We start from the raw sequence: 140,792 nt of genomic DNA on the forward strand, positions 1-140,792 counted from the left end.
CATCAAATTTGAGAGACCATAAAGCATAAAGCGTCTTGCTACTTGATGACCAAAACACATTGCGCTATGTTTTTTTAATTTATGTTTTGTAGTGATAATGGTGCATTCTGTTTATATCTTGTGATTAGTTACTATATTGAGAGCTAACCAGAGGGAAGCTGCATATCCAAAGATAAGTTTGTTATTATTTGTTATTTCCACTTCAACACGGGTGAGGAGGTGGAAGCGTTATACTTTAAACTATTCAAAATGGCATAATCAATTACAGCACTTCTACAAATACAGTTCTCATGAAAGGACATATAACAAAAGGGGAAATTAAGGCCTGATTAAATATGTAGTGTGGTCAAATGTGGGTCTATACACACTGGCCTCCAATCTATCAGTCTTTCCTTACAAATACCATGTTTTATCTGCAAAATATTCTCCAATATTTCAATACATGTGCATAGACGTTGTTGACCCGATAATATATATATATATATAAACAATAAAAACTATTTAACTAGAAGTTCAAACATTAGTTCTGTTAGTCCAGTGATAAAGATATGAAATAACAGATAATTCTAGTATCTTGTTACATGTGCATAGCAATCTAGGTTGAAAAAAGACTAAAGTCTATCAAGTTCAATCTTGAAACACATTTGTTTATGCTGTTGATCCAAAAAAACAAAAAAAAACTATTGTAGCCATTTCCAATTATACCACAGATCCTCCTTGACTCCATAATGGCAATCAGATTTCTCTTTTTGGATCAATAACCTGTTAACATACATTTCAATTATATCTTTGAATATTTTGTTTTTGCAAAAATGCATCCAGGCCTGTAAAAAGTAAAAAAAAGTAAAAAAAAAAAAAATACCTTTTTAGACAAGGATGAAGAATATGTTTTGCTGAATATATGGATGCATGCATACATTCACACCTATACTTAATATTTTACTTACGATCTGCTGAAGACTTACATCTATCTTCTGTCCGTACTCCCACCTCTGATGCTCACCTTCAAGACTTCTCGAGGGCTGCACCGTTCCTGTGGAACTCGCTTCCCTCCTCCGTTAGATGCTCACCCAGTCTCCACTCCTTCAAAAAATCATTAAAAACCCACTTCTTCATAAAAGCGTATCAATTAAACTCTTAATAGCTCCCAACTGATTCCTCTTCTGCAACTGTCACTAGTCTAATACTATCCTTACCTTTTGTGTCATTTTACCCCACTCCCTCTAGCATGTAAGCTCATTGAGCTTGGCCCTCAACCCCTCTGTTCCTGTGTGTCCAACTTGTCTGGTTACAACTACATGTCTGTTCGTCCACCTATTGTAAAGCGCTGCGGAATTTGACGGCGCTCTATAAATAATATAATAATAATAATAATAATAATAATAATATGTACATGCATACTTATTTACTATTTTTTTTAAACTCTCCCTCATCAAGTGCTATCTCGTCCACTTATTCATGTTTGTTAGTATTACTCTTACTGTCTGATCCTTATACAGAATATTTACAACCCTAAGGAAACATGGTGTCTATTTTCTCTCTTTTCTCCCATATACTATAATACGACCCTGAGGAGGCAGACAAGGCCCAGGAAGAAAAGGGACATGTTTGAGCGTGGAGGGAGTGTAGATACTGGAGTAAAGGGGAGGGTTAGGGTAAAGGGGGGAGAAGTAAATAGGGGGGTGGGGAACATATATATAGGAAGGCATTTTCCCCATGCAGTCAGCCATCTCAAGTTTCTGACTTGGTAACAGCTGCCCACCCTCCCTCCCCAATGGGTGTTTTCTTCTTTGTGTCCTAATTCTTTTTTCTTGTCATAGCGGGCAGAAAAAGGTCTTTGCCAATCGGGGTTGGACCATCAGTCCATGGGAACAAGGATGATTGAGGCTAACCCCTCCCCTAACCTCTTGTACAAGGTATGGGTTTTACAGACGTGCCAACTGAGCCAAAGTCTGGCAAGTGGTAAGCATTATGTTAACAGAAGGCCAGGTTTGTGGCCAGTTTGGTGGTTAGGACGCAAGGGAAGGACAGGCACCCAGGTTAGTTGGGATAGGTTGGCAAGATTGTATTCTTTTTGAAAGTTGGTTATATATAATATTAATATGTTGAGTTGATGTTGATGCCATTTGTTGTTAATTTAATAAAGGTATGGTTTATTTGTCACCAAGTACGTTTCGATTCTTAATATTTATAGATGGGTGGGTAAAATGTGGGGTAATGGGTTCCAACTACACAGTCCCCACTACCTTCACACATGTGCACTATCTGCCCTAATGTCTCAGCACCTAGATTCTAAATCCGGTTTTTAACTCCATATTCCAGAAATGTTTTAGACTTGATAAAAGCAATTTCTCCAAAAGCTTGCCATTCCAAACTTCTGTTAGTCCAATAAAATTTTTTATTATGATTTAATATTATTGTCTTTATATATACATATATATTGCAAAGTATTTATTTATCAGACACTTCCTTTCCTAAAAAGTCCCTTTATTTTGATTTATATCTGATATGCCTGCTGTTTACAGTAAGTGACATTTTCCTTTATATACATTTGTCTGCTTGCCTCGTGTGACTAAAAAAATAAATAATCTGAGCTTTAGGAATAAATAATTACTTATTCTTTATCTGCACATATAGAAAGTCAGTAGGAATTGCCTTTTAATTAGCTGTAATAAATCTTTTCTGTTCAAATAGTTCCCTGTGGAAATGTGTCTTCTAAACCTTTAAACACGTTAATATAGAAACTAATTGTAGGTTTCTTAATGTATTTGTGTGTTTGTTTGTTTGCTTGCAAAAATTGTTAATGAGGATGGTGGTGTGAATATCTTAAAATTCCAACTAGATAAAAGCTTAGAAATGCACTGAGCAAAATATCACTTTCAATAAACATTAATGAGCGCATGGTGCGGTTTTTCTGGCTGCCCTTGTTTTCTTTTTGCACATCACAGTATAATTTGTGAATTTTGCATGCATGAAAATCGTTCCTAATTATGTCTTCTTTCTACAACACTTTCAGTGCCTGTTTCAGGTGTATAAACGTGTGTGTGTGTGTGTGTGTGTGTGTGTGTGTGTGTGTGTAAAATATAAAAGAATTGTCCAGAATGCTGGGTGCTACTTCTAGGCATATATACATAAGATATTATAGAAATGGGCAGCACTCAATGTCTTTGTAGAAAAAAAAATAAGTTTCTACATTTATATCCATTTGTGGATACATCCCTCTATACTTGGTGGCAATACAAACAAGCATGGTCGGTTGACACTTCCTAAGGCCCAATAAAAAAATTCCACTCGCCACTGGTCATTGAGTATAAATTCACCCCTGGAGGATATGCTATGGCTTGTAGTGGTGAGTAACTTTTAAGAGCTGGCTAGTAAGAAAGGACTAAAATTGTAAACCCTGATATAAATAACCAATTGCCCTTCTCAACTCTCTTGGTGATATTGTTTTGTGTGTTCTTCATTCTCGGGTCTTCTACCAGAGGCCTGGGAGACAATGCACAGTATTTTAGCTGTACCTAGAACTATACTCTGAACAGAGATGTCAGAAATATGCGGAAGCCACTTTAATTTTAGAAGAATAACAATGTATATTATTTACACACACGGATATCTAAACACATCGATTGCAGTTTAAAGAAACATTGTTGGGAGTATTATTGCTGTGGAGCTCTGTTATACACTCAGACATAACAACAATACGGAGCTCCTAGAAAAGAAAATTAGGAGTGAAAAGAGGGATTTGGACCCAAAATAGGGACTGTCCCTTTTAGATAGGGATACTTGGGAGTTATGCAACTTGGGAGTTACAGTCCTGAGTGCTCTTAACACCACTAGGACTACACCAGCCTTAACTTTTCCCGTCCTTTCTAGATTTCCTTTTAGCTCCTGGTATTTGTGTACCTTCTTATTTTCCTTCATCTTGACGTTTTGGTCACTGGGTATTGCCGCATCCACCACCACTGCATTGAACATGAGGAGTGAAGTAACGGATTCAATCGAAGAGAACACCAAGGCAACACACCTGTGAGGTAGAGTTGCTAGTTGTGCCATTGACCCAGAGGGAGATAGACACAGGGACCTTATTGCTTGAAGGAATAAAGTAAAATAAGTTCTGTTGTGGAGAGATTTCGTTTAAAGAAATCAGCCACCATCCAGTTAGAAATGGCAGATAGTAATTGAGTGTGGCATGTAGTTCCTGAGTGTGGCATGTAGTTCCCGAGTGTGGCAAGTAGTTCCTGAGTGTTCCATTTTTGTTTTTAAATGGCAGAAGAGAGGGGGCAGTGGGTTAAAAAAAACATGGAAGGATATGAAATAGAAAAAGAGGGTGCCCCCATTCCAGTATTTCTATAGTAAAGACAAAAATGGAATTGGGGGTGTATCCAGAATATGCATTTTGTAGGAATGGTGCTGCTGTAGTGACCACAATTGTATGCATAATATTGATAGAAATACAGTTTTAAATGTAATAATAACTGCCCAACCAGTTACAGAGACCCCTTTGGATGTGACCATGAGAAAGTATAAATTTGAGGAGGTTTTAAATAGTAATGTAACTTTTATTATAATTTTCTCAGAGCAGATATGCCTTGTGAGTATATAAATTAAAGCACTATCACTTTAATTGTTTAGATTTGACACTGCATTTTTTTTTAAATTGAGCTTATCACATTATTTTACATTACATACACAGTGCTCTTAAAACTGATTATTTAAATACATTTTAGCTTATTGAAATTAGTGTAGGACCCAGCTATATTTGGGTACTGTGACGTAGTGGTGGGTTTAACATAATATGGCCATTTGGAAGAACTGAATCCCTATATTTGTTTGCTGAGATAGGTGATTTAAGTAGTCTTATAAAGTGTCCCTTTCAGTATTTCAACATGCACAGGCTAGCCACGGTGCACATTTTAGAAAGAAGCTTATTAGCAGAATTAGCTAATTCCTTGTAGCAGTAATGTCTGTTGATAAGCACTGTCCAAGAGTCTGGAATCAGTACCGCTCCAGTAGGCGTACTCTCTTTAAAATAAGTGATCAGACAAACTTATTTTTAAGAGCGTATTTATGCTAAGTATTTGCCAAATAATCTCTGCAGGGACTGTGAATTATCAAGCAGCTGCATATAAAAAAATAAATGGTGCTTATTTTTTAACTAATTATTTAAATTGCAAACATAGGTGTATAATTCTAATTTTGGTGCTGGGGATATGAGATAAATCCATTGTTTGAGTTATTTAAGAAAATAACGAAAATGCGTAAAACTGCCTTGAATTAAAAAAATATATATCTATTGTTACAAAACTGTTACAGACAAGCATTATGTTGTTCTTTGCTATAATATGGCTTCGGTACTTGAATCCTGTACTCAACTCACAAACGGATTACTTGCACCGATTCGTGAAACGAATAACGGACCACTTTGTCCCTGGCGTGTGCCGCCACTTAACCCCGGTCACCTTTCAAACTACCGAATGGCCGACCCCCTTCGAGGGGAGTGTGTTACCACTTGATCGCCCAGAGAGTTGCGGTCTGCGGTTAACCACAGGTTAATTGACGGCCTCCGGGCATCCCTGTTCGTGCCGTATCTCCCGATAGTTAAACTACCGAAAGGGTCACTAACGGGGACCACCTACAGCCTGGCGTGTGGCCTCAATTAGAATGTTGAGTGTTGCGGTTAACTGCAGGTTAAGTACCCCCTTCACGGCGGTCTACGTTTGTCTCCCGCAGCTGAAACATCCAGCCAGAGAGCAGGGGTTCGTGCACAACTCTGGCCGGTACTCGTTCCACGAGTTTGATGCCGAGGTCCCGCTGCCTATTAAATCACTCAAAAACATGGCCGCCATCTCAGGCTCAGGGACCAAATATGCGAACGGACTTTGTAACGAAGAAACTAAGCATATGGTTCGTGGGTTTGGGGCGCTCTTCGGTGAACTATTGCACCCAGACCGGGGCTACAGAATGAATGGTAGAAGTCCCGAATTGTAGCTGAAAATGTTGAAGTTATATATTTTTAACCTGTTTTTTGTGTGTAATAAAAACGTGGTATTTGGGTGCTTGGAGATAATTGTATTGTCAAAGCCGTTGGATTCATTATCTCCAAGCTGGGCGGTAACAAATTAAAACGATGCATTTTATTCTGATTGGTTAATCCCTTGTATTATTCCTGTATGCCATTAAATTATTCCTGTGTGCCATTAAAGCCAGTTCTTGTTTGACCTTCAAATCGCAGCCTCTACTCGTTTTGTGGGGGAAAGAGTATCCTAGCTGTATAATAGCTAGTGGGATTGTTCTACATTTACAGGAATCCTTTGGTCGTCTAGCTGAAGCGGCGTCTCTCTCTCTCCAGACTGGGATCCAGATCATCCAAGCGGTCCAGCTTCCAGTTAGCCTTGGAGTAACCGTAACATCTATATTTTTTAAGTTGTATTCCATATAGTGTTCCTGGATATATTTTTAGATTCCAATGAGCAAAAGTTTGACTTGTGAAATTTTGGGTGATTTACTGGCAACTTATCTGAAGTAGTTTGCTAAAGTTAAAACTCTCTAAATTATATCAAACTATCCAAAAAGGATTCCTCAACTATTTATCAAATAGAAAACAATAATTCTACTGGCTGACCATACAGCCAGCTGGCAGCAGTTAACATAAACAAATAAAGTAAAGTTCTAAGCAACCTAACTACTAAACCTCAACTAGAATCCCCCATGATAGGCATGATTTAAAGCAGGACTCTTTCTGTGGGACTTGGTAACCCACCCTCAGCATCTCAATCAAGGTTAATATAGGGGCAGGTGGAGCTCCAGCTCCAGGCCCATCCTGATGTGATAGGCCCACACTACTGGGCAACCTGTCAATCTTGTGGCTGGCTCCTCCCTCTACTCCTGATTGGGCTCTGCATGAGATGCATTAGTCTTTGTAGTCTGATGCCAATTAGAGCTCCCGTAGGAATGAGGCTGAAATGCGCATGCTGCTGGAGACCACATGGAGTTAGGAAATAACTATTACACATTTACACACTGCAACTACATGTACCCTCCATTTTAAGGCTTCCAGCTGTGATCTAAAGTTTCCATTTTTGTCTGACCAAGTTTGTTTGTTAATAGTTTCAAGCCGAAGGAGCAGCAGTGGTTGACAAATTGAGATAAGCGTTTCATAAGATACTTGTGTGGAGTACAACTCAGTCAGTGAAGATTGGAAGACTGACTTATACTGTAAATTAAAAATAAAAATGGATAGGTAGTGTGGGCAACTTAAATGTGCAGTGTGTGGGGGGAATTACAGAGCCCCCTAGTAATTAGACATGTGCAATTCGTTTCGGTCCGAATATGAATTCGGATGAATTTCGGGCAATTTGGACATTCGGGTACTTCCTAAATACCAATAAGGGGGGGGACCTAATGTCCTCCCCCTGGCCCCCACCCCTGAGCGGTGGGTGGGGGCCCTACAGTAAAATAAGGGGGGGACCTAATGTCCTCCCCCCTGGCCCCCACCCCTGAGCGGTGAGTAGCGGCCCTAAATACTAATACGGGGGTCCTCCCCCCTGGCCCCCACCCCTGAGTGGTGGGTGTGGGCCCTAAATACCAACAAGGACGGGACCTAATTTCTTCCCCCCTGCCCCCACCCCTGAGCGGTGGGTGAGGGCCCTAAACACCTAATATCCTCCCCCCTGGCCCTCACCCCCGAGCGGCGGGTGGGGGCCCTAAAATTTTTTTAACCCCCCCAGGTGACTAGGGGTCCCCAAACCCCTAGTCACCCCCCCCCCCCAAAAAATGAACCCCCTACCTACACCCCTCACCCTAAAAATAATGAGGGGGGGACCTGTAACTAAGTACCTGTAAAAAAAAATAAAACTTACCCTTCAATGTTTTCTTTCTTCTAAAATCTTCTTTTTTCAGCCCCAAAAAAGGCCAAATAGAAAAAGCATAATAACCGACGCACTTAAAAAAATAAAAAAACAGAGCGCAAAAAAAATAATCCATCTTCATGCGGCGAGGGCTCCGCGCAGACTGAGCTTTGCAGGGCGGGGGATGGCTTATAAAGCCTTGCCCCGCCCTGCAATTAGGCTCAGAGCACTCTGATTGGTGGGTTTAAACCATCCAATCAGAGTGCTCTGACAGGTAAATGAAGAGACTGACAGATAAGTCTCTACATTTACCTGTCACATCACTCTGATTGGTTAGTTTGAAATCCACCAATCAGATTGCTCTGTGTCATTTTACACAGCGTGGGAAAGTTCTTTGGAATTTTCCCACGCTGTGTAATTTGAATCATAACTCTCTGATTGGTGGATTAAGTAACCAATCAGAGAGTTATGACTCAAATTACACACTAACTTTCCGACGACACAGACACAGAGCACTCTGATTGGTGGATTTCAAACCAACCAATCAGAGTGCTGTGACAGGTAAATGTAGAGACTTACCTGTCAGCTGGGTGGGGGCTCGAGAGGGGGTGGGGGCTCGAGAGGGAGGACCCTATTTTTTTTTTTTTTTTTAAACAGTGAGCAGCCACTGGCTGCTCACTGTTTACTAGACATGCCCCTACTCGCAGTATAGCGGGTATGGGCAAAATTTACTAATACTAAGTAATTTTTACTTAGTATTAGTAAATTTGGCTGAAAGGCCAATTTAGGTCTTAAAGCCTGTTGGTAGATAACTCCCCAATACCATAATACTCCCTACTAAGCGGCTGCAATAGAAGTTCCGAAGTGCCAAAGTCCCGAAATTCCGAAATTCCGAAGTTGCCGAATTTCCGAAGTGTGAAGTTGCCAAAGTTGCCGAATTTCCAAAGTGCCGAGGTTCCGAAGTGCTGAAGTGCCGAAGTTCCGAAGTTGCCGAAGTTCCGAAGTGTTGAAGTGCCGAATTGCCGAAGTCCCGAATTGCGAAAATCCCGAATTTCGGAATGCCGTACCGAACCGAAAATTTTCCTCATCAGGGTCAGCAAGAAGCAGGAAGGGTCAGCAAGGAGCAGGAAGGGTCAGAAAAAAGCAGGAAGGAGCAGGAGGGGTCAGCAAGGAGTAGGAAGGGTCTGCAAAGGGCAGGAGGGGTCATCAAGGAGTAGGAAGGGTCTGCAAGGGGCCGGAGGGGTCAGCAAGGAGTAGGAAGGGGAAGCAAGGAGCAGGAGGGGTCAGCAAGGAGTAGGAAGGGGTAAGAAAGGTTTGCAAGGAGAAGGAGGGTGAAGTAGAAGGAGAAGAAATGAGCAGGAAGGGTCAGCAAGAAGCAGGAATGGTCAGCAAGGAGCAGGAAGGGTCAGCAAAAAGCAGGAATGGTCAGCAAGGAGCAGGAAGGGTCAGCAAGGAGCAGGAGGGGTCAGCAAGGAGTAGGAAGGGTCTGCAAAGGGCAGGAGGGGTCAGCAAGGAGTAGGAAGGGTCTGCAAGGGGCAGGGGGGTCAGCAAGGAGTAGGAAGGGGAAGCAAGGAGCAGGAGGGGTCAGCAAGGAGTAGGAAGTGGCAGCAAGGAGCAGGAGGGTGAAGTAGAAGGAGCAGAAATGAGCAGGAAGGGATTGCAAGGAGCAGGAGGGGTCAGCAAGGAGTAAGAAGGAGCAGCAAGGAGCTGGAGGGGTCAGCAAGGAGCAGGAGGGGTCAGCAAAGAGTAGGAAGGGGCAGCAAGGAGTAGGAAGAGGCAGCAGCCTGGGCCTGGCAGGAAACTTTAGACCTTCTCATCTCAACAGGTAAAAAACATATCAGTGTTATTGTGTTTACTTTTATTTACTGAGTGTCAGAAAACACAGAGTGCCTCTAGGTAGGGGTGCCGCTGATTGGCTACAACGGTCAGTTGGCACTCTAAGCCAATCAGTAGCTCTCCATTCATAAAAACTTTAAAAAAATTATGAATCGGGAACTAGCGATTAGCTTAGAGCGTCAGCTGACCACTCTAGCCAATCAGCAGCACCCATGCCTGACATCAGTCTGCACTTCCTGACACTCCGTTTCAGAAGCCGAATACCACTGAGTGACCTGGAGATCTGGAGCTGGAGGAAGCCTTTGGGGTTAAACCATTTGAGAGCAGTTTAACCCCTTACAGGAAAAAGAGCGCCCAGGGGCCTCCTAGCATTATAGCATTTTTATTTAGATGAAGTTGTTATGGTGACCAGAATGTTCCTTTAATTTGCTTAATGGAACACTATAGTGTCAGGAATACAAACATGTATTCCTGACACCATAGTTGTGAGAACGCTATTCACCATGGCTTTATGTGATAATGACTATGCTCCTCCCCTTCATGACACTGTCAAAAAGAGGCCAAGCATGGACGACATTACAAAAATTCCTGTGGACGCCCATGGATATTACAGAGCCCCCAGTAATGTGCAGTGTGTACTGGGATATTAGAGCCACCAGTAATGTGCAGGGTGTACTGGGATATTAGAGCCACCAGTAATGTGCAGTGTGTACTGGGATATTAGAGCCACCAGTAATGTGCAGTGTGTACTGGGATATTAGAGCCACCAGTAATGTGCAGTGTGTACTGGGATATTAGAGCCACCAGTAATGTGCAGGGTGTACTGGGATATTAGAGCCACCAGTAATGTGCAGGGTGTACTGGGATATTAGAGCCACCAGTAATGTGCAGTGTGTACTGGGATATTAGAGCCACCAGTAATGTGCAGGGTGTACTGGGATATTACAGAGCCCACAGTAATGTGCAGTGTGTACTGGGATATTACAGAGCTCCCAGCCATGTGCACTGGAGTATATAAAAAGGATTTTGAGAAACTGGTAGAAAGGAACGACATGAGTAAAAAAAAAAAAAATAGAAATAAAGACTTTTAAAAGAAAGAAAGAATATAAAAAAATAGAAAGACATCAAAGCAAAGGAGATGAAAAAGGGAAAATGTAACTGCCATTCTTCAATTATTTTATTACATATATTAATTGCTCATGTATGTAAATACATTAAGCATGCACCAATATATACATACTATAGATACATTAAATACAGTGACATGCCTCACACAATATGTTCATATTTTATTTTCTAAATATCACGCCTTAAAACAGCATATGCATCATACACATCACACATGTACTATTATGTTTAAGGAATGCCGGTCCAGTATTCGAGCTTCACAATTTGTTCTCCTGGCCTTTTGACCACCTATCCAAATGAACATTTAGTGAATAAATACTTGCAGCTTTGATGTTTGGCAGCTTGTAATATCTATATTTGGATGTAATAGTTAGTGTAGCTGCATCTAGTAATTAGGGTAGACTCCATCCACAAATAAGGGTTGGACCTTTTTGGACAGAGGTTTTTGATATGTTTGTCATATAATCACACTCACACCTTGTGATTTAAAATTTTTTATTTATTTTTTTTGCTTTGATTTGTGAATGCTGGGATTCTAATATGTTTCTGTTGTCTAATAAAGATTGTTGAATTTTTAGCCATCTTTTGTCTGGTATGGTTTTTTTCTTAAATGTTATCCCCGATTCTTCTTCCACTGTACTTTTTTGGTGTCTTTTTATTTCCTATTTTAAGTTATCTCTCCCTTTAAAACCATAACATAGTTATTTAGACTTTAAAAACCAGATATGTTGCCTATAAAAAAAAGTGTTTTTATTATATCCACATTTTTTTTTCCTGTAAAGTAGTCTGTATGGTATTTATCTCTCTATGCTACACAAACTGGGACAAAATGAATGCAAACATTCTATTGTTCTTTAATAAACACTGTACTGAGTTTTTACATTTTTCTGGTTTGCAGCTGGGACCTCCAGTAAACAGATCCCATAAACAACAATGCAGGAAATTGCCCTTACTTATAGAGCAATTGAAAAAGTCAGCGTAGCGCACGTCAAGGCACAGATGTACTTTTCCTGTTCTTTGAAATATAAGGCTGATCCTGGTATGATTCAAAGATTCGTATAATTTACAAACATTCTATTTGCGCAATTATACACTACAGTCTGTAAAACCAGGGAGACACATCTTGCTGATTCCAATCTTTTTATTATGTTATAATTAATATTATCATACCATAACCAAAAAACCTGTACTATAGGTAAGCATTCACAGCATAAAGCAAGACGGAGCAAGTCTCCCCACTTCGTCTGAAGTTGCACTGGTTCAAAGTGAACCTGCCGTGACAGGTAGAGGTTTGCAGTTTGCTAACGATCTAGCTTGACTCTTGTTATACGATATGTGTTTTTCCTTAAACTATTAAAATCTCATATTTCCATTTATTTCCATTACCCCTGTCTCCTGCTTAGAGCAGCAATCATGAGGGTGTTACACTAGCTGTAAGACTCACCTCTCCCGCATTCTGCTGTTTGGGAAGCGCAAACTTGCTTCCGGTACCAGGTTAAAAGTCCCCAACATTTTTGGTGGGTTATTCATTAAAATGAGAATTCTGTGTGAGTTCAAAGTGAATATCAAATCTAAGTTCAAAAGAACCAAACTGGAAAAATTCTATAAACCAGTCTTTTCGTTTGGCTACTACGTCCTTAAATTTTAAATTCATTTGAACGCACGTTGAATTCTCACTTAAGTAAATAAGCCTGTGTGTGTTGGCTTTCTGATATGTAAATAAAATAAAATAAAATGTGTTCTCTCGCTCCCAATTCTTAGATGGCCTGCCCAAAGCACCTACAATAAATCCTTCTGGTTCAATCTCTCATTGCTTTCCTTTAGACTGAAGGCAAGCAGGAGATATGCCGGTGTAGATGACTGAAATATACACACGTGCATGTATAGTGTAAAGTACAATTGTATGAAAGGCGTGCAAAGGCTCTGGATGTGCACACAAGTGATGTCAACGAGCTACCCAACTATCTCTGTACATTAGCATCTTCCAAAAATCTCCAGATGTGAGAGGTTGGAGCTGGGCAAGATTTAATTAAACAGAGGCAAGACCTCTAACATAGTAACCCCAATTAGATTAAACATATGTTGCTGCCAGAACAAGCCAGTAGTAGAAAGCCAGGATAGCCAGTTTCTGCCCAGGGGGGTTGGACAAGTCAACACAATGACCATACAGACACAGATTGCCCCAAGATAGTTTGATAAAGCTCATTAATAGGGGCATGTAAGAAGCCCATAACAGAATGCGTCCAGACAGTGACAGAATGTGTCTCATGCTACCAGTGCCACGTGTGTTAATGAAGATTTAAAAAAATACAAAACACTTTATTGTACCCTAGTGGTATTTACCAACCTGTTCCACTTACTATCATACACATGCATTTTATGGAAATATGTTCTGCTTCCATGTCATCTGTGGTGCTCTTCTGTTAAATAAATCATTTTTATTCATTAAATAGAATACACTAGTTTTATTGATAAATATTCAGCTATGGTTTTCAGTTTTAGAAAATGCAATTAGTACCGGTGACAGAAAAATATTCAATTTTTATTTTGAGAGTCATGACAGTCATCAGTGAACTCACATCCAGGAAAAAGGGGTATTTTAAATATAAAAAATATGCCAGTTATCATTTAATTTGCACTCAATATATGATATTTCTAGCCAGAACAACCTCATAATTCACACTGAAAAAGAATACTGAAAAACATAACAGGGATAAGAAGAATTTGGACAATTAATAGAAAGGGATATAATAGAAAGGGATATAAAGGGATGAAGAAGAAATGAAAGGAATAGAGGAATAGGTAAGAAGAGGAATAGGAAGGAGGATAATTCTGCCTAGAGAGTTATTTATAAAGAAAATATGCTCCTGATGACCAAGATACAATGGGAGATTTCGAAAAGTGTTCCAGAATAATCTATTTTCAGTGGCTTTTGTAAGAGGTACATTAACAACCAATTCTGAGCATCACTATATATTATTTTTCACCTTTTTATTTTTTTTCTAAACCACGTTCCATTTATTTAGTTGCATTGAGAGGTATCTTTGCCACACTAGTTTATAACCATGCTCAGACAGTCTCTGGTATCAATCTATAAGGATTATCTCAAACATATCACAATCATGAATCAAAACAATAATTAACCCCTTTGCTGACATATTGCTTAAAATATAAACTGTAACTATTTTAGCGACAGTTTACGATTTTAATAGTCACTATGAAAAAAAACTGAAAGCCCTATCCCTAAACTAAATAAAAAAAATGTTGTACCATACAATTCTTAATATTAATGTACAACAACTAGGAAGCTCTATATAAATGCTGAAGGTATCTGAATAATTTTTTTAGAGCCAACAATAATGAAACAGATTTTTTTAAATTTGTTTTTCTAAAGTAGTCGCACACAGATCTTGGTGGAGAACATAGCTCCGACTGATGTCTTGTAGGTAGGGAGATAATGCCTTACTTTTGCAGTGAAGCAGACAGCATGATGTGCACATTAATTGCCCCTTATAAGGAAAGTGTTTAAGTTCACTTCACATTCAGACTTTAAAAAAAAAACACTTGTGCATGTTCTGGAAGAGAAACAGTGACATCATGTGGACACATTTATTTTTTTTTCCATTTTACAGATGATTGTTTTTGTTTTTTCGAGTAGGGTGGGGATGTGTTCATCTTTTTGTTGATGATTGTAATTTTTTTGTTTTTAATTCTTTATTTTTGCTGAAGCCAGAGTCAGGGTGAACATAGCATTTGACTCATCAATCAGGGTACAACATGTATGCCGATAGCATATATGTAAAGGTGAAGGCAATACAACTGACTGCGGAATTGTTTTTATTAATTGAGGTTTATGACTGTGATGAGCATAATTTATTAAAGCTATCCTTATAATGAAAACAATATGTATTTGTGAGGTGTGAATATGAAAAGTAAATGTAGAAATTAAAACCCTTTTACCCTGCCACTGGGTGCCTCCATCTTAGCTGCCTGTTAATCATTGTTATAAGCACTGCCCTTTGTCACTGGCAGGAAGAATACGGAGAAGGGAAAGTAATTAACTATGTTTCTATTTCTCCTCTTCATTTGCATAGTGTTATGTATTGAGGTTTATGCAGTCCACCTTCCAGTAGATGGCAGCATAGTGAAGTTATGCACTTGTTCTGTTGTGTTTAGTCTCTTTGGTGTTATGTCATTATGTGTGTGTACTGAAGTAAAGAGAAGTTCTATTTTACTACAATGTCTGAGAGCCATTTGTGAATATATAACATGCTTATACACTAAAGTGGCGACGAGGATGGGATTATAATAAATGGACACTGCAGAATATATATAAAGGAAATGAAATCAGCCTGAGTGAGGAAGTAAAACTTTTTTTTGGAATTCTTTTATCTACAAATATTTCCAGCATGGCTTCTCTGGGACACATGGAGGAATTTGATCTGGCTAATCCAGCCTCATGGGACTCATATGCTGACAGGTTAGTGTTTTTCCTGGAAGCTAATAAGGTGGTGGATGCTATTCAGAAGAGAGCTGTGTTACTGAGTGTTATTGGATCCAAAACATTTGATATTGTCCGCTCACTGATATCTCCTGCTAAACCACAAGACTACTCATTTGAAGAAATACTGGCACTGTTAAAACATCATTTAGCACCCACCCCATCTGAAACAGTGAGGCGTTTCCATTTCAATAGAAGAAATCAGAAACCAGGTGAAAGCATTGCAGCATACATTGCAGGACTGCGCAGGCTGTCTGAAAATTGCAATTTTGGTACCAGCTTAGAATCCTTGTTAAGGGACAGGCTTGTGTGTGGGGTGCAAGATGAAGCACTGCAGAGGAGACTGCTTGCAAGACAGAATTTAACTTTTATTATTGCACAAGAGGAAGCGCTCGCAAATGAGGCTGCATATGTCCATTCAAAAGAGATACAATCCTCCAGCAAAGATAACTCACCTGAAGTAAATCTAGTGAAGAAGACTGATGTTAAATCAAAACACTGTTCACCACACACTGATGTCACAGCTCCATTTAAAGGAACTTGTTATAGTTGCGGTGGAAAACACAGGCGTAATACATGTCGTTTTCGAAATGCAGTTTGCCACACATGTAAACGTACAGGTCACATACAGACAGTTTGCCAAAGTCAAGCCAGTGGAATTCAGACCAAATATAAGAATGTGAATAAAATACAAACCACAGCGCACTCTTTTAATACTCCACAAACCGTTTCAGATAGTGAAATGACTGCAGGTGTTTACTCAAATGACTATGTGAATAAAGTGGAAAATTCACCATCAGGACTGAAGATTTACACTGAAATTGTGCTTCAAGATGTTCCGTGCAAAATGGAAGTAGATTCTGGGTGCGCATATTCTTTGATTTCAGAAGAGACATTTACATTGTTATGCCTCATAATTCTCCTTCAATAGTACCTTGTGATATTCATCTCGTGGACTACAACAAACAGGCTGTGGATGTTAAAGGGGTTTGTTTTATACCAGTAAAATATGGTAAATTCAGAGGACATTTACGTTTAATAATTACTAAGGGACAAAGAGCAAGTTTGCTAGGTAGAGAGTGGTTTGAACCCTTAGGAATTTCATTAACTGGAGTTAATAATGTATCCACAGATATTCTACAGAATGTGATTGATAAATTTAGTGCAGTCTTTGAAGAAGGTCTTGGCATGTTTAACCCCTTAAGGACACATGACGTGTGTGACATGTCATGATTCCCTTTTATTCCAGAAGTTTGGTCCTTAAGGGGTTAAAGGCCCTCCTGTTTATTTTGTATTAGATTCAAAAGTACCCCCAATTCGTATGAAGCCTCGCAAAATTGCATTAGCTCTCAGACCAAAAATAGATGCTGAGATTACACGTCTTGTGGAACAAGGCATACTTGAACCCATAACACACCCAAAGTGGTGTACACCCATAGTTCCGGTCATGAAACCAAATGGGGATGTCAGAATCTGTGCTGACTACAAATGTACAATAAATAAAGCGTTGCAAGAGCATCCTTATCAAATTCCAGCTGTTAATCAAATTCTTACTACTTTGGCAAAAGGAAAAGTATTTGCCAAGTTGGATATGGCTCAAGCCTACCAGCAGTTACCTGTGGATGATGAGGCTGCTGATGCACAAACGATAATAACACACAAAGGAGCTTTCCGAGCAAGACGTTTGCAGTTTGGAGTTTCCATTGCTCCTGGCATATTCCAGAATTTAATGGAGGACCTCTTATCTGGACTTCCAGGTGTAGTGCCTTATTTTGATGACGTTCTTATTGGAGCAGATTCTATACAGTCATTGGCTGCACAGCTACAACTTGTTTTACAACGTTTTCTTGATGCTGGTCTAAAACTTAAAAAAGAAAAGTGTGTTTTTGGTGTAAGCAGCGTGGATTTCCTTGGTTACCGAGTTGACGCACAGGGCATTCATCCAACTGATTCTAAGGTTGAAGCTATCCATAGAGCTCCGGTTCCAACAAACAAACAAGAACTGCAAGCTTTCCTAGGGTTGCTTAATTTTTACCATTCTTTTCTGCCTGATAAAGCCACTGTTGCTGAACCTCTGCATCGTCTACTAGATAAAGATGCTCCATGGAAGTGGACTGACATTCATACTACCGCTTTCAGCGCTGCTAAAAAAACTGTTGTCTTCTGACAGTTTGCTTGTACACTATGATTTGGAGAAACCGCTCAACCTCACCTGCGATGCTTCTCCGTATGGCATAGGGGCTGTATTGAGCCACACTTTGAGAAATGGGGTTGAGGCTCCTATTGCATTTTATTCACTGACTTTATCTACTACAGAGAGGAATTACGCCCAAATTGACAAGGAGGCTTTAGCTATTGTGTCCGGTGTAAAAAAGTTTCATGACTATTTGTATGGGCGGAGGTTTACTATTATAACAGATCATAAACCTTTACTGGGTCTGTTCACCAGCAATACTCCCACTCCTCAAATAATTTCACCACGCATGCTCAGGTGGTCCCTTCTGCTCAATGCCTATGATTGTGAGTTCAAGTATCGTCCTGGCAAGGATATCACACATGCTGATGGATTAAGCCGATTACCTTTGCCTTCTCCTGACTTCCTTGTTCCTCCTATGTCTGAGGTCCTCATGTTGGAATCCATTCCAAACCCTCCATTACATGCAAGTGACATTGCTTGTATGTCTGCCAAGGATCCTTTGCTGTCTCGTGTGCTCAACTGGGTTTGGAGGGGGTGGCCAAAATCAAAAGTGGAAGACAAGTTCAAACCATTTGTAGTGCGCCAACATGAACTATCTGCCTATAAAGGGTGCCTATTATGGGGAAACAGAGTGGTAATTCCAAATGCAGGACAAGCTCGAGTATTGCATGCTCTTCATGAAGGACATCCTGGAATAGTTCGCATGAAAGCTTTAGCCAGAAGTTATGTTTGGTGGCCTAAAATGGATGAAGTTATTGAAAAGTGGGTGAAGAACTGTGTACCATGCCAATCTACTCGTCATGCTCCACCTAAAGCCTCAGTACATCCTTGGGAAGTGACTAGGTCACCTTGGTCCCGTTTACATATAGATTTTGCTGGCCCTTTTCACGGACAGATGTTTTTTTTAGTTGTTGACTCCTTTTCAAAATGGTTAGAAGTTGTTCCAGTTACATCTGCTACCTCAGTCACAGTCATAAAGATTCTAAGGAGGTTGTTTGCTACACATGGGTTGCCAGATACAATTGTGTCTGATAATGGAACACAATTTACCTCATCAGAATTCAAAATGTTCATGGCAAGTAATCTTATTCGACATGTTACTATTGCACCATTTCACCCATCATCAAATGGTCAAGCTGAGCGTATGGTTCAGACTACCAAAGACTCATTAAAGAGAATTATTGAAGGAGATTGGAATCGTAGACTTGCAAATTTCCTTCTGCAACAACATGTGACACCTTGCTCAAGCACCGGTAGTAGTCCAGCAGAGCTCCTTATGAACCGGCGTCTTAAAACTTGTTTGGATCGTTTACATCCTGATTTGACAACTGAGTTACAAGAGAAGCAAGAATTGCAATTCAATAAGAACTATAATGCTTCTACTGTCAGAGTATTTGCACCTGACAGTGATGTCTATGTCAGGAACTATGTTTCTGGGCCTAAATGGATACCTGCAAAAGTACTTATGGCCACAGGACCTTTGTCATACAAAGTACGAATTCCTGATGGTAGAATATTACGAAGGCATGTCGATCAGATTCGGGAACGGAGTGATGAGATTGTGCCTGCTGCCGGTCCCAGTCATACTGGGTTTTCTGTGATACCAAATGATGTGGAACCACTGGATGATACAGGTCTCAGTTCTCCAGGAGTTGTTATTGAAGAACCAGTTCTGTGTGGTCCATCTGACAGAGCACAGGAAGAAGGGATGGGCACAACTGAAGGTCCAGGTGAAGCAGTTCCAAACACGGTTTTGGGGTGCCCAAGACGAAATATTAAACCTCCCAGTTATCTCAAAGACTTTGAGGTCTAGGGGGGAGGAGTGTTATGTATTGAGGTTTATGCAGTCCACCTTCCAGTAGATGGCAGCATAGTGAAGTTATGCACTTGTTCTGTTGTGTTTAGTCTCTTTGGTGTTATGTCATTATGTGTGTGTAAGAAGGAAAGAGAAGTTCTATTTTACTACAATGTCTGAGAGCCATTTGTGAATATATAACATGCTAATACACTAAACATAGTGTGCCTTATCTTTGTCTGAACTGGATTATTATTTAATTTGCTACATTTTTTATATAAATTTAGAAACGGCCATCTCATAAAACGTTTTATTGAATGGTATAAATACAGAGAAATTACAGTTCCATTTAAAGCCATATCTACCATTATTTTCTTCACGTTAATCTAATAGAAACATTCCAGACTTTTATAACTTCGGGCAGAAATGACTCCAAGGCTTTCACTCGGGCAGGTATTGTTTGTGATGCTAACGGACATAGTATACATGCTAACCTAGAGTAGGGCTGCCTTCCTCCTAACTGTAGTACAGCTAATTGAAAAGGATTGGAAACCCACATGTGGTAGCTCCAGTACAGAGGCTTCTGTATTCCCTAGCACAAAATGAAAGCTGTGATAGGAAAGAGTGGAAGGTTTGCAAAGGCTACAGACAGCAGGTCTGCATATTTTTCCCAAGGTGTTTTTTTCATATACCCGCAAAGAAAACATACAGGAAGAAAAAGGTATGCATGCTTTCTTTGGGGATATATCTTGTAAAAAAAATAAAAAAAATAAAAATTAAAAAAATGGATCAAGAATTTCCTGTTCGCATACATATTAATTATATCCTTAAATATTCTCTCCTTCCTCAAATAAAAGAAAAACAAACACCCAGGACTTTTTTTTTAACAATATCTACAGATTCTGATAAGACAACCTCTTTAAAAAAAATTCAAAATGTTGATTGTCATTAAATTAACACTGTAAGGATGTTGCATTAATTAAGATGCAGAAGCTTAAATTACTATATTGGAAAATAAACTGCCTTATTACCCAAACCAAATGTGAGCTTGTATTATCCCAAATCTGTAAGCATGACCCCCAAGTAGTATTCCTCCAGGAAACTCATTTGAAAAAAATGTGTATTTCGGCCCCTTACCGCTCAAACTCTAGAGGGATTGTCATATTACTCAACAAATATATTACTCAAATTGTTCACAAACAAATTCTAAACCCAGAGGGAATATTTTTAAACGAGATGCTACTCAAGCTAATGCCCGCTATAGTTTGGTCAATATATACACACTCAATAATTCAAAGGCACTGATGAGAGGCCAGATCAGAGTATATATTTCCAATTGTAAAGAAAACTATGGAATAAAAATACGACAAACTTAACACCGAATCGGCACTCACTTAGCATACATCGCTACTCCAACTGATGCAATAAAAAAACAAGTTTAGGTGGAGGCAAAACAACTTTTAGATGCCTTTTTGTTGGAAAAGCTAAAAAACTATTAGAATTCTCAAAAAAAAAAATTTTTTTGCCGGAGAGAGAAAATGGTAAAGATTATTTTGGATCTAACACAACCCAAACCAGAAAGCAACTGAATAACACACATTGCTAAAAAAAAAAATTCAAACATATTTTCCTCGCAACCAGACAGCCCTAAATGAGGAATAAAACTGATTAAAGGAGCAAACCCACCTAGATTAACCAACAACCTAAGAGAGCTTCTTAATGCCCCTATTAGGCAGGAAAAGAAACACGGGCAATAAAGATGGGAATGGCAGAAAGGACCCAATGGGTTTACTATCGATTACTAGAAAATTCTAGAAGGCCGTGTTACTAATACTCTAACATCCTTGTTAAATGCCATATACATAGATAAAGAACCAATCAAACCCCTTTCAGTCATTACGACAATTTTACTCCAGGAACCAGACAAAGAGTCACCACTCCCAACTTCATACAGACCAAGAACACTAAACAATGACTTCAAACTTCTTACTAAAATACTGGCAAACAGACTTCAGCAGTTTCTGGCAATTGGGATTTACTAAAGGCAGACAGTCCAGTCAAGGAATCAGAACAGCAATAGCTGCAGTCTCCATATGCAATAAGCACTTCAACAAAAATCAAGCAGTTTTACCAAGCTTAGACGCTCAAAGAGGCTTTGACTAAGTATCATGGCTTCCGCATTTTTGGAAATCCTTTTCGATAATTTCTTGAAAATCCTATACATTCAACAATACATAAAAATGAACACTAATGGCCTAGATTAAAAGGCTTCATAATTATGAGAGCGGTGAAACAGGGATGCCCATTATCACCTTTTTATTTTTTAAATCTAGCTTTAGACCCATTTATCAGATTCATTTAGTTTTCAGAAGATATAAATTGAAAATAATTGAGCCCGCACTCTATTAAACTTCTAGGTTTTGCAGATGATCTTTTACTATACCTCTTATACCTTGCAACATCCCTTCCCAACACAATTACTCTTTTTGATAGATATGGCTTGATAACAGGTTTTCATATTAACTAGCCCAAATCCACAGCCCTGAGATTAGGTCCAGGTGTACCAAAACAGTTACAGACACCAACAACCCTAACATGGACAACTTCGAACTTTAAATATCTAATACCAAAGTAAATGTTTACTATATATAGAATCAAAATGACACCAGCTTTGGCTGAGGTGACAGATCTCCTTTCTAGATGGCAATACCTCTGACTTTCATAGGGAGAGTAACTAAAATTGTTTATAATAATGAAACTGACTGGGATAAACATAAGTGAGCATGATTTTAAGCCTCTTGGATCTATTCAAAACCGGAGAAACCTTTCTTGTTTAAGCACCAGGACTAACATTTATTTCAAGGAATTAGGAGAGGTTCAATAAACAACAAATTTATAACATTAATCTATAAAACTCTTTGACTTTTAAGTCATTACTGATTTCTGCAGATAATGTATGAACCTGCTGTGTGGGTCACTGTCATGGTGATACTGTTTGAGCAAAGAATCTGACACAAGAGATATCATGGTGCAACAATCACACTTCTTGGTTTCATACTCAAAGTCAAGGTACTAATGGTGTAAGTGTTTTGTGTAAAACTGATTTTTTTTTTTTTTTTTTTTGTCTCCACAGTAGAAATTACATTATTTCTAACTCCAGGCGAGAGTTTACATTTATCTAACCTGCTAGTCTGGTCCATATTGCTGGCTATTACAGTAAGTCTTTACTTATTCTTGTTTCAATTCTCGTTGCTGCCTGTGTTCGTGTCTTTGTGGGCTTTGTCTTTGTCACCTAAGCTTTATCCCAAAAAATATCCTTATGCCAACCCCAAATATGAACATAATAAAAAAAGGGTTCATACTGTCAGTTTCCCCATTGGTATCTATAACAAACATAGAACGTAATTCCAGCTGTTCAACCCCCGTCCCCCAGCTCACCCTTCCGGAAAATGCGTCCTACAAAACATGATGGTCTGATACATCTATGCCATAGTAAGCCACAAATGGCACTGAATTCACTGTAGACGTAAACCCATATGTTCAGAGAGTTTCAGGTATCTAAATTATATATCATCAGGAGTGCTTGAGAATGCACAGTATAGCTTAAATGGTTAAAGAAAAAATACAGATGGCAGCATAATCAGGGTGCCAGACAATTTGCATATATATATTATTTTTGTAAATATATTTTAAGGCAATTTGTGGAAGTTTGAAAAATATAATTTGTGAATTGCTGAGCTGTTTGTTTTAGTACTGAGGGCAAACATGCACTGTGTTACCATAGCCTTATAAAACAGGCTTCAAACCAGACAGGGAGTTGATTTATTATAGAGAACTGCCTATACCTCAGTATCAGTCAGTTTCAATTATGTCAGTGGGAATTATCACCAATTAGAAGTTGAGGCTATTTACAAATCATCTAAAATATTAATAGTAGATGATAAGATAGATGTTTTATACATTAAATAATTTACACGCCGGCAGTAAACAGGGAAAACAAAGGTGGAGAGGTGCTTTCTAATTATAATCAAAGATGTTTCCTCCTGATAGCTTTTAACGTGCATAGCCTCAGAGATTTACTGGAGATATTTGGCCTTCCTGGGTATGGCTGCGAACATGCATATCCTGGGGGAAAAAAACAGCTGTTTGAAGACTGGCAAAAGCATCTACTGTATACCTAGCATCACTGAATGCTTTGAAAAATGTGTGTTAGATTTAATGGAACAGATGTTCTTTCTTAAAGCTCCACAGCTCCGTAAGACTTTGTATGGTGTCAGCTTTTCAGTTAAGCGGGGTTTTCATAATGAATTCAGTCATTAATAAAAGCAATTAAACCTAACGGTTTCTCTGTGGCTTTAGGAAACAGTCATCCTGCTCTCTGTTTGTGTCGGATTGCAGAAAGCTATTTTTTTTTTATATATTTATTTTAATTCCTTTTTTTTTTTTTTTTATACAAAGCTAATAATTTTCTTTTGAAAATTTGACGAATAAAACTGCTCATCATGCAGGAATGTACAGTGAATATAGTTCTTGTTTTCAAATGTACTGCGTAATTCACACACTATTTCAAAATGCTATCTGGTTGCAGATGGTATGTATTCATGAGGAAGGGTGTTTTTTGTTTTTTTTATTTGAAGATTTTCATATTTTCTCTCTAATTATTATGGCAGATTGACAGTGGAAAAAAAAAGAATGCTCTATCCTGAGATTAGAATAACAGGATGGCATGGAAAGTAAAAAATGAGCAGAGAGTAAGCAAGAGTTTCAGATTTAGCCTACAGTGTGTAGTGTTTCGGTATGTGGTGGTGCTTTGCGTAGATAATGTGTGTAGATAATATCTGGTCTGACCAGGTTTCAGCCTTACTCTTATAACTTATTCTGTAAATTGTTCTAAACTGAAAGCTGTGGTTTTATTGTATGAAGCACCTATAATTCTAAATCTGCTAAATTTTAAACTCTACACAGTAATGGTGTGTGTGTGAAGACTCCCCTTCATGCCTCTGTATGTTCTTGGTCTGATTACCAGAACCTGCATGGAGACATCTGACTGCAAGGATCCATGTTAAGTTCAGAAGTTGAGTTCAGAGTAGATCAAGGAGTCAGTTCGGAAGTCATTTCTTTACATTTTCCTGGTCCTTCGTAAGAGGTAACAGTCCTCTCACTCCTTAGTCACCTCGTCATCTTGATGGACACAGTGTATTGGAGGTCATAGCCTTTGAAGATCTGGGAAAGATAACCTATGATAACCTACCTCTCTATTTTATCCTGCCAGTTACCTATTCAGACAGACATCTGATTTAATTGTTTTCTTGGTAGCAAGGGGTGTAAATCATCCTAGCACCCACAAACCCTATTTTAACATCTGCATTTCCAGGTGTTCTTGTGCTCCTAACAAAATTAAGACATTCAGATGAACTAGATCTGCAGTAGATACAGTATCTAGAAACATAGAAACAGACTGTGACGGCAGATAAGAACCATTCGGCCCATCTAGTCTGCCCAATTTTCTAAATACTTTCATTAGTCCCTGACCTTATCTTATAGTTAGGATAGCCTTATGCATATCCCACGCATGCTTAAACTCCCTCACTGTGTAAACCTCTACCACTTCAGCTGGAAGGCTCTTCCAATACCCTCTCAGTAAAGTAATACTTCCTGATATTATTTTTAAACCTTTGTCCCTCTAATTTAGGACTATGTCCTCTTGTTGTGGTAGTTTTTCTTCTTTTAAATATAGTCTCCTCCTTTACTGTGTTGATTCCCTTTATGTATTTAAATGTTTCTATCAAACCCCCCGTCTCGTCTTTCCTCCAAGCTATACATGTTAAGTTCCTTTAACCTTTCCTGGTAAGTTTTATCCTGCAATCCATGAACCAGTTTAGTAGCCCTTCTCTGAACTCTCTCTAAAGTATCAATATCCTTCTGGAGATACGGTCTCCAGTACTGCGTACAATACTCCAAGTGAGGTCTCACCAGTGTTCTGTACAATGCCATTAACACTTCCCTATTTCTACTGCTAATACCTCTCCCTATACAACCAAGCATTCTGCTAGCATTTCCTGCTGCTCTATTACATTGTCTGCCTACCTTTAAGTCATCTGAAATAATCACCCCTAAATCCCTTACCTCAGATGTTGAGGTTAGGACTCTATCAGATATTCTGTACTCTGCCCTTGGGTTTTTACATCCAAGATGCATTATCTTGCACTTATCCACATTAAATGTCAGTTGCCACAACTCTGACCATTTTTCTAGTTTACCTAAATCATTTGTCATTTGGCTTATCCCTCCTGGAACATCAACCCTGTTACATAAAATAAACCATTGTCAAAAAAAGAAAAGTCTTTGCCCTTTAGACATGGTTTTGAGAAGCATCTCTACTTAGGTTAATCAGCATACAGCCACTGTTTTTCAGTTTGATTACTAGTGATTTCAGGCTTATTTTCCACTTCAGCTTGTACACAGTAAACTCACGTCCCTAACCAACAACAACTTGTTTTGAGGTATTTCTAGAATATTTTAGTTAAAGGGTAGTCACTGTAAAACCATGTAGACAACATCACTCAAATACATGCAGCCACAGAAAGCCATACATACATAAAAGGACACTATAGTCATCAAAACAACTACAGTTTAGTGTAATGGTTCTGGTGTCTATAGCATGTCATTGCAGACTCATCAATGTAAACGCTACCTTTTTGGAGGAAAGGCAGTGTTTACATTTCTGTCCAGGAACACCTATAATGGCAGTCACTCAGATAGCCATTAGAAGTGCTTCCTATTTCAGTTCAACATCTACACTATCCGCCCTTTAAAGATGTATTGGTTCAATGCATCTCTATGAGGAGATGCTGATTGGCACAGTGTGGCATTTTGCTGCACATTCTCAATAGCCTCCCATGGGAAAGTATTGGATTGACCTAGACTAGGGGTAGGCAACCTTTTAGCAGCACTGTGGCGAAATAGGATTGTGATGTCCCGTAGTGGGCGGGTCTTTTTTTTTTTTAATTGAGGTATGTATGTTGCCGTACTCTGCTTGTGTTATTTATACTGTAGTTGCTTTGTATATTGTATATGTTCATGAGTAGTTTGTGGTATCGTGTATGATACCTATGAATGTGGGCTGTGCATGGGGGCTGCTTGTAGAATTGTGTGTGTGGATGGATATGTCACATAGAGTGTTTGGTAGTGTGGATGTGTGGGGCTGTTTGGGGTATTGCATGTGGGGTTGTGTGCATGTATGTGGATTGTCAGTGGTGTTGAGTTTGTGCGGATTGTGTGTTGTGCTTGTGTGTGGGCTGTTCGTATTATTTGTATGAGGGGAGGGTTATTCTGCATTTCTGTGTATCTAGCAGTGTGGGTTGCTTCCCTGGGTTCCAGTGGGGACCATGCTGGCCAGGTACATGTCAAGGACAGGAGCTGCAACAGCAGCTGTGGGCTGCTCTACTCCAGTGTGGATTCACATTCACAGAGTGCTGGAATAAAGTGATCTGAGATTTCTCCCTCTATGTGCTGCAATGCTGAAATTGAGGATTCCCCTTCACCACCTTTTTGTATTAGCAGATATCTAAAGTTTACCTGGGACTCCTGATAGGCCAGAGCCTGTTTGGCTCTAGTAGCCTCGAGTGCCGTGCAGAAACACCTCGAGTGCCGTGCATGGCACACGTGCCGTAGGTTGCCTACCCCTGACCTAGACCTTCAAGACTCATGAAAGCGATTCATGGCTTATCCCACCATGGAAGCAGGACAAGCCACAGCGAGACCAGTGTGACAATGGAGAAAATACCTTTTAAAATACCTTTTATCTGCAATCTGGGGGGGGGGGGGGGTGGGTCAGGCTGGGAAGTTAAATAGGTAGTCCAACACTATATTGTTCCTTTAATGTAGTCACATTAACCCACATTTATTTTACATTAACAATACATTGTGGTCACAATCTTACACATGGCATATGCAGTCACACATACAAACATATTACATATGCAGTCAAGTATATACATATCATCAAGGCACACAGTAAAATGACACACGCTGCCAAATGGTCAAATTATGTTGAGATATTTCGTATTTAATACTCATGTAAGATTATTCACTGGTGAGAATTCAAAGTAAATTTCAAATTTAAGGTCAAAATAACTGAACTGAAATATTCTTTAAGTCAGCTATACTTTCCGATTGACTACTCTGGCCTTAATTTTGAAATTCACTTTGAATTATCACATTAGTAAATAACCCTGAAATACAACATCACTCCTAGCTCACATTAGAGGCCGGACTTGAGCTTGATGTAAAAGTCTATCCTCGAATACAGTAAAGTGAAAGATCCCTTTAACCCATCGACTTCCCTCTGTAGTGCTCTTATAGTTTTTTGGAGTTTAGCTTTATTCAGTTATGTGGATTAACGGCATGCCACGTCTAATAACATTTTGTACAGGGCAAAGTAACTTATCAATGCAATATAACAATAGTTATTAATATGACTGCTGCCTGGGGTTTATTCACTAAACAATTAATAGTAGTGAATTTGAAATTGAACTGCTAAATTTATGTCACAATAATTAGTTAAGAAGAAAAACTCCAAACTAGCTATTGTCATTACATGGCCCAAATTTTGCAATTAAGTTTTCAGATCACCACAATTTACTCTTCACAGAATGAACCCCTTATGCCAATTAGTCACGTAAATGCATTTGTCTAATTCTATTTCATTTTTATAACAGAATGCCGAAATATTTGGTTAATTACATCCCATTGTGGACATTTTGATGCTGTTATTACTACTTTGTTTACCATTTTAGATGTTTTGCTCGCACACATTTGCCATACTTGTAGCCATATGGACAAGAAAACATTAATGTGGTATTTTTCTGATCATAACCAAATTATTTATTGTGCTAAGATAAGAACATACAGAGGAAGAATTAAACAACATAAGGTGTATCCTTCTGGACAGTCAGTTGTAAATCTGGGCACATTTGCTCTTTGTCCCAAGAGATGTTTGTGTCAGGATATATACAAATCACAAACATTTGCTTGGGGGCACATTACCCAAACAAGAGAGGACAAATATAAATCGCACACCTAAGCAGCAATGCCCCCGTAACACCTGGACGCATGTTACTAATGAAAATCTCCTGAAAATTTATTTTCTTACAAACCCTATGTTTATTCTTTAACCCCTTAAGGACCGGACTTTTTTTGCGATGTTGTACATTTGCGACCAGGCATCTTTTTACACTTTTGTGGTGTTTGTGTTTAGCTGTAATTTTCCGCTCTCTCATTTACTGTTCCCATACAAATTATATATTGTTTTTTTCAGGACAAAAGGGGCTTTCTTTACATACCATTATTTATATAATCTCATGTAATTTAATTTTTTAAAAATGAAAAAATATGATGAAAAATTGAAAAAAATACATGTTTTTTGACTTTTATGTGAAAAATCTTTTACTCATCTACAAAAGCGAATGAAAAAAACTGCTAAATAGATTCAAAATTTTGTCCTGAGTTTAAAAATACCCAGTGTTTACATGCTTTTTTCTATTTTTTTGCATGTTATAGGGCTATAAGTACAAGTAGGATATTGCGGTTTCAAAACATACATTTTTAAAATGTATCAATAGTGACATTGTAACACTATTATCTGTCATAAATCTCTGAATAACATCCCACATGTACATATTTTTTTTAAAGTAGACAACCCAGGGTATTCAATATGGGGTATGTCCAGACTTTTTTAGTAGCCACTTAGTCGCAAACACTGGCCAAAGTTAGCGTTCATATTTGTTTGTGTGTGAAAAAAGTAAAAAACTAAATTGAACGCTAATTTTGGCCAGTGTTTGTGACTAAGTGGTTACTAAAAAAGACTGGACATACCCCATTTGCAATACCTTGGGTTGTCTTCTTTTGCAAATGGTATGCCATCATGGGGGTAATTCTCATTCCTGGGCTACCATACGCTCTCAAAGGCACGTAACCAACCTGGCCATTTTCAATGTAAAAATATTTGACCCATATATTTGACCCTGTAACTTTCAAAAACGCTATAAAACCTGTACATGGGGGGTACTGTTATACTCAGGAGACTTTGCTGAACACAAATATTAGTGTTGCAAAACTGGAAAATGTATCACAACAATTATATCATCAGTAAAAGTGCTGTTTGTGTGTGAAAAATGCAAAAAAAGTCACTTTCACTGACAATATCATCGCTGTGATATGTTTTACTGTTTTGAATCACTAATATTTGTGTTCAGCGAAGTCTCCCGAGTAAAACAGTACCCCCCATGTACAGGTTTTAGGGTGTCGTAGAACGTTACAGGGTAAAATACAGTGATAGCAAATTAAATTCTCTGGACTTTCGGTCTGGGTTGGCAGGCAGGTCCCTTAAATTGCAATCAATAAAATAACTTCATTATGTAAAAATATTACATAAATACGCACGTAGAATTTAAATATATATGCATATTTATATATTTGAAGTCTACGTGTATATTTATATAATTATTTATGTAATTTTTTATATGGACATATGAATAGTTCGTATTCTTTTTATTTATTTATATATACATAGATATATATGCAATTTCATTCTAAGTGTATTTTGATATAAATATATATATATTAATATCAAAATACAGTTAGAATAAAATTTCGTATAGATATATAATTTTTTTTAAATTTTTTATTATTATTTTAATTCTTTTTTATTTAATTTAAATTATTTATTATTCGTATTTTATAATAATATATATATACAATATATATAGTTATTATATATATTATATATATACGTGTGTAATTTAATTATAAGTGTATTTTTATATTAATATATGTACATATTAATATAAAAATACACTTAGCATGACATTATATATATGATATATAGACATATATTATATAGGTATAATATATGTCTATATATCATATATATATATACACATATATAATAATATTTTTTTTTAATTAACTTTCACTTTAAATTTTTTTATGATTTTACACATGCAGGGAGACTGCCTGTCAGCACAGACAGTCCCCCTGCAGGCAGAAACTAGGACACCTATTGTGACCATGTGGTCGCCCTGTTGGGCGATCACATGGCCCCAGGGGTCCTAATTCACCATGGGGAGACTGTCTGGGCTGCAGGCAGTCTCCCCACAACGGGAGCACCGCCGATCGCCGCCGGGGGAACGACGGCGATCGGGTAAGTACATTTCAAATTAAGGACGGTTCAGGACCGTCGTCGGTCGGCAATGAGAAAATGCCGATGACGGTCCTGAACCGTCCCGCGTCCTTAAGGGGTTAAAAACACTTTCATTGTTGTAAATTGTCAATAAAATTCTTGTGAATAAAGCTGAAATAAATTGATTGATATTTGCATACCAATATTTTCTTGTTTATTTGTTTGTTTGTTTATTTGTTTTATATACTGTGAGAGAAGTACTCTACAATTTCTTTGTTGTGTAGGGCTGGATTTTGACAAAATGAAATTGATTTTGACAACATTCTCCAATTTCCTGCCTTGCTCCATGTCCTCTAACGTTCATTAATTTCTCCCTATTACTCTACCATTCCATTTCCCCTCTAGAATTTGCATCCATAATGGAATCCATCTCCCCTAGCCATTAAAGGGACACTATAGTCACCAAAACAACTTTAGCTTATTGAAGCAGTTTTGTTGTCTAAATCATGCCTCTGAAGTTTCACTGCTCTATACACTGCCATTTAGGTGTTAAATCACTTTAGTTTATGCCCATGCAGATCTAGCCACACCTACCCAGGATGTGACTGACACAGTCTACAATAAAAATAAAAAAATGGTTTCATTTTCAATTAGATGTTGAACTTACGCTATACTTTTTTTTAACACCTGATCTGTAAATTGAACTTTAATCAAACACAGGAGGCACCAGCAAGGTCTAGCAAGCTATTAACAGTGCAGAAGATAAGAAAATAAAGGAAGTGCAGTGGCTGCACAGGGCGTCATAGCAGCAGGGGTGCAGGACAGCCGACAAAGCTCACATACGCTGGGGGCAACCGGGAATACAGCAGGAGTACTGCACGGAGAGTTGGGGACGGAGCCAGATCGGCAGCCTCTTACTGTTGCTCATTGAGGGGAAGCAAGAAGGAGCCCCTGCACACCAGGGATTGCAATGAAACAACTCCTCCTCCAGCCCATACTGTCAGTAAGTGAGAGTGGCTGTGTGTGTATGTAACTGTGATTGTGTCTGTCTGCCTGTGACTGTATGTGTGTGTGTGTGTGTGTGTGTGTGTGACTGTCTGCCTGTGACTGTGTGTGTGACTGTGTGTGTGACTGTCTGTCTGTGAGTGTGTCTGTGACTGTCTGCCTGTGACTGTGTGTGTGTGTGTGAGACTGTCTACTTGTGACTGTCTGCCTACAACTGTGTGTGTGACTGCCTGTGACTGTCTGCATGTCACTGAGTGTGTGTGACTGTGTACTTGTAACACTGTTACAGTCTGCCTGTAATTGTGCGTGTGATTGCCTGTAACTGTGTGTGTGAGACTGTCTGCCTGTAGCTGTGTGTATGTGTGTGTTTGTGTGTATGTGAGACTCTGTCTGGAACTGTGTGTGTGACTGTGTGCCTGTAACTGTGTGTTTGACTGTGTGTGTGTGAGTGACTATGTGTCTGAGACTGTGTGCACATGGCTGTATTTGACAGTATATGTGTATAACTGTGTGCATCTGACTGTGTCTGATTGTCTTTGCCATGCCGTGAGCCAGCATATAACGTCATCCCGGCATCAGCGACATTAAAGGGTGCGCGAGGGACCTGTTCAGGAATAGCTCAGAGATCCCAGCAACAACCACTGACCCCCAGGGACTGATTATCCACTCCAGCCCTCCCAGAGCAATGTAGGAAGGCTGGGTGGACCTCCCTCAGCAGGGGTAGATCATAACTTAAGGTAGGAGAGGTAGTTGGCCTCCCTCCCAGCAGCAGCTGGAGACCCTGAAAAAGGAGGTATCCCTCCCCAGAGGCAGATGGAAACACAGTGCGTGGAGGTAGCAAGTTTCCATCCCCAGTGACTGCGACAGTTGGCCTCCCTCCCCAGCTGCAGAGGAGGTAGTTGGCCCCATCCCCCACTGGCCAATTTCTACCCAACAAGAAGAGGTAGAGATAGCAGCCTCCCTCTAATCCTCTACCTCCACTCACTGGGTGTAACAGTTTAAGAGGAGTTGGAGCCCAGTTGCAGGAGATGGCACAAGGAGAAGGCAAAAACCAAAAACACTGTACAGATAAAGGGGTAATCCAAAGGCATGGTCAGACGAGAAGCAGAAGTCAGAGCTGGTAGCGGAGTATCGTAGTCTGTAAGGCAGGCAGAGGTCAGAGTCCAGTCAGCAGAGTGTAATGAACCATTTCAGCAAACAAGGGGTTAAAATCAGTTTAGGCGATATTCCCCTACCAAATACATGAACAGCTGCTGCAAGCACCAATCTCCCGAATTGCAAACACATGAATACTCAAACTCCCGAACAGGAAACACACAAATTCACCAACTCCCGAACAGGAAAAACACGAATTCACCAACTCCCAAACACACGAATGCTGTTAAACAGCCGACCAACAGGAAAAAACATATGAACAGCTTACACTCCTGGCAGTCGCACTGTAACAGCATACAATCCAATTCCCCCACAAGAACGAGACGACACTTTGTTTGAGGATCAAGCAGAACTGATTTATTGGGGCTACCTGCCCGGCTTTTATGCAGGTCTCCCACCTGGTGGACACTCCCCTAGGGGACCAGACGGAAGACTGGGAAACATATTGGACATCGACCAATCACAAGCTCACAATCCCACAATGCATCACAATCCCTTCTCTCTGTCCTGGAGATAATTGGGAAGTAATCCAATTATCTCCAAGGACAGAGGCAAAACTCCATTAACCACATGGCAGGCAATACAAGACAATAAAAGACATAAAATGACATACTGTTACATTGATCACATAGAACATATACATTCAACATATCCCCAGATAGCTAAGATCTGAGCGCCCATTACTACCGGATGGTGCTCAGATCCCATACATACAGTTCAATCGCCATGGAGTCAAAGTTTTTCATACAGTCTTTCAGTATACGGCTGGGCTCCATGGCATAGCTATCTTGGGTAGCATGATTTAAACAGTAAAGTACCGAATGGACCGGTGTTCGGATAATTGACTGCAGGTAGGAGAAGGGAGGTCAGCGGCTCAGTGGTGTTCGTGACTTTAACAGTCCGCAGAAAGGCACGAACCAGCTTTCTGCAGGGAAAAAGAACAGTGTTAAACATGGGGCCATAGTCTAAAGGGAGCAGGCGAGCAACCAGACTCCTCCAGTGGCTAGTGGCGAGGTTGGTTCCGCCACACAGAGTAACAAAGATCCGTCAGGAAACACCAAGCAAACAAAACTACCAGATACCAGGTCTCAGGCAGAGCTGGCTTTTACAGCCTGCTGATTAGGAGCAGCTGACCCTAATTGGTAAGGGGCTGCAGGTGGATCAGCACTGCTCCATCCAAGCAAGGAGTCAGGAAGCAGAATAATGCAGACAGTTACAGAAGCCCCTTGGTGGACAGCATGGTGGAGAACCTGTTTGGGATGCTGGCCACGCCTTGCTGTCTTCAGGGTCCCGGGTGAGCCGTGACACTGGGTTTCCATTTTCCACTGGTGAGGGAGAACGGCTACCTCTACCTCCACTGGGGAGAGTGCAACTAGCTCTACCTCCGCTCGTTGGGTTTCCATCTTCCACAGGGAAGGAAGTTCAGCTTTGTCCACATCTAATCTACCTCCTCTCACTGGGCTGAAATCATCTGCTCAAGAGGGAGGCCGACTACCTCCACTCCCTGGGTTGCACTCTGCTGCTGGAGAGGGAGGCCAACAGTTTCAACCTACTCTAGCAGAGTATTTAGCTGCCTCTGGGGAGGGAGGCCGACTATCTCCACTTCCTTAAATTGTGATCTGCTACTGGTGAGGGAGGCCTGCTATCTCTACGTACGCTCACTGGGTTTCCATCTGCACTTTGGAGGGAGACTCCTACCTCTATCTCTTCTTGCTGGGTTGAAATTGGCCTCTGGAGAGAGAGGTCAACTATCTCCCCTCCCTTGGTTGTGATCTGTCGCTGGACAGGGAGGTCGACTACCTCTACCTCTGCCCTCTGGATTTCCATCTGCCACTTTACCAGGAGGCTGCTAACACTACCTCTTCATGCTCAGTTGAAATCAGCCACTGGGGAGGGAGCATGACTGCCTCAACTCTACCCCTTCAACTTGGTTGAAATTAGCTACTAGGGAGGGAGGCCTGTACCCGGGTTAATTTCTTGCAGCATTGAGAGCTGCCACTGCAGAGGGAGGCCGACTACCTCCGTTGGTTGTGATCTCACTGAGATGAAATTGGCCACTAGGTAGAGTGGCCAACCACCTCTACTCCCTGGGTTGCACTTTACCACTAAAGAGAGAGGCCTTCTACCTCTACCTTTGCACGTTGGCTTTCAGCCGCTTTGAAGGAAGTTTGAATACATCTACATCTAATCTGCCTCCTCTCGCTGGGCTGAAATCGGCCATTGGGGAGGGAAGCCTCCGCTCCCTTAGTTATGATCGGCTACTGGGTAGGGAGGCCTACTGCCTCTACTTCCTATTGCTGCATTAAGATCAACCACTGTGGAAAGAGGCCGACTACCTCCTCTCCCATGGTTGTGATCTTACCTTCTCTCGCTAGATGGAAATCAGCCACTGGGGAGGGTGGTCGACTAACTCCACTCCCTGGATTGCACTCTGCCACTGGGGTTGGAGACTTGCTACCTCTATATCCTATCGCAGGGTTGAAATCAGCCGCTGGGGAGGTAAGCTGATTACCTCCACTCCTTGAGTTGTACTTTGTCACTGGGAAGGGAGGCCTGCTACCTCTACTATTGCTCACTGAGTTTCCATCTGATGTTTTGATTGTGTTATGCTCCTGTGGATGTTGTCCAACTACCTACACTGTTTTGGTTGTGTGATCTGTTGAAGGCAAGGGAGGCTGACTACCCCCCCCCCCTCCCTTGGTTGTGATCTGCCGGTGGGGAGAAAGGCCAACTACCTCTACCTCCACTCTCAGAGTCGCCAGCTACTGCTTTGGAGGGAGGCCAACTAACTCTTGATACCTCCTATCCTTAGGTTGAGATTCACACTGGGGAGGAAAGTTGACTACTTCCCCTCCCTTGGTTGTAATCTGCCGCTTGTGATGGAGGCTTGCTACAACTACCTCTGCTACCATGGTTGTGATCTGCTGCAGGGGAGGGAGGCCAACTATCTCCCCTCCCTTGGTTGTGATCTGTCGCTGGGGAAGAAGGCTGACTACCTCTTCCTTCACTCGCTGATTTTTCATCAACCACTGGGGAGGGAGCCCGACTACCTCTCACTATGTCCCCTATTTGCACAGGCCAAGTTATACAGGCACAGGCCAACTTGTCCAGTTCAAAAACTGCCAATCAGTCCCACTATTTTTAGGCCAAGCTGTCCTGGCACAGGGATCCAAAACAGAAGTAATTTATATTGCAATGAGAAAATCTAAAATTAGTCATTAACATGAACATCTCATACATAACATACGTAACAACATGTATTGGTCTGCTTACATTGTTTAGCAAAGTAAAGTAAATTCTTGTCATTTTAAATTTTAACATTATTACAGATTATAAATCATTAGACTTGTACATTCAAACTACTTCGATTAGGATAATTTTGTCTGGTCCCAGACCAGGGCCAGATTAAGAGCCGGGGACACTGGGAGACATTAGGACACTGAGACACTAGGGACACTGGCAGGGAGACATGGGGACACTGAGAGACTAGGGGCCACTAAGAGACATGGGGTCACTGTGTCCCTAGTGTCTCAGGGTTCTCATGTACCCCAGTGCCACAGTGTCCCCATGTCTCCCAGTGTCCCAATGTCTTAGTGTCCCCAAGTCTCTCACCGTTCCCATGTCTCAAACTTTCTCCTAGTGTCTCAGTGTCATCAAGAGTCCCTATGTCTCCCAGTGTCCCCAAGTCTCTCACAGTTTCCCCTAGTGTCTGTGTCCCCAGGTCTCCCACTGCCCCCTAGTGTCTCAGTGTTCCCAAGTGACCCTATGTCTCCCAGGATCCCCTAGTGTGTCAGTGTCCCCTAGTGCCTCAGTGTTCCCATGTTTCACAGTGACCTGTCTCCACACACACACACAGAGTTCTGGTATTGCAGAATAATCTCTCTTTATACTGATTACTGCAATACCGGCACCGGCTAGGTAGCCTCAAATACCTGAGAAATACCTGACAACCCTAAGAAATACCTGACAACTCTTTTTTAAATCAATGGGCCTATTCCATGGGCTTGGGCCTGGAGCTGCAGCTCCATTAGCCCCTATGTTAATCCGGCTCTGTCCCAGACAATGTAGCCTGGGGAAGATGACTGTGCAATTGTTCATAATTTTTCACATTAGTCCAAATTGTCTGGTTGCCCCTTCCCCACAAGTAGCACTCCCTGGGACCATCTTCATCCTAGCCTTATGAGGAAGGGTGGAAGGGACTCAGGGAAACCCCGACTAAGTATCCCCGTCACGGTTGGCATACCTATGACAAAACTCTAAAAACAGTTTCCAGTGAAACAGCTTTACCACAGCCTTGCAGGATTTAGAACTTAGGTCTCACTCCCTGGGTGTCCTTGCACCAAAAGGAGGCCAAAAGGTGACAGATTTAAGGGGGCAAGGGCTCAGGGTAACACAGCTTTTGGCAAGTGGCACTCAACAGTGGTTAGATTAGGGCCTGAAGTAAGGGAAGCTAGAATAAAAGTATACAAATTCCTCTATTTGCATAGGCCAAGCTGTTCAGATGTAGGCCAGTTTCTATGGTTTAAATATGGGAACAACTCCCATGAAACCAGCTTTATCCCAAAGTTCAGGGGTTGAGTGGCAGGGAATCGGGGCTCACTCCCTCCGGTTTCTCCCCATTAAGGTCCTTATGGAGGCAAAAATTGGTATCTCACAACACAGAACCCAGCTCCATCCCAGCCTTTCAGGAATATGTGGCAAGAGCTCAGGGGGAACCAGTGTGGGTTTGATAATGGACTCCTTGACATCCTGGGAATGCTTGGCTGTATTTCCACCTGGCAAGGGCAGGAAGACTACCACGCCGAATCAACCCCCAATTTTGGGGAATGGTATGTGCCCCCAGCAGGGAGAATGACAGGGAAAATGTCTTCAGTCCCTGTCACACATCCCCACAAGGGAAAAATACAGTGTTTACAATGAAAGCTGGGAACACCTCCAGTTGCAGTCACTCAGAGTGAACCAGAGGGACTTCGGAGTTGATGGAGGCATAATATGCCTCCATCCACTCAGATCTGCTGTCAGCAGAGCACAGGGCAGCACTGTGCACAGCATTCTGTGATTCAGTGTCTCCTCCCTCTGCATGCAGACACTGAACTTTCCTCATAGAGATTAATTGGTTCAATTCATCTCTATGAGGAGATGCTGATTGGCCAGGGCTGTGTTTGAATCATGCTGGCTTTGCCCCTGATCTGCCTCTTTGTCAGTCTCAGCTAATCCTATGGGGAAGCACTGTGATTGGATCAGGCTACCACATGTCAGCAGACTGCTTGTGTTTCTGAGTCTAACAGCATGCAGATTTACAGCTTCCGGTTTGAATACAGTAAGCTTTTTACCATATTTATGGAGGCATGAGGGGCCCAGGGGGGCTAGATGGTGGTGTTGGAATACATGTTTGTGTTTCTGACCATATAGTGATCCTTTAATTACCAAGTTGGACTACTGTTTTCATAGGATTAGTCTTTATTTCATCACTAACGATATTGTATTATGACAAGAAAATCTGTGCAGGTAGAGTATTTAACACCAGTTTATATTTATATTGGATAGTGGATAGTCTTGTTCTGCTTTAGTTGGAGTCAAATAACAAGTAGACTTGTGCATGGACAAATCAATTTTGGCCAAACTGAATCGTCCTTTAGTTCAGTTGGACCGAATTTCGTTCATATGGCGTTTCAATCAGAAGAAATTCAGTCAGGAGTCGAATTAGGGATAAACAATTTGAATGAACAAAAAGGGCAAGAATATATACATAATAAATACATATTGTGCATATATTTAGAAGAAGAAAAATACATTTAAAAATGGCGATTTTATTTTTCTTCACGAAATTAAATTATGGATGGTGCCAGAATGCTTCAAACGTAGCTGACCTATATCACCTATATCACCTTTGTAATTCGCTTTTTAACTTTAATTGTATATTTATTGCATATTTCACACAGCCCTCAGACAAAAAGAACTATGAGATCTTAAAGTTTTAAATAATCTTTTTTTTTTTTTTTTAAACAAATAATTAGGAGAGTTAGAACATACCTAACTATTCAGTTAAATCAGAAGGATGATTACTAAAGTGAGTTGCTAAATAAATAAACCCAATGAGTCTTTCAGAAATAGTCAAGTGTAGAATTCATATCATATATAAAACAAAAAGGATACAGGTCATGTCACATCAATAAGCTATCACAGAAAATATGAAGTTAAGGTAATCCTATCAAAATAACAGCTAGGGTAGTGTGCATATTTAAATGTTAGAACAAAAAGGGTTCTGCTCAAACTTCATGCATTGGAGGAGATCTCGATGGCTGCCACAGAGTGATATTTCAGAGATAGGTCCAGGGTCTCAAAGAGGTCAGTAGTCAGTACTTGTACTTGGGTTAATGTCGGCAACATTGCAATTTCAATTTACTTTCTTTTCATACAAGAAATACTGAGAAATGTATTTGTATTTGCAATTTAAAAAAAAAAAATGACACTGTCAGAAACAATTCTTCAATATCACCACAAGGTGGGACTCTTCTACTGTTCAATAAAAAAATATAGTTAATTAGTTATATTTATTTGATTTGTACTATCTGCCTTCTTGATCAATTCAAGGTTTTAATGGTTAACTTTTACAATGTTGTAATAGTAAAATGATAACCGAGCATTGATTAATTTATAGATATTGATTTAGCTTTATTTTAGATTATTGGAATATAATTCAGAAATTAAATTAAATGTTCTGAGTGTGGGGTGACACTTTTCTTATGTACTATGTTGTGTTATGTTACATTGCCTACCAATTTCACATGTTGAAAAATAAATACTAGCAGTTTAAGGAGTATTTTTATTTATTTATGTTATGACTATCAGAGTTATTCACTAAAGTCCGAATGGCCCCGTACCGTACGCCAAAAACATCCAGCTGCGTACAGGGCCATTTAGATTAAATAGCCAGACACTGTTCACACTATTTAACAATATCTGGATTTTGTGGTGCTGACTACAAACAAGCCTGAATTTGGAAATCCTGACCTGCGAATTGGGAATTCGGGTTCAAATGCTTAAAATCCAGGTCTGAATCTGAAAAATCTAAACTATTTGTCTGCTGGTAGTGGTAGCAGCCGGCATACAAATAAGTAAGAAAAATGTTGGCGCTGCAAAGGTTAATCATGTGTCAGCTGGCCAGTGCTTGCTAGCCAGCCACCCCATAAAAAAAGTGTAAAAATAAATAAATAAGCATATGGGGAGGGGGGTTCAGTTTGACACGTATAGTGATTTCAGGGGATTTAAAAAAAAAAAAAAACTCCCCCCCACTTGCCATGCTGCTGATTATTGCATACCTACTAAACAGTGAGCAGCCGGCTGCTGCTTACTGTAACTAAAAACTAGTGAGTGGACTGCTCAGTTGCAAGAAAGGCCCTATTCAATGGAGTTAGGGTTTCAAAAAAATATGGGGTCCCCCCATATTATGGATGGTTGAACAGATCAATGTGGTTCCCCCCAGCCCCCAACTATAGATAGCGTTTGAGGTCTATTAATTTTATAATACCGGAGGGGAACCTAATGTCCCCTCCCACCCTCAACTGATAGGTGGTCGTGTGGGTTAATAATAAAATATACAAGTGGGGTAGACATAGACTTCAGCCACTAAAAAATAAAAAATAAATCCAGTACATCCCAATGCTACTAACAAATTTTAAAAAGGACTAAACCACAAAAGCACTGAAGAAAAAAAAAAAATGTGTGACTCAACAAAAATATATCCATGTCAGCCCCATGAGGTCCATCCATGGAAAAGCCATCATAAGGGCTTGAAATTTCAGAGTGCTATGATTGGTTGACTTTAGGCAAAGCAATCAGAGGGCTCTAAAAGGCACGTTTCCGCTCTCACGAGACTTGTCAAGACAACATTCCAAAATTCATTGGAAAACAAATGCACAAGTCTATACACACAGAGTGTGGCCGATGGGCAAGTAGTTGGAATATAAACTCTAAATCACAAAACAAATGAACAGGCTCGTCCATTGGCCATTTTGTTTGTTTTGTGATATGTACGTACTGTGTTTCAGAGTCCGGGATTTTGGAAAAAATGACAAATCACACAAAATACAGCAGGCTCTCGATTCCTCAGAAACCAAATGCACAAGTCTTAATATATAGTGTGTCTACATGTGTCCTGAGTACAGAGTCATGGTCCAGACAAAAGTCAGTTACAACTCTTTAAAGAAAACACATATTTGAATTCTGTTATTAGACCTATTGTAATATTCGGTCTAGGCCCTTGAAGTTCCTCTTCCAGCAGTCAGCACATCTTATTGCTGTTTATGTTTTGGAAAGATATCCATTATTTTCTGTTTATTTTTTGGTTTGATGTTTGTGTTACGTTTGGTGTAAAAGCTTTGTTTATTTCCATTTCATGTTCATCCATTCATCCATTTACGCACCAAGTTTTCTACCACTAGAAAAAAGCAAAGAGAAAGAAAAAAGAAGAAATTGGGCCTGCTAGTTCGCTAGTACCTCCTAATGGGGGATAACCCCTTGAGGTTTAAATATATATAGGAGAGAGAAGAGTTGGAGGTAGAAGCAATGCAATATCTAAATAAAGTACAATCTCTTGAGAAAGTAATATATGGATAATTTTAAAACGTCACTTTTAATCTTTTACTTTTAAAAGGTCCCAACACATGGACTGTATTATAGGCAAATATAAAAAGAAAAGAAAATTGTGAATGAAATTAAAAAAATCAGTGAAATGTCAGACTAAAAAAGGACTGAATCTGGTGAATCTGTCCACCAAGTCTTTATAAGGACTTGATTAGAATAGAGCCAAACGATATATATATATATATATATATATCCTAAATGGTTCGTTGTGATCAGCAAACATATTGCTTAGCGGTATTCAGCTCTATTGGGCAATTACCAGCTTGGACAATCTCCAGAGCTTCAGATTTTATTGGTGCATTGATAGTAATTACTATGTGTAATATAGTGTCTATAACGTTGTAACATTTAGATACTGTAGCAGAGGCTTGCTGCATGTCGTCTGGTATGTTAATCTGCTACAATGTACTTAATAATATCTGCTTCACGGTAGCCTCAAATTTAGGCCGATGTTGTTAAAATACAATTGATTTAACATCTTGTGGGTAACAGTTTCCACTTGTCTGTGGAATGTACGATCTCTTTGTGCCCTGGTCAGTGCCGATCATTAGCACAACTATGACAGACAGCGTGGAATAGAGAAGAGAGGTGAGTATAAGGGTTTTCTACCACTTTTATGAAGGGCCATTATGAAGGGCCATTATATATACGATCCCGATATCGTATACACGGGATGTCATGTGCAGACCAACGTCATATGTCAGATGTCCCGTGGTCGTGTCTGGGATTTCCCCTTTTAGTGTGGACTAATGATAGCCATATTTTCTTTGTAATTATTTTTGAGTTCATGCCTTCCCCTTTTGGTGTTCTGCCCACATCCCCTGCTTTCCACCCATACAATGACGTCACAGGTATTGTACACGTCTGAGACGTCCTTTTTTTGGTGTGGGCTAATGATCTATGATCATTGAACATGATCTATGGCGTTTTTTGCCATATTTGTTTTGTAATTCTTTTACAGTTTTCAGTTTTTTCTTAATTCGTATTTGTTTCAATGTATTGTTTATTTTGTTCAACTTTTTTTTTTTTTAGAACATTCTATAAATCCATACATGGATAAAATCAACACACAGTAAGTACTCAGTAGTCTTATTTACTATTTTACTAATTGAATAATTAATTGTTTAATTGTATGATTGTACACTTTTTCGCTGCCTATAAATTGTGGGTTGGTTGTGGTGTGACGTCGTTTGACAAAGACTCCTGTGTGGGTCAAAATGTCGTGGTGTTCACCTTCTTCCAATAAAAGTGCCTTTTGCGCATTGGAGTGCCTGGATCATGTTTCTTCTACTTGTACCTTTGTGTATCTGGTCGGGTATTTGTAGCTTTTCTCCATATGCACAGCTGGAACAACAGCTCCTTGTACAGAAAACTCCTGCTGTCCTACTAGTCCACCAGCTCACCCTTTCCCTTCATTCCTCTACCTATTTCTGCTATCTCCATGTCCCAGTCACTCGGCTAAGACTGAGACTCAGCTGAATGACATGAAAATATATGTGCATGAGTTGCATGCAGTTCATGATGGATGCACCCAAACTGTATAAAGTGATCGCTTAATGCAGCTCTCTAATATCCATCTCTGTCTCTTGTGCAGTCATAATTCTCCACTATTCAGCTCTGAATGCCACATCCTTGAACTCAAGCATGTATAGTAACTATTTTCATATTTTTTTGTCAATAAAATAATAGTAAAAAATTCTAAGGGTGAGAAGTATCTTATTGCGGAGCCAATGCGAGATTAGATTAGTTGTTTACACTTATACCCCAGCGTCCTGCACCATTGTACGTGTGTCTGTTTGCAGATTTGGCACCTAATAATATAAAAAATGTCTGGGGCAAAGGAGTCCATAAAGGGAAATCTGCCGCTATTTATTTGAGTGCCTTTACACTCATTTACTTTTGTAAATTTAAACTCTTTTACTTTGTCTACAGTGCAATTCCAACTGCATTTACCCACTCTATATCAATTATTATCTATATCAATTATGTTCCTCAAACGTGGACTGCATCTCAACTATTGTTTCTCGCTGCATTGTATACTACAATGATGAAATTTTGGAAAGAACCTAGGAGAAGCCACCTTTTTCGTGTTAAGAATTTCATGTTTCACTGTTCACATTGGTGAGCAGATAATTAATTAATATCCACTAAACTAAGGCACCTATTTAGCACTTTTTCACTATTGCATATACTTGTGTTTTTGTTTGCACAATACCTCTAAAAAAGACAGTGCCAGTTTTAACATCACATGATGAATACTGTCTCTGATGTTTCAAAACAAAATCAGATGTTCCTCTTCATTAGAACAGTTTAGCCGAGGAAATGTCCATCAGAGGTGCATTTTCCTTGATACCACATCACCTAATACTGGAAAGGTTTACAGTGGCATAACCAAACAATATTTACTAAGAAGCTATCCATAGCCGATAGCAGTAGTGTTTAAACACCTATTGCAATCCTTCTACAAATCAGATGTTTCAAGTGCTTCCAATCTAGTTGTCTGTCTCTGAAATTAAGAAAAAAAAAAGAATGAAAAAAATGATTGATGTATCATTGATATTTATAGAAAAAAAGTAACATTTAAAGCTAAATAGATTAAAATATGAGAGTTAATTTACTTTTGAAGTCCTTGGGGCATGGAAGGCATAACAGAAAAAAAAATACATGTCAAGGTGACACTCAAAAACCAAGAAAATAAAATAATGAAAGGTATTGTATATGGCAATATAAATAAACAAGAATGAAGCAGACAAATCTTAAGCATATTATGCTTAAGCATCTCATACCATAAGCGTATTTTGTGTTGGTTCATATTACATTTGCCCCAAAACAAAAGCCCTATATAACACAATGATATCACAAGGCTGGTTTACTACATTTAAAACTCTCGAATCATGAATGGTACAAGTGTGAGAAAGATCGGTAATTCCCTCGCTTGAACAAAATAGACCTGGGGCTGTTAGGTAGAACAGCCAGGGACTGTACGTCATTACACGCCTGAAACAAACTGTGTAGAACATTTTTAGCAGACAACTCCTTGCCGCCTCTGTCATGTGCATTCATTGGAATTAATTGCTAAGCAAACACATGGGCTAGAGACTTTAAATGACCTCCAATTCATAGGTATGAATACGTACTGAAAGCATGAAATGCATAATATGTGCCAAGAGGATATGAGAGCTCTGTGATGCAAATATATTAGTGCAGATCAATATCCTCTATTCATTTTACTTTTTCACACAATGGCTGTAGCCATAGTAGGTATCTTTAAACCATGGATTGATGTCAACTTTTTAGTCCTGGATCAATTTCCATTCTTTTTTTCAACAGGATTATTGTTACTTAGGGTTAGAAGCAGTGTCAAAGTTTGGCACTGGCTGTTATGGTAAGTAAGAAACAAGTAAGAAATATTCAATGTCCCACATGAGAAGCCCAAGTTGTCTTCTTTACACGTGGTTTGCCATATCATGGCCTGGTGTTGTACCCCAGATATGACACTGGATGGTTAAAGGGACATTCCAGGCACCCAGACCACTTCTGCCCATTGGAGTGGTTTGGGTGCCAACTCCCACTACTCTTAACCCTGCAAGTGTAATTATTGCAGTTTTTAATAAACTGCAATAATTACCTTGCAGGGTTAACTCTACCTCTAGTGGCTGTCTACTAGACAGCCACTAGAGGGCACTTCCTGGTTTTTAGCACGGGAAACCTGTGCTAGAGCTTCGCTGGACGTCCTCACGCTGTGTGAGGACCTCCAGTGTCGCTCATTTCCCCATAGGAAATCATTGAAATGCATTTTCAATGCTTTCCTATGGGGAGCGCTAATGCGCATGCGCAGCATTGGCGCTAATGCGCATGCACGGCATTGCTGCGCATGCGCATTAGGCCGGTAGGCGGGATCAGTGTCGCCCACTGGCCGACGCAATCAGAGGGAGGAGCGGCGCGGAGGAAGAAGCAGCGACGAGGGACATCGTCGCTGCCTCAGGTAAGTGACTAAAGGGGTTTTCACCCCTTCAGCAACCGGGGATTGGGGGGTGGGAGGGAGAGGGGACCTGCAGTGCCAGGAAAACGGATTGTTTTCCTGGCACTGGAGTTTCCCTTTAAGACAAATAAGAATTTAAGTCCACAATAGCTTAATGTGGAAAGTCACCATTTGAATGGATATATATTATTTAATAAAAACCAACCCTGAAGTATGAATATTTTATAATAATCCTTATAACCACCCATTTCTTTGAAATGCTTTGGATTTGAGATTTGTGCTCAATGCTTCTCTATGAACTGGAAAAATCCTCTAAGTCAGCCATGCTTTCCATTTAGCTACTCTGGCCTTAAATCTGAAACTCACTTTTAATTCTCATGTTAGGGGACCCTGTATATTTTGTAATATGCAATGAATATATGTTCAAATATATTTCTAAACTAACTAGTTATAATCAAATGACATCTTACATAACTCTTAGTGTCTGTGTAACACATTCTTCACAAATGTCTATAATTTAAACACATATTAAAACATGAATGTTTAACTCACCTCTTTCGACGTAAAGGCAATAAGTGCAGATTTTACAGAGTCAAAAAAAAGCTGATTTTTAATATTGAATCCACTGTACTGGAGAGCGTCTACTAGGGAAACTAAATTAAAAAAGAAATTGTTGTCACTCAATAAATCGAAGCATTACCTTTTTGCTTCATATCATTACAGGTACCTACCATCACAGCTTGCCAAGAGAACGTTGGTGCCCTGATTGGGTAATTCCATGCAAATCTGCAGGAGAAGCATAGTTACATAGGTTGAAAAGAGACATGTGTCCATCAAGTTCAGCCTTCTCACATCTTTTTTGCTGTTGATCCAAAAGCTAAACAATCCATCTCAAGCAGGATCAAGCAGAAACAACCCATCTCGTTACTAACACTGTAATGCACATAAAGCCAGAGGAAGGATCAAATGGAATCTGAAGCCTTATAATGTTTTATTGATAATTACTAATAACCCAAATACAGTTATTTACAGAAAATACGTTTGTCTGACTGGTCTTTATACAAAGCAATTTTGTAACTGGCAATCGCTTCTTGAAACCCTTGTTTTATGTTGTCTGTACATTTGTAAGGTTGTGCTCACACCGATATTTTGCAGATGAAAGGGATGATTGTTCTCATTAATCAGGGACGGACTGACAACTCACAGGGCCCACTGGCATTAGGAGGTCAAAGAATGTTTTGTCTACTACTACTTCTTTGTGTGGCACTCACACAGATATTAAGAGTTTTTGCTGCCCAGCACCCAGAATGGCTGGGTGAGAGACAAAGGAGCTGTAGTGGGTGCTGGAAGGGATAGGGGCGGTGGTGGGTGCAGGGGAGGTAGGTGTGGAAGTGGAAGTAGGGACGGCTATAGGCTGCAGCGGGTGCAGTGGAGGCGTACATACTGAAGTTGGTGCCGGGGAGGTATGGGTGCTGTTGTGGGTGCATTTGATCGATTGAATGCTGATGTATGTGAACGGGAGGGATTGGGCTACAGGGGGCATAGGATCTGTGGTGGGAGCAGGGGAGGCAAAAAGGGTGAAGTGGATGCAGGGGAGCAGAAGGCACAGGGAGCACTTAAGGTACTTAAACCATCTATTTAGGTACCTGAGTAGTAAGGAGCAAGGGTTTAAAGGGGTGGCATAAGATCTTTAGTGGGTGCACTGATGTAAAGGGGCTGTAGTAAGTGCAGGGAGTGATAGGGCTGTTGTGGGTGCACAGAGGAATAGATGCTGTTGTTGCAGGGGGCACAGGATCTGTAGTGGGTGCAGGGGTCCTCTACCAAAAACAGCAAGAAAACAAACTACTTACGCTTGTTATTTTCAGGACTTTAGGTTTCCTTTAAGAAAACATGTATAGCTCACTTAATCCAGTCATGCATAGTACTTTGAATGAAAGTGCTTTTGCTTGTGTAAGCTCACTGGCAGGGCCCTTCAGATATTGAATGCAGCCATTTAGCAACTAAAGAACAAAATACAAGCTTTTGTATAAAGCCCTGCCACTGCCGAACTATAACTAAGATCACCCTCAGCCATCCACAGCGAGCAGGGATTACTCACCACCAAACTGTAAGGATTAAAAAAAACTTTTTCAATATTCAGGTATAAATAGCTGCTCTAAAAATGATCAGCTTTAGCCGCTGCTTTGCTATTTTAGCCCACGTTTTGCCATTCAGGCTGCTATTTACTACAATTTGGTATTTAGCTAATAAGCCCCTATAATTACCAATACATCAATATCATTCTCATATTTCAATTTCACAACAGCACAAGAGGTATTATTTTACAACCCAGCTGACACTGAAAGCTGATACTGGGATGGGAAGCCAGCCACTTATAACGATCTATTTAAGTACCTGTGCAAGGGTAGCAGCTCCGGTAAAATCAAAAAATGTGATTCCACTGCAGTCTATGACTAAGGTGCTGATGTCATCACTGGAGACGTCTCCTGGAGATTAAATACAATTATTTTCCATATTACAATAATGAGCTAAATTCTGCCCTTTTGGTTTAGATCACGTTATACTTTTTTGAGCGATGTGATACAAAACTAGAGTCCTCCAGTCTCCCAGGCACCTCACAGATCGCATCTCAAATGTGGGGTTTATAAATTCGAAATAGAAGTATCAAATGTATCCATATTTGAATTACAATGACTGTTTAGTTAAGCATGCTAGCTTACATTCTCAAACAGTCATTGTAATTCAAATATGGACACAATTGATATTAATAAGGAGGAAGAGTTGCTTCCACGTTGGAGATATGATGTGCAAGGGGCAGATCCATGATATGCCTTGAATATTTGGCATGGGAGTAAGAACAAATTATTGATCTTATTGTCCCTCATAAAACGTACAGATCTCAATTAGGGTGGTCCTACACATATGGAGCATACAGTGGGTTTGACAGACAGAGGCTGCTGGAGTTGTGCAGTGTGACATTTATCCCTGCATCCTCCATCAGTATGACCTGTATAGCATGATAGAACATTCAGAGAGCAATAACATGTAGAAACGGGGACGGCATTCAGGTATTAGCTACCATCGTCTTGTAAAAAAGCTTGACAAAGGTCACATCGTGTGACCAAAACTTTGTCAAGTGCTTATATGTTCCATTAAAGCCCGTTTTACACTGAACCTCGTGCCTGGACTTTCCTATGTTTTACCGAGAACATTCAGAGAAATGCAGGCTCTGTTTCCAATGACTCCTTTGTCAATGATGTGTTATGAGTCTCATGGGCACTAGTGAGTTATTAATGTAGTTATTAATGAGTCCCATCTCACCCTGCAGTTACTTACAAACATGTACAGGGACATCATACCTACTCCTACCACTTTGGCAGCTTGGTCAACCTCAGATACTGCAGTCCACCAGGATATATCCCAGTGGACCTGTCCAAGCCTGGAGAGCATTGAGAGCACAGGCCACCAGCCTATGTACAAATACAAACACAGTGACAGAAGAACAAAGGTTCTCCATCCATGATTCCTGCTTTCTACGTCAATCCTGCCATAACAGAGATTCCCTGTATTTTAACTTTCATTAGATCTGTTTGACACTGCAACTCCCATCTTTTTTGACAGCCCTTCAATGTTACAGGTCCCTGCTAGCCCTCTAATGGACATGGGTGACTAGAGGACGCTTGGTTTCTGTCAAACTGCCCAAAAGCATTCTTAACAAACTTGCTAATTATTTGTATGCATTATGCTGGAATGTATGTTGCCTGGTAATAATCAGGCCTAACTTTGAAGCAAGACAAGATTCTGTTCTCTGAAATAATACTTGGAAAAATATGAAAAAAATCCACAAGGTTTTAGAGCAAAAACAAACCCCCTGGGCATAAAACCATGAATTTCTTAAAATGCCTTTACAAACGAATGCATGTAGTCATTTATAATAGGTGAATATCTGTATCTTGTATCTATGGAAATTATCTCCAATAAATAATATTGATATAACCTTTACTTAAAACACCTGACAAAGTTATGCAATGATTGAACCTGACTTGGAACTCGGGATTAATTAAAAGAGTTTCAAGGTCATGCAGTTGTATAATATTTTGCAAATAAATCCCAATATGACATAGTTCAAAGTCCTAATACAGGCAACTCATTTCAGGCTTTCAAAATTAGGTTCCATGGAAACATTAAACTGAATCATTTGCTTACAACAACCCTTACTGTAGGAATTTTCAAATGGGTTTCAAAAGAATTACAATCTTAAATAGGCAATCATACTAAGATTGTTATGAGGTTCAGGCATACAAGTACAGATGTCAACATTACTACATAGTGATAGCATAGTGGGTTACAGTACTCAGTCTATCTATCAACTTAATATTGCTACTACAGATGTGGACACTATATAATTTATATACTAAGTTAATATTATAATATATTAAATGACAAAATAATTAAAGGGTTACTCCAACCACCATCACCACTTCAGTGATTTGAAAACTCTTCCGGACAGCCAAGTGTCAATTCTGGGACTATTTTACATCTGTTGTCAACTCTCCCAAAATCCCTCCCCCCTCCCTGTTTTGATATGCTTCTCTATGAGAAGCCTGTAACTGGACTGCGCGTGGCTCCTGCTGACATCAGACGAAGGCAGCCTGGATTAAAGGTGTGAAGAAAGTAACCTCGTCACTGGCTTTTGGAGGGGCCTGCTGGCCAGCCTCTTGCCTCGGGACTATGGGCCCTGCAAAATACCTTACCCAGTGCACTTTAAAAGGCTCTGTTCATGTGAAGTATGTACTTTTGTACTCCAGACAGAGAGACCGACCGTGAGCCCTAATTCTCTGGAACTGTTTTGGGCATGGGACCATGTGCACGGTGGGTAAAAAAGAGACTTCCAGGAATTTCCTGAACCCCTTCTCTGATCTAGGTGATTTTTGGATATGTTGTTCACCCAGATCAGGGCTATCAGGGGATATGTTGTGTTTTGGGGTACTTATGGGACTTTGCAAATATGTGTGTTTTTCTGCCTGGGGATAAGGTGAGTTACAGGCAGGGCCGGCCTTAGGGGTGTGCGAGCTGTGCGGCCGCACAGGGCGCCATGGTGCAGGGGGCGCCCTGCGGCCGCATAGCTCACACGGCATGTCTGTTAGCCGCAATGCTAACAAGACATTTGCCTTGGGCGGCATTTTCCAGGGGGCGGCAAAAAAAGCCGCCCCCAAATGCCCAAGGCAAATGTCTTGTTAGCCTTGCGGCTAACAGACATGCTGGGCGGTCGGGCGGCGCTGGCGGGCGGCTGGCGAGGGAGCACTTCCTCTGAGCTGTATGCTCAGCTCCCTCGCGCGCCGCAGAGTGAGGCTGGGAGCCGGAATATAACGTCATATTCCGGCTCCCAGCCTCGCTCTGCGGCGCGCGAGGGAGCTGAGCAAACAGCTCAGAGGAAGTGCTCCCTCGCCAGCCGCCCGCCCAGCCCAGCAGCCACTGGACCACCAGGGAGGAAGAGACCCCCCCCCCCCAGCATTCCCAAAGGTAAGGAGGCTGGGGGGGGGGGGGGTGTCTAAATAAATGTTAAAAAATGTGTTAATGTGGGTGAGTGTGTGTGTGTGTCTGTCTGTTAGTGTGTGTGTGTGTGTGTGTGTGTGTGTGTTAGTGTGTGTCTGTGTCTGTTAGTGTGTGTGTGTATGTTAGTGTGTCTGTGTCTGTTAGTGTGTGTCTGTGTCTGTTAGTGTGTGTGTATGTTAGTGTGTGTGTGTCTGTTAGTGTGTGTGTGTGTATGTTAGTGTGTGTGTGTATGTTAGTGTGTGTGTGTATGTTAGTGTGTGTCTGTGTATGTTAGTGTGTGTCTGTGTCTGTTAGTGTGTTTGTCTGTTAGTGAGTGTGTGTGTCTGACTGTGTGTGTGTGTGTGTGGCTGTCTGCCTGTGTGTGTGTGTTTGCCTGTGTGTGTGTGTGAGACTGTCTGCGCGTGTGTGTGTGTGACTGTCTGCGCGTGTGTGTGACTGTCTGCGCGTGTGTGTGACTGTCTGCGTGTGTGTGTGACAGGGTGTGTGGGAAGGGGTAAGGAGTGGGGGAGGGGGGACGGGAAGGGGGGGCGCTGTGAAGATTTTTGCACAGGGCGCCCAAATGCCTAGGGCCGGCCCTGGTTACAGGGAGTGGAGACGGTCGGTGTCACTCCCCAGCAGCAGTGTGCAGCACAGGGAGTGGAGACAGCCAGTCTCCCTCCCCAGCGGCAGCTGGATATACCAGAAGGGGTGACAGCTGGTCCCTCTCCCCAACTACAGAGAGATAGCCCTCCCATTTACAAGGAGCAGATAAAAGGTCCAGAGTTCATTTCAAGTGTGCTATTTGCATTTGGAATCTGTTGCGGTCAACTCTCAATATGAGATCCAAAGAGCTGCCTCCATGGAAATTAAACTGTATTTGTGTGGTCTGCGTGCCATTCACCTAATAATGTGCATGCAGACCTGAGCTATCTGGGGATGTGTTACATGTCTGTGTTTAATGCATAAAAAGTAACTTTATATATTTTAACCCCTTAAGGACACATGACGTGTGTGACATGTCATGATTCCCTTTTATTCCAGAAGTTTGGTCCTTAAGGGGTTAAAACATAATCCTGTATTTAGGTCCCCACATGTGTAATGGAGTTTTGTCTTTGACCTGGGAGATAATTGGATTACTTCTCCAATTATCTCCAGGGCAGAAGGGAGGAAGCCAGGATGCATTGTGGGGATGTTTTACTTTTACTGTTTGAGCCAGATTAAAATACTGCCAGCCAGGGGGAACAAAAGATACTTTTACTAACTTTTGAACCCCTGGTCTGATTCATGCCATTTTTTAATATGTTGTTCCCCTTAATGGATTGATTGTGGATATGTATTTTTATGTGAATGTGATGTATGGTTTTAAAGTTACAGAGTATGTGTGGAAACTGTATTTTTACTGTATGTAATAAATTATGTTAACTGCTTATCTGAGGGGAGGGGATGTGTGGGTTGTTTTACTACTTGATTGGTTGTTTTATGCCTCCCCCTGGGTGTGTCCTGTATGTGCACAACTGTAATAAAAAGCAGGCTGGGTGTTCCAGACCTCAGATTCTGCTTGACTCTCAAACCGATGTGTCGTCTCGTTTTTGGGGGAATTGGATTGTGTGCTGACTGCCAGGAGTGTAAGCGGATTATATGCTTTTCCTGTTCGGCTGATTCCAGGGTTCGTGTGTTTCCAGTTCGGGAGTTTCCAGAATTCGTACAGTTTGCAGTTCGGGAGATTGGTGATTGCTGTAGCTGCTGGTCTATGGAAAAGGGGGATATCGCCTAAACTGGGTTTTATCCTCTGGTAAGTGAAACGGTCCGTTACAGACGGCGCTTCACAGTGCAGATGGACAATGACCCGAAGCATACTGCAAAAGCAACCAAAGAGGTTTTTAAGGGAAAGAAGTGGAATGTTATGCAATGGTCAAGTCAATCACCTGACCTGAATCCGACTGAGCATGCATTTCACTTGATGAAGACAAAACTGAAGGGAAAATGCCCCAAGAACAAGCAGGAGCTAAAGACAGTTGCAGTAGAGGCCTGGCAGAGCATCACCAGGGATAAAACCCAGCGTCTGGTGATGTCTATGAATTCCAGACTTCAGGCTGTAATTGACTGCAAAGGATTTGCAACCAAGTATTAAAAAGTGAAGGTTTGCTTTATGACTGTTAATCTGTCCCATTACTTTTGGTCCCTTAAAACGTGGGAGGCACATATACAAACTGTTGTAATTCCTACACCATTCACCTCATTTGGATGTAAATACCCTCAAATTAAAGCTGAAAGTCTGCAGTTAAAGCACATATTGTTTGTTTCATTTCAAACCCATTGTGTTGGTGTATAGAGCCAAAAAGATTAGAATTGTGTTGATGTCCCAATATTTATGGACCTGACTGTATATTTTTTGTTTAAATGGGGGATTATTAAGAATGCCCAATCGTCCATTAAAAAGCAAATGGTGAAAAAGGGTTTGACCAATTAGTTAAGATTAATTAAGATTATAATATAATATGTAAGCATTTCAGCAGGATTATTTTAGTGTTTGTTAGCTTTTAAGTAAATGCTGAAAAAAGTAACCAGGTGAAGCATTAACTATTGAACTATCTGGCATACTCTCGAGCAACGAAAATAACTTGCTAACTCTGCCCAAATCCCACCTCGGAAAACTAAAAGATAATAATTTAATTTTTTACTTATAATAAAATATGCCAGGTGATTTTCTAAGAAATCTTTTCTAGGAATATAAATCGTAATGCAAGCTATGTGGTTGCGGCAATTGCTTTCATTTAATCTAATTTTATCTTTCTATGTCCACTTTGTGCAATCTCCCAAATGTGTACCAATATCGAATATGTTAGTAATGTGTAAATGATTGTAATTATTTAAAAAAATATATATATAAAACAAACACACCTTTCTTTACTGTCAAAGGGTCAACTCAACATATAATACTGAAAGTAATACTGAACTCTCTAAAAAAATAAATCAGTTCTGCGAGTATAAAAGATCTCAAGTTTAACATTATGGAATAAAATACCCATTTTTGAAAACCATGAGTTTAATTAATTTATTTGAATTGAGTCAGACAAACAATGTATCTTACCAGCACAGTCTCCATTAGTCACTGGGCTCAGTAAAGGGGTTTCCTTGTGCTAAAACACAAATCATACATCGAGATAGTGTAAGCGTGATAATCAATATCGAGATGATATAAACAGATAAATACTACTAAATAATTTTAGTTTTCCACCACTAACAAACTGGACTCTTGTGGAAGATTGAGCAGGGCCGGCCGGCCGTCCATTGGCAGCAATGGGGCATTTTGCCGCCCCTGTACACTGTAAAGTGGCTGAGGTGGAGCATGGGCCGCCTATGCATAAATATACATATATAGAGAGAGATTACCGCTACATATATATATGCAGTTCTGCTACCTTGTCCTGTGGAGAGGGGGCCCAGAAGTCTGATGTTCCCCTCCTGCAGCTTCCTGTCATCTCCTCTCGTAACACCGCAAGAGCGTTGCCGTGTGTTGCCATGGCAACGATCAGGCCTTCATTACGTGCCGCACGGAGCGTTGCCATAGGAACCCGTAGCAATGGTCAGTCAGCTCATGACAAGAGATGACAGGAAGCTGCAGGAAGGAAACATCAGACTTATGGGCCCCCTCTCCACAGGACAGAGCAAAATGTGCCACTGAACCACCATGAAACTACTCTCTCCCTCCCTGACCACAGGTAAGAGGCAGGGAGGGGGGAATACACTAAATCATACTTAAAAAAAAATAAAAAATAATCACCCCTCACAAGACACTGCATCCACTACACACACACTGCATCCACTACACACACTACACACAGACACTGCATCCACTACGCACGCTACATGTACTACACACAGGCACTGCATCCACTACATGCACTACACACAGACACTGTATCCACCACACACACACTACATGTACTACACGCAGGCACTGCATCCACTACACACACTACACACAGACACTGCATCCACTACGCACGCTACATGTACTACACACAGGCTATGCATCCACTACATGCACTACACACAGACACTGTTTCCACTACACACACTACATGCACTACACACAGACACTGCATCCACTACATGCACTACACACAGACACTGCATCCACTACACACCCTACATGCAGTACACACAAACACTGCATCCACTAAACACACCAGATGCACTACACACAGACACTGCATCCACTATGCACACTACATGCACTACACACAGGCACTGCATCCACTACATGCACTACACACAGACACTGCATCCACTACACACAATGCATGCATCCAGTACACTTTACACAATACACAAACACAGACACTGCACACACTACACTGCTTCAACTACACAAACACAGACAATGCACCCACTACACAGACACTGCACCCACTACACAATAAATACAGTAAATCATACTTTAAAAAAATAAACACTCCTCACAAGACACTGCGTCCACTACACACAGACACTGCATCCAACACTGTACACACTGCTACAACTACAAAAACGCAGACAATGCACCCACTACCCAGACACTGCACCCACTACACAAACACTGACACTGCACCCACAACACAATATTTACTACAAAGAAACTGCAAGCACAACACTGCATCCACACATACACTGCATCCACACACTCTCTGTATCCACTATACACATGCATTCAATGCATTCACTATACACACTGCGTACAATACACACACTGCATCTCCTGGATGTGCGTGAGGTTTGGAGGGGTGGGGGGCAGCATTTGATCCTTGGACCCAGGCAGCAGAATGTCTTGGCCCGGCCCTGAGTTTGAGCCACAGTTACAGTGAAGTGCCTCACACAAACCTCTACTGCAATGTTTGTCCTGGCTTATTTTTATCTGCATTGGATTATAATGCCATTTGTGAAATCTTTAGTAAAGAAAATGAATTAAAATGGAGAAAAATTAATGAATAATGAAATGAAGAAAATGGGGCGTCCCATGAAAAAATTTAAACACAAGTTATAGGTGCTTTTAAATATTTTCTTCGATGGCATACATTCCAGAGAAGTGACAGTTCTTATTTTTTTTTTTGTTGTTTTGTTTTATTTCTCTCCCTATGTCAAAAGTGTAATCCAATCATGGACCTCTGCTCACTGTGCCTAGAGGGGTATCAGCTACAGTTTACTGACAAAGCCCAATGACGGCCAAAATGATTGTTTTTCATATATTTCCTTTGTATTGCATGATATTTTCTTTTGACATGATAATACTCCATGCAGATCTGTACTATGATCTCTTTGATTTCTTTTTTTTCTACATGCCATATATGATATTGAGTTTGATCCAGCGGAATTATTAGTATAATTTTTCTTTTTCTCTATGTTTTGATATACAGGGAGTGCAGAATTATTAGGCAAGTTGTATTTTTGAGGATTAATTTTATTATTGAAAAACAACCATGTTCTCAATGAACCCAAAAAACTCATTAATATCAAAGCTGAATATTTTTGGAAGTAGTTTTTAGTTTGTTTTTAGTTTTAGCTATTTTAGGGGGATATCTGTGTGTGCAGGTGACTATTACTGTGCATAATTATTAGGCAACTTAACAAAAAACAAATATATACCCATTTCAATTATTTATTTTTACCAGTGAAACCAATATAACATCTCAACATTCACAAATATACATTTCTGACATTCAAAAACAAAACAAAAACAAATCAGTGACCAATATAGCCACCTTTCTTTGCAATGACACTCAAGCCTGCCATCCATGGATTCTGTCAGTGTTTTGATCTGTTCACCATCAACATTGCGTGCAGAAGCAACCACAGCCTCCCAGACACTGTTCAGAGAGGTGTATTGTTTTCCCTCCATGTAAATCTCACATTTGATGATGGACCACAGGTTCTCAATGGGGTTCAGATCAGGTGAATAAGGAGGCCATGTCATTAGATTTTCTTCTTTTATACCCTTTCTTGCCAGCCATGCTGTGGAGTACTTGGACGCGTGTGATGGAGCATTGTCCTGCATGAAAATCATGTTTTTCTTGAAGGATGCAGACTTCTTCCTGTACCACTGCTTGAAGAAGGTGTCTTCCAGAAACTGGCAGTAGGACTGGGAGTTGAGCTTGACTCCATCCTCAACCTGAAAAGGCCCCACAAGCTCATCTTTGATGATACCAGCCCAAACCAGTACTCCACCTCCACCTTGCTGGCGTCTGAGTCGGACTGCAGCTCTCTGCCCTTTACCAATCCAGCCACGGGCCCATCCATCTGGCCCATCAAGACTCACTCTCATTTCATCAGTCCATAAAACCTTAGAAAAATCAGTCTTGAGATATTTCTTGGCCCAGTCTTGACGTTTCAGCTTGTGTGTCTTGTTCAGTGGTGGTCGTCTTTCAGCCTTTCTTACCTTGGCCATGTCTCTGAGTATTGCACACCTTGTGCTTTTGGGCACTCCAGTGATGTTGCAGCTCTGAAATATGGCCAAACTGGTGGCAAGTGGCATCTTGGCAGCTGCACGCGTGACTTTTCTCAGTTCATGGGCAGTTATTTTGCGCCTTGGTGTTTCCACACGCTTCTTGCGACCCTGTTGACTATTTTGAATGAAACGCTTGATTGTTCGATGATCACGCTTCAGAAGCTTTGCAATTTTAAGAGTGCTGCATCCCTCTGCAAGATATCTCACTATTTTTTACTTTTCTGAGCCTGTCAAGTCCTTCTTTTGACCCATTTTGCCAAAGGAAAGGAAGTTGCCTAATAATTATGCACACCTGATATAGGGTGTTGATGTCATTAGACCACACCCCTTCTCATTACAGAGATGCACATCACCTAATATGCTTAATTGGTAGTAGGCTTTCGAGCCTATACAGTTTGGAGTAAGACAACATGCATAAAGAGGATGATGTGGTCAAAATACTAATTTGCCTAATAATTCTGCACTCCCTGTATGGTGAAAGGGTTTTATCTACTTTATATCGCTCCACTTCTCTCAACATTATATCTGAAATCTTGTATTTGGTGACAGGAACACTTTTGAAGTGTGGTAGCTGTACTGACAAATTACGTACATTTGTATTTTACAGAAGCTTTATTTTTGCCCCTATAAAGCTCTAGTGATTTTAGTGCTCCAGTAATATTCATTTATTTTATAGATTCTCTCTGTAACGGTGCAACCGAGCGAAAACTTGTTGGACACATGAACAGGATTTAAGGACACGTTTCTAAGATTATGCTTACTATCTGTTTTGGACCTATGTTTCTCAAATCCCAAGCAAATTGTTTTTGATTTCACGACATTTCTTACCTTGTATAAACAATTTCTAGAAAGAATTTCATTCTTTATTTCCATGAATTCAGTGCGGAACTTCTTGACATTGAGAAAGAATAACGGCATGCCCACACAAACAACTTTCACTTTGTGGCAATACTCCTTGAAAATAAAATACACATAAACACAATGTTTTAATTACTTAAAAAAGCACCAAATGATCTTACAGCAATGTCTTATTTAGTATAAACGTGTAAAGCTATATAGTGCTCTTTGGAGACGATAGAGGGAAAAATCGTAGTTATAATCAGATATGCTATTTAGTTTAATACTATGCATTTTGTATTCATTAATGCTTCTAAAGAAACGCATCTAAAGAAACGCACAGAGGAAAGTATACACTAAACAATGCATCTAATTCTCCTCTTCATTTGCAATGTGTGCCCTGATTGTGCCTGATCGTAACAGGATTGTGATCTCATTTCCTAATTCTTTTTTTAATATAAATTTGAAGGAAAACAACGGATTACATGAAAAAGTTTAACACAGGGTATAGGTGATTTTAAATATTATGTTCAATGGTGTAATTTCAGAGAAGTAACAATTCTCTTTTAAGTTGAACGAAACAGAGGATTAGTAACCATGAGGGTTTGTATTTACTTAGCATTAGTAGTAACTATGGTGAAATGACAAAAATGTAAAATAGTGAAAATATTGGCCAAAATAGCAAAATTGAGAAAAGTTCCCTAAGCTATATAGAAAGTAAAGTATAACAATAGACTATCTTATTTTATGGCTTATTGCCATTCTACGCAGTAATGTGTAAAGTAGTAATAGGTTAATTATCTCAATTCTAATACAGTTTAACTAGGATGGACTAAATTAAAGGGACACTATAGCCACTAGAACCTCTATAGATTAATGTAGTGGTTCTGGTGTCTATAGCTTGTCCCTGCAGGCTGAGCACTGTTAACGCTTACATTGCTGGCTAGTAACACCTCTAGTGGCAGTCACTCAGAAGTCCTCTAGAGGTGCTTCCTAGTCTGAACGTTCCCCATAGAGGTACGTTGATTCAATGCAGCTCTATCAGGGGATGCTGATTGGCACAGCGCAGCATTTGACACACATGCGCGGTAGCCTTCCAATGCTTTCTTATAGGAAAGCATTGGATTGGCTGAGATCGGCAATACTGGCACGCTGTCTGAGTAAAATTACCTTTCCCATACGATCGGAGGGGGGCCTGGGACCTAAATAGTTAGTTTAACACTGCAGTGTCAGGAATTCATTTTTGTATTCCTGATACTATAGTGTTCCTTTAAGAAACAGAGTAGCAGTGATTCGTAAATAAAAAACAAATCTCAATCAGATCTCTTTAATTAATATTTAGTTATTTAATTAGTAACTTATCAATGTGGAGAGCAGTGCTTGCTGTTGTTCATCAAATGTGATTGCAATAAAATGCGCTCCAAATATCACACCGGTAGATTTCCAGACGCATGTAGCATAGCTGTCTGCTTCCCATTATCTTATAAATTTAAACTTTTCACCATCCCCTAGAGCAGAGAGGCATACGTCTACCGGAGATTTATCATTTCAGTAATTCACGCACACACACTAAGTATTCGATTGATGAAATGAAAAAGAAATAAATAACACATAAATCTTACTGAATGCATCGGCTTAATGTCTTCATTCAAGTCTTCATTCACTTGAATTCCATGCACTGTCTTTGCTCTTTGCGCAATGAGAAAAAATATATATATTTGCATTTCATTTTTTTGATGGAAAAAGTGGTTCTAAACTTGGACATTAACATCATGTTAAAAAAAAAAAAAAAAAAAGATAATACCGGCACATGTTTTGGCTACAGCCATAAATTACACAAAAAAAAAAAAATTAATTTATATGTCATTTTAAATACAAAATTTTTGTAAGCATCTAAAATTTACATAAAAAAATGATTTTCCTTATCTACAAATGTCTGTTAGGAAATGTAGTCACTCTTTTTACAATAAAATGGGAATTATGGCTAATCTGCAATTCCCGATTTAGTGAATAAACCCATTACATTTACAGGGATTTTTTTTTCAGAAAAAGAATGTATATTATACATTGTAAAGCAAAATTGAAATACTTACCCCAATTTTTGAGATCCAAGCTCGTTTTGAGATGTTATTATTTTACCTTAAACAAAAACTACCACTATAACAACTTTGTGCCATTTATCTTTATGGGCAGCCAGTGATAAGCCAAGATCATCATCTGATGCTCTTAATTTATCACTGGTCACATGGGCAAAACCTTTCTCATATTGCAGAAACAGAGAGGAAGGAAACCAAGTCCTGGTCATTTCTTATGACATGTTATGATATATTGCATAAAAGAAAAATTCAAAGTGGCCGACATGCAAAGATCAAAAACGTACCTGGTTAATCGAAATATACTAACAGCTACACTGAAGACAACGCCAAAAAGCAAACCTATATTTGCTGCAAAGCATATGGTGACCAAATACGTGCAAACCCATATTACCTGTAAAGAAAGACAAAAACTGATCATTTGAAATAAGATCCACATGCAACTTTGAGAAGGAATTAAGGTCAAAGGCATTTTAGGCATTTTATTGAAGGAAGTGTGTCAGTAACTAGAGGAAAACCATACATACATACAGGACCGGTGCTAGGATTTTTAGTTACACAGGCGAAGATGCATTTTGGTGCCCCCCACCCTCGTTTAAAATAAGGTTCATACAAACACAGAAATAATCATACAGAGACATACAGACACAGACAGACATACATGCAGGCATATAGACATACATACATACAGAGGCATACCGTCATACAGACACATACATACAGAAACATACATACATACAGGCATACAAAGACATACACGCATACAGAAACATACCGTCATACAGACACATACATATATACAGGTATACAGAGACATACAGGCATACAGACACATACGTACAAAGACATACAGGCATACAGACACATACATTTGTACATACAGACACATACAGGCATACAGAAACATACAGACACATACATGCATACAGAAACATGCATACAAAGACATACATGCATACAGAGACCTACATACATACATACTAGTTCAATCTTGTCCCCTGGATGCCTGCTGTCTGGCTCCTTGGAGTCCTGTCCTGCAGCCCAGCCCCATCACAGGGCGCCAGCCGCGCTGTGTGGTACACAGGGAGCAGGGATATGATGTCATTCATATCCTCGCCCCCTCCAACACATGGCGGCGGGCACCTGGTCGCAGGGGTTGCAGGGCTGTGACCCCTGCGACCGCGGTATGTACGCCAGTGTATGCAGATGCACACACAATTAAAGGGCCACTACAGACACCCAGATCACATCAGCTCAATGAAGTGGTCTGGGTGTCAGGTCCCTCTAGTTTTAACCCTGCAGCTGAAAACATAACAGTTTCAGTGAAACTGCTATGTTTCACCGAGGGTTAATCCAGCCTCTAGTGGATGTCTCACTGACAGCCACTAGAGGAGCTTCCGCTATTCTAAGACACTGAACGTCCATAGGAAAGCATTGAGTAATGCTTTCCTATGGGCGGTTTGAATGCGTGCGCGGTAAGAGCATTCGGAGCTGAGAGGCGGAGGGATCCCCAGCGCCAAGGGAGTCCGGCGCTAGAGAAAGGTAAGTGCTGAAGACACACACACACTCTCACGAACAGATGCATACACACCAGCTAACAGACACACACATTTACTGACAGACACACTCAGCGACAGACATACATACACTCTCACTGACAAACACACACTCACTAACAGACATCAAACAGACTCACTAATACACAAACAAACACACTCAGTAAGAGACACACAGTAACACACTTACTGACACTCACTAGCAGACACACTTACTGACACTCACTAGCAGACACACACACTGACACTCACTAGCAAACACACACACTGACTCACTAGCAAACACACACACTGACACTAGCAGACACACTCACTGACACTCACTAGCAGACACACTCACTGACACTAGCAGACACACTCACTGACACTCACTAGCAGACACACTCACTGACACTCACTAGCAAACACACACACTGACACTCACTAGCAGACACACACACTGACACTCACTAGCAGACACACACACTGACACTAACACATGTTTTTTTTTATTATTTAATCCCTCAGCCTCCTTACCTTTTTGGAGTGCTGAAGGGATTCCCTGGGGTCCAGTGGTGCTGCTGGGCTCCTGGGCTGGCTGGCTGGCTGGCTCCCTCCCTCCCTGGCTGGCTGGCTGGCTGGCTGGCTCCCGGGCGGGCGCGAGGGAGCACTCTCCCATGTGTGCTTCCTCTTCAGCTCCCTCGCGCACCGCGTAGGGATGCCGGCGCCGGAAGATGACGTCATCTTCCGGCTCCGGTATTAGTATGCGGCGCGCGAGGGAGCTGAAGAGGAAGCACACATGGGAGAGTGCTCCCTCGCGCCCGCCCGCAGAACCGGGCGCTCGGCCACGCTACAACAGGTCGTCGGTTGGAGGGGAGCGCAGTGCGCTTCCCTCCTTCCGGTCAGCCCAATTTTGCGCCCCCAGGGCCGGTGCGCCCTAAGGCGGCCGCCTGGGCCGCCTTATGGTAGCGCCGGCCCTGCATACATAGGATGCAATGACGTATGCTGTACATAAAGCAATGTGACAAAATGTCCACTTGTTCATCAGTGGTTTGCTTACTCAACCAGGTTGACTTCTGAGTGTTAGTCATTCTACTCAGCGTAGTTATTTTTATAAGTGCAGGAGGTTTTGCATTGCTAGATAAATGTAACTGTTGTAATAATTTAATCATAGATGCAAAAAGCAACACGGTCATTGTTTGCAGCTATAAATATGGCAAAATATTATACATGCCCCACTTGTCTGGTACGGCGAGAGACAGCGAGAGACTGTATGGTTGAAACTGGTGATAGGGATATAAAGTTAGCCAGAGATATGTTCAGGTGAAACCAAATTGTTATATGTTTGAGTGCGCTCGGTGAAGACATTTTTCAGAAACAACAGACAATTTGTGATTCAAGGATTACTTTGTCTTTTATTGGTTTTCTTTCAGACTATATAGTACTTGGTAAAACAGCTTTGTGACTTGCGCGACAAAAACAGGATGCTTGAAGGCACTCTGTACCATTAAAGGAATTTACAGAACTAAGCATATTTCAACGGTTATATATCAAAAAAAATTAGGACATAAGTTAGGACATAAGAAGGGGGGCTGAGGGTGAAGCTGCGATAGACTCCTCAGAAACCACAGAATGTCACAAGTCGAGAATTTATGCTTACTTGTCAGACACTGAAACTAGACTAAAAGTTCAAAGCATAACATGAAAGTAAAAACAGACTGGACATCCGGTCATCTGTAGCTTGAGCCTTGGGTTTAAAGGTGCCTTCCATCACAATGGTAAGATTTGTCTTCTATTTATTTTTAATGAAATAAATCATAGAAATAAGGTTGTGCTAGTGACAAAAAGACCATTTAGTTACTTACCCAATCATACTTATCAACATTCCAATACTTCTTCAAATCTCGGAATTGCATGAGCATTCCTTTTAATCCCACAACAATGATGGATGCCAAAACACTCTAAAATTACAAATTTTTTATTTATATCATACATCTGAAATGAAATATAATAATGAGATAATAAAATGTTAAAAAAAAGAATTGATGCTTACCATTGGCAACCAGTACAAGAAAGGCGCTATGGCATATATGACCAGAAGGACCAACAAGCATGATATTAAACACGCTACCTAAGAAATACAAGGTACATTGATGTCAATGCATCTGGAAAATTCCAGTGGTATTCTTTTTCCCAACAACTTCTTTTAAAGGTCAAGTTCTTTTCATTTAAAAAAAATAGCATACAATTTATTTAAAACTATAGTATACAAAACAAATACAAAAGTTTAGTTTAAAACAAATATTTGGTGTCTTAATTGAGTGTTCTGGGATAGCCACAAAATGAAAAAGATAAGCATTTGCCCAGTTATAATTTTCAATTATTCTACAGAAATAGTGGGAAGTCATACATCTTTAACAACTTCAATAATTATCTCTTATCTTAAAAATGATATGGTATCTGAAATATTAGCAAATAATATCACTTACATCGGGTTTCTAAAAAGTTGGAGCTAAAATGATCAAACATCCTATCTTTGGAATCTTTGTAAAGAATATCTCTAAGGAACCAGATATAATTTCAAGAATTGGAACCAGAACATTGATCATAACAATACTGTTTATACAGTTACATCAAGCATCTATACTATACAGGCTGTTGTTGTATCCTTGTAGTGTGTTTAGTGAGCTCAGAGCCCTTCCTTCCCTTCCTCCACTACACTGACTGCTAGAATGCACGCAGAGGAACAGAATGTAGTCCTATCAGAAGAATTGAGAGGAGAGATAGATTTATTAGTGGTTGGAAAAAGCTGAACTAAAATACAGCACTGAGGCACTAATCCTAGCAGCACAGGAACAGGCACTCAACACCAGATGAGTAGAAGCAAGTAGAAGCAAGAATGCAGACAAATAACAAAAAACTGCAGTGGTGGTGGATGTGGCAGGACACAGTAACCATAAAAACAAGAAGGAACATGAGAAAGTGAACAAATACCAAGGACCAAAAGAGGAGCTAGGAAAGGATGTGGAAAGTGAAGGCAGCAGTAGCCAAGTTGAGATGGTTCTTATTGCTTGCACATTTTTCCTGCTTCCAACATATTTTTTCAAGAACTGACTGTTCACTTGCTGCTTAATATATCCCACCCCTTGACAGGTGCCTCTGTAACAATATAATCAATGTTCTTCACTTCGCCTGTCAGTGGTTTTTATGTTATGGGTGGTCAGTGTATAATAGATTCATATCTCCTGTATAAATGGTCTGTCATTGGAACTTATTGTTGTAGGCTATTCAAGTCTTATTTTATTTTCCATTGAGAATGCGGCCCAGAAACTTATAGTACTGACCTGTGTCTTCGCCCCATTGTTGTATAAAAGAAACGTACGGGCCGGAGCTGCTGCATTCGGTATACAAAATAGAAAAGATGGAATAACATTGCTGAGTCCATGAGCAAGAAGCTCCTGTAAAAGCAAAGAAGGTGACATGTCTTATGCTTCATTATTTCATCTAAACTCTATATGGCCCAATACCAAATGGGGTAGAACCATTTGGCCGCATACAGGGCCATTTGGAATGCAACATTTAGACGTCCTGATTTTGCACCAAATGAACTTCAATATGGTCTGGATTTCAGCTGGACCAAAAGCTGCCCGATGACTGAAATCTAAACTCGGATGGTTCTAATACTGGCCCAGATGGTTCAAATCAGGGGACGGATTTTAAAAATTTGAACTATTTGCCCACTGTCAGTACAAGCAGCCAGCAGGCAAATAGTTTACATTTTTTTGTTTTTGTTTTTAAATAATTAAAATAGTTACAGAAACCTTTGGCTGCACAAGGATTAACCATGTGGCAGCTAGTCAGCAGCCACTTTAAATTGATTTAAAAAAAAATTGAGCTTTAAAATCTCTCTTATACCCCAACAGGCCATGCAGTGGGCACGAGTATATCTACTAAACAGTGAGCAGCTGCTGGCTGCTCTCTGTAAATAAACATTAGCAACTAGGCAGCCTTTTCTGCCAATCACTACAAAGGCACCATGCCCATGTAAAATAAAAAGGGGTATTTGTTCCCTTTAAAAAATAAATTAAGAGCTCTGAGCAGAACGAGGGTTCAAGGTGCAAAAACTCTTTATGAAGGCCTTCCCACGCTTTGGAATCTCAGTAGAGCACTCTGATAGGTTGGCTCTCTTTAAAGTGGTCTGCCAGGTAAGTTTCAATTCTCTCGAGACTTACCTTTGGGATATTCCCAAGCAGTTAACAGAAATGACATACAATTCATTGTCAGAATTAAATAAATAAATAATGCAGATTACTATTTGGTATTCACAAAGAATCTGAAATTATATTAGTATGTGAGCATAGGCACACATACAAGAAATACCGATGCCCGGATGAAAATAATATATATATGTGGAAGTGGGGATGTGGCACAGGGACAAAGTAGAGCGCAATATTGAGAAACCTTCTTGGCAGGTGAGAATCTGAATGGGACAGAGAAATAAAAAACATTTTTGCTACATTTTGCATTTCAATATAATATAATGTAAAACTAAACTTAATATAATATAAATATAATATCATGTAAAACTAAACCAGCCCTGTGCATAAACTTGGCTGATACAGAAGGTGCTACCAGCCAAAAATAGTACTTAATTTCTGCTACTTGTTTCCCATTTACTATATAGTCCTGTTCAAATTCTATGTACGTGATACCCCAGCCATAAGCTTATGAAACAATAACATTCAGTGATAAGCATGTCTGGGCATTATACACCTTTGCATTGTGTTGTACCTGGTTTTCATCAATGCGATAATTGAATTTCTTTGCTGAGTTATGAGCCAGAAATATTGACACAGTGTATCCAACCAATGCAAAGCTAAAGGCTTCAACCACAACATTCGTTAAAGTATCCATTGGCGGAACCTGAGGGAATGGTATTCTGAAAAGGAATAATAATGAATAGATATTATATTGCACTACCCCTTCAAACATGGAAATTCATTGAGTGTACCGTGTTTCTCCGAAAATAAGACCGGGTCTTATATTAATTTTAGTCACACAAAACACACTAGGGCTTATTTTCAGGGTAGGGCTTATTTATTTATGGTTCCGGTATGTACATTGAACCCCCCCTTTAATTAATCCACCCCCCCCCCTTTAATTAATCCACCCCCTCTAATTAATCCACCCCCTCTAATTAATCCACCCCCCTTTAATAAATCCGCCCCCTCTAATTAATGCACCCCCCCTTTAATTAATCCACCCCCCTCTTTAATAAATCCACCCCCTCTAATTAATCCACCCCCTTTAATTAATCCACCCCTTTTAATTAATCCACACACCCTCTAATTAATCCACCACCCCTTTAATTAAACCACCCCCCTTTAATTAATCCACCCCCCTTTAATTAATTCACCCCCCTTTAATTAATTCACCCTCCCTCTAATTAATCCACCCCCTCTAATTAATCCACCACCCCTTTAATTAATCCACCACCCCTTTAATTAATCCACCACCCCTTTAATTAATCCACCACCCCTTTAATTAATCCACCCCCCTTTAATTAATTCACCCTCCCTCTAATTAATCCACCCCCTCTAATTAATCCACCACCCCTTTAATTAATCCACCACCCCTTTAATTAATCCACCCTCCCTTTAATTAATCCACCCTCCCTTTAATTAATCCACCCCCCTTTAATTAATCCACCACCCCTTTAATTAATCCACCCCCCTTTAATTAATCCACCCTCCCTCTAATTAATCCACCCCCTCTAATTAATCCACCCCCCTTTAATAAATCCACCCCCTCTAATTAATGCACCCCCCCTTTAATTAATCCACCCCCCTCTTTAATAAATCCACCCCCTCTAATTAATCCACCCCCTTTAATTAATCCACCCCCTTTAATTAATCCACACACCCTCTAATTAATCCACCACCCCTTTAATTAATCCACCCCCCTTTAATTAATCCACCCCCCCTTTAGTTAATTCACCCTCCCTCTAATTAATCCACCACCCCTTTAATTAATCCACCACCCCTTTAATTAATCCACCACCCCTTTAATTAATCCACCCCCTTTAATTAATCCACCCCCCCTTTAATTAATTCACCCTCCCTCTAATTAATCCACCCCCTCTAATTAATCCACCACCCCTTTAATTAATCCACCCTCCCTTTAATTAATCCACCCTCCCTTTAATTAATCCACCCTCCCTTTAATTAATCCACCCTCCCTTTAATTAATCCACCCCCCTTTAATTAATCCACCCCCCTTTAATTAATCCACCCCCCTTTAATTAATCCACCCCTCTAATTATTCCACCCCATCTAATTAATCCACACACCCCCTCTAATTAATCCACACCCCCCTCTAATTAATCCACACCCCCCTCTAATTAATCCACACCCCCCCTCTAATTAATCCACACCCCCCCTCTAATTAATCCACACACCCCTCTAATTAATCCACACACCCCCTCTAATTAATCCACCCCCCTTTAATTAATCCACCACCCCTTTAATTAATCCACCCTCTCTTTAATTAATTCACCCCCCCTTTAATTAATTCACCCCCCCTTTAATTAATTCACCCCCCCCCCTTTAATTAATTAAGTCCCAGGCATAAAATACCGGTATCTACTCACAGTTCAAAGAGTCCGACCACTGGGTGCCTCACCGCCCGGAATGGATCCTTCCGCTGAAGATCCGTGAAGGCAGACTGACGGCGCTGCGCACGTCGTCATCACGCTGCGCGATGCCGCGGCCCGCAACGCTCCTCCCCCTCCTCATAGAAGAAGGAAGTCCCGCCAAAGGTAAAATGCCTAGGTCTTATTTTCGGGGTAGGGCTTATATTGCAGCCCACCCCGAAAATTCGGCTAGGGCTTATTTTCGGGGTAGGTCCTATTTTCGGGGAAACACGGTATTAAATGCAATTATTTAATTACCCTGTTGGAATCGGTCCCACAACATTTATTCCATAAACATTCTCCATATCCACAAAATAACAAACCAATGATGTTGCAATTATCTGTAAAAAAAAAAAAAAAAAAAAAGTTTTCACAATAATCTGAAAGAGTTTATCTAATTAGCAGAAAAAATGTTACAAAGTCTGCATTTAGAATTTGCACAAACTATGTTAAATAAATTGTATGGTTTTGATACCGGAGAAACTGACGGAAGCCAAGCACAGAGAGATGGACACAGGTTTCTTCAGGAAGGAAGAGATTCTTTATTGGATCACCGATCGGGACTCAGAGGGACTAGCGTCACCAAAATACAGCAAAGTCTGAGTACTGAATACATAGAGTACATTCCTTATATAGCACTGTAGCTCCTCCCACAATTAACTACACCCACACATACCCTTAACCTATTTAATAAATAGAGTCTAAACTCATCCATCCGGTCTAACCACGTGGCTCATCTGATACAAAGGAGAGGGACGCGTAATTCCAGTTCTTACATTCCTGCACCTGGTCAGTACAGTGATAACAGTATCTTAGCTACGTGTACTACAAACACATATACATACATATGCCTTGTGGCAATCTTAGCCTGCTAAACTTGTATTTTACTGGAATTACATCACATTCCCCCCTTTGATGCCTCTGATATTTCACAATTACTTGAGGCATCACTTAACCTTGGTTTGCATATACCTCAGGTTACCATGAACCAGACCAGACTTATCTTATGATGTGAATCTTTTAACACTCATCTTCCTGCATTGGTTCTCCCTGATCTAAAGCCTTATACTTATATATGGCCATTATCTGTGCAGCAGCCTTCCTCTCTGCTATAGTTCCTATCAGGCTTTGCACAGACCTAACTACTAAGGGTATAAGACACGGCAGGAGTAGACACAACATTAAAATTAGTAGGACTCCACCTACCACTGCCTTAAGCCCTCCAAACCACTCATACCAGCTACCAAACCAACTACTTGGATTGTACCCTTTCCATACCTGAGTAGGCACATGCGCTAGTTTAACCATATGGCTAGTAAGCTCAGCTATTGCTTGCCCTTCGTCATCTATTTGAAGACAGCAATTACTTAGGTTAAACTTCCCACATACACCTCCCTCTACTGCCAAAAGGTAATCCAAGGCTAATCTATTTTGGTAGACTGCTGTCCTCATCCTGGTGTTATGCTTCGCTAGAAGATTGAGCGCTTGTGATGTCTCATTTGTGATAATCTCAACCACCGCCTGTAATCTTATAATACGGTTGAGCATATAAATTGGGGTTCTATAACCAAAGGTACCATCCTCAGCCCACGTGGCTGGCCCATAATAATCTATGATACGCTGGGGAGGCCATTCATTATCTTCCCAGGTGCCTATCTCTAAGGGTCCCCTTTTCTTCCTATGATTCACATCATACACTTTAACACCTAAAGTCTCACCTGTTTCAATCGGTAACAAGAAGAAGGATGGTTTGAGCATACCCAACACACATGCCCCTTCCCAGTCCTGTGGCAACTCCGAATAGGCTTTCTTACCACAGATCCAGTACAAATTTGCTGGGGCTCTCCAGGTAGATGTGATGGATAAATCAAACCACACATCCTTTAAACTGGCATATCTAGCAAACGGGTTAGATGGTTCTGAGACATTTGAAGCCGACCACCAAGTTGTATTTTTAGTATCATCATCATAAGCTTTTTGCCCTAGACAAGTTAATTCTCCTACAGAAGTATTATACATTATTCCTTTCCTTGCTATGCAAACATAACCTATGATGGAGGTCTTTAATCTCCACTCAGATTTACCTCTAACACTCATCTGATAATCGGCTTGTGAAGATATTAATTGGTCAACTGCCTCAGAACCGGACATTACCTCCTTTGCTTCCCAAGGCCATTGGTCTCCCATGTTAGTACCTCCACACACATAGCAGTTGGTAACATTAAGACTACCGGCAATACTTTCAGCTAGGTCAATGAACAGGTTTTTAGCGTTATGGGGGATCTTATTATCTATACTCATCTCTTCATAAAAGGAATGGTATACTTGATGAGTCTGGGAGGATACCGTATCAGTCTCTATTCCTATAAACAATAATGTCCCAGGATCTAAACCCGTCCCGTATATCTGAAACCCAAATAAATTTCCATACTTATCTAGGAACTTGTCGGGGTTATTAATAAGTATATGGACTGGGTTGCATTCCATAGACTTACAATAAGGGCTAGTCGGCAACTTAGTCACTATCATGTCTTTATCTACTGTCTGTCCCCAAGTCGCCCACCCCACACAAGACCAATATGGACAAAAGTTATAGTCTTTATTTGGGCATCTAGGACTCACATATTTATTTTTACTACTGGGACAAATATATTTATCATTAGACCCATACGTCCTCTCCCATCTAAGATCCCCACATACATTCCACGGTTTTCTACCACTTGATATCGCCTTACATGCATCAAATAGCAGAACACCCGAAGAATGTACGGATTCTAACACCGTCTTATTAATTAGGGTCCCCTGAGGATCTCCATTCCTGAGAGTCAACCAAATTGTACGAGGTTGATACTCTGGACTGAAGCACTTAGGTTCTCCTACTCCTAAATGGCACACACTATAGTCTATATTTAGGTATCTACATCTTGATACCTCTCCTTTACATTCGTATTGTGAATGCCAAATTAGGGTTTGGGAAATATGGTTACCTGTTCTCGTAGTCTTAATGCATACCTCACAGCTAGGAGTGTCGGTACCTCTACCTTCCTGAATATAAAAACACATATAAATAAACACAATCAAAAGCACATCTTTCGCCGTCATCCTCAGTCTTCGTCCGTGCGATGGCGCCTCAGCTTCCAGGATGTGAGGGCTGCAGGGAATGGAGTTCTGCTCGTCTTCACAGGTGTCCCTTCGAGACTTTCCTGGCTTATACACTATGTGTTGGTAAGCGGACAGGCTTTATTATGGCCTTCTCACTCACACCTGTAACAATAAAATTTGTAATCCACAATAATTCCTCGTTACTCCGACTGAGTAGTGCGTTTCAACCGGATCTTGCAGGGATTCTCTGGATCTGCTGTAATTTGCCAAGAATCGACTGCTGCTGGTTTAACCCTGGAGTGATGTATCCACGGAGTTACTTCGGCTACTTTTATCGCTGTAGGGGTAGACAAAAGAACAACATAAGGACCTCTCCACTTGGGCCCTAACGGTACATTATTCCACTCTTTAATCCACACTTGGTCTCCTGGATGATAACTATGAACAGGGGGATAAATATTCACAGGTAATCTATCTTGTACCCATTTCTGTACCTCCTCCATAGTCTTACCCAACTCTACAACCTGCTGCCGGGTAATTCCTTCTCCCAACTGACTCAAGTCCCCCCTTAAGTTACCAAGTACGGGAGGTGGTCGCCCATACATGATTTCAAAAGGAGAGAGGCCCATCCTTCTGGTAGGGGTACTGCGGATTCGCAATAAAGCTATGGGTAAGAGAACGTTCCACTTAAGTTGGGTTTCCTGACACATTTTAGCCAACTGGTTCTTTATAGTTCTATTCATTCTCTCTACCTTACCAGAACTCTGGGGTCTATATGCAGTATGAAGCCTCCACTTTATACCAAGCATATGAGTCAGTTGTTGTAGGCACTGGTGAACAAAAGCTGGACCATTGTCCGATCCTATAGAACAGGGTAGTCCATATCGGGGTATTATTTCTCGTAGCAGGAATCTTACAACTTCTCCTGCTTTCTCTGTACGAGTAGGACATGCTTCTACCCAGCCTGAATAGGTGCACACAATTACCAACAGGTAACGATGTCCACCCGATTTAGGCATTACTGTAAAGTCTATTTGTAGATCGGACATGGGGAGTCCCCCCATAAACTGGACTCCTGGTGGCTTTACTGGTCCTTGTCTTGCATTATTCTTAGCACACGTTACACATCTGCGTACAATGGCCTGAGTCAAGTTGGACAATCTTGGTATGTAGAAATGTTTCCTGAGAGATTCTTCAGTACTGTCTCTCCCAGAATGTGTCCCGTTGTGATAATTTTGGACAATTTCTACCGCTAGCGATGCTGGTATAACTATTCTTCCATCTTCTAGCTGATACCACTTGTTCTCCAGATACTTTCCCGGTTCAGTCTTTAACCACTCCTCTTCTTGAGCTGTATAAACTGGAGTCCATTGGGACAGTGGAGTTGGTATAAGAGCAGCTATATGCCCCACATACTCCTGTCTTCCTGATTCAGCAGCACGCTTAGCTGCACTATCTGCCATCCGATTTCCCTTGGTTACATCACCATCTCCTCTCAGATGCGCTCGACAATGTATGATACCGACTTCTTTCGGCTCCCACACTGCTTCCAATAGTTGTAGGATTTCAGCTGCGTACTTGATTTCTTTGCCTTCTGAATTCAGTAGTCCTCTTTCTTTATACAAAGCTCCGTGGGCATGAGTGGTTAAAAACGCATACTTAGAGTCCGTATAGATATTTACTCTTAAACCTTCAGCCAATTGTAACGCTCGTGTTAGTGCTATTAATTCTGCCTTTTGTGCTGATGTTCCTTTCGCCAGTGGCCGAGCTTCTATCACCTTGTCTATTGTTGTCACTGCATATCCTGCATAGCGGATCCCTTCTTTCACATAACTACTGCCGTCGGTGTAATATTGAACATCGGGGTTCTGGATGGGAAAATCACGAAGATCTGGTCTACTTGAAAATACTTCATCCATTACTTCCAAACAATCATGTTGACTTTCAGTAGGTTGCGGCAAAAGGGTAGCTGGATTTAAGGTGTTTACAGTCTCTAAATGCACTCTTGGGTTTTCACACAACATTGCTTGATACTTGGTCATACGGCTGTTACTAAACCAATGATTTCCTTTGTAATCCAACAACGTCTGTACTGCATGTGGGACTCGTACATAAAGTTCTTGACCCAGAGTGAGTTTATCGGCTTCAGCTACTAGCAGGGCGGCTGCAGCTACGGCTCTTAGACAAGGTGGAAGTCCGCTGGCCACTGCATCCAGTTGCTTAGACATGTAGGCAACAGGTCTTTGCCATGATCCCAAGTACTGTGTCAATACTCCCACAGCCATTCTTCTTTGCTCGTGTACATATAAGTAGAATGGTCGTGTGTGATCAGGTAGACCTAATGCTGGGGCACTCATCAAAGCCTTCTTCACATCTTCAAATGCCGTTTGCTGTTCTTGGGTCCATAAGAAGGGGTCGTGCTCTGTACCTTTGATGGCTGCGTACAGAGGTTTTGCCAGTATCGCATAGCTGGGAATCCATATCCTACAGAAGCCTGCTGCCCCCAAGAATTCTCGCACTTGTCTTCTATTCTTGGGTATTGGTATTTGGCAGACAGCTTCTTTTCTCTCTGGCCCCATAATTCTTTGACCTTCAGAGATATGGAATCCTAGATACTTGACAGTTGGCAAACACAACTGAGCCTTCTTTCTAGACACCTTGTATCCTGCCTTCCAGAGAATATGTAGTAGATCGTGCGTTGCTTGCTGACATTTTTCTTTTGTAACTGCTGCTATCAACAAGTCATCTACATATTGTAACAATACACATTCTCCTGGGATAGACTCGAAATCCAGTAGATCTTGACTTAGAGCTGAACCAAATAGGGTAGGTGAATTTTTAAACCCTTGGGGCAGTCTTGTCCAAGTCATTTGGCGTTTTGAGCCCGTTACAGCGTTCTCCCATTGGAAAGCGAAAATACATTGGCTTTCTGCGGCAATTCGGAGGCAAAAGAAGGCATCTTTGAGATCTAAGACTGTGAAGTAAGTAGCCCCGCCCGGAATTAAAGCAAGCAGGTTATATGGATTGGGTACAACTGGATGTATGCTAACAACCGCATCATTGACTGCTCTTAAGTCCTGTACAGGTCGATACTCATCTGTACCGGGCTTTTGAACAGGCAGCAATGGGGTGTTCCAGGGGGAAGTACAGAATTTTAGGATACCATACCGTATGAACTTATCCAGATAGGATTGGATGTTCTTCTTAGCCTTCTGCGGAATGTGATATTGTCTTAGGCTCACTGGATAAACCCCATGTTTCAGTTCAATTTTTATTGGTGGAATATTGCGGGCCAGTCCTGGTGGGTTGTTCTCTGCCCAAACTCCTGGTATGTTAAACAATGTCTCATCACTCCTAGGGTTTTGGCTAGTCAACACTGTATAAAGTCGCCACTCTTCTTCCTTTGGTACGGATAAAGTCATAATACCTGAAGGTCCATTAAACTTTAAGGATGTTGTTCCATTTGGTAGGAACGTAATCTGCGCTTGTAATTTTGATAGCATATCACGTCCCAGCAATTGGACTGGACATTCAGGCATATAAAGGAATTGGTGTTTTACTACGTGGCCTCCCAATGTACAGAGTCGACTTTTAAGAACCGGTTTTTCAGCACTTCTTCCAGTTGCTCCTATCACAGTAATAGTCCTTCCAGATGGAGGAGCAACTAGATTAGTCACCACTGAATGTTCAGCACCAGTGTCGATCATGAACGCACTCCTTTTCCCCCCTATTGATACATCGACCATAGGCTCCGCTCGACCAAGGGGGATGGAGCCCGGTCGGTATCAATAGTCCTCCATGACAGTGTCAGCCAATCCTACAAAGTCCCTACCTTCTCTATCGCGGGACCTTTGCGCTGCTGGAATATACCTGTCTTCCCTAACACTTCCTCTGTTCCCATTACTCCCTCTATAACCATTACTCCCCCCGGGGCCTCCTCTACCTCTCGCTCTACCTCTAAAGTTTCCGTAGCCTGCCCTGGGTTGGTCTCTCTCGTACTGCTCTCTTTGCGGACATTCGTTCCTCCAATGCCCTTCTTCCTTGCAATACGCGCATTGATCCCTACTCAAAGGCTCCCTACTCCATCTATTATTGCCTCTATCTGGGCCCCGTTTATCTACGCCTGCGATCGCTACCGCTAGCATATCAGCCTTTTTACGCATCTTGCGCTCTTCCTCTTTCTTACTTTCTGTATCCCTGTTCATATAGACCTTATTTGCTACCTCCATTAGTTGGGTGATGGACATACCTGCAAACCCTTCTAACTTTTGTAGCTTGCGCTTAATATCTCCGTAAGCTTGGCTGACAAAGGCGGAGTTAACCATTCGGGAATTGTCTGCGTCTTCCGGATTAAAGGGGGTGTACAAGCGGTACGCCTCCAATAATCGGTCATAAAAGACACTGGGCGCTTCATCGCTTTTCTGGATCACCTCAACTGTCTTCGACATGTTAATGGCTTTCTTTCCTCCGGCTTTCATGCCAGCAATTATAGCGTCTCTATAGGCTCTGAGTTGAACCATATCAGCACCATTTACGTTCCAATCGGGATCGGTGTTGGGATAGTGTGTCGCGGCCCATGCTGCTGGATTGGCTTGGTTCAAAGCACGGGCTCTATCCTCTAATGCTTTAATGGCTGCTTGATTTATTCTTGTCCTTTCCTCATTGTTAAATAAAGTCATTAATAACTGCTGGCAATCAGCCCATGTCGGATTATGTGTCTGTACTATTGAGGTGAACAGATCAGTCATGGCTCGTGGTTTCTCAGTATACGAGGAATTATGGGTCTTCCAGTTTAAAAGGTCGGTAGTGGTGAAAGGGACATATACGAAGACAGGGTCAGCGTGTGCCATTTGACCTGCGGCATCGATATAAGCTGACCCGGGATTTAAGCGAAGAGGCATCTGATAGTGCTTTAATTGTTGGGCACCAGTCAACTGTCGGGTTTGGATGGGGCTACGTAGGGAAGCGTCAGTCATGGGTTCCGGTCGGGGAGATATAGGGTATGGGGATGTGGGAGGTTGGTTTTGGGAAAAGGTAGTGAATAGAACACTTCGGGCCGAGCTAGATGAAGCTTGACCGGAAGTCTGAAGTGGCGCCAAATCAGGATATTCGTTTCTAATGGGGGTGGGTTCTGGTTCCGGAAGGGGAGATTTAGTACGAGGGGGGGTGGATCCTGTACTGGAGGAGGAAGCGGAAGTGGATGAGGGTAATGAGGGGAGGGGTGCAGGACTTCCTGCGTTTGCGTCACTTCTTCTTAACGGAAAGTAAGGGGGCGGCAAAGGGATCTCGGACTCAGGGGGCGTGTCCAAAATGGGCCTAACACCAGTCCTAGTGGACGAGCAAGTCCTAGCTACCATGAGGCGACACTGCTCCTCGTGGCATGTCTGGAGCCATTTTGGCGAGTCATTTACGGCCTGTCTCCAACAGTCAATATAAGGAAACTGGCCGTAAAGTTCAGGCCTACCCGATACAGCCACGTGTAAGCGCTGTACCAGAGTTGGATCCAAACTGCCACGTGGCGGCCATGCCGCAACCAAAGTAGGCCACTCCCTAGTACACAAAGTGACCAAACGTACAGGAGACATCTTTACCCCAAAATCACAAACTTTGAATCCCTTTTTAAAATTCTTAACCATACATCCTAAGGGATCCGGAATCGTTGACTGCGACGCACCCATACTTAACAATGGAACGTCGTCGACAACGAATACTATACACGCGTACTATTCAACAGTCACACCCGTTTCCTCTGGCAACAGCACCACGTGGTACGGTTACCAAGTGAAACGTACACAATAACAATAAACACTCAGGGAATTCCCGTACACACACAGCTGTTACACCAGTCACTATATAATCAATATTATGCCCTTTGGCGTAACTATACAGTCACCCACGCTATAATTCTCTATATACGAATTACCCGTCTATAACACACCCCAGTAACATCGTCTTTTACAAATAGCGGTTACAGTACGGTTAGCATAGGTCAAAGCACAAGTTAAGGTCACAATACAATTATTAGTGGTTATGGTGTTAAACATGCAATGGACGACAATGATTAGTACTTATTATATAATGTCAGTAAATATACAGGGTTATGGTACCGTGCACTATAATACAGCAACACACTATTAACACTCTCGCTAGACGGCTGAGCTCGCGCTATCTAACAAGATATACACTTTACTAAAACAATCGTTAACACATTTACAATTCCCAACTAAACTATTGGCCAGTACCTTGAATGGACTACCTAAAACTATATACACCCGTTTTGGTTAGCCACACTGCCCAATCACCACATATATAGCGAGCTAGAGAACCGAATTTACACAGGCGCCTCTTAGTCGCACTATCAAAAGTCTAGTGGGTTCCAAATTTACACGCCTTCCCACTTAGCCCAGATAGGATGAGAACTAGCGAACCGAATTTACACAGGCGCCGCTTAGTCTCCCGGTCCCTCCGACCTAGCGAACGTAATATACACCCTAGAACGCTAGTCTAGACAAGACACCGGTGTCCGGCTAGGGCTATCTTACACCAGGACCCCGCCTGACTAACCAAATCAAACGGTCTGACTAAAGAGCGTTCGATCGAGCGGTGCGCCTTCGCTCCTTCCCTCCGACAGAGGGGGCAGATACACAGATTCAAAACCCCTTTGGGCCTACCGCACAATCGGTATACCCCTAGTGGGTCCTGCCGTCTAAAACAGCAGTTGTCTTACCTCCTCGTTCCTGAACCTGAGTTCACACTCATCGACGGGGACACCCCAGCACTTCTCACGTAGAGGCCGATGATCTCCTGGACAACAGACCAGTGGCGCCGAGACGAAGGGAGGTCCACGCAGAAGTTCAGGGGTGCAGCCGTAGAGAACGTGGGCAAAGATAGACCGTCTCACGCCTCTGCCTCTCAGCTACCGTTGAACGATGAGCTTCCCGGCCAATGCACCAAATGATACCGGAGAAACTGACGGAAGCCAAGCACAGAGAGATGGACACAGGTTTCTTCAGGAAGGAAGAGATTCTTTATTGGATCACCGATCGGGACTCAGAGGGACTAGCGTCACCAAAATACAGCAAAGTCTGAGTACTGAATACATAGAGTACATTCCTTATATAGCACTGTAGCTCCTCCCACAATTAACTACACCCACACATACCCTTAACCTATTTAATAAATAGAGTCTAAACTCATCCATCCGGTCTAACCACGTGGCTCATCTGATACAAAGGAGAGGGACGCGTAATTCCAGTTCTTACATTCCTGCACCTGGTCAGTACAGTGATAACAGTATCTTAGCTACGTGTACTACAAACACATATACATACATATGCCTTGTGGCAATCTTAGCCTGCTAAACTTGTATTTTACTGGAATTACATCACAGTTTTTTTTTATATTGACTGAATATGAATGCATCTGGTTATACATATTCCATATTTATGAATTGAAGTGACACCCATTTATTAATTTTCATTGTAAAAATATTGTCAATCATTGAGAAGTGTGTGGTGGATGCCAGGGCTCGAGTCCTGCAGGAACGCGTGGGAACGGCGTTCCTGCACTTTTTTCATGGCAGGAACGCCGTTCCCTTTGCTCCTGCAGGACAAGGGCAGCTGCCTCTTGAGCCCAGCCGGTGCTCCTCCTGAGCAGACAGAGCCTTCACTATGCAAGCGGCATCGCATAGTGAAGGAGTGAGGACGCAGGAGCGGACGGAGGACTTACTTCCGGGTTGCTCCTCCTCGACCTCCCCTGCCCTTTGCGTACGCGGCTACGCGGACTGTCGTGACGTCACGCGGAGGCGGAGTCACGGCGTTGTGTAACGCGTGGGTGAGACCTTGACGGTGAGGAGGGAGAAGAAGCCAAGCCAGCCAGCACCCCTGAGGCCAAGCCAGCCCTGAGTCTTCAGAACTGTAAGTACATTTTACTATTACTTGTTTGGAGGCTGGGTGGATGCAGATGGGGGCTGGGTGGTTGGAGGGGGGGGGGGGTAGGGTGGATGCAGATGGGGGTGGGTGGTTGGGGGGGGGGTAGGGTGGATGCAGATGGGGTGGGTGGTTGGAGGGGAGGGGGGGTAGGGTGGATGCAGATGGGGTGGGTGGTTGGAGGGGAGGGGGGGTAGGGTGGATGCAGATGGGGGCTGGGTGGTTGGAGGGGGGGTAGGGTGGATGCAGATGGGGGCTGGGTGGTTGGAGGGGGGGGGGTAGGGTGGATGCAGATGGGGGTGGGTGGTTGGGGGGGGTAGGGTGGATGCAGATGGGGTGGGTGGTTGGAGGGGAGGGGGGGTAGGGTGGATGCAGATGGGGTGGGTGGTTGGAGGGGAGGGGGGGTAGGGTGGATGCAGATGGGGGCTGGGTGGTTGGAGGGGGGGTAGGGTGGATGCAGATGGGGGCTGGGTGGTTGGAGGGGGGGGTAGGGTGGATGCAGATGGGGTGGGTGGTTGGAGGGGGGGTAGGGTGGATGCAGATGGGGTGGGTGGTTGGAGGGGGGGTAGGGTGGATGCAGATGGGGGCTGGGTGGTTGGAGGGGGGGGATAGGGTGGATGCAGATGGGGGCTGAGTGGTTGGAGAGGGGGGTAGGGTGGATGCAGATGGGGGTGGGTGGTTGGAGGGGGAGTAGGGTGGATGCAGATGGGGGCTGGGTGGTTGGAGGGGGGGTAGGGTGGATGCAGATGGGGGCTGGGTGGTTGGAGAGGGGGGGAGGGTGGATGGAGATGGGGCTGGGTGGCTGGAGAAGGGTAGATGGAGAAGGGGGGAAGGGTGAATGGAGGGGGCAGGGGGCTAGTGTAAAAATAAATCAAATAACCCTAATATCACCACATTTGTTTAACCCATTAAGGACGGCGGGCGTTCTATGCTGTCCTTAGGGAACCGGATCTCAATGCCGGAGGGCGGCATAGAACGCCCAAACAGTCCTTTAACTAAGTGTATTTTGATATTTAGACCGTGACGGTGAGGAGGGAGAAGAAGCCAAGCCAGCCAGCACCCCTGAGGCCAAGCCAGCCCTGAGTCTTCAGAACTGTAAGTACATTTTACTATTACTTGTTTGGAGGCTGGGTGGATGCAGATGGGGGCTGGGTGGTTGGAGGGGGGGGGGGGTAGGGTGGATGCAGATGGGGGTGGGTGGTTGGAGGGGTAGGGTGGATGCAGATGGGGTGGGTGGTTGGAGGGGAGGGGGGGTAGGGTGGATGCAGATGGGGGCTGGGTGGTTGGGGGGGGGGGTAGGGTGGATGCAGATGGGGGCTGGGTGGTTGGAGGGGGGGTAGGGTGGATGCAGATGGGGTGGGTGGTTGGAGGGGGGGTAGGGTGGATGCAGATGGGGTGGGTGGTTGGAGGGGGGGTAGGGTGGATGCAGATGGGGGCTGGGGATAGGGTGGATGCAGATGGGGGTGGGTGGTTGGAGGGGGAGTAGGGTGGATGCAGATGGGGGCTGGGTGGTTGGAGGGGGGGTAGGGTGGATGCAGATGGGGGCTGGGTGGTTGGAGAGGGGGGGAGGGTGGATGGAGATGGGGCTGGGTGGCTGGAGAAGGGTAGATGGAGAAGGGGGGAAGGGTTAATGGAGGGGGCAGGGGGCTAGTGTAAAAATAAATCAAATAACCCTAATATCACCACATTTGTTTAACCCATTAAGGACGGCGGGCGTTCTATGCTGTCCTTAGGGAACCGGATCTCAATGCCGGAGGGCGGCATAGAACGCCCAAACAGTCCTTTAACTAAGTGTATTTTGATATTTAGACCGTGACGGTGAGGAGGGAGAAGAAGCCAAGCCAGCCAGCACCCCTGAGGCCAAGCCAGCCAGCACCCCTGAGGCCAAGCCAGCCCTGAGTCTTCAGAACTGTAAGTACATTTTATAAGGGGAGCTACTATTACTTGTTTGGAGGCTGGGTGGATGCAGATGGGGGCTGGGTGGTTGGAGAGGGGGGGTAGGGTGGATGCAGATGGGGGCTGGGTGGTTGGAGGGGGGGGAAGGGTGGATGCAGATGGAGGCTGGGTGGTTGGAGAGGGGGGTAGGGTGGACGCAGATTGGGGGTGGGTGGTTGGAGAGGGGGTTGGAGTACACGTACAATGATATTAATTAAATATATATATAATTTTCATTATATATATTTATATATAATATAAAATAAGTATGTAAATATGTTAAAAAATAAAATTAAAAAAATAAATAAATATATGTGTGTGTAAATTTGTTCTAACTGTATTTTAAAATTAATATATATATATATATAATTGTTGTGATACGTTTTACTTTTTTTAAACACTAATATTTGTGTTCATCGAAGTCTCCCGTGTATAACAGTACCCATGTACAGGTTTTATGGGGTTTTCAAAAGTTACAGAGTCAAATATAAGGCTTGCTTTTCAGTTTTTTCTAATTGAAATTTGCCAGGTTGGTTATGTTGCCTTTGAGACTGTTCGGTAGCCCAGGAAGGATATTTACCCCCATGATGGCACACCATTTGCAATAGTAGACAACCCAAGGTATTGCAAATGTGGTATGTTCAGTCTTATTTAGTAGCCACTTAGTCACAGTTACTAAAAATGACTGGACATACCCCATTGCAATACCTTGGGTTGTCTACTTTTGCAAATGGTATGCCATCATGGGGGTAATTCTTATTCCTGGGCTACCATACGGTCTCAAAGGCAACATAACCAATCTTGTGAATTTCAATGTGAAAAAAACTGAAATATGTAACACGCTATATTTGACCCTGTAACTTCCCAAAACACCATAAAACCTGTACATAGGGGGAACTGTTTTACACTTGAGACATCGCTGAATACAAATATGTGTATATTATTGCAGTAAAAGCAAACAGTATTATGACACTCACAGTCATGTAGAACTAAGATTTGTTTTAAAATTCTTATTTTTTCCAATTTTTTTTTCAATTCTTTATTTTATTGAGGCATGTGATTATGGTGGTACAGAAAAAAGAGAGGGAGACTTGCAAGAGTTGTACAGGTTAGGGTCATCGTGACAGATTACAGAAATCTCCTAGGATTGTCGACCTCATTTTATGTTATATTAGCAAGTTTAAACCATAGAGGGTATTCGCTAGGCGATGCACATTTTTGATAACATAGGTACATAGATAAGGCTACATGTAGGCACTATATTCTGTTCGCTTTTTACTGGATACATGCTTTAAGTACTTGCACAATTGGTATGTTTAAGTGATAGGAATAGCATGCTTCAACATAGTGGGCAGATAAGCTAGTTTATATCAAACACATCCTATTGTGATTTGTAGTTAGTAGAGCAGCAGGCTATGATTCACTAGTAGTGAGTAATAGGGAAGACTAGGCTAGATGTGTATATCACAGTGGGGGTTTGCTTTCTCTAAATAATAAACACGTGTACTTCACTAAATAGGTTAAACATAACAACTGCTAGCAAGGGGGCAGACGTGAGAGACATTTAGTTAAATGTGTTGCCCCGGTTTATACAGGTTAGCTAGGTACTGTGCTACTCAAGGCAGAGATAAGCCATTTTTAAAAGCAGATCCTCATATTCCTGACATTCAGATCACTTAAACTGGTAGTGTACTAAACACCCTTTAAATGCTGGAGGTCACCAAAACGCTAAACATTATGTATACGCTGTAACATCAGGTGACAAAATCTAGAAATTTTGGTATCAATCTAGTGAGAATGTCCGCAGGTAGGTTTCAGGGGGGTGTCGTCTTGTCCAGCAACCTTGTCTTGTCCAGCACCCTCTAAGGTGCCGAGAGTCTTAAGTAGGGTTGGTGCTTGTGGAGTGCGGTGATTCAAGCTCGCCCCTCCTGTTGCTGCTTCAGTCTTTTAGCCGATGCCCCTGCGGTGTTCGCTATTTGCTCTTGGACTCAGTCCGTTGCGAGGCGCAGCGTTGCGGTGTGTGTGTGGGGTGCTTCCCCCTCTTTGGGGTCGCTGGGTAGCCGGTTGTCTGCCACCCAGCGCCCATGGTCTTGTGGGGTCTTGGGTCTTTCTGAGTGAGCTGGTGCTGTGGGCACTGTGAGGTGATAGTGGGTTTGCCGTTTGCCCCCTTCAGCTTTCTGCTTATGTGCCTGAGGTGTTTGTCGGGTTGTGTGGCTGCATAGGGTCCCACTCCGGTGCTTCAGTCGGTGCTTTGTACTCTTTCGCCGGTGAGGATGGCTTGTTTTGTTCACACCCAGTGTGGCTCTGGGCCCAGTTTGGGACCCCCTCAGTTGCGCCCTGGTCTGTTGCTCTTTAGGGCGAGGGGCTCTGTCTGCTTGTCTTGTTGTGGGTGAGTTAGCTGTTGTGCCGCCCGTTGGTGACTTTTGAGGCAGTTGTCTGATCTCTAGTCTAGCCCAGAACCACTTGCAGATGGCCTCAAATCTGGTTTGAAAGTCAATTGCCCATTCGCTGGGGGTAAGTCGTGCATCTATGGCCTGGCCTTTTGTCTCATGTTTGTCAGCAGTCTGTAGGTGGGTACCTGCTTGCATCTGGCCTCCATGCTGTGCTTGCGTTGGTGAGGTTTGTTCGGGTGCGTCCGCCATCTTGGGAGGCTCACCATCCCTACATCTTTTGCGCGGGAAAACCAGCTGGGGCCTGCTTTGATGTCTGCTGCGGGGCGTAGGGGACCGGGATGACCCCCACCGGTCTATAGGGGGGGAACAGGGTCCCATGCGGAAAGTGGTCTCGCACTGTGGCCGAGGGAGAGCGTCCGTCTCTCCCGCGTTATCCGCGTGCGTTTTGCTTCAGATTAGGCCGTCGGGCCTATCCGCGGTTCCGTCAGGGTCAGTTGCAAGATTTGGGTGTCGATGTGTGCCCCCTCGGAAGCGGACCGTCCCCCGGGTCTCGGTGGGTTATTCTCGGCAGGCAGATTGTCGCTTAGGCGATGTTTATGAGCCGCGATGTCGGAGCCGTGAGAGAGCACGTCCGACCATCTTGGCTGCCAGGCACCGCCCCCTTTTCCAATTTTATTCATATTAAATTATGTTTCATGTTTCCCCTGAATAAAATTATATATAATAAGTGTAGGTGCACATAATATGAAGAGGCGAATTACGCCTGAACAGACATATATAGCACAAATTCCAGTTTTTGTTTACATTTTGTTTTGATCACATGTACTTTTGGCTCAGTCCTTAAAATAACTCATATCTGTGTACCATCCACTGGACTGCAACTAATATATGAGACTAATTGTTAGATCTTTTTTTTTTTTTTTTTTTTAAATAATTTTTAGAATAATGATTCATTTTATTTCATCCAATTGTGCTGATTTGTGCCTTACCCTGCACCTCACAGTCACCGGACCACCCCACCACTGCCAGCAGAGACAACAGAGGAAAGAGTTTTTCTCAAAAATAGGTAATAACAGAACGGATGGGGAATTCTTTACCTAAAGAGGTCTTTTTATCATACATTTTTTTAACACCATTTTTAAAAATTGTTTTTATTTGTACAGAAATGAGCAAACGAAAAAGCAGCATTACGGATTTCTTCACGAAGGCATCCAATAAAAATTCACATGCTGATTCTGCAAGTTGCTCCACTCAGTCTGAGCCTTTGCTTCAGGCGGTGGTGTCCGCTGCAGAAACTACACCAGTCAGTGAACCGGCTGTAGTGGACAAGGTTACTGATGTAGCTGAAGATGCCGATGTCAGTGATAACATTCTTCCAGAATGTTGGGACCAGAATCAGTGGCTAGAATTTAAAAAAAAGTACCCTTGGCTGTTTGTAGACAATGGTCTTTTAGGGTGCAAAGTGTGTCGCGAGGTTAAACACCTTGGAGTGTCTGTTTCACAGGGTGTATCCATTTCTAAAGAATGGAGCACTGGTACAATTACACCATATGGCAAAACAAAAAAAGATATGTTGACCTCATTACGTAAAAAAATCCACATACATAAGATTTCAGAAGCACATGTAAAGGCAGGAGATATCCAAGCAGTATCCAGAAAGGAGATTCTGCAATCCAATATTGCTGAACAGCAGAAGCATAAGTTTGCGTCCACTACTAAGGTATTTCGCACTGCTTACTTTTGTGCGAAAAAAAATCGCCCGTTCACAGACTTCAGAGATCTTATCAGCTTGCAGGTTGCAAATGGAGCTGACTTAGGATGTATTCTCCATAGTGAGTACACAGCAGCACAAATAATAGATTGCATTGCTAGTGAAATGAGAAAAAAGCTTTGCAAAGCAATTGTTGAGCAGACTCCAAAGATTTCTGTTTATATTGATGAGTCTACAACCGTTTCTAACCATTCAGTGTTAATAGTTTATATTCGTGCCTCTGTTAACGGAAAAGACCCAGTCACTTTCTTTCTCGATTTGCTTGATTTGCCTAAAGCAGATGCACAGTCTATTGAAGCCACTCTTCTGGCTTGTCTTTTTAAATTTGGGTTCAGTAATGACTTTCTTGCCGAGAACTGGATTGGGGCTTGCAGCGATGGTGCAAGTGTAATGCTTGGAAGAAAGTCGGGTGTTCTGGAACGACTCAGTCAAAAATATCCAAAGATTGTGAAATGGCACTGCTTGTGTCATAGGCTTGAATTGTGCATTTCAGATACAATTGATTCTATTCCTGGTCTTCATCATGTAACATCATTTTTTGAGAAGTTGTATGCTGTGTATCATCAGTCACCAAAAAATCTGGCAGAGCTCTCAGAATGTGCAAAAGAATTAGAAGTGCAAATTCTTAAAATTGGAAAAGTTTTTTCAGTTAGATGGGTTGCTTCAAGCCAGAGAGCTATACGAGCAGTTTGGGAGTCATACCCTGCCCTACACAGTCATTTCTTGAAAGCAAGCTTAAGCTCAGCTCATAACAGTAAGCAGAAATCTGTATTTAGTGGCCTTAACAAGGTCTTGACATCAGTAGATTATCTGTTAAACCTTGCAGGGGTTGCGGATGCTGTTCAGGAAATGGGACTGTTATCTGAAGCTCTGCAAAGAGATGACATCACACTTCCACGAGCCTATCAGCTGATTAATCGTTCAGTTCGTGCCATTGAAAAAATGAAAGACATGCCTGGCAAACATCTGAAAGAAGCCATGGAATCGCTGGAGAAAGGGAATTTCAAAGGTGTGACCATCAATCCAGAGAGTACGAAAGGCCAAGTGAGGATAAATCTCCCTCAATTTTATCAAAGTTTGGTGGATAATTTACGCTCCAGACTCTTTGCTTTAACTGCGAGCAACAGACCTGCAGCTTCATCACAGTCAGGTGAATTTGAAACTCTTGTCTCTGAAATTGACATCCTGAATTCACAACGCTGGCCAATCAATGTGGACAGTCCATGGTTTGAAGGTGAAGTGAAGCTGGAGCAACTGTGCAAAAGATTCCGTCTCAGCTATGCATCCATCTGTGAAGGTTTCAGAGACTACATTGATAATGGTGGTGCAGAGATTCCTGAGAATCTAAAACCAGTGGTGACAGCAGTTAACAGTCTTCCAGTGACATCCGGTGATTGTGAAAGGGGCTTCAGTACAATGAATTTGGTGATGTCACCCATAAGGAGTGGGCTTGGCATTGAACGCCTGTCTTCTCTTTTGTTTATTAGTCTCATTGGGCCTCCTGTGCATTTATGGGATCCTTTACCATACGTCACAAAATGGCTGACCACACATCGCAGCGCAGATGATGCTAAATCTCGAAAAGTTGATAATCTTGCACAGCAAGGGCAACGTTATTCCAGTTTGTGGGATATTTTCTAATGGGCTGTGTGTTTAGTTCTTATACACTATTTGTTTTAGAAATTCCCTGAAAGATCACCCATTGTGGTGATTATTCTGTTAGTATGACTAACAAGTTAACTCCCTCACAAACAACACCATTCACTTTATCACAGTTGTTAGAACTGTTCTATATTCATTTGTTTATTGCATAGCTAATTTAATTAGTTTCAACTGTTCTGTATATATTTGTTTATTGCATGTGAATTTTGCAGTTGTTTGTGTAAACTGGCACTTTACAATAAATGTTGCACTGAATTTTCTGTGAAATATATATTTATTTGGGGGGGGGGGGCGGGGGGGGAGTGGATCTTGGGTGAGTTCCCACACTTTTTTCCCCAGGACTTGACCCCTGGTGGATGCTCAGAATGGTTACCCAATAGAGTTGGTGTGATTGATTACAACATGGTAAGGGTTAATTTGGCTGACTTTAACGAAGATCTCTGAGATGAACGGTTTCTGAAAAGCAATTCATTAAATTGTGTTGGTGTTTTGAAAATACACTACAATTGTACAGCAATTAAGGCATGATTCATTCTCGTTATTTGTGAACCAAACAGTATTGAGGAATTGTATTACTGGTCTCTGAAGTCTACTAATATTTATTCACAGACCTTGCCAAATAGGCTGCCAGAAATTGAAAAATTGTGCCATGTTTACACAAATGGCACAACAGTAAATGGTCACTCACTTAAAGTTTTTTTTAAGCAATTTTAGATATTATTTAGTTTTTTGGGGCATTATGTATGAAATAGATCAGAAACACATGCACATAAATATATAACATTGTGCATTTTCAGCCAGGGTTTGGAATCCATGAATTGCCCCTTATAAAACTGGAAATCATGCAACCCCCAGCCCCTCGTAAGAGGCCCGGCCTAGAAACCTGGTATGAGCAGAAAAGTGTTAATATCGTCTAAAAACCAAAAGAACTGTGTAATCCATTTTGAGAGCCAAATCACATTTACAGTGGATTTACATTTTCCTTACCTGAAGCTCCCTCTCTTTATTTAATTAGTTAATTTTCTCTTTTTATTTTGTCTGTTGATTAGAGTATGCTAAATCTGTTTGTAACCTACTTTTATATATTTGTACTGTGATTATTTTCACTCATAGTACCCTTTATTATAGGGTTACTCCAACCTTTCATTTTTTTTTTTGTTTGTTTATGGTGCCCTATTGGGCACTAGTTAATAGGTCTCTCCTCCTCCAACCCCCTCCCCCCAAAAATTTCTTTGTAGAATGCTGTGAAATGAAGATGTAACTTACCTGCAATCCAGCGCCGGGCAAGGGTCTTCCACTCTCCACCTGACATTTGATTGGACCATTTCACCAACTTAGAGAGCATGTGCACACTGTGTGCCACTGAGGGGAGAGATGGAGCACAGAAAGGGAAATCACAGGGAGAAGGGAAGAAAAATGTTAAGGTTTTTTTTAAAACTGCAACAATAATGAATGGTTAGGGGGGGAAGAACTATAGAGATGCAGGGAGGCTGAGGGCTAGGAGAGATCTAAAAAAGAAAATAAGGAAAAATATTTTTTTTTAAAAAGGGTAGAAGCTCACTACATCTGTCGCCTACGTGAAATGCACACTGGTGACAGATTTAATTTTTGCACAGAATTGGTATTTGGCAGTCTGGAGCAGAATTCCATTTTGCTAAAGTCATGTATGCCGGGAGTGTAACTTTACCCTGGCGCAAAAGTGCAGATTACTTTGGATGTGCAGCATTTCAAGCATATACTGAGTCCTACCACCATGACCACTTCAAATCACCGAAGAAGTCATGGCGATTGGAGTAACCCTTTAAGCTCTGCCTTTGTGTGGTATAAGAATCAAGTCACCAAAGAGACTTATACCATAATACTGTGATCCCATAGGCATTTATGCTAACCTGTGTGTTATGGTGTTTTTTAAATTGTGATTTCGTGGGTTAACCGAAGGCTCCCGATTTATGCATTTTGTAGTCATGGTGGCGGCACCTTTATATATGTGGGTGGTTCTAAGAGTGATTTTTTTTTCGTCTAGTGCAGACAAATGCTGATTTTAAAAGCTTTCTCCCACTGAAGCAAGTCACACGGGCCATAACATGTTAGTATATTGTCCTTAAGAGTAAGGCAATTATACAAAACCTGTAGCTGTTGGTGGCTGCTCCTCCTGAATTAAAAAATATGTGATCTTTCTTTTAAAATAAAAAGAAAGTATTTTCCATGGAGAAAGTTGAGAAATCTGCAGTTTCTGAAACTCCAGTTGCCATTGGCTCTATATATATATATTTATTTGTGGAAGTGCCTGGTAATATTAACATAGGAACATTAGTCTATAGCAGCCATAGTGACAAGCGATGCTTTTGTTGAGAGCAAATTAGCTTATAATTACTTTTAAACTATTCTCTAGAATTTAAAGATCAAGATGGAGAAACTTTGTTTTATAATGAGCTACAGTTCAAGATCCAAATTTATCTTTAATCAAAGAGAGCACTGCACTAAAAAAACTGTTCTATGCCCAATCATGGATATTACTGTATCTGCATCTTGGACCAGAGGACTGGTATGATTCACTTCTGACAATAATATAAATTATTATATTATAAGCCCCTCCACAGACCTACCAATAGCCCTTTACAACTTACCAAAAGTAGATCGATCGGAATGACCATTCTGATTTTACTTCTAAAATGTTCATTACATTCCTTAACCAGAATTAGAACGACAATGGAAAAAAGGGACCATAGCAACGCTCCAACTTGAACACTGCTGATGTTGCTGAATATGTAATGATAAATCTAAGAGAGCCAAGGAAAAAAGAAACTATTAATAATCACTGACAATCACATCGAATTTGTATTAAAAAAAAAAGGTATATGTAAAAAAAAAAAAAAAAATACATGTGTAGCATATAAAGCATTACAAATATTAACAAAAAATGAATACCCTATAGCATGGGTCCTCAAATTCCGGCCCCCCAGATGTTGCTGAACTACAACTCCCATGATTCTTTGAATTACATAGATAGCCAGAGAATCATGGGAGTTGTAGTTCAGCAACATTTTGGGGGGGCCGGAGTTTGAGGACCCATGCCCTATAGAGTGTGCATTGCACTTACATAAAACATGCCCAATGGTCCCGATATGTAAGGCGTCTTCATTCCTAAAAAGTACTTTACTTGGGAAGTTACAACATGAGTAGCCGCTCCGGTTGTCATTGAACTAACCACGGGTTCTGATAAGAGGAGTGTTGCACTGCCAAGCTGTAGTAAACACATGGATATCTAAAAGATATAAATATATATATTGATTAGAAGTTACAATTACTTTGCCATTTAAAACTCTTAACATGATTTGAGCTATTAATAAGCATTTGGTATATATCATTTCTTGCCTTATCTATCCTTTCTGTTTACTTGTTACGAAAATACTTTTTTTTTGCAAAAAAATAGCAACAATACTCTTGGTCACTTTTCACTGGATAGTATCCAGTTAGCAGCTAGCATAGTAGTCACAGGGCAAAACTTACATCTAAAATAAATAAATAAATAATTTCCCATCATCCTCTGCCACATCCTGCCCTAAAAAAATGAATCTAGTTTGATATGTTGTAGCAAAAATTAAAGAATATGAGAACTCTGAGAACGGACAAAATCTTAGAGAAACTCAACAGCTTGCCTTTCGGTAAATCCTCACTCAGGTCTCAAAATAATGGTTGCTCACTTGTGCCATTATAGAGAGAACATATCTGAAGCATATCAGACTGGTCCCACCCGTACGGGCAGTCCAGATCCGAAATGCCAGCAAGTTCCCTCTGCACGAGAGATACAGCAACCCCAGACAATCGTTTTGGCCTTCTTTCTTATCATAATTTGATACGTTTAACAGGTATGCTTAAAGTGTGTGTGTGTTTGGATGTGTGTATCTGTGTGTGTGTGAAGTGTGTGTATCTGTTTGTATGAGTGTAATGTGTGTGTATATGTTTGTGTAGTGTGTGTAGTGTGTGTGTGTATCTGTATGTGTATCTGTGTAGTGTGTGTATGTGCATGTTTGTATGTGTGCAATGTTTGTAGTGTGTGTTTGAATGTGTGTCTCTCTGTATGTGTAGTGTGTGTTTAGTGTGTATCTGTGTAGTGTGTGTGTGTGTATACTGTACGTGTGTAATGTGTATCTGTGTGTTTGTGTAGTGTGTGTATCTGCATGTGTCAGTGTCTGTATGTGTCTGTGTGTGTGTCTGTGTATCTGCAGGCATGTCAGTGTGTCTGTACATCTGTATGTGTGGCAGTTTTGATACATATACTGACACACATACAGTTGCACAGACACACTGATACACATGCAGATATACAGACACACAAACACTGCCACACATGCAGATACATAAACAAACAGATACAATCACTGACACATATACACATACAAATACACAGACACAGTGTATAGGTAAGTGTATTGGCTGCAATGCACACACAGACACAAGCTACATCCCCAGTATACACACAGACACCCACTACATCCCCAGCACACATAGACATATACTACATCCCCAGCACACGCACAGACACATACTACATCCCCAGCACACACAGATATATACTACATCCCCAGCATACACAGACATATACTACATCCCCAGCACACGCACAGACACATACTACATCCCCCGCACACACACAGACATACTACATCCCCAGCAGACACACACTTCATCCCCAGCACACCCACAGAGGCACTACCATTGCAGAAGCATATATGTTGGGTTGTTTTGGGGGGGGAGGGGGAGGGCAGCATTTCATACTTGGATCCAGGCAGCACAATGTCTTGGGCCGATGCTGACTAAATCTGAATGTATGCATGTAGTGTCTGAGATTTTATACAGAGATTGTGAGGGAATGTACTGTGTGATATTAAGATATGCATGAAATATGCAAATCAATAGACATGAAGGTGGAAGTTTATTCAGGAAAAAACATTTGCTCTATTACGTGCAAATTGCTGTGTTGAGAGATTTTCTAATGGTTTCCATGGCGAATGATCCTTATTTAGCCCTTTAACCCATACAAGCAGTTGTTTTTACTAGAGCAGCTACACAAAACTGTATGTTTAAAGTGGCCTGGCAGACACTGGTAGGTAGGTGCCTACTATGCCTACTGGTAAGTCTGAGTAGTTGGTACCAACAGGCATTACAGTACTGTGCAGAAATCAATTAACTTGATCAGAACCAAATGCCCAGCTGCAGCAATTAATTAAATGAATGATTTTAATAGGTGACTTTGTTCCTGATAGTTCACAGGATTGCACTTCCATAACAGAGATAAGTCAAAATATATCATGAGTACAGAGATCCCACTACCATGCTAATAGCATCCTCCCACATCACACACAAGTAATGAATCATGAGACTAAGACCAAGGTAGTGAGACCTATGTCTGCATGAAGAAAGCCAACATTATACTAAGGAGACTACTTCATCCTCGACGTCTGGGGACATCTCAAGTGAATAAGTGCCCTCAAGTCATAGGTTTGGTCAAGGCTCCGCTATCTAGTTTAATGGCTAATCTCTACCTCCAACATAACCTCATTCATTCAGCTAAGAAATTGTCTGATGCACCAGCACACGCTGAGCATAAAGGAAAACTGGAATTATACCGAAAAAATCACTAAAAGGCCACTCCATATAGATACTATAGCTCCATAAGGAAGATTGACATATAGCTAGCTAATGCTTAATGGCCTCATGAATATTAAACTAGCAAAGGACAGGGGTTACTAATTGCACCTGTTTCTGGTATCTCTGCAAATATGATTATTGGAGAGTAGAGTTACCTAACTATGTATACACAGATGCTATTCTTAGTTCCAGAGGAAGAACAACGCATGAATGTTCTACTTAATTCCCTGATAAGCCACAGCATTAAAACTGCTTGCCTAATATCATGTATATCTCCCTCGTGCTGCCAAAACAGTTTTGATGTATCAAGACATGGACTCCACAAGACCTCTGAATGTGTTTTGTGGTATCTTGCACCAATACATTAGCAGCTGGTTCTTTAAGTCCTGCAAGTTGTGTGGCGATGCCTCCATGCATTAGATTTGTTGATCTAGTACCTCTCACAGAGGCTCAATCGGATTGAGATCTGGAGAATTTGGGGGCCAAGGCAACACCTTGAACTTTTTGTCAAGTTCCCCAAACCATTCCTGAACTAATTTTGCATTATCCTGCTGAAAGAGGTCACTGCCATGAGGGAACACTATTGCCATGAAGGAGTTTATGTGGCCTGCAACAATCTCTAGGTAGGTGGTAGGTGTCAAAGTAACATCCAAATGAATGCCAGGACCCAAGGTTTCCAAGCATAACACTGCCTTCGCCGGCCTGCCTTCTTCCCATAGTTCATACTACTGCCATTTCTTCCACAGGTAAACAATGCACAAACATCGGCTATGCATCTGAACTAAAAGAAAATGTGATTCATCAGACCAGGTAACCTTCATTTATTGCTCCATGGTTCAGTTATGATGCTCATGCTTTTGGCATCACGGGCACTCTGACTGGTCTGCAGCTACAGATCCCAATACACAGCAATCTGCAATGCACTGTGTGTTTTCACAGCTTTCTATCATGGCCAGCAACTTGAGCTACAGTAGCTCTTCTGTGTGATCAGACCAGACGGCCTAGCCTTCACTCCCTACATGCATCAATGAGTCTTGCAATCCCATGAACCTGACAGTGGTTCACCTTTTGTCCTTCCTTGCACCTTGCATACTGGGAACACTCCACAATACCTGCTGTTTTGGAGATGATCTAACCCAGTTGTATAGCCATAACTATTTGGCCCTTCTCAAAGTCACTAAGATCCTTTCACTTGACAATTTTGCTGCTACCAACACATGAAATTCAAGAACTGACTGTTCACTTGCTGCCCAATATATCCCAATTATGCCACTGTCACAATATAATCAATGCAATTCACTTCACCTGTCACTGGTTTTAATGTTGTGGCTTATCAATGTATAGACATAATAGCCTTTAAAGAGTTTATAGAATTTGCCTCGGAAACTGGAAATTCTTATCCGTTTAAGTAAATCAATTTGGTTCTAATATTTGAACTTTTACAATTAAGAATAAATGGATGTACTGCATATGTTTAACAAGCAGGTAAACAAAAGGGTTTCATACCTGTGTAACCTTCACGTTGTTGCTCTTTTTCTAATCTAATCAAACCCTTATGTAAACTTGAACTTCAATAGCACAAAGCACTTTCCAATCAATCTTCATTTCTGCTTACTTTACAGGCATAAATCTTCCAACGCAATGACATTCACACCACTAATCGCACATTACACTGTGATATTCATCTTGAAGCTATTTTGACCCATAGAAGCGGTCCCTTTTTTCATACAATTTAAAACATTATCATTCCTGAGAAACCGGCAATGTTTACTTTTGTCCAAAATCATGCCTGTATGACTGTCAGACAGCCTCCAAAGGCAAGTCATCCTTAAAGATGCCCCAGGCATTAAGCACTGTGGCATATATGTATGGTGGCAATAGAGGGTTAATTGGTCCGGTTAATACAGTTAGCTAAAGTTTAGTGTAAGTTCATGACCCCTGGTCAGGTTGTTGGGCAGAGTGGGGACAAGTAGCTGGGCAGATTTGGTGACACAGCTGTTGCTGGGGACAAGAGCTGGCTGAGGATTGGTTGCTGGCCGCGAGCCAGCGAAGCGCCAGAAGCCAGGTAAGCATAAAAGGTGACAGCGCGAGCGCAATCCCTGTCAGCTGTTTGCAGGACAGGAGATGCACGGACGGACCCCCGCCCTCCCTCCCTCCCCTACTTTCTAACTTTCTTTATAATTAATGTCGTGGTGTTAGAAAGCTTTGGGGCAAATTCATCCTCAGGTTCAAGTTCTGAGGAAGGATATGTGTTAAATGGTTGTATATAAAAGGCGGTCAGGTTAGCTATGACTGACTGGCAATTAAGTGATGGTGAAAGTGAAAAGTTTTGGAAGTAAAGTGAAAAGTTGATGTGAATATGTTAACCCCTTAACGACGAGTGACGGACGAGGTCCGTCACTCAGGGGAATGCGTTAATGACGAGTGACGGACCTCGTCCGTCACCCGTTAAAATTAACCCCAGATCGCCGCAATCGCGGCGATCGCGGGGTTAATGGTGCTCCGGTCTGCCTCTGCATTAGAGGCAGACCGGGAGCACCGGATCGGGCTGTCAGAGTACATGTGCCCGCTCTGACAGCATGCCAGAGCGGGCACATGTGCTGTGTATACTCACCTCCGCCTCCCTGCACTTCCTGGTTCTGTGTGAAGTGCAGGGAGACGGATCTTCAGTGATCCTGCCCCCTGGTGGAAAGAAAATATAGTAAAATTAAAATCCCACCCCCCTTTACCCCCCCCTTTACCCATTTTAATAAAAAATTAACCCCTTCCCTGCCAATTGATCACTGACTACAGTGATCAATTGGCAGGGATTACATTTTACTAAGATCTGATTTTTTTTTTAATCCCTGAGGGTTAATTCTTTTTTTTTTTAACCCTCAGGGGTTCAATTTATTTTATTAATTAATTTAAATATTTTAAAATTATAAATTTAGCTAGCTGGGGAGGGTGGAAGTTAGTGGGGAATTGGGGGATTTAGTATTACGCTAACTAGGGGTTAACGTTAAAAAAGTTTAAAAATACGCTTTAAAAAGTTAAAAAATTAAGTTAAAAAAAAAGTTTTAATAACATTTAAGTAAAAAATTTAAAAAAATAAACCCTTTACCCAGTCCAAATAAAAATTAACCCCTTCCCTGCCAGTCGATCACTGCCTACAGTGATCAAAATACAGATCACAGTATTATACTGTTCTAATTTTTTTTTTAACCCCTGACGATTAACTTTTATTTATTTTTTAACCCTCAGGGGTTAAATTTATTTAATTAACTAATTTAAATATTGTATAATTAAATATTTTGCTAGCTGGGGTGGGTGGGAGTTATGGGAAAATGGGGAATTTACTGTTAGTGCTGCTTACTGCTAGTTAGGGGTTAACGTAAAAAAAAAAGCTTAGAAAAATGTTAAATCTGTAAAAAAAAGTTTTACGAAAGTTTAGGAAACTTTAAAAAAATGAATAATCAAAACAAAAGTTTAAAAAATAGTTTTAAAAAGTAAAAAAAGTTTTAAAAAGTAAAAAAATACATTTAATAACGCTCATTACCACTACACCTGGTACAAGCTAGCGGAAAAATGATCCCACGCTAAGGTTCAAAATATGCCTTTTGAAATACCCTGGGATGTCTTCTTTAAGAAATGGTATAGCTTTATGGGGTATTTGGTTTATATAGCCTGGTAAAATACTCTAAAATGGGACATGGGCACAGCGTAAAAATTCAAAATTTGAAAAAAAATGGAATGGCTCTGTCCCAAATGTGCCCCTCCGATGTCCACATATACCTGGCAAAGGTACATACGGGGGTATTTTTGTACTCAGCAGACATAGCTGAGCAACATATGAAGTATTATACAGTTGTAGTACACATAAGGTTTGCAAAATATACTGTGCAAACTCACTTTGTGTGTCAAAAAGGCAGAAAAAACGCTTATTACCACTACACCTGGTACAAGCTAGCGGAAAAATGATCCCACGCTAAGGTTCAAAATATGCCTTTTGAAATACCCTGGGATGTCTTCTTTAAGAAATGGTATGGCTTTATGGGGTATTTGGATTATATAGCCTGGTAAAATACTCTAAAATGGGACATGGGCACAGCGTAAAAATTCAAAATTTGAAAAAAAATGGAATGGCTCTGTCCCAAATGTGCCCCTCCGATGTCCACATATACCTGGCAAAGGTACATACGGGGGTATTTTTGTACTCAGCAGACATAGCTGAGCAACATATGAAGTATTATACAGTGGTAGTACACATAAGGTTTGCAAAATATACTGTGCAAACTCACTTTGTGTGTCAAAAAGGCAGAAAAAACGCTTATTACCACTACACCTGGTACAAGCTAGCGGAAAAATGATCCCACGCTAAGGTTCAAAATATGCCTTTTGAAATACCCTGGGGTGTCTACTTTAAGAAATGGTAGGCCTTTGTGGGGTAGTTTGAATTTAAAACCTGCAAAGATGCTTGGAAATTGCACATAGGCCCGGCGTCAAAATTCAAAGTTCGGTCAAAACTGATATGGCTTGGTCTCCTATATGGCACTGTAGCTTCACAAAATAGTGCCATAGACATACAATGGGGGTGTCCTTTTACTCAGAAGACTTAGCTGAGCATAATTTGGGGGGTTTGAACTTAGTGGCACACATGAAATATACAAAATGCCCAGCAAAAATGCAATCCGTATGTAAAATATGCACAAAATTATTTTTTACCACATACTTTGGCATGTAATGGTAAAAAAATGGGGGCATGTTAAGGCACAATATGCACCTTACGAGATACCCTGGAGTGTCTACTTTTACAAATGGTAGGCCTTTGTGGGGTTTTTTTGAACAGTCAAACTACTATAATACCCCAAATGGAAGCATAGGCTCATTAAATCCGTCTCTCAAAATTCTACTGTGAATACTGAAAAGGACAGGTCTCCTATATGGCACTGTAGCTTCACGAAATAGTGCCAAAGACATACAATGGGGGTACCGTTGTACTCAGCAGAAGTAACTGAACACATAATAAAACTTTGTACAGGAATAGCACACACCAAATTTACAAAATACACATGAGAAGTTCTTTGTTATAAGTTTGTGTGCGAAAACCCCCAAAAAACACAATTTTACTCCAATATTTAGCAGAGGTTGGCGGTAAAATGGCTACGTAGAAAGTGTCAAAACAACCTTAGGTAAATAGCCTGTGGTGTCTACTTTATATAAATATATACTTTTGTGTGGCAATTTTGTTTTCTTTTATGGCTATTAGGCTTACAAGACAAACATACCAAATTCTAAAATCGCTCCACATAAAAAGTTTATTTTACTCCTTGTGCTTTGTGACCTGTAACTACCAAAAAAAACTGAAAATCCCAGACACATTATATATTCTGTAATTCAGAACAACTAAATGAATTTATTTTTAATTACTTTCCTTAACCTGCACTAATTATGTACACATTATTATTGCAAAAACTGTAAAAAAAACACACAAAAATTCATTTTTTTGCATATTTCTGTATTTTTTTTATAATAAATAAGCATTTATATATACATGTGTTACATCAAATTAAAGCCCTTTCTGTCCTTTAAAAAACGGTATATAATATGTGTCGGTGCAATAAATTAGTAAAATGCAAATTGCAGTTGAACGCAAATAGCAAAAAATGCCGTTGTCATTAAGTGAAAGACAAGCTTCTGAAGCTCTGTCCTTAAGGGGTTAACCGTTATCAAGTTATGGTGGTATGGCCCCCTTTGAAACTTTAAATAAACACCACGGCCTAGCCCATTGAAATAAAAAAAACTGTGTCTGTGTTTATTGTGTGGTCTAAGTTATTTATGCGAAATATTGCCTACCATACATATAACCCTCGGCAAAATAAGGTCTTCATAATCAACTAGATCACGAACCGTGTGACGATGCCGAATGTGTCTAGCTCTTCTCACAGAGGAGGACTTGATTCATTGCTTCACTATGAGAAGTATTTAATGTGAAGAGTGCAGCATTTGCCCCAAATACATACTATGTCCCCAATACTTCTCCATGAAAAAGTCATCATTGGAAGCAGAATGTCAGAACTTCAGTTTTAAAGAGTTTTTATTTATTTTATTAACTTTTTTTTAAATGGGGGAGCCATGATTTACATATGCTTATTTTTAAGTGCTCTTTTAACAGATGACATGTGTCTTATGTATTATCTAAACATTAAAAAGCTACATATTTAAATGAAAATAATCTTTACAAATATATTTTATAGCATTTGTATAAATGGGACAAACTGTAATGAAATGGTTTGACTATTTAGTGTACACTCCTGGCACCATCAAAACTACAGCAGGCTATCGTGGTTATGGTGCTAGGAGTGTTATTTTAAACACTTGGAGTGTTCTTTTAAATACTATACTATCAAAAGAAATGCTGATAAGGAAGAAAGAAAATGTAAGATTCATTTCTCCACCAATTGATATAATGTTTGTGATATGTTTAAATACCTACTTGTATTATGCCACCCAGAAAAGTTACAGCTGCCGCAACGCCTATTCTTTGCATTTCAAAATCAGACAGGCCCAGAAAGCCCTGTGAGCTATTTGTGAAGTTTTCCTTGTTTGAAGTAACAAGTCGCTCAACTGCACCAGCAGATATCAGAGAAGTGATAGCAAAAGTTCCTAAAATGCAAACAAACGAACAGAGACAAAAATAACCACTTTTCATTGACATTTAGTAATTGCTATAGCATGACAGAGGTGAGTGTAATAAGGAGGAACTAGCAGACACAAAACATCCCACTGCAACAGTAAATATAAAACACATAATTTCTTTAGAAATACAAGTGTAGCAGATTAAAAGACTGTTTCCTCAAAGTAATTGTCAAAACACTTCAAACTACTTTTAGACAGTTTTTTTTCTGAGACATCTGGCTGAGTTCCTTGAATTAGAACCTTCGGCAGTGCTTGGTATGTACATGGCCAGATTCCTTGGTGTAGGTGCTGTAAGACTGGTAACATTGAATGCCAAACAATCTGGTGTAGCATTCTGAACAATCACCAAGTATTGTAAGATGTGTGCAGGTTAATTTGTATCTCACTTAGCTGATCAGTTACCAAGCTACAGAAGCATATTTTTGGAAAATGTGTGAGAAAACCGCACTTGAGTATGAAAAAAAAGTTTCTAAAAATTCGAATTATTTAAAATATTGTCCTGTGACTGAAATTGTATGCTTGCGGTGTACAAAAAGCAGTTTTGGTGAATAGATCTTCCTTTGCAATCCCACTGCTCAATTCTCTGGCACTTATGCGTTACATAACATTTGTTTCTGTTTATGCAGCCCTTGTCACCCCTCTATCTGTAATTCCACAGCCAATATGAAAGATATTGTTTCCTTTTCAATCAACTCTTATAGCACATATGTTTACTTTAGAAGTTTGTGTTTCCTGCTATGTTAACCTCTTCAGGATAGAGGTAATTGTCCAACTTCGGAACCAAAACAAAACACAGAGTTTGTTCTATGTGTTTTCTCCACCATAAGTTAATTATTCCTCTTTATATTTAAAGATGGAAGGGTCTTTTTTTTTTTTTTAATATCCTATATGAATACCCAACACAGCATTAAGTATGACTCAATAATTAAAAATAAGAAAAATTATAAAATAAAATTCACAGTTTTGTTTATAATCATCTAGTGTCTGTGTGCTTACAGAAGTTTTTATGAAATCTCTAGTATTGAAATAATTAAATTACTTTAGCTACTGACCACTACCTTTTGTAAACCTTAAAACACTTAAAAACATACAAAAACAGTGAGATTGTAGTGTAGCGCTTAAAAAGTCCAAGTGACAAATAAATCAGATCGCAAATAAACCAATGTGCAAAATTTTGCTCTTAAAGTGTCAGATTACCCGTGTCAATCTCATCACAAAACACAGATTTAAACATAAATGTACCTATAAGTACACTAAGCACTTTAGAAGACCTTAGAAGTATATATATATTACACGTTTGTGAACATATCTTTTAAGGTTACACTCAAATTTGCATATTTTGCATGGGCACCTTTAATAGTGTTTTGTGATGAGATTAACACGGGTAATCTGACACTTTAAGAGCAGAATTTTGCCCATTGGTTTATTTGTGATCTGGTTTATTTGTTGCTTGAACGTTTTAATCGCTGCACTACAATCTCATTGTTTTTGCTTCTAATCATGTTTACACATCAAGTGCAACTAAAGAAAAAGGATCTCGAAATAGATGAAATTATCAGTCCTGATTGTTAAAGCGGCACTGTCACGCCAAACGTACCTTTCTCCTATTGTTTCCTCTTCACTTCCTCTTTCAGAATCTGTTCTTCTTTTCTGATCTAGATTTCTTTAAAACATTAAACAAAGTAGGGACTACTTTGTCTTATGTATTATTAAGAGGAAGAGAAGAGGAAGCCAATAGGGGAAATGGTAAGTTCAGCCTGACAGTGCCACTTTAAATGCCGCATATGCTTAGGATCAAAACTAATATTTGGTAGTTAACACTAAGCCTATACCAACCCTACCACTAACCCTATAACATGGGTAGGTAATCACTGCAATTCCAGACATTGTGGAATACATTTCATCTGACACACTACACATTTCTAATACAAACTCTACAGTACTCCTACCCTAACCTTGCCCTTAACCCAACACTATCCTTAACCGTAAACCAGCATTAACCTGTACCCAGCATTAACTTTTACCCTAACTATCCTAACTCTAACCCTACCCTAATACTAACTCTAACTCAATACTGACATCAGCAGAGCCATTTCCCAGTTCACACAGTGCAGAGTGTTCTGAGTGGCCGCCCCTGTGTAAGTGCCCTCTAATCTTGCAGAAAGCTGCTGCAGCTCCTGCATGATGTTCCTGCCATCCCTGCAGGGAGAAATGCAGGGAGACCCTGTCAGAATCTGTTCCGCCAGCTCCCTCTTCTTGGGAGCCGGCTTACTTTGGGCACTACATACAACATATTGGCCCGTCTGGGGCCCCTAAGTATGGAGAGAGGAGATCCAGGTATCTGCATGGTGTGTGCAGGAAATGAACCCTGCTCACAACTAAATACCAGAATGTTCCAAACCATTAAAGGGATACTCCAGGCCCCCAGACCACTTCTGCCCATTAGAGTGGTCTGGGTGCCAACTTCCACTACCCTTAACCCTGCAAGTGTAATTATTGCAGTTTTCATAAACTGCAATATTTACCTTGCAGGTTTAAGACCTCCTCTAGTGGCTGCCTTTCAGACAGCCACTAGAGGGACTTCCGTGTTCTTAGAACACGAAAAGTGTTTTAAGTAACACTGGACGTCCTCACGCTATGTGAGGACCTCCAGCGTCGCCGAAAACCCCATAGGAAAGCATTTAATAATGCTTTCCTAAGGGAAGATCTAATGCGTGTGCGCGGCCATTGCCGCGCATGCGCTTTAGGTCTCCCCCGCCGGCTGGGGAGGAGAGTAGGCGGAGTCTGACCAGGGCCGAGGGACATCGGCGCTGGACTTCGGTAAGCCACTGAAGGGGTTTTAACCCCTTCAGCAACTTGTGATGGGGGTGGGAGGGAGAGGGGCACTACAGGCTCCTGTAGTGCCAGGAAAACTAATAGGTTTTCCTGGCACTGGAGAATCCCTTTAATATGGCAGTAAAGCCTAATCTGTGGAGGCCAACATGGAATGTCCTCACAGTGGGAAATAGTTAATTCAACTTTTATCACACACATGAGGCTTCTGCAGTCTGTATCGGGCAATTAATAGGACATGGGAAATTCTAAATTAAACAGACTGTGCATTAAAGAAAGTTTAAACATTAGATCTTTCTTTACAGGAAGCGTCTAGGAAGGCTCAACTCTTAAATGGCAAATAACTGAGCAGTGAGACTCCAGGGGTATGATCTATACATTAAAAACACTTAATGTAACATTGTTTTGGTACTTGGAGTGTCCCTTTAATGATTGTCACAAAAATATCAATAAGAGGGTGCTAGTAAAACTATCAATATATCTATAAAGTATGAATAGCAATAACTACTATACAGAAATCATAATACACATAACCTTTAATATGCAAACAATCTAAAAAAAAAACACGTGTTTTGGGACAATTCTCATAAATGACACGCAAATATAAATGTAGTTTATGAGAATTGCCCCAAAACTAGTGTTTTTAGACTGATTGTCCATTAAAGGTTATGTGTATTGTACATTCTAAATAGTTGTTATTGCTATTTATATTATATATTGATATTTTGTGTTGTTTCATTTAGTCACTATGTTTGGGTTGCTGCCATTTGAATTTTAATTTCTACCTTATTACCTACACTTTAGTTTTTCCCATCGATGAATGTGCCTAATAATCTATGGGGTTTTACAACAATCCCCAAAATCATGCAGTGCATAATCTAAACTTATCTTTACTACTTACCTGTTGAAACATGGTGGCTCATGCCGAAAATTGCATATATTAGTGGTGGGAAAAGAGAACTATATAAGCCAAACACTGGATGGACTGATGACATAACAGCAAATGCCACACCTGCAAACAGAATAAACATCATAAATAGAAAATAAATTATATAAAAAACAAAATGAACAGAATCCTACTTTATTGACGTATCTGTAATTATCTGTCATCATGGTATAACCTACTGGAGGAAACAAATAGAACGTGTGGCCTATTAGAATTTTATCTTTTTCTAGAGGTATACATAAGTTAATGTATTAGCAATGTAGTTGCTTTTTACCTCTTACCCCGCCAGGTTACAGCAAGGTTTTGGGAGCCTTCATTTTGGATCGTGAGGACACACTGCCTGTATCAGGATGCTGTAGGTCCCTGGTAGGGCCAGGAGCTCTGATAAGCCACCAGGTAGGAATGACTAACTGTAATTCTGCAAACAGGTGAAGGTACTCAGAGGGACTATTTGTAGCTCATTCCCGTCAAGGACACAACCCCCCCCCCCCCCCCCCCAGTACGCAAAGAGTAACCTCGATAATAGAACGTGTTACCGGGCCTTAGGGTGGTCAAACTTCACAACAAACAGACAGGTAGAATAGTCAGAACCAGATCAGGGATACCAGAATATACAGTATATACACGCTATTGGATCAAAGATAAACCACAATAGGGCGCTGTTCACTTGAACTTTAGCTGTTTTATAGGCTGGGACGTGTAACTGACAACCACACCTTCAAAACATCATGGGGTGGTGGTTATGTCTCATTCTGTCACTAGTGACATCATGATGCTAGTGAACATGTGCCGAACTATAAAAAGCGGCGAGTGCACATCGAACAGTGTCATTTGCGCTGCAGGGGCTGAAACTATGGCGGTCTGCCAGATTGCCACTACCCACAACCGGTGGACCTGTAAGGTACTCACCAAAACCTTAATTCCAGTTTACCATTAAATTCGATCTCATATTGCAATGAGACTGCTGCCCCATACTCGCCTTACTTCCACAATAACTGGGAATATACCTTGCTCCATCTTTCAGTAAGGGACAGAGATTCATAACACAGAGCAAGATGGTACTCGCTTAACCTCCTGCTTCCAGATGTTGGAGACATGTCTATGATACATCCATCAAGTGATGCCGGAAAAAAATGGAAGGCAACTACTTTTTATTCTAGGTGGGAGCTCACTGGGCAGGGGTGCATGATTTTTCTTTTGGCTGATGTGTATTGTAGTCCTTGCTGCCGGCCCAGTAGTAATGGGAGTGAGCGCAGGACTTCTCTTTTTGTATTTGTACTTTGTATCACACAGCCTGGTTACAATGCTGCCGCCAATCCCTTGTGTTCCCTATTAAGGGTTAATAAGTATATAGGGGTGTATATAAAAAAATACCCCTCTCTGTCTCATTAGAGATATCTTTGCCAGAAGCTCAAGGAAGCAGGCTGAAGGGTCAGTGTTAGGACCCGCTTAGGGGGGTCTGCCTTGACGTTGGCAGGCGGGCATTCCCTCCAATGGCCATTGGAGCAACTAAATGACCTAAATTTGTCTAAATGTACATAGGGATTAAGGAGAGATCTCAGGTAACTTTTTCTTTTCTTTGGTTTTTACTATATATTGGGGCTGATGTGTATTGTAGTCCTTGCTGCCAGCCCAGTAGTAATGGGAGTGAGCGCAGGACTTCTCTTTTTGTATTATGATTTTACTTTTGTATCACTTAAAATTCCACCAAGAAGTGTAGTAAGTGAGTATACACTCAATTGGCAACAGAAAGACACATGCAAAAAATAGATTTTAACTTGTGGAAAAGTGTTATGGATTTTTAGGAAAATCCAGTTAGTGATACACAGTGCTGATTTGCACAATTTAAATGTGAAAACCGCTTTAGAGGCTTATTCACAAAATATTAAATTGTGCTGAATTGAAATCCAAATTGCAAAAATTAGAGCAAAATATGCACACTGGGACATTAGCTGTGTTGAAGAATTATCATTAAAGTGAGAATTCAAAGAGAATGTCAACTTTAAGGCCAAGTTAGTTACACTGAAAGCAGAACAGACTTTTCTAATTCAGCTTTTCTGGCCTTAAATTTGGAATTCACTTTGAATTTTGAATTCTCACTTTAGTGAATAACCCTGTTAATGTTGAAATTTGGTTTTCACCTCACTACAATTCAGCATTTAGTAATTAAACCCTTTAAGTAAAATGCACTTCACATATTTGCTTTTTCTATACATGCAGAAATGTGTGACCGAAAAGAATTGTAGGAAAGTCCACTTTTTAATGAAAACGGGAAAACTAAGTGCACCACTCAAAGCCATCCTTTAACTATATCTCTGGCCGCTATAATGCAGCCATTAAGTTTGAACTGCAAAGGTTGCTGTAGGGTGAAGAGTGAGGAATGACTGAGGTGTACTTCCATTTATAGCATGTCTGCAGTGATGCAGTGGTAAAGAATAGACAAAGAATTTTGTTTTTGCGGCAGGTGAAAAGCAGTCCTAGAGTAAATAAGCAGAGTTTTATGGGTTAGAATTTGTTTTGCATTGATTTGCAATGTAAATTATCACATATTAATGTGTTGCTGTGATGCATGGTTTACGTGACACTCAAATATATTTCACACATCAATTTGTGTGTTATAAACACAAGATGTGCGTAAACTCCTCCTGAGTCATTATTATTACTACCATCAGTTATATAGCGCCAACATACAACACAGCACTTTAAAATATTATAAAAGGGGAATTTTAATTATACAAAATATTACAGTTATAATATTACAGGAATAATAGTTTGATGAGGACCCTGGTCAAAAGAGTTTACAATCTACTTATGGGGTAAATATATCTAGTTAATGTTTTAGAAATTAAAGGGACACGTTAGTGTTAGTAATACAAAGATGTATTCCTAACACTAACATGTTCCTCTGCCCCTGTTGCCCCCTCCCAGCATTGTAAAGGGTTAAATAAGCCTTTATTCACTTACCCTATTCCAACGCCAATGTCCCTCTGCCCTAGGTCGCGGTCCGCCTCCTCCGACATCATCCGATTGGGGGACATGATGTGCGGCAAGTGACTTGCGCACATTAGGACTTCCCCATAGGAAACAATTGCCGCAGTGTATGTAGAGCGTGAGGACATCCAGCGTTGTTTCAAGCAGTCAAATTCTGGTAGACAGCCACTAGAGGCTGTCTGACTCCTGCAATGTAAACAATGCAGTTACTCTAAAACAGCACTGTTTTACATCGCAGGACTAAAGGGGGACAGGGACAGTGCACCCAGAACACTTCAATGAGATGAAGTTGTCTGGGTGCCTATAGTGTCCCTTTAACTCCCTGTTGAAGTATAGTGGATATGCACAAGGCTCTCATTAAAAACACAGAAAGGACCAGGATGAGAGGTGGCATCTCCACTTCCTAGTCTATGCAATGTTAGAGCTGGGACCAGTTCAGACATGGTATTAATGATGTATCTCTTTTGGTCCTTCTAGAACTGAACACAGTTACATTACCTTGTGCCACTTGCTGGATTGTCAGCATCATCCCTGATACTGTATCGGCAAGCAGATTCTCCTGCAGGCTGTACCTTGGAGCCCATGACAATATTGGCAATCTTCTTAGGCACCAGTGTTTCACATCAGCAAATCCAATGTTGGAAATTCTCTCCAAGGCTAAAGTCAAATATTCAGGTCTCCTCGACCTTGGCATTTTATGATATCACAAGGAGTTCTGCAAGAATTAGCGATGATAACCTGCCTGAGAGTGTAACTGTTCAGGAGCACGCCTCACTCATATAGGAAGTACAGCCCCACATCATACAGGCAGGCTGAGCAGCGATCCAATCCAGTGATTACTACTTCTGTAAGATGACACTGTGCAAAGCTTTGGCGAGCTGCCAACATCACATTGCTTTCCTCTCAATACTGTGTGAGGAGGGGGAGCCATTATTCACTGCTGTCGCATGCTGCCTATGCATAACTTTCTTATTATTGTGCGTGACCATGCCTTCTATAATCACAAAGCATTTTGACCATGCCTTGTATAATCACCATGCATTTTGACCATGCCTTCTATAATCACAATGCAGGCTGACCATGCCTTCTATAATCACAATGCATGCTGACCATGCCTTCTATAATCACAAAGCATTTTGACCATGCCTTGTATAATCATCATGCATGTTGTGAGATGTGTAAAAATACCTGTGAATTACTTAGGCAGAACATTGAAATGTCTAGGACTTTAAAGTCTGCTCTATATAGTGTAATTTCTTCTCAAAACTACCAAAAACTAGCCATACCCAGGAAAAGTAAGAAAAGTAAGATATGGGTTTATGTTTCACAGATATGATTTTCCCCACAAACACAGAAAACCATACACTGTCCCCGGCCTTAGGGGTGGGCAAGGCACCATGGGAGCAAGGGGCGCCTTGCGACCGACACAGCATAACACATGGTCAGGATTATAAAAAAAAAAGAAGATATTGCGGCAAGGGCGGGGCTTCTTTGAGGTGGAGCTAAGGTTAAGGCGGGGGCGGGGCTAAAAGTGCCTGGTAGGTGGTAGCTGCTGCAGGGGAAGCAGGAAGGAGTCCCTGCTTCCTCAACAACCAGAATCCAGGAGCTGCACTGCCTCCACTCCTCCATAATGAACAGAGGTAACTATGTGTGATTAAAGCGGCACTGTCATGCCGAATCCCGTTTTTTTTTTAACCCCCCTCCCGCCTCCACTACATCCAATCGACCCCCTAGTCACCCCAAATGCCCCTAAGCCCCCCACATTACCTCTTTTTAATTCTTTATCTTCTGCCCCGATCTTTATTCCGGGCGCCGCCATCTTTGTGTGGGTAGGTGAAGTCCCTGTGGGACACGTCATCTACCCACACTAGACAGACTGTGAGATTCCCGCACATGCCCAGTGAAACACCTGGACATGCGAACGGGAATTTCACCTATTCATTCATTCATCAGACAGACGAATGAATGAATAGAAAAAATCAGATGAACAAACTAACACTGTGTATCAGTGTTCGTTTGTTCGATCAGTTTATTACAAGGAGGGAGCTACCGGCGTGCAGCTCCCTCCTTGTAATATGTAACTATAGAAGCGGCAGGGAGCAGTGCTCCTCGCCACTTCCTAAGCCCCCCATGTCCCCCCCTCACTCTATGGGGGTCAATATGACCCCCATAATAGCACAAGGGAGATTAAAATCTCCCCAATGCCCCTACTCGCTATACTGCGAGTAGGGGCATGTCCACTAAACAGTGAGCAGCCTGTGGCGCGGTGGGTGGGGGCCCTAATAAAACAATAAGGGGGGGACCTATTGTCCTCCCCCCCGGCCCCCACCCCTGCGCGGTGGGTGGGGGCCCTAATAAAACAATAAGGGGGGGGGACCTACTGTCCTCCCCCCCTGGCCCCCACCCCTGAGCGGTGGGTGGGGGCCCTAATAAAACAATAAGGGGGGGGGACCTACTGTCCTCCCCCCCTGGCCCCCACCCCTGCGCGGTGGGTGGGGGCCCTAATAAAAACAATAAGGGGGGGGACCTATTGTCCTCCCCCCCGGCCCCCACCCCTGCGCGGTGGGTGGGGGCCCTAATAAAACAATAAGGGGGGGGGGGGACCTACTGTCCTTCCCCCCGGCCCCCACCCCTGCGCGGTGGGTGGGGGCTCTAATAAAACAATAAGGGGGGGGACCTATTGTCCTCCCCCCCGGCCCCCACCCCTGCGCGGTGGGTGGGGGCCCTAATAAAACAATAAGGGGGGGGGGACCTACTGTCCTCCCCCCCTGGCCCAAAACAATAAGGGGGGGGACCTACTGTCCTCCCCCCCTGGCCCCCACCCCTGCACGGTGGGTGGGGGCCCTAATAAAAACAATAAGGGGGGGGACCTATTGTCCTCCCCCCCGGCCCCCACCCCTGCGCGGTGGGTGGGGGCCCTAATAAAACAATAAGGGGGGGGGGACCTACTGTCCTCCCCCCCTGGCCCCCACCCCTGAGCGGTGGGTGGGGGCCCTAATAAAACAATAAGGGGGGGGGGACCTACTGTCCTCCCCCCCTGGCCCCCACCCCTGCGCGGTGGGTGGGGGCCCTAATAAAAACAATAAGGGGGGGGACCTACTGTCCTCCCCCCCGGCCCCCACCCCTGAGCGGTGGGTGGGGGCCCTAATAAAACACTAAGGGGGGGGGACCTACTGTCCTCCCCCCCTGGCCCCCACCCCTGCGCGGTGGGTGGGGGCCCTAATAAAAACAATAAGGGGGGGGGACCTACTGTCCTCCCCCCTAGCCCCCACCCCTGCGCGGTGGGTGGGGGCCCTAAATGAACCCCCCCCCCCATCAAGGTGACTAGGGGTCCCAAGCCCCTAGTCACCCCCCACCCAAAACATTCTACCCCTACCTACCCCCCTCACCCTAAAAATAGTGAGGGGGTAATAAAATAACTAACCTGTAAAAAAAAAATAAACTTACCATTTGACGTCTTCTTTTTTCTAAATTCTTCTTACTTCAGCCCCCCAAAAGGCCAAATAAAAATCCATAAACCCGTCGCACTTTAAAAAAAAAAAAAAAACGAGCGCAAACAAAAATTAATCCATCTTCACCCATGGAGGGCACGCCGCGTACTGAGCTCCGCAGGGCGGGTCAAGGCTTATAAAGCCTTGCCCCGCCCTGCAATTAGGCTTAGAACACAATGATTGGTTGGTTTAAGCCAATCAGAGTGCTCTGTGTCATTTTACACAGCGTGGGAAAATTCAAAAGAACTTTCCCACGCTGTGTAAAATGACAGATCACTGTGATTGGATGGTTTTCAAGCCATCCAATCACAGTGCTCTGTGTCATTTTACAAGCGTGGGAAAATTCCAAAGAACTTTCCCACGCTTGTAAAATGACACAGAGCAGTGTGATTGGATGGATTTCAAGCCATCCAATCACAGTGCTCTGTGTCATTTTACACAGCGTGGGAAAATTGAACTTTCCCACGCTGTGTAAAATGACACAGAGCACTGTGATTGGATGGTTTGAAATCCATCCAATCACAGTGCTCTGTGTCATTTTACAAGCGTGGGAAAGTTCTTTGGAATTTTCCCACGCTTGTAAAATGACACAGAGCACTGTGATTGGATGGCTTGAAAACCATCCAATCACAGTGATCTGTCATTTTACACAGCGTGGGAAAGTTCTTTTGAATTTTCCCACGCTGTGTAAAATGACACAGAGCACTCTGATTGGCTTAAACCAACCAATCATTGTGTTCTAAGCCTAATTGCAGGGCGGGGCAAGGCTTTATAAGCCGTGACCCGCCCTGCGGAGCTCAGTACGCGGCGTGCCCTCCATGGGTGAAGATGGATTAATTTTTGTTTGCGCTCGTTTTTTTTTTTTTTTTAAAGTGCGACGGGTTTATGGATTTTTATTTGGCCTTTTGGGGGGCTGAAGTAAGAAGAATTTAGAAAAAAGAAGACGTCAAATGGCAAGTTTAATTTTTTTTTTTTTACAGGTTAGTTATTTTATTCCCCCCTCACTATTTTTAGGGTGAGGGGGGTAGGTAGGGGATAGAATGTTTTGGGTGGGGGGTGACTAGGGGCTTGGGACCCCTAGTCACCTTGATGGGGGGGGGGGTTCATTTAGGGGGCTAGGGGGGAGGACAGTAGGTCCCCCCCCTTATTGTTTTTATTAGGGCCCCCACCCACCGCGCAGGGGTGGGGGCCAGGGGGGGGAGGACAATAGGTCCCCCCCCCCTTATTGTTTTATTAGGGCCCCCACCCACCGCTCAGGGGTGGGGGCCGGGGGGGAGGACAGTAGGTCCCCCCCCTTATTGTTTTTATTAGGGCCCCCACCCACCGCGCAGGGGTGGGGGCCAGGGGGGAAGGACAATAGGTCCCCCCCTTTTTGTTTTATTAGGGCCCCCACCCACCGCTCAGGGGTGGGGCCCGGGGGGGGAGGACAGTAGGTCCCCCCCCCTTATTGTTTTATTAGGGCCCCCACCCACCGCGCATGGGTGGGGGCCAGGGGGGAGGACAATAGGTCCCCCCCCTTATTGTTTTATTAGGGCCCCCACCCACCGCGCAGGGGTGGGGGCCGGGGGGGAGGACAGTAGGTCCCCCCCCTTATTGTTTTATTAGGGCACCCACCCACCGCGCAGGGGTGGGGGCCAGGGGGGGAGGACAGTAGGTCCCCCCCCCTTATTGTTTTATTAGGGCCCCCACCCACCGCGCAGGGGTGGGGGCCAGGAGGGAAGACAGTAGCCTCCCCCCCCCCCAATCTTTAACCCCCGCGCAGGGGAGGGGGGGTGTTTATTAGTTGTTTTTTTTGTTTTTTACAGTGAGCAGCCACAGGCTGCTCACTGCTTACTAGACATGCCCCTACTCGCGGTATAGCGAGTAGGGGCATATTATTTACTAATACTAAGTAATCTTTACTTAGTATTAGTAAAGTTGGCTGAAAGACCAATTCAGGTATTTCAGCCTTTTAGTAGATAGCTCCCTGATACCGTGGGAATTAGGGAGTTATCTACTAAGCGGCTGCAAGATGCAGCCGCGGCAATGAATAGGATCGGAGTTTCATTCATTAGAATGAAATTCCGATACAAACAAAGTACCGAATTGCATCCTAACACCAATGGAGAAACAGTGCTCATTCTGTTAGGATGCAATTCGGCAGTTTTGCCGGCGTTCTGTCTAAGTGACAGGACGTTCGGCAATACTGACAGGAAGCATTGTGGGAACAGGGAGGAAAGCTAGGGATCATGGGAAAATTGCTCTGACCAGCGGAAATGAAGCACACTTTGCTCCTCCGCTGGTCAGAGCTGGTCAAGCGGAGGAATCCCATAAGACAAAGAGTCCCTACTTTGTCTTATGGTTTTAAAGAAAACTAAAGAAGACAGGAAGAAAAGAAGAACAGATCCTGAGAGAGGGGGAGAAGAGGAAGAGATTGAGGAAAGGTAAGTTCGGCATGACAGTGCCGCTTTAACTGTCTGCCTGTGTGTGTGACTGTGTGTGTGTGTGACAGTCTGCCTGTGTGTGTTTGTGTGGCTGTCTTCCTGTGTGTGTATGGCTGGCTGTGTGTGTGTGTGTCTGTCTGTCTGCCTGTGTGTTTGTGTGTGGATGTCTTCCTGTGTGTGACACTGCCTGCGCGCGTGTGTGTGTGTAACTGCCTGCGTGTGTGTGTGTGTGTAAGACTGTGTGTGTGGGGCTGTCTGCTTGTGTGTGTGTGTGTGTGTGGGGCTGCCTGTAATTGTGTGTGAGTGTGTTTATCTGCCTGTAACTATGTATTACTGCCATAGGCGTGTGTCTGGACACACCCTAATCCCCGCGGCACGCTTATGGATTGAGACCGGCAGGGGAGATCTCAGGATCTCCCCTGTCGTCTCATGCAGAGCCGGTGCTATCCGAGCGCCGGCTCTGTTCTAAGTCTCCATGGACCGGTGGGGAGATCAAAGATCTACCTCACGACCCACAGGCAGGGAGGGAGGCAGGAGAGGACACGGGGAGCTCTAGCCAGCAGCTCCGCCAAGTTCCTCTCGCGAGATCTGAGCGTAGCCGCGGCAACGCTCAGATCTCGCGAGAGTGAACTCTAGCCCCGCAGGCTAGAGTTTACTCTCCACTGGACCACCAGGGTTGGCACATGGCAGCAAGGATCCCCCTCCTTACATAAGGTAAGGAGGGAGGGAGGATATTTACTAATCTGCCCCCACCTCCACCCCCACAATCCCTTCAAACATACAGCACACACACACACAGCACCCTCACACACACAGTACATTAACAGCACCCTCACAAACACAAACACACAGTACACTAACAGCACCCTCACAAACACACACACGGCACCCTTACAAACACACAACACCCTCACACAAAGCACACTAACACAGGGCTTGACAAATTTACTTTCAATCTAGGAGCCAGCTAAAAATGTTAGGAGCCAGTTTCTTCCCCCACCCCCACCCCCTCAACGACAAAAATACAATTCTTAAAGGAACACTATAGTCACCAGAACCACTGCAGCTTAATGTAATGGCTCTGGTGTATATAGTCTGTCCTTGTAGACTTTGCAATGTAAAAGCTGCCTTTTCGGAGATAAGGCAGTTTTTACATTGCTGCCTAGTAACACCTCTAGTCAGGGGAGGGCTGGCAGCCTTAGGCCTGGGGGGCAAAACCAGTCAAGTGGCCCATTGCGCCACCAAATATCAGTTCACCATCCATGCCCACCTTTTCCTGGTTTTATAACGGATATTGATGTTATGCTAATCAGTAGCTCTTTGCCATACCCGCTCCTTCACGGCTCTGACTTTCAATGTTGTCAGAGCACAGGCTGAGAATCTCTGAGCCTGTGCTCTGACTCACTAACTGAGCACCGGAACCACGAGGGAGAGGATATGATCTGACTGCACCTACTGCTGGTGCGCACCAGTGGACCACCAGCGAATTGTTTAAATTAAATATGCTGGTGTACCCAACTTGTGAGCTGTGTTGGCCGCCGGGTGCCTCTGTTGTCATGGCACCCTGCGTGACCGCACAGCTTGCCCACCCCAACGGCTGGCCCTGCTGACACACACTGACGTTACTACTTAGACATCCCTCAATATTAATACAGACATCAGAGTAAACACCAATAAACTGTAGAAACAGAGCTGATCCCCCCCAAATTTATAAAGGTTTGCTTAGAGGATTTATTGTAAGATTAAATCATGCCTCCTCCTCTCTCTCTCCCATGCGCTGCTCTGTAGGCTGGGAGGAAGTGAAGAGTAATCACATTCTCCCAGCACAGCGCCACCTGTGGCTGCATGGGGAACAGCTGTTTAATGTAATGCTTGCAGGACAGCCAGCTGCCGCAGAACCTCTTTGTTTCCGTCTCTGCAAAGGGCTCCAGGCACTGCTTGTTGTGAGTGTGAGCCACTGTAAATTAGGGGCAGAGGGCACTTGCACTGCGGTCAAGACGGGTCTGGGAAGGAGGAGAGTGCAGTGCAATCAGTGCACTCCCCTCCTGTGGGTCACCAGTAGACTGGTGCACCTGCCCAGGATCAGAGTCGGTGCAAGGATTTTTGCCGCCCTAGACAAAATAAAAATTTGCCGCCCCCCCATGTGATATCACAATGCCCCACCCATATGATCTGCCATATGAACTAACGCCAGTGCTGCACACAGTGTGTGTTTACATTAAAAAGCCTGCAGGGACCAGCTATAGACACCAGAACCACTTCATTAAGCTATAGTGTCCCTTTAATGTGAGGTAAATTATAGATTAGTGTCACTAATAATATACTAGATTGCCTACTTACAATTAGATGAGGATGATGATGGGCTGCAGTTTGGCTCCACTGGTCTGGTGTAGAACAGGATCTCTGGAGGCTGTTTGCAACTGTGGTCACAAAATTCAATGTTCTGGGAGAATTGGAAGCAGCTCCATTTTTTGGGGGCCTCTTACACAGCTCAAGGTCTGGGCCCCAGGGCCTGACGGTGAATATGCGCATAAGGCCCACTCATAAGTCCACTTGTATGTTCCACCCACCCATGAGTTCGCTCACAGGGAGTGGAGTGTGTAGGGGATGTGTTATGTGTTATTGTAGAGGATCTAATATGTGTGCTTATGGTATGTAGTGTATAGGGATACCAGTTTGTGCAGGTGATGCAGTGTGTTTGTGTGTAGTGGAAGCAGTGTGTATTTGTGTATAAGGGATGTATTATGTGTTTCTGGTTGTGTGTAAGGGATGCATTGTGTGAATCTGTGTTTGTATGCATAAGGGATGCAAGGTGTGTGTCTGTATGTGTGTGCATTGAGTGTAATAGATGCATTGTGTTTCTGTGTGTATGTAAGAAAAACAGTGTGTGTGTTTGCATGTGTGTGTAAGGGTTTGCATTGTATGTTTCTGTGTATGTGTGCAAATTATGCATTGTCTTTGTGTGTAAGGGTTGCATTGTGTGTGTGTGTAATGGATGCATTGTGTGTTTCTCTGTGTGTAAGGGAAGCATGTTGTGTTTCTGTGTATGTATAGGGATGCATTGTGTGTTTCTGTGTATGTATAGGGATGCATTGTGTGTGTGTGTGTGTGCGCGTAGTGTGAAAGAGCTCCCTGTCTTGCCCCCTGTCCTATAGAGCTGTTCCTTCTGTCCCTTAGAGCTCTCCCCTGCCCCTTAGTGGTCTCTCCTCTCCCCCACCCTCCCCTAGCGGTCTCTTCTCACACTCACCCACCCTCCCTGTGCTCTTCTCATCCCCCCCTCCACCCTCCCTGTATTCTTCTCACTCCTCCCTCTGTGTGTTCTCCTCACCCCCCTGTGTTCTTCTTACCCCCTCCTCCATGTGTTCTTCTTACTTCCCCCCTTGTTCTTCTTACTCCCCCCCTTGTTCTTCTTACCACTACCCCCTTCTTCTTACCCCCTCTTCTTCTTCTTACTCCCCCCTTCTTCTTCTTAACCCTCCTACTTCTTCTTACTCCCCCTTATTCTTCTTACCCCCTCTTCTTCTTCTTACCCCCACTTCTTCTTCTTACCCCCTTCTTCTTCTTACCCCATTCTTCTTCTTACCCCTTCTTCTTCTTACCCCATTCTTCTTCTTACCCCCTTCTTCTTCTTCTTACACCCCCTTCTTCTTCTTACCTCTTCTTCGTCTTACTCCCCACTCTTCTTCTTCTTACTCCCCCTTCTTCTTCTTACCCCATTCTTCTTCTTACCCCATTCTTCTTCTTACCCCATTCTTCTTCTTACCCTCCTTCTTCTTCTTACACCCCCCTTCTTCTTCTTACCCCCTTCTTCATCTTACCCCTTCTTCGTCTTACTCCCCACTCTTCTTCTTCTTACTCCCCCTTCTTTTTCTTACTCCCTCCTCTTCTTCTTCTTACTCCCCCCTCTTTTTCTTACTCCCCCCTTCTTCTTCTTACCCTCTCTTTTTCTTATCTCCCCTCCTTCTTACTCCCCCCTCCCCCTCTTCTTATTCCCCCTCTCCTTATTCCCCCTCTCCCTCTTCTTACTCCCCTCCCCTTCTTCTTCCCCCCTCTTTTTCTTTTCTCCCCTCCTTCTTACACTCTCCCCTCCCCTCCTCTTACTCCGCCCCTACCCTTACTCCCCCCTCCCCTCTTACTCCCTCCTCTTCTTACTCCCTCCCTCCCCTCTTCTTACTTCCCCCTTCTTCTTACTCCCCCCTCTTCTTACTTCCCCCCTCTTTCTCCCCCCTCCCCTCTTACTCCCCTTTCCCCTCTTACTCCCCCCTCCCCTTTTCTTACTCTCTCCCCTCTTCTTACTCCCCCTCCCCTCTTCTTACTCCCCTCCTCCCCTCTTCTTACTCCCCCCTCCCCTCTTCTTACTCCCCCCTCCTCTTACTCCCCCCCTCTTCTTACTCCACTCTCCCCTCTTACTCCCCCCCTCCCCTCTTCTTATTCCCCTCCCCTCTTCTTACCCCCCCTCTTCTTACCCCCTCCCCTTCTTCTTACCCCCTCCCCTGTAGCATGGCCGAGCTGCTCTCCGGTCCGCGGTGCCCGGCCGGAGTGATGGGAAGGTGCACGCTCAGTGTGCACTTCCTGTCAGTCCGGCCGGTTACAGGAAACAGAAACTCCGCGCGGAACAGGAGTTTCTGTTTCCTGTAAATGGCCGGACTGAAAGGAAGTGCACACTGAGCGTGCACCTTCCCATCACTCCAGCCGGGCACCGCGGACCAGAGAGCAGCTCGGCCACGCTACAGAGGAGGGGAGGGGAGAATCTGTCCTGCAGCCGCCTGAGGCTCTTTACAGAGTGCTCAGACGTCTGCAGAATTTAAAGGGCCGGCCCGCCGCGGCCGGTCTTAAAAGGATTTAGGGCGGCCTGGGGGGCAATTGCCTCCCTGCCCCCCAGCCCAGCCCGCCCCTGCCTCTAGTGGCTGTCACTCAGATGGCCACCAAAGTGTCTCCTATCTTAGTCCACAATGAGCAGCACCTACATTCAGCGTTTCCACGCTCTGCATGGAGGCGCTGAACGTTACCCATATAGATGCTTTTAATTGATTTAATGCATCTCCATGAGGAGATGCTGATTGGTAATTGATAATCTGAGCTACGAAGGTGGGCCAGCTATAGCGAGACCGGTACGGCGCTGGGTAAAAGATGAGTAAAAACATAAATCCCATTGCGATCCGAGTGGGCTGGTGACCTAAACATATACATTCACTGACAGACACCCGAACTGACACAGACACACACTGACAGACAGACACACACACTGAGAGAGACAGTCACAGAGAGAGATGGAAACACTGACAGATGCAGACACACACACACTGACGGAGACAGACACGCTGACAGACAGACACACACACTTGCCAGAGACAGACAGACAGACACACACACACACAAAGTATTATTATTGATACACTCAAATATATACACACACACAAACACAAACATTCATACATAAACACAGACAAATACACATACAGACATACACACATGATAAATACACAAAAATGACAAAAGAAAAATACATATTTCTAGCAACCCTCCTACCTTTTCAGCTCAGGAGGGTAGCTCCCCTGGGGTCAAGTGGGACTGGGCAGCTGCAGGGGACAACTGGTTAGTGGGTCTGGCTGAGGCTAATGGGAGTAGGCAGCCGCTGTTTCAGACTCCCTGTTTCCGCCTCCTTCTGTCTCTCCAGTCCCGTGTGAGCCGAGAGGAAGTGAAGGGAGCTGTAAAAACTTCCTCCCGGCGCTGAGGTCACGCAGGGTAAAGGGCGGCTGGCCGGCTCTGCGGCATGGGGGAGGGAGGCGGGCAGGAAACAGGATCGTCTTAGCTGCATGTCGGCGGGAGGCGAGCAGGGTTGGCTTTGTGGCATGGGTTTGCTTTGCTTTACCTGGTGTCCTGCTAGGATATCTTGCCATTCCCCTGCGCTGCCTCTGCACCGGGAGGAAGTAATTGCAGTTCTTCACTACCTCCCTGCACACACAGCGCTGAACTGGGATCGAGACAGGAGGAGGAGGGAACGGGCTGACCAATCCCAGGTGCAAGGACAAAATATTGAGTCGCCATGGCGACCTGGCGCCTGGGATTTGTCGAGCCCTGCACTAACAGCACCCTCACAAACACACGACAACCACACACAGCACACAAACCGCACCCTCACACATCACACAAACAGCACCCTCACACAGCACACTAACAGGACCCTAACAAACACCCTCACACACACAGCACACTACCAGCACCCTCACACACAGCACACAAACAGCATCCTCACACACAAACAGCACCCTCACACACAGCACACTAACAGCACCCTCACAAACACACACACACAAACACCCTCACCCACATAGCACACTACCAGCACCCTCACACACACACATCACACTAACAGCACCCTTACACACACAGCACCCTCACAGAGCACACTAACAGCACACACAGCAGTGTATGTATGTGTGTGTGTATATTTATATATATATATATATGTGTGTATATGTATGTGTACAGGATAATGAATGGGGCGTATAATTAATGTAAATCTAAATTTGATGAAAGCAAGAGTCGGTTGAGGTGTGCCGAAACCGACGAGAAGTTAGGCCTGTAAGAAAGAGGGCCCACCTGGATATATTAATATGAATAATAGAGGGTGTGGTGGGAGGGGAACTTCCGAAATCGACGATGACAGGTAAGCAGGAGATTCTGGGTTTATATAGGCCAAATAATCCCTCCTACAATTTCAGGCATATGCCTTCCACTTGTGTATGGGATAATGAATGGGGTGTATAATTAATTTAAATGTAAATTTGATGAAAGCAAGAGTTGGTTGAGGTGTGCCGAAACCGACGAGAGGTTAGGCCTGTAAGAAAGAGGAAAATACAGAAAAGTGTGCAGCGCTCGTGATGGATACACGTGATAATATATTGGTGGTATATCCCAAAGTTATATGTGTAAAATAAGGATAAATACCTTATTATAATAGGTCTGTGTCAATTAAGCTCCTATACATAATAAACAAAACAGAGCATAGTATAATACTGTAATGTGAGATGAGTCAAATATAGCAGTCTTAATGGTTCCACTCACATGGGTTGGAGCCTGTTAATAAATAAACTGGCTCAGGTAAAAGCGCTTTAAGAAGGAATTTCCACTGGAGTCCACAAGGCTGGAGCTTGAACTTCCAAATGCAAGAAAAATAGAGCAGGCAAAACACCAATTTTTTGAAATATATCAAATGAATTATTTATTAAAAAGCATTTAAAATCTTACATTCCAAATTGGGTAATGTCAGCATCAAAGCACAACGCGTTTCGACGTCACAATACGTCTTCCTCAGGTGAAATATTGTATACAGACTCCACATACATTTAAATAGGCTATTTTACCCGGGAAACAGGTATAAGGAACCCGCCCCCTACGCCCAACAACCAATCACATAAGTCTCTTCACTCTGTAGCTCCGAACTCTGGCGTTGGTGTCATCACTTCCACCGTGGTTACTTCCGGGTTCGCATGCGTTCCACTCACGAAATTCATGCGTTCCAGCGGTTATCAAGTCCGTTTTTGCTTGCAATTCTCAGAGTTAATAGTCTAACATACACAGGATGGAATAAACTCGAGGCAAGGAAAGAAAAAAGGAGGGGGGAAGTGTACAAAGAATCATCAATGTGAATTACCCTCAATAAGGGAACTAATTATATACTCTATCATCATAATTTGATTATAAATAATAAAACATTATTAAGAACAATATTAAATATAATTGTACATTTCAAAATCAATATTCAGGCCATTAGGAGAGAGGGTTTCCAATTCGAAGATCCACCTCATCTCAGTTTTATTTAGGATCTTTATATGGTCACCCCCTCTCCATGGATTAAAAACCCTCTGTATTCCCATAAAGTGCAAATTATTAATATCACCATTGTGAGTTGAATTAATATGTGCCGATACAGAGTGGTTAAGAACTCCCTTTTCAATGTTCCTGAGATGTTCACAAATTCTGACTTTCAGAGGTCTGGTCGTACGGCCCACATATTGTAGTCCGCACGTACATGACAATAGATAAATCACATTCTTAGTAGTGCATGTGATAAATTCTTTTACTGCATATTCCTTTTTTGTTTTGTTGGAATAAAATGTATCTGTTTTTCTGTTTATAATTTTGCTACTATTGCATGCTTTACAATTTCCACAATTGTAGAATCCTTTTAAGTCTTTACCCAGTACATCTTTGTTTTTTTGGGAGTTATTAGGTATAAAACTACTAGTTAAAATATTTTTTAAATTACTGGCTCCTCTATACACTATCCTTGGTTTCTCTCCCACAAAAGTGAGGATATCTTCATTTTGTCTCAGGATATGCCAGTGTTTTTTAAGAATTTTATGAAACCTATAACTTTGAGAGTTAAAATCACATATAAAAGAGACTTGCTTCTCCTGTGCACTATTCTCCTTTCGTTTATATTTTAAAAGGTCCCCTCTTGGCCTTGTGCAGATTTCGTCAAATTGGGTTTCTACCTGTTCCCTTTCGTATCCTTTCTGGTAAAATTGCTTCTTTAAGATATCCGATTGTTCAATAAAAGTGTTATCATCAGTACAATTACGCTTAAGTCGCATAAATTGCCCCTTCGGGACATTAGAAAGCCAAGTTTTAAAATGGCAACTGTCGGTGTCAATAAAACTATTGACATTGACAGTTTTGAAGAAGGTTTTGGTCTTCACTGTCCCGTTCTCTATGAATATTCTCAAATCCAAAAAATGTACTTCCTGGTAACTCATTTCTGAGGTCAATTTAATGCCCCATGTGTTGTTGTTAAGAAAAAGCAGAAAGTCATCCAGTGAGGTTCTACTTCCCTTCCATATGAAGAATATATCGTCAATGTACCGCCTGTACAGGACCAAGTTCGCCTCCCAGTCATGCCGTGCATATATAAAGGATTCCTCCCAGTATGCCATAAACAAGTTGGCATAACTGGGGGCGAACTTGGTCCCCATGGCGTTACCCCTCCTCTGAATATAGAACTCACTCTCGAACCAGAAAAAGTTATTCTGCAATATAATTTTGATCCTGTCTATAATAAACTTGATCTGTTCATCTATAAAAGAATTAGCTGCTCTGTAAGAAAGAGGGCAAGTCTGATTTCATTCTCTGGGTTTGGAATGTACCTGTTGTATGCAGAAGACTTCCAGCGACCCATGTTCTTTATGATATGTGTAGGAACATGAATACTAGAAGCTGCAGTAGCTGCCCCGATTCGGAACGAGTGACCAGAGAAGGAGGCTGGATTGAGGCCTAGTCTGAGTAATAGTGTGCATATATATAGCATGAATTGTTTGGTGGTAAGTGGTGTCCCTTGTAGAGATAATAGAGGGTGCTCAGGATTTTTGATGGTCTGATATTTAATTAAATTGTCCAGCCCCTGAACTAGTCACCATTTGGAAAAGGTAGGGAAATACTTAATTTGTACTGGGGGGCCTGCTTGGTTCGTTTTAGTGTGGGGGATCGAAAGAATGTAATGGTTGTTCACTTTTGTTAAAGGGACACTCCAGGCACCCGGACCACTTCTGCCCATTGGAGTGGTCTGGGTGCCAACTCCCACTACCCTTAACCCTGCAACTGTAAATATTGCAGTTTTCATAAACAGCCACTAGAGGGCACTTCTGGAATTATAGCACACATTTCGTGTGCTATAGCGTTGCTGGACGTCTTCACGCTATGTGAGGACCTCCAGCGTCGCTGAAATCCCCATAGGAAATCATTGAAAGCATTTTTCAATGCTTTCCTATAGGGAGGTCTAATGTGCGTGAGCGGGTAAACAAAGCTTAAGTTTATGTGGGCCGCAAAAAAAAAAAAAAAACCTTACATTTTCATAGAAATGTAGGTTTATTTTTATACTGCACCCCCTTCTACTAAATCCCAGTCCCCCCCATATACTAAATCCCAGTCCTTCCCCCCTCTACTAAATCACAGCACCCCCCTCTAGCCAACAAGCAGACTCCATATACATTGCCGCTGCCAGTATGCGACTCTAGAGTCCAGCCTCTGGTATTCCCCAAAAGGCACCGTCCTCACCCTGTGCCAAAGCGGATCCTCCCACTACTTCTTGAAACCCTGTGAAGGTGGAGCACGTCGACTTCACGTCAGAATGTGACGTGGCGTGCCTCCGTGAACCTCCAGACATACACACTCACTGACAGACAAACAAACACACTGACAGACACACACAGACAGACATACACACACACACACTGACAGAAATACACACACTGACAGACACACATACTGACAGACATACACACTGACAAACACACACACTGACAGACATACACACACACTCATTTACATCATTCCCGGGGGTCCAGTGGGATCTTCTATCTGGAGCACAGTGTTGCTGCTCCTCACTGCTCCCTCACGCGCAGTTTAGTGATGCCAGGTGCCGGATTATGACATCATATTCTGGCGCCCGGCATCACTACAGACGGTGCGAGGGAGCAGGAACACTGAGCTCCCTCGCTGCCGCTCGTGTTCTGCTTCCTCTCCTCCGGCCTAGCAGAGTAGGCACCTGCAATGGGGGGCGAGCAGGTGCATACTCTGCTTTTACACTAGGCATGTACTCGCGGCTCGCCTGGCCGCAAGGAGGTCCATTGTGGGCCGCTTGTGGCCTGCGAGTTTGACATGCTTGCTGTAGGATGAAGTCTGAAAAACTCCTGTAAATTAGAACGTGACAAAGCATCAGCTGCGTTATTCAAAATGCCTGGAACATGGATACAATAAATGTAGAACGGCAGATTAGCTGCCAACCAGGTAAGTTTCCTTACTAGATTCATGATTGAGAGGGATTGATAGCGGCCTTTGTTAACAATGTTACAGGCTGCTAGGTTGCCTGAAAAACACCTAACTGCTTTACCTCTCCATATTTTTCCCCCCATATGTAGGCTGCTGCTACTATTGGGAAGATTTTAAACATTGCTGAGGTGTTGTTAAAGTTTTCTAGGGTAGATGTTTCTGGTGGCCAAGTGTCATAAACCCAGTCATCACCAAATATAGCAGCATACCCGATGGCTCCTGCTGCATCTGTCCAAATAACAGGGGATTCGTCAGAGATGGGGGGGACGAATAATGACCTGCCATTCCAAGAAGATAAAAAATAGACGCCACATTCTTAGGTCAGCCCTAGCTGGATCATCTAAATTAATTCTAGGTTCGTCGTCAGGGAGACCGTGTAAAAGAGAAAGTAACCTTGAGATGAATGCCCTACCTTGAGGAATAATCCTCATGGCAAAATTAAGTGAACCAAGAAGTGATTTAACTCCTTTCTGGTGCAAGAACCGTGTGTGGTGCAAACATCAATATATGTCGAAATCCTGTCTACTTTCTCTTGAGGTAGGCTAGCTTGCATGGATACTGAATTAAGTGTAATACCTAGGAATGTTATTTCGGTACTGGGTCCTTCCGTTTTGTCTGGGGCTACTGGAACACCTAATTCCTTGAATAGGGAAAGTGTGTGTTGTAAATTGTATGGTGTGTAGTAGTGAGGTTTATTAGAGAGAAAGTCGTCAAGGTAGTGTATCACTACTGGACATCTGGTTTTGTTCAGTAATAGCCAGGTCAATGTCTCTGCGAATATATCGAAAATTTTTGGGCTACTTTTGGAACCTAAATCAGCCTTGTCGCGAAATAGTGTTTATGCTCCCACTCAACGCCATGCAGATGCCAGAGTGATTGACTAATTGGTAGAAGTTTAAAAGCATTTGTGATATCTGTTTTACTTAACCAGGCTGCCTTGCCAATGTTGAGAATGGCTTGCCAAGTATTGCGTACTGTAATGAGTAGTCTTCTGATGGTATTAGTGGATTTAAACTTGGGGTAGTGGAGGAATGGGGAGCTGAGAAATCAATAATTAGTCTTTTTTTGTTGTTAAATTTACCTGTGGCTATGCCTAGAGGGTTTGTTCTCCAAGAGGTGAATGGTGGTGTAGTGACCCTCCTATCATAAAACCATTCTCGATTTCTTTATTGAGAAGATCTTGTAAACTAGTTGGGTCTGTTAGTGCTGATTGTAGGTTGGGGCATTCCAGGAAGCCTGAAGGGAGTGCACAAAGCCCGTGTGAAACCAGAGGTAAGAAAGTCAACCAGGTGTGAAGAAGGATGATCACTCAAGTAACGTTGCAAGTTGGGTACGTTTATTGGGGTTAGCGATTTCTTAGGGAACAATTTGTTCGGACACATAGTTTTCGCATGTGCTCTAAAACAGATTGAGCAAACGTGAAGCAGTCTACGTGCTCTGTAACTACATCCCCCCGCATTGAAGTTGTTACACACTTGTGCTTTACCAAGAAAAACAATAGGCCTTCTTAATTTGTCTTTAATTTCTCTCTGAGTTGTGTTTAGATAATAGTCTGGGCTGGTGTTACTAGTAGAAGGAAAATCTACATTACTTGGGCAGTAATTTGCCGTATGAGAAGCTGATGAACATATTGCACAGGCTGGTGTTTTAGGCCACGCAAAATGTCTGCAGAAAAATTCTGTATCCAACTGGCCCCAGTCAGTAGGAGTATTATACTGAGGACTTATGGTAGTCGTAGAATGCGTAGCCTTCCTATTTGTAAGCTAGATCCACCAGCTTGTGCAGATATAAATCCAGTTCTTCTCTACGGTTTGGGAAGGATGAGCAGGTAACATCCCTATGTAAACCGAAAGCTAACACAAATTCTGAAATATTTAGTTTCCTATTAAGTCTGGGGTCTCTCGATTTAATTACAACAGATACATCGTCTAATGTGTATGACCTGTTTTCAATTATATCCTGTGAAGCAATGATGAGAGAAGCCAGATTAATATCTTTGCCCTCTATGTCTCGTTTTACGTTTTGTGAAATCAAATGTACAGGGTTAATAATGTTAGTTCTTTTTGCAGAAACTGGAGTAGAGTTACCTCCTGTGCTTTCTTCAGGCTGATCTATGGGAGGTTGGACCTCCGGAATGATAGTTTGGTTAGTGGCTTCCAGGTTATCTAACTGGTTGTTAATTGTGGCTACTGAAGCTAGGGCCAGGTCTTTCGTCATCATTTTGTGTATTTAGTAAACGGAAATGTTCGGCTTTCCTGGCTGTGGCAGGAAAGGGAATGTTTCTTCTGTTTAGTTCAGCTGTAATTTTTTTGAATTGTCAAGGATCTGTAGCTGGACTCAGTGCTGGCTGAGGTTTGTCTCGTCTGAGAATTAGATCTGGACGGGGTGCTGGAAAGCGAAATGTCATCGTCTTGTAGTGAATCGTTAGACATGCTACGGGCGTGAGAGAAAACGTTTAGGTTATTATGATATCCTGATAGATATGAAGTAAACCAGCTCACTATTTCTAGTGCCAAGAGGCAAAATTATATTATACTAAGTGACTGACTACTTGCCAAGTGGCTCTGAGAGGCTCTACCTATGATTTGGTGCGTGTGGGCTTTTTTTGGATGCCACAAACATAAGTGGCGGGGAGTTGGCCTCTCGGTGAGCTATAAGAATAACATAGGATTGGCCGTGACAGGTGAGGCCAGGACTATGACATGATGCAAGGCACTAGCTATGCGTTGGGCCGTTGGGCTTGTACTTCTGAGCGTGAGGATGGGAGTTGGCCTTGTGGGACCACTAACTAGAGGCAAAGAGGCCTGAGAATACAACTTTTCTTAATTGGCAAGGACTTCTTTTTTTTACTTCATATCAAGTTAGATTAAATATGCATGTTACCCTTACCTGTTAGTGAACTGGTAGGCGTATATAAGTACGTGAGACGTTCTTTTTAGACCTATTTACGTGATCTTTAATCTTTAACCGGATGACATGTACCAAGTTCCGAAGCACAATATTTTAGCTAGAAAGTGGAAGACAGGAGGGGGCGTGGTCTGCGGTCGGAGCGAGCTGGACGTACCTGCGTGAAGCTCCACCGGGATCGCCGGACCAACAGCGAATTTCAGCAATCAGACTGTGAGTTTACCGGCAGCTGCCTGCGGGGAAACCCGAGATGGACAAGCGGGCCCCTAAGAAGCAGACGAAAAAACACGCTGAGCAGGGAGTGACGGTGTCGGATCTCTTTGCAGCCTCCCGCGCCATGAGGAATTCCACCCAAGATGGCGGACGGGAGAGCACAGGAGGGCCTCGATCTCCGTCCAGTCCTGGCTCCAGCGCGACACCCGGACCCCAAGAGCCAGATACTAAGCAGATACTGGCTACCTTGGCAGAGGTAAGGTCTTTCCTGGCAACAGAAATAGCCAGGAATACCGCTGAGGTCAAGGCGGAAATTCATGCCCTGGGGACCAGAACTGCAGTCTTAGAACAGCGTGTAGAGTCCATGGTGGGAGCCCACAATGCGGCCGCGGCCCAAATTAACCTCTTAACGTCCAGGTTGGCGGCGGCTGAATCTGCGTTAGATGACCTGGGTAACCGCTCGCGCAGGAATAACATTAGGCTGCGGGGTCTGCCAGAACAGGAGGGGGAAGGCTCCCTGATTGAGGTCGTATCCTCCATATTTAAACCGCTCCTCCCAGATATATCGGAAAATCATTGGCACATAGAGAGAGCGCACCGCGCATTGAGAGCCCGCCGGGTGAACGATAACAAGCCCAGAGATGTCATCATCAAGTTTCAATTTTTTCAAACGAAAGAAGCCTTGATGAGACGCGGGAGAGAAGGCCACATTAAGTATAAAGGAGCGGAATTGGCCTTATATCAAGACCTGACGCCGGACACCCTGAGGCAGCGGCGGGAATGGCGGCCTATAACGGAATTGCTCCAGCGGCATTCCATTAAATATGCATGGGGATATCCGTTTCGGCTGATGGCGTTTAAGGACGGCCGCTCTAAGATTTTACACCCGGGGGGCGACCCGGTGTCATTTCTGCACGAGCTAGGGGTGCAAGAAACAGGAGGAATCACGATCCCAGATGCAGCGATGGCGACGGTGCATCCCCTCCCCCGAGATTGGTACACGGCGGGCGAGTGAGGTCTGAAGGGTGTTCTATTTCATTTTGGGGCCAACTCCTCGTGGGGATGGCTGGTGGGGGGTGTTCTGCATCCTGATTTTGGGAGGAGGTGTTTTTTCTATTTGCGGGCAAGTTCTTCAGTTTTTTATCTTTTTCGGGAGTTTGGGGGCTCTTATACCCGCTAAAATTGGGCCCTCTACACTCGGCCTGAGGCTCTCTTACGGGGGGGCTCCGGTTTACCATGGGGAGGGTTAGGGTTTCTATCTCCTGGCAGGAACTACCTAAGGCGAAGTTGAGGGTAGTGTCCCCCTTTTTTGGGCCCTTCTGGGGACTTCGGGTCAGTGCTCATCCATGCCCGTACCTAGGTTTTGACTGAAACACAGTGCTAAGGCTTGCAGGTGCATGGATGATTTTCGGGACCTGAACTTAATTTTTCAAAATAGCCGTCGGGTGGCGGGAAGGTTATGGAGGGCGGCGGGGCGGATTGCGGCAGGGAGAACTTATTTTTTCTTTCTTTTTCTGTTCCACAACTATTGCTTTATTTTAAGGCATTGCCTGTTTTCATATCCTTCTATATATTTCTATGTTGGATTGTTGCCATCTAGCTTAAACCGAGGCTAACTACCAAGAAACGTAGTGGTGGGTGGCGGGGGGATACCATTGTTCCTCGCTATCTTTTTGTCAGTGTCACTCGCGCCACCTAGTAGAGCATTGTCTCAGGGGGCCCCTTAACCCCTTGAGGACCGAACTTAAGGAAGGAAAGGTAATTATGACATGTATCACACGTCATGTGTCCTCAGGGGGTTAAACACGTGGTAAGGCGCGGGATTTGCGATTTTGTGATGGGAGGGGAGTTCTCGTGAGTCTCAACTGCTCCGATTCTCATTTTCGATTACGGGGACTGTACCATACTTTTTTGGGCTCTACATTTTTCCTGAAGTGTGAGCTGGGGCAACGCTGTACTCGCCATAGCTCTCCTGGCCGGGCTTTCTTAGGGATTTATGTCACAGCTCTCATCCTTGGTGGCAACATTATGCTTTTTAGGGGATCAGGAGGGCGGGAATACTGCGGGATGGGCGGATGGATGGGGGAAGGGGAGAGCCCAGAATGGTGTACAATTATACTGACCCTCGTCAGATTGTGGTGAGATGCCCCTACTAGGCGACTGTAACGGCAATGGAGGCTTACGATGCTATACTATGCGAATGTGGTCTCATTTACAATTTAAAATTTAGGTTGGTCTGAGTCCCTGCTCCTATAGGACCTTTCAGGAATACTGGAGGAACGGGGACTCACACCCCACACATGCCTGGCTACCGGTAAGACCAGGCACCTGTTGTATATAATATGTTTCTCGATTCTTGTTTTCCTTCTTTCCACTTTACTCTTTTCCTTTCCCTTTTTATTCCCTTTGCATTCCCTACCCTACTTTTCCCTGGAGGGGGGCGTGGGGGAGACACCCCTAAGGATTGGCCGGAGATTAAATGGAGTTCACCTGAAGGACGTGCAAGTCCAATCAAGGAAAGGAAGCGGGACGGCCGGTGAGAAAACATTGATTGAGGTTGCATGCACTGAGCAGACTAGAGCATACGGGCGAACCATGGTCCTTCCACCAACGAGAAAGGTACCTGGGGTCAATTTAGTGCGCATGCGTAACAATATGCCCTATCATAGCGAAACCAGTAGGGCAGGTCCATGCCGGTAAAGATATTGTCACTGAATGTTAAGGGACTTAACGCACCCAAAAAAAGGCGCCTTATGTTTAGGGACCTCAAAAGATTAAACCCAGACATAGCCTTCCTGCAGGAGACACACATTCAAGCGTCAGCTAAGTTTGCGCTTAGGGACCATACATACCGCACCACTTATGAGTCTAGAGCTCTAAATAAGAGGAATGGGGTAGCAATTTTGATCCATCACAGATGCCCGCTCACTGTTACAAAGATACACACAGACTCGGGAGGCCGCTTCGTACTCCTGTCAGGAACGCTCTACTCCCATAGTATACATATTCTTAATCTTTATGGCCCGAACGACCCCTCCAAGGAGTTCTGGGCAGAATTGACTCAGGTAATCAATGCATTGCCACATGGAATGGTGATAGTAGGTGGCGATTTCAATGCAGCTCCATGCCCAGCGAGAGATAGGGGATCTGGTAAAAACCTCCCTAGATCACACAACAGGGGCGGGCAAGACAAATTACTACACATCTTCATACAGGATACAGGCCTTGTTGATGTTTGGAGGGCGCAACATCCTGATGAGGACGATTTTACGTTCTATTCAGCACCCCACGATACATACTCGAGAATTGACTTCTTCTTGGTCAATCCCTCCTCGGTTCCCAAGGTGTCGGAGTCGACTGTAGGCTCCATCACTTGGTCGGATCACGCAGATGTGTCCTTAACACTAGATAGACTAAGTGTGGCGTCCCCGTGGTCCTGGAAATTGAATACGTCTATGCTTCGTGATTCTGAGATTGTTGAGACGGTAAGGGGGGAATTGACTGACTATTTTGCCAGAGAAGCCGAATCAGGACTGTCTAAGGTGACGGTGTGGTCGGCTCACAAAACGGTGATTAGAGGCATTTTGATTCGCGAAGCTACACTAAAGAAAAAGCGCAAAGCCCTATTGCTATCATCCCTTCTGGAGTCTTTGCGTAAGGCTGAACAAAAACATAAGGCGGACGCTACACTCACTAGTTTGCGGGCGGTCCAGGACCTGAGGGCCTCGGTCAGGGGAACGCTACTTGACGAGACGGCGCGGGCTATCATTTGGTCTAAACGGACCTACTTCGAAAAAGCTAACAAGATGGACACCCTGCTGGCGAGGTCGCTCCGACCACGACAGCAGAGGACCCACATCACACAAATCAAGGATGCCTCGGGTCAAAGCCGCACAGACCCAACAGACATAGCAACGGTATTTACAGAATTTTTCACTCAATTGTACAATCATTCCACAACAGACCCGGCCAGTGTACAAAGTGAGAGGGACAGATTACAAGCTTTTCTTACCGGGCTGGACTTGCCAAAACTAAAAGAGGCGGATGTTGAATACTTGAGGAAACCTATCTCGGCAGAGGAAGTGGACATAGCAATCTCTGCCTTGAAGAGCAATAAGGCACCGGGACCGGATGGTTTTGATGGCTCTTACTATAAAATTTTTAGGGAAGAACTAGTCCCGCATATGGAAGCTTGGTTTAACGAGTTACTGGAGGGAGGACCTCCTGATAGAGACATGTCACTTGCAGATATTGTATTACTGCCGAAACCAGGTCGGGATCTGTCGTTCCCGGAAAACTTTCGCCCAATATCCCTTATCAACCACGATTCCAAACTACTGGCGAAAATTCTAGCCGCCAGGATTAACCCAATGCTGTCTCGTTTGGTTCACCCCGATCAGGTGGGGTTTATACCAAATAGACAGCTTTTCGAGAATACCAGGCGTAATGTAGATCTCATATGGAGACAAAACATCAGGAAAATACCGACAATGTTACTGTCATTGGACGCCGAAAAGGCGTTTGACAGGGTTAAATGGCCTTATTTATTTACATTGCTGGACCATTTTGGCTTCCCAGCCCAGTTTACGACGGCAGTGCGAGCCATGTACACCAACGTCAGGGCGCAAATTCGCATTTCGGGCGCAAGGATAAAGCCATTCGATCTGAGCAACGGTACTAGACAGGGCTGCCCATTGTCCCCCTTATTATTTGCTTTATCGTTAGAACCACTCCTTCAGGCAATACGCGTAACTTCGGACATTAAAGGGATAGATGTAGGTGGGCAAAGATATGTGGTATCGGCATTTGCGGACGACGTATTATTGACTCTGACTGAACCGAGAGACTCTATGGCGGCATTAACGACCGTACTGAAGGATTTTGGGGAACTGGCCGGATACAAAGTGAATATGGACAAGTCTAGCGTACTACCTATAGGTATGCCAGAGACGGACGTCACTTACATAAGGATGACACATAGCTTACGAATAGCGAGGGATTACATAAAATATTTAGGCATCCGATTAACGGCAGACCCATCTCAAATGTTTCAACAGAATTACACCCTGCTGATACGGACGTTGATAGCGGACATGGAGAACTGGACTGATAAGGCGATTTCTTGGATAGGGAGGATCCATTCTGTTAAAATGAATGTACTCCCCAGAATATTATTCCTGTTTCAGGCCCTCCCGATTAAAGTAACTAGGTCTGACTTAGGGACACTTCAACAAACGATAGGCAAATTCATATGGCAAAACAAAAAACATAGAGTCTCACGCAACATCCTCTACCGAGCTAGGGACAGGGGCGGACTGGGCCTTCCACACTTACATTTTTATTATGAGGCAGCCCAACTGGCCCAGGTGGCAATGTGGCACTCTCCACCGGAGGAAAGGAGATGGGTAGACCTGGAAGCATCCCTTATGGGACTGGATAGGCCTCAGTTCTATATGTGGACCCCTAGAGAGCACAGACCACACATCACAGTGCCCTGTCCAGCGATTATCAACTCTCTGAGGATATGGGACGCAGCCGCTCCTAAGTATGGCCTGGCGTCCTCCCCTTCTCCGATGACCCCTCTCTTGAGGAACACGGCATTCCTACCAGGAATGACGGCCCGGGATTTTAGAGGCATAGAACGGGCGGGGTTGCAGAGATTATACCAGTTGTATGAGGGAGGGTCGTTGGTGACATTTGAGGATTTGAGCAACAAAACATCTTTGCGAACCTTTGATTTTTTTAGATACCTCCAGATTAGAGCTTACGCCCAAGACACTCAGGTTAAAAAAGCCGCAGTAGCAAAGATGACATTCTTTGAAAGAATGTGCGCGACAGAACAATTCCCGAGCAAACTGATTTCGCTTCTATACTCACAGTTGTGCAATAACACTTTAGAATGGGGAGGAATTACATATATAGATCAATGGGAGGCAGACTTGGGGGAGACACTGGAAGGAGTGGAATGGCAGGAAATGTGGGAGGCGGCCGCGCAATCCTCTATGTGCGTCTCAATACAAGAACAAGCATACAAGACGCTGTTTCGATGGTATGTTACCCCAGTTAAGTTGAGCCGTATGAACCAAACTACTACAGACTTATGCTGGCGGGGGTGCGGCCTCAAGGGCACTTACGTTCACATGTGGTGGGAATGTCCAATAGCACAGGTCTTTTGGCGGCAGGTTGCGCAATTGATACAAGCCATATTTGAGAGGGAGGTTAAGCTGGACCCGTGGGTGTTCTTGCTGGCTAGATCTATGGAGAACTGGACAAAAGCGGAACAGACCCTGTTGCATAAGGTGAACCTAGCCGCTAGGAGAGCATTGGCACAGGTGTGGCTGCGGAGAGAGGCTCCGGAAATTGATATGGTAATTCGGAAGATTAGAGATCATTATCTGATGGATGACCTAACAGCCAGGGTTAGAGGCTCGACCAAAAAGTTTGAAAAAATTTGGGGCCCTTGGGAAGCCAGCGCAGCGAATGCCTGAGGTACACGCTAACGATACTACCAAGGCTAGGATTAGATAGATTGGATATGAACTGGCCGGTTCTTCCCTGCACCCTCCCCCCCCCCCCCCCCCCCCCCCTCGTACTCCCTTTTTCTTTCTTGCTACTTACCCCTCTTATCTGTTTTCTTCTATTTTCTTTTTACCGTGAGTATTCACCGCAAATGTTGAAATATAACCACTCAATACGTAACTAACATGCATTACGAGGGGACATGGACCTGTACGCACAGAAACAGACGGATAGCAATTCTTAGGTGACTCAGAGGCGGATTTTTTGAACCCGCATATGAAAACCTGAGAAAGAATAGGGCATGTCCCATCGACTAAAGAAATGGATATGTGGTGATTTATATTTTATTCACGTCTTATCTGATTTTACTTTTATGTTATAAATTAAAATATACCAGGGAGGACAGTGTGTCCACGCTATATTGTTTGTTCTACTCACTCCACGATATGTCGATGTAGGAAAAGTATGTAAGGAGTGTCACTCTTTTGTTTTTAAAGATGCACTGGAGACATGGCATACAAACTGTTACTATATCTTCCAATATTTCGATGTAATGTGTGTTCACTGTACTGTTTTTACCTTGGCATAAATAAAGAATTAAAAAAAAAAAAAAAAAAAAGAAAGTGGAAGACAAAGATAGGGAGAACTTTTTATTTTTTTTATCTGGCAATTTCGGGTATGAAAATAGATTTAAAAAGGAAATGAGGGGAAGGGCTGCGCCACAAAAAGTCAATGTATAAATAGTCCGAATAAAAGAAAGAGAGAGTCTTATCTAAAGCAGGTCCAGTAGGAGACGCAGAGGAGACGCCTATATCCCATAAGCGGGGATTGTACCGCTGCACGCCTTTCAAACTAGAGCGAGTTACAGCTCCTATACATGTGAGTTCTATACCAGCTTTTAGACTTTTATATTTCTTTATCAGACGTATTGCACCATTTTTGTTCTGTATTTTTCCCTATATTCGAGTGAATTCCTAAGAAGGAGGAGAAAGAGGATATCCGCTCCGGACTAACACCTACAGACTCTGTGTCTCCTACTGGACCTGCTTTAGATAAGACTCTCTCTTTTTTTATTAGGACTATTTATACATTGACTTTTTGTGGCGCAGCCCTTCCCCTCATTTCCTTTTTATGCTATCTGTTTAAGGGTTTTTGAGAGATTCCCTTATAGGGTTGCTGCCTTTTGGGTATCTAGCGCTTACTCTTATTTCTGTTTTTATGAAAATAGATTTATCCAAAATATAACTACCCGATGTATAAAATACTATTAAATTGACAGAATTCTGTTTAGATTAAACTATTTAGTACATAATGAGTGTGAGACAGAATTACACGTATTGAAATGACAGAGAGTCAGGCCCGGACTGGCCATCGGGCACACCGGGCAAATGCCCGGTGGGCCGCGGTGGCCATGGGCCGAGGCCGGCAGGGGAAGGTCCCAGGATCTCCCCTGCCGGTCTATGCAGGGCCGGCACTATCCGAGCGCCGGCCCGCTGTGTGCCATGAAGGGCCGGTGGGGAGATCAAAGATCTCCCTTACCGGCCCACTTGAATAGATCTGCGGCTGGGGAGGGAGGGAGAGGACCCGGCGGAGCTCTATCTTGCAGCTCCGCTGGGTTCCTCTCGCGAGATCCGGCGCGTTGCCATGGCAACGACCGGATCTCACGAGAGTGAACTCTAGCCTCGCAGGCTAGAGTTCACTCACCCACTGGACCACCAGGGATGCTGTGCGAGTGACTGAACCCCCCTCCCAGATACCACAATGCCAGTCCCCCCCCCCCTCCCAGGCTAAAGGTAAGAAGGGGAGGGGGGGGGACATTATAACTGCTTTATTTTATTTTTATTTTTTACCCCCCAAACACACACATCACTCACACACATAGAACTCTCACACCCATCACACACAGCACTCTCACACACAGCTCTCACACACAGCACTCTCACACACAGCACACACAGCACTCTCACACCCCATCACACACAGCACTCTCACACACAGCACTCTCACACCCATCACACATAGCACTCTCACACCCATCACACATAGCACTCTCATACCCCATCACACATAGCACTCTCATACCCCATCACACACAGCACTCTCATACCCCATCACACACAGCACTCTCACTCATCACACACAGCACTCTCACACCTCATCACACACAGCACTCTCACACCCATCACACACAGCACTCTCACACCCATCACACACAGCACTCTCACACCCATCACACACAGCACTCTCACACCCATCACACATAGCACTCTCACACCCATCACACCCATCACTCTCACACCCATCGCACCCAGCACTCTCACACCCATCTCACACCCATCACACACAGCACTCTCACACCCAGCACACACAGCACCCTCACACCTGTCACACACAGCACTCTCACACCCAGCACCCTTACACACATCATGCACAGCACCCATCACACACATCATACACAGCACCCTCACACACAGCACTCTCACACCCAGCACCCTTACACACATCATACACAGCACCCATCACACACATCATACACAGCATCCATCGCACACACATACTGCACCCTTCACATACACACTACATCCCTCACAGACACCCACTGCACCAAACACACACACACAATATTTCTGAATATATATATATATATACACACACACACACATACTGCAGTCCTAAACACATTACGTTCCAGACACACACTAGATCCCTTACCCAACTCTGGATTATATACGCACACTAGATCCATTTATACACTTTGAATCCGTTATATACACACACTCACTAGATCTCCTACACATTCTGGGTCCTTCAAACACACACTAGACTCCTGTATACACACACACTACGCCATCTACACACACACACTTCATTCCTAAAATACACACTCTGGATCCCTTATAAACACACTAGATTCATTGTAAACAAACACATACTACACCCTGAAACACACACTCTCTACAACCCCTACAAACACTACATCACCTATATACACACACACTATAGCCTGTATGCACACACTTACTACATCCCCTATACACACATTCTCTACAGCCCCTAGCCATATATGCATTACATTACACCAAAAACACAACACTACTAAAACCGACCTTGTTACACAATACCACACCACAATCAGCTCACTCTAAACACACGCAATACCACAAGCAGGCTCCAAACACATGCACAATACTCTTTCCTGGTCCTTTTGTCTCCTGGTATCCATTTATAGAGTCACCAGAGACAAATTGCAAGGAAACACAGTGCAAGCATGTTATTAAATTTGCTTGCACTGTGCAGAACAAATACAGGGCTTTTTTCTCATGCTAGAGCTCTTTAGCAGAGCTCTGCGCATGGTCTGCCCTGGAAGAGTATTGAACCAACATGCTCACTTTGAGAGGGGGCGTGTTTGTCATTGGTGATGACGAAATACACCCTCTCTGCCTCGCCCCCTTCTTAGTGGGCCGCTGTGATAAAAAAATGCCCGGGCCGAATTTTTCTCCCAGTCCGGCCCTGCAGAGAGTGAACTTATAAAATGTAACCTGCTGCTGGAATTAGGCTTATAAGTGTTCTACTTGAAATAGGAAAGGAGAGGAGAGAGGAACAAATTTTAAGTTCAAATAAATTAATTACTAACCGCACCGTAAAGTACTGTATGAAATTCAAAGTAATTGATATGTATAGCCCAAATAGTTTTTCCTAGAAATGAAAGTAGAGCAATTACTTATATATAACAGCATGTCCCATGATTTTCCTGTAAGAGTTTTTGGCGCTAACAGTATTGGCCTAACCTAAAGTGTTAATGTTTAATAAATGCTTCTGCTAAGTACACCATGTAATTCACAAAAGCTTGTTCTTGTATATTTAATACAAATGAAATTGAAGAAAGCCCATGAAATAGAAACTAACGAACACCTATTAATGTAAATTAATCATACGAACAGACCTGTTATACGAATTGAATTAAAAAGAGAACAGTTCCGACAACACGCAGTAAACAACAAGGGGCAAACTCCTTTCAGGACCACGAAAACAAATGGGTGAGAAGTTGAACTCATAGAAAGGATCACACAAGGAACATAACAAACAGCCACCCACCAACCAAGGGGGATCGGAGCAACACAACCTATCCCACGGGACGCTCAAAGAAATCGCAACACACTTCAGATCGAAAAACCCAATACAAGCCATCACCCACACACACGACTAAACAACACCATAGACGACCACACACACACCATCCAAAATGCTACATAAGCTCACAAGCAACGAAGAGACAAACGACCATCATACACACGCCCCCAACCCACACCCCCTCATACCCACAGACACCAAAGAGAAGTGCTGCAATCCAACATTCCAAACCAACCAATCCGCATACTCACATAACCGAAAGATACATGACAAACCTGACCCAACACCTAGTAAAAGGATACTACACCAGATCAACGACAAAAGGGCAAAACAACAGGATATCCTTCCCCCCTCCCCATTTCTTTCTATTTCCCACCCCAACCAGTAGACTACGGAACTACCATGCAGAACCAAAAGGAAGCACTGGACAGAGAAACAAATAACGCAAATACATAGAAAGAACGATGTAACCAAATGTATTGAACATGGCAAGACAAGAAAAGCAAATGCAAATGATGTAAGAACCAAATTGTAAATGTCTACTTCCTATTTTTCTTCTGTACCCCTACCCCCTAAAAATCAAATCTTTATAAATAAAGAATTTAAAAAAAAAAAAAGAGAGAACAGTTCATATGAACAATTTGCCGACCTGGTATCAATATATGATGAAATGACTATCCAAACAATGATGTGAAATTTGAGACAAACTGCTGTACATTCGTTTGAACGAACCGCGTGAATGACCCTAGATAGCCGGGCTACTAACTGCACAAAATCAATTTAAACAAAAAGGACATGTGAACTGAGTTTGACGTTCATATAGCAGAAATAACTTACGATTGCAGTAGAAACTTGACGAAGGGACTCCGTTTGTATGTTTATACTCACAAACTTTAGCACGGAATTTCCTATGAACGCTGTAATTGTTTAAGCGCGTCGCAGCCCATGTTAGATTTCTGCATGAACCGGAAGAGGAAGCAGGAACTTCCAAAATCGACGATGACAGGTAAGCAGGGGTTACTGGGTTTATATAGGCCAAATAATCCCTCACACAATTTCAGGCATACGCCTTCCACATATATATATATATATATATATATATATATATATATATATATATAAATACATATACACGCGGCGTGTGTTTGTGCTTTAGGGTGCACACCCTAATACAATAGGCTGTGCACGCCTATGATTACTGCCTGTACCTGTGTGTTTCTGCCTGATCCTGTGTATGTCACTAGACTGTGTGCATGTAGTGGATTTGACAGTGTATATGTATAACTGTGTGCATCTGACTGTGGGGCTGTGTGCACATAACTCAAAAAAAATATATACACCTGCATTCACACATAGCCTTAAATGCATATTTTCATCTGAATTAAATGGCCATCACAGACACCGCTAATAAACTCAGCACAAATATCACATACAACAAATACACGCATATCACACAAAGTTAATACACCTATTACAAATATCACACACAGCCAACACATAGCATACATATCACACACAGTCATCACACCTATCACATACACAGACAACACAAACATTACATCATATTATAGTGAGATGTATTACAGTGGAGCTCTGGTATATAAAATGCACGTTACTCGTTTTATAGTTAGAGCTCGGTGATACACTAATAGACACATTACTTAGAGTTGTATTGTGGTGTAGTGCATGAGCTTGTCACAGAGCTCCACATTACTGGGAGTTTTATTGTTGTGGAGCTCTGTGATAAATGGAGAAGTAGCGCATTACTAAAAAGTTTATTCCAAAGAGGTCAAGGTAAATAAGTATAATCCAGAGCTCCAAAGCAAAACCACTTACAGTATTATTTGACATACTTAGTCTGCTCCTCTGATAAGTAGGGGTGGGAGGCAGTCTGGCACTTGTGCCTTGCACTTCTGTTGGCTGCAGACCATAAGTAGCTGTCTTCCTAGCTCGGGATAATCAGAGCGCTGCCGCAGATTACCACAGGACACTGCAAGTCCCTGAGACAGTTACGAGACAGTTACGCATGTTCTGCGAGACAGTTACGCATGTTCTGTATCCAGTGGAGGGCCAGACCAGATTCAGATCAGCATGACCCTGTCCCAACTACGTAATAAATCCCCTATACAATCACTTCACTCCTATACACACACACACACTATACATGGATGATGGGGGGGGGGCGTGGGGGCACCGTGAAGATTTTTCGCACAGGGCGCCTAAAGGCCTAAGGCTGGCCCTGAGTATTTGTCTGTATACAATGTCATTATGTAGGTGTTTTTGTGTCTCTTTTGACAGTATTTGTGTTTGTGGGTATTTCTGTCGGTTGTCGGTATATATATTTTGGTGGTGTTTCAGAGTGAATAGTCTGATCTCCCGTTACATACTCCTTCATTATGTAAATTTGGCAATCCCCACACCAAATATGCCACAATTCAAACTCAATTTGACATTGTAAACACTCCCCCCATTTCCATTCCAACATCCATGAAAATATTCCTCTATTTTGACCCCCATAATTCCCTTCCCACACCTTCCTTGACAATATGACACAGCTACTTACCTTTCAAGTATGTAATCTATTTTTTGATATTTATTATTTATGTATTACAGAGCAAATTTACAAAAGAAAATCACAGATTTGAAAGGCTGCAATACATTATGCATATCAAGCGAGTTCGACCAGCCATAACGGTGCACACTCACCATAATAAATCAGAGTTAAGTAACTTTTAAATTACCAAGATTTCCTGGCTGCTCATTGAAGAGCTTCAAGTTATACCTGTTGATGAGAAACAAGTGTTGCTGTGTAAATTGCTCTTGTGTCTAATAGACTGGCACCAACGTAAGCAAAGCTATGTTACATTCACCCATGTAATAAAACGATAACATTTACATGATAGGACAGCTTGACATATCCATTCAGCATTCTATATCACACATAAAATGATATATGTACTGCTAGGTATGCCATGCTTCCTATTTTGTGTTAATTTTCAGAATAATTATTATATAGGCTTTTTATTAGGGATCAACCGATTATCGGTTTTACTGATATTATCGGCCGATATTCTGTATTTCCAGCAATATCGGTATCGGCCAATATAGATACTGATATTGCCGATAATACCTCCCATTACAAACCCGGCGGTCCTGGGGGGACCGGCTGCAAGCTGTTACTTACCTTTACTGCAGCTCCTCCAGCTCCCTGTGTAAATCTTGCGAGACCCGCGGCCGTCAGAGTGTTGCCACGGGTTACCATAGCAACGCTCCGCGCGGCACACAAACCGCGAGATTTACACAGGGAGATGCAGGAGCTGCTGGGAGGTAAGAAACAGCTTGCTGCGGGCCATCACTGCACTGCCAATGCCACTGGACCACCGGACCACCAGGGAATGCCATAGCCTCCCTCCCTGGCCAGGTAACAAACAGGGAGGGGGGACAAAATTAAATAAATTAAACATAAATATTAAAAATTAAAACTTGACACAACTTACATTTTACAAAAATTACATCCCTTCAGAAACACACACACTCTGCATTATACACACACACACACTGCATTATACACACACATTGCATTTTACACACACACTACACAAACACACACACAAACACTCTGCATTATACACACACACAACACAAACACACACACACACTCTGTATTATACACACACTACACAAACACACACACACATACTGCATTATACACACACTACACAAACACACACACTCTGCATTATACACACACACTACACAAACACACACACTGCATTATACACACACACTACACAAACACACTCTGCATTATAGACACACACTACGCAAACACACTCTGCATTATACACACACTACACAAACACACACACACTGCATTATACACACACTACACAAACACACTCTGCATTATATACACACTACACAAACACACACTCTGCA

General features: G+C 42.5%; 1 protein-coding gene across 3 annotated transcripts; it reads right to left on the reverse strand.

The window, feature by feature from the left end:
* Nucleotides 1-42,376: 42,376 nt before the first annotated feature.
* SLC26A7 (solute carrier family 26 member 7) lies at nt 42,377-107,101 on the reverse strand. 3 transcript variants are annotated; one of them, XM_063451259.1, is made up of 18 exons: nt 106,838-107,101; nt 103,304-103,414; nt 99,368-99,537; nt 90,341-90,505; nt 89,868-90,020; nt 68,708-68,790; nt 66,550-66,697; nt 65,103-65,216; nt 63,812-63,889; nt 63,624-63,719; nt 60,511-60,617; nt 59,753-59,819; nt 58,122-58,247; nt 53,901-53,949; nt 47,669-47,760; nt 46,006-46,060; nt 45,827-45,927; nt 42,377-43,798 (listed from the first exon to the last, which is right to left on the reverse strand). In XM_063451259.1, the coding sequence occupies exons 1-18, from the start codon at nt 107,031-107,033 to the stop codon at nt 43,754-43,756; spliced, it is 1,956 nt and encodes a 651-aa protein (XP_063307329.1). In that variant the 5' UTR covers nt 107,034-107,101; the 3' UTR covers nt 42,377-43,753. The 3 variants fall into 3 exon arrangements, with proteins under 3 accessions (XP_063307329.1, XP_063307332.1, XP_063307330.1); XM_063451262.1 differs by lacking the exon at nt 106,838-107,101 and adding an exon at nt 103,630-103,702; XM_063451260.1 differs by lacking the exon at nt 89,868-90,020.
* Between the last annotated feature and the right edge of the window lie 33,691 nt (nt 107,102-140,792).

Source organism: Pelobates fuscus, chromosome 4, assembly GCF_036172605.1.
Source record: "Pelobates fuscus isolate aPelFus1 chromosome 4, aPelFus1.pri, whole genome shotgun sequence".
Classification (NCBI taxonomy): Eukaryota; Metazoa; Chordata; class Amphibia; order Anura; family Pelobatidae; genus Pelobates; species Pelobates fuscus.

Coding starts and splice junctions, on each gene's coding strand:
- SLC26A7 (XM_063451259.1), bottom strand. CDS start 107,033: ATGCCAAGGTCGAGGAGACCTGAATATTTGACTTTAGCCTTGGAGAGA. Junction 65,217..66,549: donor ATCGCATTGATGAAAACCAG/GTACAACACAAT, acceptor TTGCTTTTACAG/GAGCTTCTTGCTCATGGACT. Junction 53,950..58,121: donor CTAGAAATTGTTTATACAAG/GTAAGAAATGTC, acceptor TTTGTGTTTTAG/CACAAGGAAACCCCTTTACT.